Genomic DNA, 144,179 nt, shown 5'->3' on the forward strand with positions numbered 1-144,179 from the left:
AAACATTTTTGTTTTAAATTTCTTAAATCCTAGATGACTGCTGTTAGTCAGGTTGAGCCCAAATGAACCTGTCGTGGAAAAATTCTTTAACAAAGGTTGGAGAAACTTAAATGAAAGATCAATATTTGTCTTATAAAAGGATTTATTTGAAGGCTCTGACGCTGGAAATCAGAGAAGCAGAGCCCTGGAATGAAGTTGTACATAATCCTTTATATGCTTCACAGTTAACCACACACACACCTTGGAAAGAAAAGAACAAAGGGGAAAACCTCGGCCCCCGTCAGTGACAGAAAGCCAGATGCATAGAAACACAATAATATAAACTGGAAACTCGAACCATTCTTGCTCTGGTTTTCACTCCTGTTGACTGACTCTGAGTCCACTTTGCTTCAACTATGTGCTAAACTTGCATGCATGAACTTACAAAGGAAATAAGACATGTCTACAAAAATGCAGATATATGTATAATTTTGCCACTTCAAAGTATTTAAAGAATTGGGAACGTAGAACATAGGGCTGCGCAGTGGCGCAGTTGGTAGAGCTGTTGCCTTGCAGCAAGAAGGTTCTGGTTTCGATTCCCGGCCTGGGGTCTTTCTGCATGGAGTTTGCATGTTCTCCCTGTGCATGCATGGGTTTTCTCCGGGTACTCCGGTTTCCTCCAAAACATGACTGTCAGGTTAATTGGCCTCTCCAAATTGCCCCTAGGTGTGAGTGTGTGTATGCATGGTTGTGTGTCTCTGTGTTGCCCTGCGACAGACTGGCGACCTGTCCAGGGTGACCCCGCCTCTCGCCCAAAACGTTGGCTGGAGATGGGCACCAGCACCCCTCCCGACCCCACTGAGGGAAAAAGGGTGCAAGAAAATGGATGGATGGATGGATGGAACGTAGAACAGCTCAAAAATGAGCATCATGGTGCCAAGAAATTTGAAGTGGAAAGGTATTTTTTAGTCATTAACTCTGAAACTGAATTTGTTATGACCTATACAGTTGGTCACCTGTGCTGACAGTTCAGCAGGAGTAAATTGCTGTAGTTGTTGGCATTTAGTTTATTATGGCCTGCTTTGGTTTTATGGTTTTAGTTTTAGATATTTAGGTGTCTGGTAACATTTTCTTCACTGGCATAATGCTTCACAAGAACAGCAAATGTATTCACTGTCTCAGTGATGCAAAAAGTCATTTTTGCATTCTTTTAGCTTATTTCTGGCAAAATTATGCATTTTTTTGTGGTGTTGGACAGTTCTTATCCAACTGTAGGTAGACTTGGAAAAACTCTCGACTTTTACACCACTTCTGTTTGGGCCAAAATTACAACTTATTGAGAGAGACTTGTGGAAATGCACTTGAACTGTTTAGCCCAGACCAGATACCAAGTACTAAAGCAATTACTTTCTGAATTAAAACAAATATTCAGCCAGTTAATTAAAGAGTAAACTAATGTGCCATTTTTATTGACGGTCATTTCACAAGAGCAAACTTCTTCCAGGTTCAACTCAGAAAATTTAAAACACGTTTGACTGACTGTAACTGAGGTCATGTTGGCGAGGCGTGGAGTATTTGGAGAAGAATATTTCTCCTTGACCTTGAACTCTAGCATCAGTCCTGTCATGGTGATAGTGGGACATTCTGAGAACATTCATGAGTGGGGTTGCTTTAAGAAAGTGGGTTTGCTCTCAATTTTTGAAAAAAAAACAAAAAAAACAAACCCAAACATATGTAAAGAATGGGAAGAAAACATTATCCTAAGAGCAACTTTACCCAGTGTTTTAGTGGTGAGAATTTATTTCCACTATGATGGAGCACCAGGTCAGAAACTTGTGATAAGTGGCATAAATATGAAAACAAGTAAACTACCCAGGACCCTTCTCAGATCTTAACCTAATCCAGAACAAAAATACATTTCGACCATGTTAGACAGTTTGCATAATCTTGAAGTACTTCTCAAAAAAAGCCTCAGGACTTTATGAAATGTTCATTATTAAACTTCTGTACGCCAAAAATGCCAGACAAACACATATAAAATTAAATTTAGAACAAAAGAAACATGCCAGTCACAACTGTAGTCCATTTTATATCTAATCCGTAAAAAACATAACAGACCTTTTCAAAATTTAGCTTTGTACTGTAATTTTCTTGAACGCCTCTAGAGGGCAGACACAGGCTGAAATTTATAACCCGTTCGAATGACATCAACAGAAAAGGCTTCTAATGAGGTCACGTATGTGCAGATTCTTCTACTTTAAACCGGTTCTTTATTAGGTTTTAGAACAACTTCAGGACTTACTGGGTCCCTCAAGTCAAGAGGGCACGTTTCCGAGTTTTACACTAGTTCAGTCAGATGCACACAATTATTTTTGCACAAGACATTTGTTCATGGTGTAACTGTAAAAGAAGGAGTAAATTAAAACCAGCTCTAGTCGATAAGCGTTTAATAGCCCTGAACAAAGACATCTGAGACATTGTAGAAAAGGTTCCACTTTACAGTAGCTTTAAAAGTAGATGAGTAAATTCAATAGCTTGTTTTAGAAGGGTTTTTTTTTTATTATTATTTGAAAGTCAAATATGAAAAAAAAACAACAACATTGACCACACCCTTATTAAAATGCTGAAATGGATTGTTTCAGAACCTACTTCTGCAAGCTGGGGCCTCATAAGAGGAAGAGGCACCACCTCTGAAGGGGGTAAGATCATACCCAATTCGTTTTCTGTACAGTCTGTTTCAGAGCGTGAATGCAAAAATTAAAGCACAAATTTTTTTGTTTTTTCTTTTGTAAAGCTTCCAGATGCATATGAATGCTGTCAGTCAGTTATTACTGGTCTCAAAATGTACTTGGCTTCATTAGACACACCCAACAAACAAATAAAAGTTTTGATAATATGCCGGTTTCCATTCCCACACCTGCTTCTGTATGGTGCCTCTTTGTTTGTCGCACATAGCCGCAGGTAAAATGGAGCACCTGGAAGAGGGTAAACAATGAATTTCATTTCAGAGGCCATTTGATATTTGCAACGGCTGTTTTGAAATGTCCTTCGAAACAAGATAACCAGCAGTAATTTCGTTCATCGATGCGTTAAATTACAACGCTTTTAAACTTTTGGGTGGGTTTGGGGGCTTTCAGCCTGATTCACATTGTCCACACACACACACACACACATATTAGATGCCCAAGGGAGGGCTCTCATCTTCGAGTGAGTCAGATGTCATTTTTTCCAACTTACTAAGCGTATTTTAGCAGCGCAACCATCTCCCTCTGCAATGTTGAATCAGGGAGGCCATTTTAGTTTGTTCTGTGGCTTCATGGAAATCAGAAAATGGAAATGTTCCCACAACAGCGAAGCGCCCAAGTCCTTGAACACATGACTCACCCATCCTGTGGATCAGAATGGAGCAGGGCTGTAAATTGAGCAAATAACTTTGCCTTGAAGCAGAGTATTGCAGCAGTTCCAACAATGGGAGCTGGATAAGCCTTCATCTGCTCGTGGGTCTTTGTTACGAAACATTTTTATTGTGGATTAGATTTGAAATCGATGAAAACTGAAACAATGTGCTTTAAACCGTCGTTTTTAAATCTAGACATAAAGTCCATTCGAGATTTCAGCGGTTGTTTGCACTTAGGGTCTTTGGAGTTAAAAGGCTGAACTAAAGCCTAACACACAAGAACAATAAAGCAATCTTTTGCCAACAGCAACATTTTCTCTTCCACTCTCGCCAGCCGTCCTTCCCTGAGCTTGTTTCTCTCCTAGCCGCACACCCACCACTTATTCCTTCCACTATGATCTGGACTTTTTTCTTTTCTTTTTTGCGTTCTTCCACAAAGAAGGGAGAGATGGGAGGGGCGGTAGGGGGAGGGAGGGCTCTTAAAAGTAGTTGAAGCAGTGAGGAGTGCTGAACACAGAGAGAGGCTGTATTGTTTTACCACACAAGGACCCTGTGTGGTTGTCGGCCCTCAGTAGGAGCTTTAGGCATGGTATGCATGTGCTGAGCATCTGCTAGTAAAAAACGCATCTGGAAAAGGGGGGAAGGAAGCCGATGGGACAGGGAGGTGAAATACTGGGTTGTCAGATGCTGAAATCTTAACAGTCCAGAAGAAGCCTGTAGTTTGGTAAAACTACAAAAGGTGTTCTACATTTTGTAACTTAATATGTATGAAGAGTTGAATGTGCCAATTTGACTCTTGTCTGGCCAGTCATCTGATACGGAACCTTGCAAAAGTTCTCATATTCCTTTTTCTCATATTGAAGCCTTTTTAGCAATACACCAAAACAAAGTAACACATAATATGAGGTGGAAAGAAAAGCACATGATTTTTAAACAGTAATAACAAAAAAATGTGAAAAGTATAGCAAGCCTTTACATTCATCCCCCCTGAGTCAATAGTCTTCACAGCCCTCTTTCACTGCACAGCTGCAGGTCTTTTGTGGAAGACCTCTTTGAACGTGTTCGCCTGGTCTGTCTTGCAAAATTGCTCAATCACAGTGAGATAAATAGAACTGAATGTGTGAAAATTATTTTGAGTCGTGCCACAGATTCCCAGTGACATTTTGGTCTGAGCTTTGGCAAACACATGACTATCTGTTGTAGCTCTGGCTGCACATTTGCTGGAAGGGGAAATCTGAAGAGGAATGTTATGACAGCATGATGCTGCCATTGCCATCTTTGACTGGTAGGACGGTGTGCTCTGGGTCATGGGTAATCTTAGTTTTCCTCAATAAATCACAGTTTGCATGTAGGCCAAAATGTGCAGTCTTGGTTCTGTTGTGCTGTGCACCCTGCTTGACGTGTGGTAATTAACAAAGGGGATTTCTTCTGGCTTTGTTTTTCCCTCTCACCCAGTTTTGAGATGCACAGGTAATCGTTGTTGACAAACTGAGCTGCGGGCCTCTGCAGGTTGTCCAGAGTTGCCACAGGCCTTCTGGCTGCTTATCTAATTAATGCTCTCCATACCCGGCCTATTCATTTAGGTGGACAGCCATGTCCTGATGGATTTGCAGATGTGCCATACCCTTTCCATTTTCAGATGACTACAGAACATTGTTTTAAAATTCAAACCTGCTTTAAACTTCTCCACTGCTTCACCCATTACATGTCTGATGTGTTCCTTGGTCTTTGTGGTCCTGTTTATTCACCATGTTTCCTCTAGCAAACCTCTAAGGAAAGCTGGATTTAAATGTTTACAGGGATACAGCAGGACTGGTGATGTCTGAAGACAATTAGAAGTTGCAGTAGATTTTATTTAAGCGTGTCTGGAATTCTGTGTTTTTCAAATGATCAATTAAACATAATTTTGTGTTGGTCTATAAGATTCCAGAAATCTACTGACGTGTATGAGTCACAACAGCAAAAAGAGAAAATGTACAAGAGGTATGAAAGGGATTGGAAGGCACAGTTCAATGTCTTCTGCTATAACATGGACAGCTGGGTACATCAAAAAGTCGACTTTGTTTTCCAGTCTCGGTACTAGTCTAGTTCGCTTAGTCATTCTCTGACATGTTTTGCAAAAGTTCAGCATACTCAGGGCAAATTATTTCAAAAACACAGGGCGTCTTCCTGATAGGAATGACAGGATTGCAGATGAAGCGCTGGGGAAAGAGCTCTTTAAAAAGTAGGTACTCTCTTTAAAAAGGAGAGTATGAGACTCCATCTGTGTTTCGGTTGCTATTTGCTGAAAAAGTAAAAATAATTTTAAAAATTAGATGTTTTTTTTTTACTTGCTCAACAACAAAGTAAGCAATATTTTAATTAAACAAATGAAATGGTCAGATTTTTTTTGTGGGAAAAGATTGATTAAATTGCTGAAGATCCAAAACTTAGCATTTTGCACGTGTGACTCATTAAAAGAAAGACATCCAGCTTGCAAACTTTTTTGGGCTCAATAAAAAAGCGATAAGAACCAGATTTGGGTCACTCCTTCTTGTGTGCTGCTTTTAGCAAAGTTTAATAAAGTATTGAGAAGCAGATTTGGGTGTGCCAAAGTCTACTTCTGAGTAAATGTCACTGGGTAGATGTGTTTATCATGAAAGTAAAGAGAAATTTAAAAATGTTTCTGTGAAAAGCTAAATTGATCTACTTTGTGTTTTACCTTACAATTTTCATTGTAAGGCTGCTTATCTAATTAATGCTCTCCGTATTAATTAGATAATACGGAGACAGCAAAGCAGGCCTTTATGGGAATCCCTTTGAGCTTAAAGAATGTCTAGGATGCAACCAGAAGCAGAACAGATGTTTATAATGTAAACTTTAGATATTGTATTGAATTCCAGATAAAGCCATGCACTTGAATGCTACATTAATGTCAGTACAAACGCATCATTGCGTGCACTGTAAGAGAAATGGCCTTGACCGTTTCTTCCCTTCTGTGTATTTAAAGGGTGTGAGCGCTCATATTTCTATGGCTCAGAAACATAGCAAAGTAATTTGGTACTAGAATGGAATGAAGGAGGTCAAAGGTGAGTCCACAGAGGGGAAATAGCTAAAGAAGGCAGAGAAAAGGAGGATGGCGCACTATCAACAAGCAACTTTAAAGCAAGCGGCGGCTTTACAATAACACCTAAAAGTGAAGCGAATCAGCTGAGACAGTCATGGCGCTCAACATTGTTTCTTAAAAAGTTATTTACTTGGGAGCTCCCATTTCCCTGCAGCTGGAAGAGACTGCAATTGTAAGAGTGGAGGGGAAAGTGCGTGACATGAGGGAAGAGAGGAACACAGAGGGAAAACAGACAGCAGCCCCTGCACTGCTGGGCTTGAAACCCCAGAGTTGAATTTGGCTCATGTTACCACAATCCGGAGGTGGGGCATGTTGTCAAACTAAAGCAAAACTGTAGAAATGCACTGACGTACCCAAAGAAAAGAAATGTTGATGATTGTCTGAAAAACTGTGAACATATATATGTATATATATTAGAAACTCATCCATCAACATGTGCACGCACGAGTGTGGGACTGGTAAACACTAAACGAAGAAGCCCTAAATGTCCACAGTTGTGGTTTGGGTGTGGCCTGATCTTACAATATCTTTTACAACACAAGTTAATCCTTTGTTTTTTATAAAACATAAGCAGCGCAGGTAAACCTGGGTTGGTTCCCGTCCCTGCAAGACTTTAAATCCACGTCTCACTGCATCGCTCCACAGTGAAAAGCAGTTTAGAACCAGAGGACATTTCTCAGTAAACAGGTACCCCAGCCTGACTTCATGTGTTGACTTGCTGCTCTTTTACATCCCACCCATCAAGAGAATGGCAGTGTTGAGACATTTTTAGGTATGACTGGAATGTGCAATTGAGGAACACAGTTGCCTAAGTCAAAGTGTAGCAGATGAAAGGTCGGAAGAAGAATGAGCGCCCCCCCCATTTTAATCAATAGTTTAGTACAACTATGGACTGTGAGGAAATCACTAACATAAACACATCTATATCTGTTACTTGTCAGATCAGTAGAATTTTTTCCTGAGGGAAAACTTGTCAAATTTAAACTGTGCCTCGCAAAAGCATTCATACTTTCTCACATTGCAACAAAAATGGTGGTTGTTTTTTTTTTTTGAGAGAAACCAACTCAAACTACTGTGATTGAGAAGGAAAAGCATTCATTGAAAAATGATGTGTGTACTTTTATTCACCTTTCATATTAATGCTTTATGACATTGTGCAATTTCTTTTGGGTTTGCCTGTATTCGTTTTGCAAAATAGCACAGTCTCATTCAGATTGGGAAAGGAGGGTCTATGAACAGAAATACCACATTCTTTCCACAGATTCTCAATTGGGTTCAGCTTTTGTCTTTTCATCAGGCTTTACCACAGAAACTAAGGTGTCCGACTGAATCTGGCTAAATTATCTTCTTTGCCGTGTGCCCTACATTGGCAAGCTACATTTTTACATTTTTCTTTCAATAAATGTTTTCTTTTTGCGACTTCTTCCTCTTGGCCAGAGTCCACAGCTAACAGTTTTGCTTTCAAAAGACTCTCCCACCTGATCTTAGATTTCTGCAGCTCCTCCAGAGTTACCATGAACCTCTGGGCTGCTTCTCTGATTAATGCTGTCCTTGCCTGAACTTTCAATTTCTGTCTCTTGCTACATTAACAATCTTCCGTTTTTTTTCAGTGGCCAAATTGAACGCGGCTTTGTAAGCTGCTGTTTTGTAACCTAACCCTGCTTTACACGTTTAAACAGTCCTGTCCCTGACTCGTATTACTTGTGTTATTCACGATGGTCACTAATATTTCCCAATGAGTCTCTGAAGCTTTCACAGAAAAAACTATTTGTTCAGCAATTAAATCACACACCAATCACATACTAATGGACTCTATTTACTAATTAAATTGATACAGTTAATGACTACAGCTAATTGTATTGGGTATTGTATAGGGGTATGATAAGAAAAAGTAAAATACAAACACACATCACTTTTTGAGGTTTTTATTTTTGGCCAGGTCTCTCCTGAAAGAGCTTTTTATTCTCAATCAGTCACGTCTGCTTACGTACGTGTATGCATGCATACACACATTAATGCGTGCATGCGTGTATTTATTAAACAATTTGAAAACCATACATCTATAGTATATCTTCCCACAGTATTAGTATGCTCTAGTTTTTATTGGTCTGTCACACAAAATCTTAATAAAGCAAAACAGAAAATTTTGTCCCTGGGAGCACAGTTGTGTAGCATCCATTAAAAAAAAAAAAAAAAAATCAGATTATGGTGTTGATCTTTAATTATTAAAATAAAAACTACATGTACAAGAGCAAGACAAAACAAGCTACTAAAACACAAGTTAAAACATGATGTGTTATCATTACACTGTTATATGACAGCAACACAACCATAAGTAAAGTAGTCTGATTACACAGTGCAGTACTGATGGCAAGATCTAACCTGTGCAAAATGTTCCAGCGTTAATCGCTACGTGCTGACACAAAATGACTGATCAGATCTAAAGGGGGAATAAAAACAGGGCAAGGAGAGAAGATCATCCTTTCCTGAAACAGTTACAAACTTTGCGCACCACAGCGGAGCGGGGTTCTTTACATTATTACAAACTGCTTTGAGGCATGTGATATTTATCCATACGCACGCAACCCTTTGCTATGGAAACATTCGTGCCCTCTTGCTTATTATGTTACTATAGCAGCACATCCCAGAATAGTCTCTTTTTCTGTTCCTTCCTCGTGTGCTTGACTCACAAGTCGAAGTGGAAACCACAATGCAATCTGCCTCTCATTCCCGTTTTTTTTTTTTTTCGCTCGCATTCTTTCAAGTACCAAAGGAACAGCCTGCCTCTCTGAATCATAAGCATATGTTCACGCATACTCAGTATACGTGTGTATGAGTATGTGAGGGAGCGTGTTCTCTGGGGAATTCCACAGATAAACAAAGTTGAGTTACTATGGGGATGGCAAATATGAGGCAGTGTGACCCGTGTGTTGCGAGATAGTGTATCTTGAGTACTGCATGCTGTCATTAGCAGCCTGGGGTTGCTTTGTAGTTGTAATCTCACCATGGATACCCTCTGCTCTGGGTGGTTACTTTAGGTCCACTTTGTTTTGACAAGTTCCAGCTTGTGGTCTGCTTACTCACTAGCTTCCAGTGCTGGACTCTGACAAAATCAGAGACATGAGTCGTGTGAAGTCTTGTAAATGATGCGGGATAAGACGTTAAAAACGCTGCAGGAATTTAATGTGGTGATCATGAGACATTACCACATTCCATGGTTTACCTAATTTGACAAGAAGAAAATTCACTTATTAGTGCTAATCAGATTTAGTTAAATTAAATCGGGAGCCCTGTGATAGACTGGCAGCCTGTCCCGAGCGCGTCCCCCTTTTCTCTCCCTCTCAGCTCCTGCTTAATGTGATTCCATAAAGGGTGGATGGATGTAAAGATGAATTAAACTGGGATTAAAAAAAACCAAACAAACATATATTTTGATAGGGAAATTAGTTATACTTTAAACTTATATGTCATATTTTGCTTTAAAGTCAATACAACTTTGCATTCAGTTCAAAGCACATATTTACCTAAACTGCAAAAATGAAACGATAATTTCTCCCACTTTTACGTTATATCAGACATAATTTAACTTGATTTAGATAACAGCAAAATGTATAATTTCTCTATTTCTTCAAAGTCATAAGTTTACATAAACTATTATTACTACGCCTATAAACAATTTGGTCACGAGTCGAGATGATGTCATGCCATTGTAAGCTTTCTTTACAATCATTCCCATCATCTAAGTTAAATTGGGCTGTACTCAGGGACACACTTTAAGTCACTCTTCAAACAAAATAAATGTCAAGGTATCAGGAAATGAATTGCTGATCACCACAAGTCTGGTTAGTCCGGTTCTGGATCATAAAATTGCCAGATGCTCGAAGGTGTAACGTTCATCTGTTTAAACATTTCTATGCAACTAAATACTGTGAGGTTGGCCTAGAGCTAAACATGCCTTGCAGCGAAAGATGTTAGTTATAGCTAGTAAGAGACTCTTGTTATCCACAGCCAAAAGAGAGCTGTACCGACACGAGGTGTCAGCAAAAAACAAACCAATGCTTCAAAAGCAACATAAAACAACAGATTATAGTTTCAAATGCACTTATGCACAACAACCTTAATTTTTAAGGACATGTTCTGTACGTTGGTAAAACTACTGTTAAGATATTTTGCAGGGATCATCGTTACATTGGAGAAAAAACAAAACAAAACTGTAGGCTCCCTATAAACCGGTTCTGTCGGGAAGAATGGGACAAAATTCTAGCAAAGTTTTGCTAGGAGTTTGGGAAAGTACACCCAAGTTTAATGCAATTTTTAACCCTCCCGCAATCTTAAGACATGGGGGTCATTTGAACCCCACAAGATTTCTACTCTGTGAGCGTCCAGCATGCACTTTTACGAGTTCTTTTTTGTTTGGTGTCAGAAACTGACAGTTTTAACAGGACAACCCCCCGCTTCCCAGCTGTCCGACCACGATATATGCTGCACTCCTCTCCTGAGTGTCGTGGTTAAAGAAAGACAACATTGTCCTTTTCTTTCTGACATCTAGCAAATATAATTAAAAAAAATCCGATTTGACTTAAAACAGGAAACATTTAGTTTGATTACTTGTCAAAAAGATTGTCTTTTTTTTTTTAAGAAGATGTAAATTTCCTGCTTTCGTAGTTCAACCACAATAGAAAATGCCTGAGTCACCTGAGTCAGTCTTTAATTTTGTTTCATTCTTAGTCAATATTTAACTAATGGGTAGAGTTTACCCATCCAACACACTGACATCTGTATTTCATTTCTACATCACTGGACCTCACACAGGTGTTAAAGTATTGCACTTTTTAGATGTACGCATTATGTTTTTAAGTACAAATTATATAATCCTGCTTGCAAAACTGAGGCATCTTCTGTTACAACTGCCAAAAAGATCACAAATCAGACTGAAACATGCGGCATGCACAGAACCTAGACAAACCTAACCAATTAATCTAAACAAATTTGTACCAGTTTAGGATCTTTATCCTTATCAACGTTTGCCTTATCCTCTGTATTTGTGTTTTCATCCATAATGGCTTAAGGACAATCAATTATATTCTCAAGTAGATATGGTTAAGCTGAACCTCCTGTCGCTGAGACAGTCTGATCATCATCATAATAATCTCACAGATTGACTTACTCATGTACAAAATTCATGGCAACAAACTCATCATGTTCATGGTGTTTTTAAAAAGAAAGAAATCACTTTTAAAATGTGCATGTTTGTGCTCCACCCAGTTGTTTGCTACTATTCTTGCCACATAGCCACAGAAATTATTATTATCTTACTGTTGTTTTGTGTATATATATATATATATATATATATATATATATATATATATATATATATATATATATATATATATATATATATATATATATATATATATATCTGCGACAGACTGGCGACCTGTCCAGGGTGACCCCGCCTCTCGCCCGGAACGTTAGCTGGAGATCGGCACCAGCAACCCTCCCGACCCCACTGAGGGATAAGAGTGTCAAGAAAATGGATGGATGGATGGATGGATATATATATATATATATATATATATATATATATATATATATATATATATATATATATATATATATATATATATATATATATATATATACATTTCAGGTTTCAGTATAAGAATGTCACAGAACAGGCCAGTTTTTCTTTTTGATCTACCTTAACTATCTTTTTAGTGACAGTAAAAACAAATTAATTGTTATTTTTATGTTAGCAGGAAGAGGACAAAGTCTATTTTTGCTATGACTTAACAGACTTAAAGAAAATCATTATGTCAATTTGTCTGAGTCTCCCCTCTTTCCTTTTAAGGCAAAACTAATCGCTGTAAAACGCCACGGTTTTGCTCTTCATGGTGTTTTTTTTATTATTATTTTTTGAGCACTATTCCCTTGCAAGATCCAAGGTTCTAATTCTGCCTGAGGTCTTGTTTTTGGGTTTGCTCACTGGGTACACTTGTTCCTCTCACAGTCCCATTACAAGTCTGTTAAATTAATTGGTCACTTCAAATTGCTCTTCGGTGGGAGTGTTTGAGTGTGGTTGTTTGTTCTGGGAAGGATTGATGACTTGTCCAGGTTCTACAGAGGGCTTTCACAAATTGTAAAGTCAATATAGTGTGTCAGCAGTCATGAGCTTCGCAGCTTCATGTTTGAAAATGCCACATCATAAATCCACCACAGATTATGCTCCTTGTACACTGACAACAGTACAAAACTAGTATCCTGCACCATGATGTCAGGTAAAAGTAATAATCTTATATGTGCATAAACAATGTAATACTGAAGCTACACAGTCACACTGAAAACAACAACAAAAGTTTTAGTTTGAGCATTTACGTTTAGTTTCAATTCAGTTTATTTATTTGGTGCCAGTTTGCAACGAAAGTCATTTCAGGACATGATGAAAAACAGAAACCGATGGAGGAAAACAACAATCTGTTTGGTTAGTTATTTAATGAGATTAACAGTTATAGAGCACATAGGGGTGGGGGGGTAAAAAAACATGAAAATTTACAACATTCTTCTAAAATATACTTCTGTTTTTTTCACAGTCCACAGACCATAAATGTGGAGACCGTTTCCTTTTGTGGTTTTCATTTCTTGTTTTCATGAGCCGTGTCCTCAGGGAACACCATGCAGCGCAAAATGAAAACTCAATAGGCACTAACAGTGATAACAAAAGGAAAAATAATAAAAAAAAACTACTACATTTAGTATTATTTACATTGGAAAAAGTAGCAATGTCATATACAGAAATGGATTACTACTTGATCTGCGGCTTTTAAAAAAAAATCCACAATGGTCCATTCATTAATCAAACACATGAGAGCTACTGTAGAAAATACCCTTTGACATTTCTTCAACACAACAATGCGTCTTTGACAGTCCTCCACATTGGCCTGACAAACACTCAACCTAAAATAAACAATGTTACACAATGTAAAAAAGAAATACACAAAGAAGCATTATAAATGTTTTTTTTCTTTTGCTTCTGTAACAGAAGAAAAGTCTATTTCAATATTTAATGGAATGTCTAAAACTGCACACCTACCCAGTGTTCAGGAATGCTCTCAGTATCTTTTAAAGCGCTTTCTCTTCTTTCGTTTTTGCTGTATATCTTAACGACACTATCAGGTAATATGTGCTGCAGTCAGAAACAAAAAGGGAAGCCAATGACAGCTACTTTCAGTCTCTGCATTGCTTTCATTTTTAGACGAGAGGTGTTAAAGACATGTGTCAGTTTATCATTCCAAATATATGAGACAAACAAGTTTTTACAGATGTCATCAGTCCACCCAGAAACACATGTCAACCATACAAAGAGATAATGACAAAATAAGAAAGAAGAAGAAGAAAAAAAAGGAGAATCTACTATTGAGTTACTTTCTTAAATATGTTTTGGAATAATCTCCTCCACTGGATCTCGTGTTCTTTCAAATTATCTCAGTGACTCACACAAGCAAGCCTCTTTGCTCAGTACACTGCTTTCATTGTCTGAATTTAGGAAGGAATTTTAGTTGAAGATTGTGACATTTTATAACATAAGATCATTTTTTTTCTCATACATACAAACATAGTCAACAGTCTACAATTGCTAATTTAAGTGGTTAAAGCCTAGAAGGCAATTCCACCACACCATATTGAATCAGTTCTCTGTGTATTAACTAACTTGCTTTTCACAATCTAATGTGTCGGCTCATATCCGTATGTGCTGCACCTACAGGAAATGCCAAGCTGTTGCTTAAGGAGTTTTGATCAAATCAAAATAGTCATCAGGTCCAGGTGCTGTGCCAAGTCTCTGCTTTGCTCAGGCCACAGCGATGCAACTTCCTTTATCCTGCGAGAGACAATAATCATACTCTTGCGCATGCACTCCACCAGTCATACCTCCAACGGTCCACCCCCATTTAATCCTCTGATTTTAGGCCTTGCTACAGTTTGAGTTGCCATGTTTTCATTGTTGTTATGGGCTGTGACTCATCTCGCGTCTGTTCTCACTGGCTGCCACACCTAAGGCTAGGAAACACACCCATTCCCACATATCCTTTTATTCAGCCGGAGCTATAAGCCACAAAGCAGCGACACGAGAGGATTTGGTTATAAAAACAAGCGAAAAATTCAGTTTATGTCCTCAACAATACGCTTTATTTCACATACAATGCCTTGAAAACGGAATTATTCCACCTTGAACTTTATAATGTTGCGACTTCGCACTTCAAAGTATGTTAGTGGGATTTTAAATAATGCGACAACACAAAGTGGTGCACAATTATGAAGCGTAAGACAAAAATGCATTTCAATAAAAAAAATGTATAAATTACAGGAAAAAGTCTGAAAAGTGTGGAGTGCATTTGCACTTAGTCTTCCTGTGTTAATACTTTGCAGAGCCACTTTTCCATTACAATTACAGCATCAAATCTTTTGGGGTGTGTCTGTGCCAGCTCAGCACATTTACGGATTGAAAAGTCCAGCCTCGTCTGACTAACCTCAAGCTTAGTCAGACTGGATGAAAAGTATTTTGTAACAGTAATGATCAAATCTTGCGACAGATTCTTAGTTGAATTTAATACAGGACTTTGCATGAATATTAATGTATTTTGATCTTAGTCATCTCATTGCAGCTCCAGCTGCATACTAAAGCCGTCGTTCTGGTGAAAAGGAAACGTCCTCCCCGGTTTCACAACTTTCGCAGCCTCTAATGTTTATGGACGGGATTGTGTTCAGGTTGCAGGACGGTGTTATTTTTCTGCCAAAGGCAGCATCTCTTACACAGTATTCAGAATGGAACAGATATAAGATATGGTGTGATCTTCATGCTGGTTCATCGCAGCAGTTTAGATAAATAATCTTTGATCTAAATCTTCCTATCGTAGTTCTGACTCTATTTAAGGTTGCTGCGATACTTGAAAGTAAACCCCTGCTTAGCAAGTTTGTTGCTGCCTGAAACGTTTTTATTTTTCTGCCGTTGCCATGTGTTCATGTCCATCAAGTTTCCGACCAATTCTAATTCCCCTCTCGGTCTTCACAGCATGATACTGCCACCATCATGTTTGTTTGTGGGGTTACTGTTCTGCGAAGCATGGTGTTTTGCATTAAGGTGAAAATTTTAAACCTTGGTCTCATCTTCTTTCATGTTTTGCTTTGCCTAATAAATGATATGTGGAAAACTGCAAACATCTTTCAGCAGGCATTTTTTCCTTCTTGTCACTTTTCCACAATGACAAGATTTCTAAAGCGCCTGACTAACAGTTGTCATGGTAACGGATTGTCTCATGTGAGCTGTGACTCTGCAGCTCGTCTAGAGCTATCATGCCCGCTTTGGCTGCTCTCATGATTGTTGCTCTCGTTCCCAGGCCTGGTGAATTATCAGGACGGCCATGACTGGGTAGGTTTGCTGCTGGATCATGTTCTTCCAATTTCCAGACAATGGATCGGAGATTGTGTCAGCGAGAAGTTCAAAACCTGTGATGTTTTATAAGCAGAAACCACATCTTCGCAGCTAAATTTTAGTCAATGAAAATGAGTGCATACACATGCAAGCCCCACATGTATGATTTTTGTTTTCAAAAACTGTGACAACTGTGCATTGCTTTTTCACAATTATGCAAAACTTTGTTTTGGTCTAGCACAATCACACTAAAACAAATTGAAATTTGTGGTTGCCAAAAAAAAAAAAAAGTGAATGAGCTAAGGTATGAATAACTTCCATAAGGCAGTTGACGTAAAACTTTGCCCTGAACTTTAATCTTTTGTTAGAATTGTTTTCCGGCAGCTCTCGCTGTAACCTGCTTCAGATTTAATTCAGATAAGGAAATGAAAAACAAAGGCTCCCATCAAATTTGTCCTCATATCAGCGTAGGAACTTGTCGTCAAGGAAAACTGTTTTTACAAGCACTAAAGGACACATTTACTTTCTGGCTCTTATGGGACCATAAACAGCCACTGTTGAAAAGTTGTTGAGCGGAAAACAGCTTTGAGGAGAGTCCTGCTGTTTACATGAAGACACATCACTGGAGTTTTGGTTCAGAAAGCAAAAAGGTGACGTCCGTCTTCAAAGGTGATACGGGCCCTAATCTCAGTAAAGGGACACACACGCTCAGAGCTCAGCTGCATTAGAAGGACAGTTAGGGAAATAGTCACTGATTAAAATCTGAACTTCTGTGTTAAAGAATGATTGTAAGTTACAGCAGGCAGTGGCGGAGCTAGACTTTTAAAGTTGGGGGGGGCAAGGGGGGGCCAGGACTACGTCTGGGGGGGCAAAATTTAAAATGTGTGTGTGCACATCTATATATATATATAAACTAACCAAACTGAACCAAATATTCAGTTTGGTTATTTTAAAAAATAGCCAAACTGAATATTTGGTTAGTTTTTAAGCCCCTCTGTCATTTGACATGTTATAATTAACACCTTTGACTGGCGCACATGGAGACATGATAGACTTTACGCAAAGAGTTCATCGCAGAGGGAACTAAAATCAATCAAATAAAAGATCCTTTCTGAATATCATCTCATGGACACTGACCTAAATGCACCTTTCTGACCGGGAGCTGACAGTGTGTTGAAGAGTTATGGACACCTTGGTTAGGAAGCTCTGTTTGGACAGGTAATTTGACAGGTAAAAATAGTTCCGGTCGGACCAGAATTATTTGCCTGATGGTGGCTCGGGCTTCTAATGAGTTTACATTTAATGACTTTGCAGCACACAGAGAAAACCTAAAGAGAATGTGATCTACTTATTGTAGTTTAAGTAGAGGAATAACAGCTGACTGTTGAGAGAGGAAAGAAATTAAAGTGCAGATAGACAGAAACAAGCGCAGTGCGCTGGGCAATAAATGCTCATAAATGCTCCACCGTTACGCTCCAATTAATCACACATGAGATGACAAACGCCAAATATACAATATATAGTTACACTGCTTATGTTAATGGTGTTTTAAAAACAAAACCAGTAAAAACTTAACTGAGTTAATATGTCAGATTCCCTCCTCACCCTCGTCTTGATAAGAACAGAGAGCAGTTTGCTGGTTTCTGTCCAGACTGTGATCAAGTGCAGTTGACCACTTGGTGTGCAGACAGTTTCAACTTTACGCACAGAGAACATCGTGGAGCTCATTATTAATCATACTAAGAACATTATCTGTCAGAGTATCATCTCTGATCTGGACGCTTTAACGGACCAGAGACTTTGGAGTGTCCAGCAGCTGATCCGCTTCTGCTGGGTTTTTCTCCCGCTGAGGGAAGTGATGCGGGATCAGGAAACGATCAGAGTTCTGTCGTCTTCTAATCACGTCATTTTGTGAATTGTTTCCTGATTTCAAAAACGTTCTAACAGAGAAATAATAAATGTTTCATTGGATGACTACAAATTGGAAATAAAATGACTTTTTTCTTTGACGAACAACAAAAAAACTCCAACCCAACCTCTGCTCCAAACTAGAACATTGTCGGCCCCTCTTCGGTTTTTTCTCTTTTTTGCGGAGGATCAATAAATAACTTATTGGTGTTTTACCATCACCACCAGGTATGAAGTGCTTTAGCCTTTGAGTTGCACCACAGAGCAGCACAACTGAAACATCCAGGAAAACAATTTCAGCTTGTTGTTATGAGTATAAAGGAGGCTGGTATCGTGCCTGATCTAAATCTATTTATTTATGTCATCACATGGACTTATATAAAGTTTTATACATTTTCTTTTCATATATTTATTATTGTTTTTCTTCTTTAGATATTAGGTTGACTTAGAATGATTCCAAATAATGTACAGGAATAACCTGGTGCTGTTACATGTCAATCATCAAGGGGGCCACTGGGTGGGCCAATCAGATGACAGGGGGGGCACTGGCCCCCCCTCTGGCTCCGGCACTGACAGCAGGTATAAGTCTATCATATAACACACTCCTTGACATCTGAGTCCAACGATAACTTTTCTCATGCTTGATTCTTTTTGCTGCCTTCCAAGAGCCGTTCGTTAAAAACAGCTGAAGTTCAAACTCTAGAGAACTACTACACTTCTCTGAGTTCTTCTGCACATGCTGGGAATTGCTCTCTTTTATCACGAAGCACATACAGCAACAGAGCTACATTTTGGCCTTACACATAAGAAGTCACTCTTGTTTTTGTGGAAGATCCTCACGGTGTTTTTTTGAGGGCGGACAAAACAAACCCCAAGCTGTCTTGATATGCAGCGTTTTAAAGCCGTAGTTTTTTTTAAATATGAGCATGCACACGTCCAAGCGTCTGCACCACACCCTGTTCGTCTACCACAAAGCAGAGCGGCAACTTCCTCTGTTCCTGTGTCTCGCACGCTGTTTGCTCGTAGAGCACGGGTGTGTAGAGAGGAGATCGGCGAGAGGGTTATTTCAGATATGGTTAAAATTAGGAGAAGCAGTTATCTGGCACGACAGTTGAGTGACTGCATCTAAGAACAACATGAAATTTTCTATCCACAACTGGAAGTGCACATAAATACTCGAGTGAACTAACTGGCTGGGAAAACTTGAGCTGGGAAAGTTTCCAGAGAAGCTCGAGTAATTTTAAATAAAAACTGTAAGACAAATAACGTAAGGAGTAAATCTTTCAAATAAAAAAATTGGAAATATTATGTACATGGGAAATAACACACAGTGCCCTACTCATCTCTTGAAATTGTGCAGTTGCACAATCTCAAATTTCAGTACATTTGTTATTAGAAACATAAAAATGATTGGCAGCCTCTAAAAATACCAATGAAGCAGATGAAACTAAAGCTTTTTGTAATCTATATGTTAGCATGTTTTACAGTTTTACATGTAAAGCAACTTTTAATAGAAATAAATGATGCCTATTTCTCATAAAAACTCTTTAAAACTGGAAATATAGAGGAACACTACTCAGACACAAAATGAGAACACCACGAACAACTTTATTTGTTTCAGTAATTCAGATAAAAATTGTAACTATACAAGTATATATTCGAAGTGTTAATTTTTATTATTGAATACCCACAATTCCATATATTTTTTTAGAAAGTTTAATTACACAGAATTAATTAAAGTTTTATTTTTAAATATAAAAATCTTGCCCTACTGAAACATATTTTCACATACTGTACCAGACAGTATATGCACTCAAGAATTTCTTTTGCATAAAATTAAGACGAGGCGTAAATTCAAACTGGGAGAATCTTCAGCTTTTACCTGCATCATCATCAATCGCCGTGTTACCACCAGCACCAGGTCCTCTCTCCGCCTCAGCCAATCGTAGATCAAGAATCCCTCTATAAGGCCCGTCATCCATGGATCAACCTGCTTCCCTGCCATGCTTCGACCCGCCTCCACCCCGTCTCCACCCTCGCCCTCCCAGGCTTCTTCAGGTTTTCCCTTCTTCCCGGTCTCCACTCCACCACCAGTGTCCGGGCCCCAGGGAGGAAAAACACCCTAATCCCCACCCTAGACTGTCCATTCAATCTGATTGCAATTCTCAGCATACACGTCTTCTACTGGGATCCGAGCGCTAAAGCACTTTCAAATAAAAACCTTCTAATTTCTGCTTCCTCAATCTGTGAGTCTCCCAAGCAGAATTACTGCATCCCTGCAACGTGGAGCCCATGCCTGTGCGCTTTGCCGAGGGGTTAAGTCCAGGTTGTGAAGCATCTTTGAGGGACATGAAAAATGGGTTATTTAACTCTGATATGGAAGCCTTCAAGTACTGTGGGCTGTCGATAAAATGTTTATGTTGTGTGTTTTAAGGTTTTTTGTGATATCTACTGTCTTCCTTATTTCCACTCCTGGGGGTACAGTCGATCATCGGATTGGCTGCTTTGCAAACGCCAGCCAATAACATGTCAGTTGCAACTCAATATTTCAGGTCACCCGGGCTTCATTCAATGTTTTAGATCTTTACAAACAATTAATGGGATTTTTTGGTGAATAATTTGGAGCCAAGTTCCAAGGGAAAATCCACAAATAGGAGGGAGTTGACTGTACTTCATGGATTCCAAGTCAGATGCGTTTGCTGGTAAATTAAGCAAAAATGTGATTCCTTGGTCATGAAAGGAGGTATTAATATTATGGGCAGTGTGAAAAAGGTCTAAGTCATGGATTTGATACAACACAACTGACCAACACCAGCAGATGACTTTGCTCAAAAAATGAAAAATGGGTCTATATTTATTGTGAGACTAAAAATGTAAGTAATAATTTATCCTTGATAAGAGGTGGAAATCTCCAAAGAGTGGAATTAATAGTTTATTTTTCAGTTTTTTATTACTGAAAAAAAAAAAAAATCCTAAAATAAAATATCCTAATAAGGATACCTAACAAATTATGGAAGAAGCTGCAATTTCTGACAGCTCCAGTCAGTTAAAAATCTAGGCATTATAGTATGATGTTTCTGACATCAGCTTAAATGAAAGCAACACAACGGGTGGCGTTAGAAAAAAAGGGCACTTAAGTTCATGTGAAGTGGCCACTGGGAACATCAGAAAGAAAGGTTGGGTTACTTTGTTTTAGTTACTGAACTCCTTTAACCAGATATTTTAATATATACCCCAGCTGCTGGTCCAAATACCCTCATATATCTCCAGGCAGATTTTTCTGCTGAGGTTGTCATTGAGCAGCAACTCTGTTAATGTCGTATAATGCCTTCCTTTATTTTTACAACACATGGAAAACTGTGCAGCTTTGACCAACTTCCAAGTGTTTAATTTAACATTGGTGTTATTTTCTTTGGCTGCTCTTGCACTGGAGCAAAACTGTGCTTTTAAGGAGCTTTAAGCTTATTTCAAATGACAGTAGGCTGGAAGAGGAGGGGAGCACCTACCTCATTAAAATGTTTGACAGTGTATTTCACTCTATTACAGAGCCATGCCACAGTCATGAGTGTTTTTGGCACATTAACTACCATTACAAAGGGCAATTTATGCTAGAGAACCTCTGCATAAAAGAATGTAAAACCTGCTTTTATTATAGGTTTTTACGATTCAAACAGCTCTCACTGAAATAAAAGTAGTTGAGTTTTTGCAACGCTGTCATCCTGGGTGGCACTGCGCCAATTAAAAACTTTCACGTAAACAAGTAGTTTTGCTTTTGAGTACAGGAGCACTTTTCATTTATGAGTCACTCGGTTTATGATAAGTTTGTGTAGTGATTTCAGTGATGTTATAACAGGGTCGTGCTATTGTCTGTCATATGAGACGCACATTGTGATGTGTTAAACTGTGTCAGCACGAGACAAATACTAAACACGTGAGCATCACGTTTAAGTAGTTATACATTGACGGCAATGAAAATGTACACGGATATGTTTGAGAGCCGTTTCAAAACTGTTGTTTGACCAGTTTCCATACTGTCAATCACCTTTTCTCCCCTGAACCAGAACTCAAGTCTTTTTGTTATACGTCTCTGCAGCCCTCTATGTGGAACAGTGGGTGGTCCCAGTGGAAAGGACCACTCCCTCCAACAGGTCTCCTCCCTTGTATTCTCCTCCCTCTGCAAACCAGGAGCCCTACCCAGCTCCTGGTCCAACCACTCGGCTTAGTCCAGAGTAGAAGCCACACAGAGGAGAGAGAGAGAGAAAAAAAAAAAAAAAAAAAAAAGAGGCTTAAATCAACTCAGAGAAGGGAGGGAGGGAAAGAGGAGGGGGGAGAAAACGCCCTGGAAGCCTAACTGGTCGAGAAATAGGAAAACAGAGACAGACTTCTGACAGACTGCAAACTTGTGACAGTGTGAAAAGTGCTCTGTTTATGCTTGGGTGAAGGGGAGAAGACACGTTTTTCAAGGATGCTCAGGCGGGTGTGAGGCTTCTTTGGCGCAGCGATTGCGCACAGGTAAAGATGAACTTTTTCTCTCTTTTTTTCTGCTTTACAGTGAAGTTAATGTTTGCTTTTTGACTGTTGAAATTTGACAAACTGTTCTTTGTTTCATGCTTATCTGCCCATCAAGATCTAGGCGTTCAGTCAGTTTCAACAGCAGTCGCAAAAGCGTCAGTGTTATCAGCTTGCATTCCTTTATTGTACTATTATGGGGCACTTGTTACGTCTGTGTTTGTAAGTTTACAATGACAGTGTCCTGCTTTATTACACGTGCGTATCTGCTCTGATGTTGTGTGCTTCTTCCAAAAGAAAGAAAAAAGTTGGGGGGGGGGGGGTTTCCAACAGAAAGTTCTGGGAAGTTTAGTGTATTATGTTTTTGTTCAGTATATTTCTGTAAAGTGACAATCTGTATGGATCTCATTGCACATTCACAGCCTCATTTAAAGCAAAGCATGGCATGAGAAGTGGGTGTGTACCCACAGCCACATGAATGCTGAGGGTTTAACTGCAGTGGCGCACTTTATTTTCCCCTAACAGAAGAAGTCGAGCAGGCATGAAAAGTGTTTAAGAAACTTTTTCAAACGTGATTTAAGTGACTTGAGGAATAAAAATAGGGGGTTTTACACAATCACAGTTTTTCTGTAGTGGTTTGATAATTTGATGCCTCTTTGCATTCACACTATTCTGAATCCTGATTTGGAAAGAGAACCTTTAAGGAGGAATTTGTGGATGGAATGACGTGGCAGCGGCTGGATGGGAGAAATCATGTTGTGTTGATGTTATGGTTGATGCCTTTCTCCCATCTATACTCCACCTTTTGTTAGATAGCAAGTGAAGGTACTTCACTGTTAGAGCCTGCAGCAACAAGTTTGGGTGTGGATCTCTCTCCTTCACCTCCCTTCTCCTGCTTCTTTTTTTCTTCCCTCCCTTCTTGCTTTGCTGTCTCCTCAGACAGGCACACCCTTTTACAGCCAGAAAAAAAAAAGAAAAAAAAAAGGAACCCATACACACCAGAGACAGTTGTCACAGTCGAACTCTTTTAACATCCTGACTGGACAGTGAAGGGCACATGTTGAATGTTGTTAACTTTTCTCTGCTGGTGTTTTATGTAAGCTTTCAGTTCAGAATGTTTGTCTTATGAAATGTTGAACGTCTGTGTAGAGTTTTTTTTTTTTTTTTTGTTTCTTGACCAAATATGTACTTTATTTCCTATGGTAGAAACGTTAAACCCCTGCAGCCGTGACGCATGTGAATCTTTTATGACTTACTCGTTTGTAAGTCTTGGACAGAGGACGATTTCTCCTTATTTTCCCCGTACCTTGGGTTACTTAACCTGGGCTCCGTGCCAGGGTGTGTGTGGGGAAAAGATGGTAGGAAGACAGGGAAAGAGTCAGTGAGCGTGTTGGTGAGGGGGGGATGGGCGGTTCTGGGGTGAGGAGGGGAGTTATGGAATGTAGTGGTTTGGAAAGACAAGCTAATTGAAACCAGGTTTGAGGCATAGAAAGGGGGAGCAAAGGCTTAGCACATTGGAAGAATGAGGGGAAAACGGGTTTTTTTTTTCTCTCTCAGAAATCCAAAAACTGACAGAAGTTTTCAAACACTATTATGCTATAACCTTATATTTTGTGCTCGTCAAAGCATGTATCGCCACTTAATGTTTTAATCACGCCTATAACGAAACACCGTTTGAGTTGTGGAAAAACAAAGGACAGAAAAAATAACACATAATTCTTTGCTGAACCTTAGTTAGAAGTTAGATTTGGCAATGTACAGTCGCCTGTCCTCCGCAACTCCCTCCTGCCACACCCAAAACTCCGAGCTGCTTTTCGCACCACCCTGTACACTGTTTTCTATCACGTACGTCGAACCAACGTTTAGTGCCCCGCAGCAGTATATGTCTGCCGTGTTTTTAATTGCTCTTGTCAAGTTGATTGATTGTAACATGCACTGCTTATAGAGCTAACTTGTCACAATGAGCTAAAAGGTATATTTAGGCGTTGCGTTGAGTAAGGGTGCTCCTTTTAATTAAATAAAAAGAATAATTAGATTGGTTAGGAAATAACTGTGAAGGTGTGAACTGTAAATTAACATAATAATTCGCTTATCAGGTCGTAATATGTTTTGTTTCCAGCTGTTACACGCTGAAATGCTTGTCAGTAAAAAGGGCCTCGTCGTGGCCCTGGGTGGGTACTGTTTGTCTTCACATGCGCTGTCTGCCTTTCTGTTGCTGAGTTGGTTCAATGTGACATCTGCATGGAAAAAAAATAGTCTTTTAGTGAGCCATGTCTCATGACTGCTGGAAACCTTGACTTATGTCAAGATATCGGTCTACGCGCCACATCAGATACAGCTGCACGCACTCTTTGGGTGCTGCTGATTGACAGCAGGAACGACAGCAGCGCTGTTTTTAATACTCTTCAGTGTGAAATTAAAGGAAACTGGTCTTCGGCACACTTCCTTTGCCGTTTCCTTGAGATTTCGTTGAGTGGGTGGCTGCAAGAAGTCACAGTGTGTGTTGACCATACAAGAGGGCGGTGAATGTTCTGAAAAAGATGAAAGAAGAAACTATAGGTTATTTGTCTCTGAACTGGCTTTCTGTTAGATGCACAAAGCTAAAGCAGAATCCACTTTTGAGGCTTGTTAAGGTTTCGCTCTCTTTCAGCTGCAAATAACACACATAAGAGCATAGTACGCTTTTAGAAAGTTTTTTAGGCAATCCACACAGCAGCCACTCCCTTTTCAACCCATCCAGCGCTGGTTTGGATTGTTTCACCGTGCTCTCAAAACTCTCTGAGGAGCTTTTATCATTACTCTTGCATGCTCTGTTGCTGAAAAATAGTGTTTTGAGAGTTATGATGATCTCGCCAGATAAGTCCCACCCATGCATGTGGATTCGATTCAGATTTGCTTATTGTAGCTTTTCATTTGGCTGAACTTTTGCGAGCGTAGAATTCAAAATGGGTGTGAATGCTTTCCTTTTTTTTTTTTTAAGCTCTCATAAGCTAATAGATTACATTGCCGTTCATCCAAACATCTGCTTCACAGAAACACCCAGAACAATAAATCTTGTACAAGTGTTGCTTCACTGTACGATCTTACCTTCCTCCTCACTGTTAAAACCTGTCATGTTTCCCCATGCAAGGAGTAACACGCTGCATCTGTTAGCAAATCTTTTAGCAGGGAGGGGTCTGGGCCCAGAATTTCAGGGATCTGTGCCTGGAATGCAACGTTGGGAAAACATTTGGTGTTGTTTAGGTTTTCCTTATCTGGCGGATGATAGTCAAGGTTGGCATGGCTCGCTGTCTAAAATGCTCCAACAAATCTCACTTCTGTGCTTTATATACAAATGCATATTGTTGGCTGCAGTCATGATGTAAATTCTGTAGCTAAGGAAAGTATGTGTCTATAAATATATACATTCTGCTGCCACCTAGCTTTATTTGCAATCGCCTTGTCCCCTCCACTGTAAACGGCTTTAGATTACTTTTACTGCAAACATCAGCCGTAGCAAATTAAACAGTTTGACAAACTGCCTTGAATCTGAAAAACAGTGTGTCATGATATACGTAGATTTTTTTTTGTTACAATGTCTGTATGACTCTGTTTTAACATTTATTCTCCTCTTACCAGTGTTTAAAATAAGTTAAAATTTAGCATCGTCTCTCTCTCTCTCTCTCTCTCTCTATATATATATATATATATATATATATATATATATATATATATATATATATATATATATATATATATATATATACATTAAGGAAATGGGTCTATGCTTTTTTGTTATTTATGCTTTCATTGTTGCTCAATGTTCTTGGCTGTGAAACAGTGTGCTGGCTTCAGCCCAGCCTCACTTCTCATTTCAGAAAAAAACAACTAAAGTGAAATTCTGTAAAATAATGGCACAGCTTTGTTTCTTCAATTCCAGTCTGTTTTATTTGGGGGGGGCGTGGGATACAACAAAAGAACTTATTGACTTTCAGAGTGTGGTATTCCCAGTCTTGTGTGCACAACTGATTTTGATGCTTTTCTTAGAAAGGATGGGAAAAACATCCTGAAAACTCTTTGCACATATGGAAAAAGTTGGAAACCTTGGTGAGAGGAAATTCAAAGCGAGATCCTCCCCTCTTTGTTGTCTGCTGGTGGGACACAGAACACAGTTTTAAGAAGGAGCCATGAGCTGTCTCATACCTTTACCCTTTTAAGACATACAAGTCAAAGTTTTCCATGTGTCATGGAGTTCGATCAGAATGGTGGTGAAGGCAGAGTTGCAGTTTGCATTAGGAGGTGCTTGGTCTTGTTTGTGATCTTGTAAAAGAAGGAGAAGAACTTCTCAGTTTTTCCATTTGCTGTCAGATTCCTGCCAAAGTCGCAATGGTTTAATCAGCAGCCGACCAAACTGGCGTCAGCAGACAGGCTTTGGTCGTATTCAGGACTTGTGGTTTCCTTCAGGGGTATGCGAACACTGAGAGGAGAAAGGAACAATTTAGTTTGATGCTCGTTCCTTTTATGTGTGTCATACATGCACGGGCTATCTGCTTCTTTGGGGAATAACCAGAGGCTGAGGCCTGCTGTGTCTCTCTTTGTGTTTGCTTTACGTGCTGCGTCAAACTCCAACGCGGCAAGGGGAAACAGGGAGCCCATTCTGTTTTGACAACAAGACTGATTTGCTCACTTCTCCTTGTCCTCTTTTTGCCTCGCTGCACAGAGGTCTTTTTCTACTTGCTCATAATCAAATCTTATCTTTGCCCGGCATCACTGCTTGATATACTAAGCAGTGAGATGTAATCATTGTCACACTGCTTCCCTTCTCTGCACACCAAATTGATTAGATTTGGCAATCAAAGGAGTGGAATAACTTCAACTCTCTTCATATGTTTCCATCACATTGTGACCTACTTACGGGGAAATTACAATGGCAAAACTGATATGTGCCCGCAGGAGTTGGGGGGAAAACCGGTACAAATGAAATTCAAAACATCTAAAAGATTTTCACAGCGTCAACCAGGTGGGGAGAAAGATTTAAGTGAAATGATAACCATCGCATCTGTGAAACAAGTTCACAGTTAAAAAAAAAAATAAAAAAAAGGTATGCTTTGGCTTGCCGTTGCGTTCACATATTTGGATGGATGTAGGGCTCTTGTTCATCAGTGCATAACCTCGAGTTTTAGGGGATATAGAGGGCTGACTTGCAGAGGTGTGAGCGACTGAGTAGGGTATGGGGCGGGAATCAGTGTGAGTGAGAAAGAGGGACATTTCTGTGCAGTTAGTCACTGCAGGGAGAGGCTGGGCTCCCTTCCAGTTGGCCTGACAGCTCTATCAAGGAATGTGTGTGACTGGAGGCCTGGGTGGGGTTGCACAGTTGAGTACCTCACTCTGTAAGCAAGACATATAGGCAAAGCATCCTGTTCTTCATCCCACATGTGTAATGTACTATTTCTATGTGTAAGTTGCATCAGTATTCATGAGACTATTCTCACTACTGAGGACCACATCAGTAGCTATGTCTACAGTGCTACCAAGGCTAAGAAGGTGTGGCAGCCTCTTTGCACATTATACATCTTGCTTCTGCCTCATCTTACATGTCAGATTGCTTCTATGACCATTGAAAGATTTCAGTCAGGAGGTTCCTGAATGACTTCTGACAAGGCAGTCTGATTAATACCTAGCAGTAACAAGAGGATGGACTGGAAAGTGTACACAGCTGCCGTGCTGCCAGTCTCCCAACACAAACAACCGAGAACTCGATGTGTTGATCTCAGCTATTCCAGTATGAGTCACATTCAAAAACAAACAAGAAAAAAAGCTATTTATGTAATCTTAATTTTAAACAACACTTTTACTTTCCTTATCTTTATTGCTGTATATTACACACATACGTAATACACAGACTACTGAGAAAATGCCTCTGTCTGATAAGCCCTGTTATTTAGCATCAAAGTAATGAACACTTTAGTACATATTAAAAATAGGGTGTTGTGCAGGAGGAAGTTAATGACAGGGCTAGGGAGCTATTTGTCCTGATCGACATGTTCCCACTGGTAGATGCCTTTCTACACTCACATCAAGTCTGGTTCTGTTTGTTCTTTGACTGACAAAATGGAGGCTTTGTTTCACAATATGCCAACCAGCTTGACACAATAATCCACACAAGACCTTTAAAAAGTCAAGCCAGCTGCAGCGGGTGGAAGTAAGACAGACTAGGCTTGCCTACGGAAGATCAGGATCCGAATGATAAATGCAACTCCTACAACAATTGCTTTTTTTCACGAGCGTTGGGAGTCTGTGACTGGCCTTTTGCTGGTTTTCTACGTTGTAGTCACAACCCAAGAGAAAGAACAGAACTGAAAATGTTAAGTTTAGTTTCAAACTTTACCTTAGTCATTAGGTGGAAAGGGTCCATTTGTCTCCCCTTCCCTTAAAGTGAGGGCCATACCATGCAGATATTTATATTTATTTACTTGTAGGAAGTTTTGCATGATCACTTATATGGGTAAACGTTGCTATCACTGATTGGTAAAGTATGAAAGTCTGAAGAGTCTGATTTGAGATTAAGCATCTGATTAATTTAGTACAAATAATTAACCAATGAGTAATTAAGAATGAACGTAAACATTTGTGTCTGTTACCGAGACGTGCCTTGGTAGACTGACACCATTTTTAACAGTTTAACTGAAAAAAAGTATCTGTGTAAAAAAAACACAGATGGGTTTTTCTCTGTAGCCTAAACATTATCTAGAAGTATATTCACAAATTGCATATTAAATCCCATTTCTGTTTTTGTGTTGCACTCAACAGAAGTCAAACAAGAAGAACACAAGAAGCAGTCTGAAGCCCTTGGATTAGCTTGAGCAATCCAAGGTAAGTGTCCTCACACACCACACATTCAGTCAAGACAGCTAACTTACACACCGCACAGCACACCACTCCAACAATACGTCATGTGACTAGACTCAAAACTGCTTCTGGGATATCAGTTGCAAGGCTGCACTTGAACCTTAATGGTCATGCCCGCTCTGTTCAGCTGTGCCGAATCCTGCAGCCTGACATTTGGCTCCTCTGCAAGAGACCACCTGTTCTACTCTAAGCCTTCTTATGAAACAGTTCACTCAAAAGCCCGCCAAGCTTGCGCTGTTTAGTTGGTAGGGTAAAATAAAAAAAAATCAAAATCAAAATATCCACAACATCTTGTGGGTCAGCGAGAAGGCATGGACACCCAGAAATGTTTTGTGGTTATGCTTTATTATAAGAGGCTTTAGTCTGCCGTGTTCTCCACGCCCCCTTTTCCCAACACACATACCAGACTGTAATAAAACATGACAGACAAGCTTGTCTGACTCCCTCTGTCCTTATTTTCACATCCTTCATGGTTTACTTCAAAGCTCCAAATTGAAAAACACACATCTATTTTTAAGTGGAGAAACTAAAGTTGATTGTCATGTTGTCTGAGCTGTTTGAGTCATCCACTGCAGGCTTGTCTTATGATTTGGAGAACAAAGCCATATTTATTCAGCAGCTGTTTGCTGCACAGTCTATAACTAATGATGTGATTTTGCGGCATCAATTTTATTGCTTATTGTCATTTTCAAACCATTTGATGACATTTTTAAACCTATACTAACAGAGGGCAAAGGAAGGATACCTGAGACTGGGCTTTCTCATTAAAGAAAGAAACATAGAAGGGGACTCAACTCCACTTGGCCTTTTGCATTTTGGTGTTTTAAAGGAAACAAATTGGTGCATTCAATTTAAGAAGATATGCGTCACCAAAATTCATTAGCTAAAATTGTACATAAGGCTATGTTACTCCTCTTCATAGTCATTCGACACAGAGATAAATTCATGCTTACTAAGTTGTAGTTTGAAGTCTTCACTGATTCACATTTCAGGCTTTTAGATGGGTCACACTGAAACATTAAGTGAGATAAAAAGCATGAAGAGGAAAGAAAAGTTAAAGTTTTAGTTACCTGCATTTGGTTGTCCGGATCTTTGCCATGAACTCTAACCTACTCTTCACTAACATAAGTTACAATGCTCAGCGTGTTGTGCAGTCTGGAGCACTGGGAAAAAGTTATTCCAGATAGAGAGGTTAACAGGGTTTAATATTACCTCAAAGCATTGCACACCTCCTCTTGTGTCCCCAAACACACAAAACCAGTCTATTTATTGACTTGTTACGTTGTGTCTTTACCCTTGAACAGGACTAGAAAACCAAGGTTACACATTAGATTTGATTATTATATCGTTCTCGTAAGCCTACAATCTTTAAGATTAAAAAACTATTTAATATCAGATAAAGATTAAATTACAGGTCAAAATGATGTTTTCAGATGATAAATATACTTATGAAATGAAAAAGCAATTCAAGCTAAACGGACTCTTTGTGAAAACGTAATTATGCCGTATATCTAATAACTGGCTGGGCCATCCTTGGCAGCAACAACTTTTATTAAGACTTTTTGATAACTGGCAATGAGTCTTTTACATTGCTGTGAAATAACTTTGGCCTGCTCTTCTTTTAATTAATTACTGGAATGTTTTCAGAAGTGACAGACCTGTTTAGGGTCATGGGATAGAACTCAAAAGATAAAAAGTCCAGAATTTGGCTAGGTCATTTCAAAGCCCTTAAATCAGAAATAGACTTACTGGTGTGTTTCTAATCACCACACAAGCTCCTTTGGGATATTTTAGGAGAGAGTACAATTCACGGCTTAACAGATACGACTTGTCGTCAAAGTCCTGCAGGACCCAAGTAGATTCACACTCTGAAATATTGCTAGCGATACACCAGATGTCACAGGATGCACCCACTGCAAGACGTTCCTCTTTTGTCTCATCAACCTAGAAAATATTTTCTTAAGATTGTTGAGATATGGAAGATGTTTTTGGCAAGTGCATGATCTTACTTTAGCTCAGTAGTGGTTTCACCTTCAAAATCTCCCCTCGTGTGACAGATTAAAAAGGTAGACCATTATTCAGTTTACTTGAAAAGAACAGTGCCTTCCCTCTAAATATCTTGCCATTTACTGGAATGACCTTGGATTTAGGAAACACAAATTGGATGTTAAGATAAAAATACAGACAACAGTGTAAGCTGATGTTTACTGAAAGACTGGAAGACAGTCTTTATAAATAAATTCTTAGTAAAGAGACTGAGACAATTTCCTATGTACAGTACTTTTGAATTTATATTCGTTTTCCACTTCGTCATTTGTCAGTGTGAATATTTACTTTTGATAACAATAGCTTGCGACATAATAATGTATGTATTTTCTGTTCAGCTTTCTGCAGCATATGTTTTCATAAAGCTGGACACCATCATTGTTCCCTATACTGACTTTGAAGCGAGGGTGTAGGCACAGGATTTGCCCGCTTTCCTCAGGGCAGGGTGTGGTCTAACTGCACCCACATTTACAAAACATACCCTAAACCATTCTAAAATGAGGGAGTTGTCAATACGGTTTTTGGAGGTAGTGGAAGCTATGTTGTCAATTGAGTTTTATCACCATCTAGTGTTCATACATGGGTCTTATATATTATTGTCTTCAGTCATGATGAATGCTTTTCATAGAGAAATTGTTTTAATTCTTTATTGTGCTTTTGTTTTGTTTTTTTGTGTTTGTTATATAGGAAAACAACAACAGCATTTTCCTCCCACCAGGACTGGATTAGAGGAAAACAAAATCAAGGTAACATGCGTTGGCTTTTTGTTGCAATCATTTTAAAGGCGATTCTGAAAAAAAGTATTGTCCTCCGTTGAGTTTATTTTGATGTGTAGTCGAAGCCTAGACTGTCTGCTTGAAATCGAGTACCTTTGCACTTAAGATAAACTTCAACAAATTGTATTTATTTCCTTCAAACACTGGGTGAGGAACTTCAGCTTCCATGTCCCTAGTTTGGTCTGAAATATCTCAAATAAATTCACAAGAGACTTTACTATGGTCCTATGTGGTGGAAACTGCCACAAGCTCACTGACACTGGTTTGTGGTAAATACACTGTCACAATTTAGTTATGTTATTGACGCCATTTCCTCATTTTCCATCAGAGATATTCACTTTAGACTAGTCAGAGCAAACGTAAAAGTTGTCTTGACTTTCTGTTTGAAGCAGCAAACGTGGTCTCTATAGCTGCTACCCACTCAGTTTGATGGGTGAAACTGATAGTTTGAATTAATTCATTAATTCGTATATCTAGTTTTTAAAATAAAATCAATATATAGAATTTTGCCCCAATATAATTAATTCTACACTTATTTGATTATTATCAATTGTTTCTGTATTTATTTACAGTTAATTAGTTCAAATTAATGACTTAAGTAAATTTTATAAAAAAAATATGTTAACATATTTGTTAAATCTTTCACTATATATATATGATGAGAAATATCTGGAAAAAAAAATCAAGCTACCGCCTCCCTGAGGTCCTGCATCCATCTGCAGAAAAACACAGCTCAGACAGAAACAACCAATCAGAACCAGGAGGAGGGTGTACTGCTCACACCTTCCCCCTTGATCTCTGCTAGGCTACAGCTTGTTTCTTAGACCAGAGCATGTTGTGAATGCTCAGGCTGTTTAGCATGGCTACCAATGACTGCAGATGAACAATTTTTATGTAACAGTAAATTGTTTCTCCACCTTTAGTAAATTCAGCAGGACGCACACAAGTATATTTGACAGCGCCACGTGCTCCTTTGAGTCTGATTGGTTATTTTTGACAAGGAGCAGTGTGTTTCTGCAGATGGCTGTAGGACCACAAGGAGGAGACAGAGGAACTTGACTTTTTTCACAGATTGACTGTCTCCTGATGAGACTTTTAGCATATGCGAAAAACATATTGTTTATTAAAGGTGAATAATGGAGCTTTGAATGTGTTGCTAATTTTGTAAAACTGGAAGTAAATACAGAAATTCCAAATCAAATCAAATCACAAATCAAGGAAAAGTTATACATGCACAGATATACAGCAAATATACAGGTAAATACATTTATATTAGAGGTTATGCAAGCAGGACATTTAGACAGTATGTCATCATCAAGCTGAATACATCTAACATTTTCTCTGTAGTAACAAAGTTTTGAAATCAGGTAAACATTTCACCAACTGAAGTAATCAAAAGTCGGCTAGACTGAATATTACTTCATTCTGCACACATTCCCCTCAGTGGGATTCAGCTGCATTTGATACACTCCAAAGCCTCTTGTCCAAAACTCTTCAATGTGCCACCGTCAGTTCTCAGAAAAAGTCAAGATCAGAGATGATACTCTGGTGTAAATTTACCATAGAGCTGATTGATTGAGTTAGTGACTACAATATTCTGTCTGAAACTGTCTGCGCGTCTGCACCAAGTGGTCAGGTGTGTAATCTGTCAAAATAATGGATGGCCATCAGATTTTTCCATCATCGTTTAAAAAAACCCCATCAAAGATGGAAAATACTCATTAACTTACAAATGTAATATGGATTTTCCTTAACTGAAATATCTGAGGAGGTCATGATGTATTCCACTTGCTGATTTTTCTTCTCATCGTGACAACAAAACAATTCCTGATAGATCTTGCAGGTAGCAATAGACAAATGTCCCCTCCTGGAGCCTCTTGTGGACTAATTGTAATGCAGTATTTTAACAATGTTCAATAACTGATGTGACACTCTTAAGCATGGTCAAATCAAGTCAAACTATCGATGCGCCATCAGGCGGTTTTTGGATATTTGTTTTCACACAGCCCCTTACAGTTTGCAAGACACTTTGAGCCAAGCTTCTGTGAGACCCATCCTGCTGCAGTAACGTCATAGTGTTTTGAAAAGTGTCTGGTTTACAACAGTAGTAGTACTGTATAAACAGCAATCATGGGAGAGAGGTTCGACTCTTGCACAAATTAAGATAAGGAAACAGTGACTGATAAGCTGGAAAATCTCATTTTACTTTCCATGTTAGAAAAAAGAACAAGCCATCTGTAAGTTGTTCGCCCACTACATTGGACCAGAACCGAGCATGGGGCATTTAATGCTTCAGTATGAACTTCTAGAAGCTAGCCAGGGCAGTTGTGACAAGAAAAGGTGGACAATATGAGGCTGAGAACAAAATTACGTTATTTTGGTCACACAGCTGCAACAATGAGAACCAATTTCAACAGTTTACCTCAACCATGCAGAGCCTTTTAGCCTACCACAATTTTAAGTCATAAGCATCACATATCACCACAACCTCCAAGAGAATGTGATGTATTTTCTTGCAGCTGAACTCTCCATATATACTTCCAAATCCTTATAAATATTTTATTAAAAATAAAACTTAGTTCGTAAAAGCCATAGAGGAGGAACACAGAAAACCTGAAAAATTACATTTCAGGTTTTCTTTGTTCCTGAAAACCTGAACACGATCAAAAACATGTAATAATTCAAAAACTTCAGTGTGCACTGTGGAACGCCTGATATTATTATGTGGATAATTTCTGTCTATTTTGGAAATTTCACCTGTAATATGTTATAACTGTATTCCACAGGAAGTTAGTTATCGAATATGACAACCAAATGCATTTTGGCGCACTCTTTTTTCTGTCTAACTAAATGCTTATTACTTTTATAGATGGCTGACGAAGAGGACACCAGAGAAGTGCTCTTTCAAGACTGGGAGGGCCCAGACAAAACTGGCTTGACCATCGAACACACAAGTGGAGGGGAGCTCCGCGTAAAGGAGGTGAAAGGAGAGTCACCTGCAGCACGATCTGGAAAAGTATATGAAGGTAGTACATTATCTTGATGTCTTTAATAAAATATGAAATATTTTTTCACCATCTATTTTGTTTTTAAGATTAGTTCATAACAAACATCCATACTCAATTTGTAGGTGATCAGATTGTGGGTGCAACTATCTACTTTGAAAATATGAGCTCCGAAGAGACAGCAGAGTTACTGAAAACATTGAACAAACACAAAGTTGGACTGAAACTACAAAACAAAGGAGACAAATCCCCTTGCTACTCACCCTTGAGCACACCTTGTCGTTCTCCAATGGGCACTCTCACATGGGAAGGGAAGTCGCAGTTTGGAGCATCAAGTCCAGAAATCATTCTCGTAAGTTATCTAAAACTAAAAGTTTGAGTTTGCTTAGAGCTACTGTGATTATCAAATGGATAAAATATACAGTATACAGTTTATTGATATTTTAACAAACATGATGTTGTATGTTGATACAGAGTGGAGATGATGAGGACTACAAGAGAATATACACAAAGAAGATTAAACCAAGGCTGAAGTCTGAAGATCTTGCAGAAGGAGTCGATGTTCGTACAGAGCGACACAGCAGCACTAGCAGTGATGGCAGTACTATTACAACCATCACTCGCCGCATCACTACTTACACAGTGGATATGCCAAGTGGGATAGGTGAGAAACAAGAACTTTCAAGCCCAGACTTCAAGGGACAATGGCATGAATCTGGAGATGGCTCTCCTCGTGTCAGAATATTGCACGGCAGTCCTACAGTTAAAGGGGTGGGAGAAGAGGGTGTTTTTGACTCATGCAATGTAACCTATACTGGTCTAAAAGGTAGCTCAACAGAAACACATACAAGTGGAGATCAGTCAAAGATAATTATAAGAGAGGGAACAGAAGGAAGTAAGGATCTCAGATTTAAAGGACCTATGTTTGGAGTTATAGGTCACGAGGGCACTAAAATCTTAAGAGAAAGTGAAGAACAGAAAGCTGGAAGAATAGATGAGTCTGAAAAACAGACTACATCCGGTGAAAGTAAAAGCACTTTTATAAAGGTTGTCACAGTAGGAGGGTCAGCAGATGCAGAATTAACCACAAATGATGAAAACAAAAGATCAGCTAGTCTGTCTCTGCCACAAGAAGACATTAAGATCCAGAGAGAATCTGGAGACACATCCCTCCACCTAAACAAGGGATCAAGTTATTTTGATATTAAAACAGTTGGAAAATCTGCTGATCCTGGAATGGTATCACTTGTTACAGAGACTAATGTGAACACTGGTTATTCTTCACATCCAGATGGAAGTTCATTGATAAGTAGGCTAACTAGTCTTCCAAGTGCAAAACCAAAAAGTGGGGAAAAACATGAGGGAGTTCCAGCAGCAACAAAAGTAGGGTTTAGATGTCTTGATGTAAACACTGAAAGAAAAGAAGGTGATTTAAAATTACCACATATAAACACATCGTCATTAAAGACCACTAGCTCAGAAGAGGCCATTAAATATCAAAAAATGGATTCAGACATTGATAAATCTCAGGTAACTGATAATGATGGCTTTCATTTCAAAACACGAACAATAACAGAGATAGACACAAGAAGTAAAGGCAAGGCCGACATGTCAGATTCAAAGGTAGGAGTAGATGTAAGAATGCCCGAGATTAATCTGAACTTGAAAGGTTCAACAATAAAAGGTAATGTGGATGTAGAAAGTGTAAGGACAGCAGTAGCTGAAAGAAAAGATTTTGAGTCAAAGGACGGATTTCCAATAACCCAAACTGAAATGCCATCAGATAAGAGCAAAGACAGAAAAGTTGATGTGAGAGGGAAAAGTCGTAATACTGATAATGACATGGAAATTACACAGCCAAAGACAAAAACAGATGTAAAATATACAGAAGTGGAAGCACCAGACCTAACAATACCCAGCAAATCTGGACCAAAAATGTCCATGCCAGATGTAGATATCAACTTGAAAGGCCCAAAACTGAAAGGTGACATGGATGTTTCAGGTCCCAAGATCAAAGGAGATATCAAATCACCTGAAATTGACATCAAAGGTTCAGAAGTTCATGTTGAAGGACCAAAGGGAGGATTTGAAATGCCTAAAATAAAAATGCCTTCACTAAATTTGAAAGGTCCAACGGTTAATGTTCCAGATGTAGATCTTAATCTGAAAGGCCCTAAAGCTGCAGGGGATCTGGATGTGAAAATGCCAAACAATAAAGGAGATCTCAAAGGTCCAGAAGTGGAAATTGAAGGCCCACCCTTTAACATTGAGAGTCCCCAAGGTGTGTTCAGGTCTCCCTCAATTGAATTGCATGTCGCCAAAGAGTTAGGTCCAGATGTTGACATCAATCTCCCCAAGGCAGATATTGATGTGAAAGCACCAGATGTTGATATCAAAGGAGCAGACCTCGACATTAAGGGACCAAATGCAAAACTGAAAGGTCCCAAGTTCAACATGCCAAGCATATCTGGACCAAAAATATCCATGCCAGATGTGGATTTCAACTTGAAAGGCCCCAAACTCAAAGGTGACATGGATGTTTCAGGTCCAAATATCAAAGGAGATATCAAATCACAGGAATTAGACAACAAAGGTCCAGAAGTTGATATTGTAGGACCAAAAGGAGGATTTGAAATGCCTAAAAAGAAAATGCCTACACTAAATTTGAAAGATCCAAAAATTGGTATGCCCGATGTTGACATTAATGTGAAAGGCCCTAAGATTGAAGGGGATGTGGATGTTAAAATGCCAAAGATTAAAGGAGATCTCAAAAGTCCAGAGATGGACATTGAAGGCCCAGACGTTGACTTTGAGGGTCACAAAGGTGGCTTGAAAATGCCTAAATTCAAGTTGCCCTCATTTGGTTTGAAAGGCCAAAAGGTGGATGGTCCAGATGTTGACATCAATATCCCCAAGGCAGATATTGATGTGAAAGCACCTGATGTTGATATCAAAGGAGCAGACCTTGACATTAAGGGACCAAATGCCAAACTGAAAGGTTCCAAATTCAACATGCCAAGCATATCTGGACCAAAAGTATCCATGCCAGATGTGGATTTCAACTTGAAAGGCCCCAAACTCAAAGGTGACATGGATGTTTCAGGTCCAAAGATCAAAGGAGATCTAAAATCATCAGAAATAGACATCAAAAGCCCAAAGGTTGATATTGAAGGACCAAAAGGAGGATTTGAAATGTCTAAAGTGACAATGCCTTCACTAAATTTGAAAGGTTCGAAAGTGAATATGCCCAATGTTGACATTAATCTGAAAGGTCCTAAGGTTGAAGGGGATGTGGATGTTAATCTGCCAAAGATTAAAGGTGATCTAAAAGATCCAGAAGTGGACATTCAAGGTCCTGACATTGACATTGAAGGTCACAAAGGTGGACTGAAAATGCCTAAGTTTAAGATGCCATCATTAATTTTGAAAGACGCAAAAGTGGAAGGTAAAGATGTTGACGTCAACGTCCCCAAGGCAGGTATTGACATGAAAGCACCAGATGTTGATATCGAAGGAGAAGACCTTGACATTAAGGGACCAAATGCCAAACTGAAAGGTCCCAAATTCAACATGCCAAGCATATCTGGGCCAAAAATATCCATGCCAGATGTGGATTTCAATTTGAAAGGCCCCAAACTCAAAGGTGACATGGATGTTTCAGGTCCAAAGATCAAAGGAGATATCAAATCACCTGAAATTGACATCAAAGATCCCGAAGTTGATATTGAAGGACCAAAGGGAGGATTTGAAATGCCTAAAATAAAAATGCCTTCACTAAATTTGAAAGGTCCAAATGTTGAGTTACCAGATGTTGATCTTAATCTGAAAGGCCCTAAAGCTGAAGGGGATCTGGATGTGAAAATGCCAAAGATTAAAGGAGATCTCAAAGGTCCAGACGTGGACATTGAAGGCCCAGACTTTGACATTGAGGGTCACAAAGGTGGACTGAAAATGCCTAAATTCAAGATGCCCTCATTTGGTTTTAAAGGGCCTAAAGTGGAAGGTCCAGATGTTGACATCAACCTCCCAAAGGCAGATATTGATGTGAAAGTACCAGATGTTGATATCGAAGGAGCAGAACTTGACATTAAGGGACCAAATGCCAAACTGAAAGGTCCCAAATTCAACATGCCAAGCATATCTGGACCAAAAATATCCATGCCAGATGTGGATTTCAACTTGAAAGGCCCCAAACTGAAAGGTAACATGGATGTTTCAGGTCCAAAGATCAAAGGAGATATCAAATCACCTGAACTTGACATCAAAGGTCCAGAAGTTGATATTGAAGGACCAAAGGGAGGATTTGAAATGCCTAAAATAAAAATGCCTTCATTAAATTTGAAAGGTCCGAAAGTTGATATGCCAGATGTTGACATTAATCTGAAAGGTCCTAAGATCGAAGGGGATGTGGATGTTAATCTGCCAAAAATTAAAGGAGATCTCAAAGGTCCAGAAGTGGATATTGAAGGCCCAGATTTTGACATGGAGGGTCACAAAGGTGGTCTGAAAATGCCTAAATTCAAGTTGCCCTCATTTGGTTTGAAAGGCCCCAAAGTGGAAGGTCCAGATGTTGACATCAATCTCCCTAAAGCAGATATTGATGTAAAAGCACCAGGTGTTGATATCGAAGGAGCAGACCTTGACATTAAGGGACCAAATGCCAAACTGAAAGGTCCCAAATTCAACATGCCAAGCATATCTGGACCAAAAATATCCATGCCAGATGTGGATTTCAACTTGAAAGGCCCCAAACTGAAAGGTAACATGGATGTTTCAGGTCCCAAAATCAAAGGAGATATCAAATCACCTGAACTTGACATCAAAGGTCCAGAAGTTGATATTGAAGGACCAAAGGGAGGATTTGAAATGCCTAAAATAAAAATGCCTTCACTAAATTTGAAAGGTCCGAAAGTTGATATGCCAGATGTTGACATTAATCTGAAAGGTCCTAAGGTTGAAGGGGATGTGGATGTGAAAATGCCAAAGATTAAAGGAGATCTCAAAGGTCCAGAGGTGGACATTGAAGGCCCAGACGTTGACATTGAGGGTCACAAAGGTGGGTTGAAAATGCCTAAATTAAAGATGCCCTCACTTGGTTTTAAAGGCCCCAAAGTGGAAGGTCCAGATGTTGACATCAACCTCCCCAAGGCAGATATTGATGTGAAAGCACCAGATGTTGATATCGAAGGAGCAGACCTTGATATTAAGGGACCAAATGCCAAACTGAAAGGTCCCAAATTCAACATGCCAAGCATATCTGGACCAAAAATATCCATGCCAGACGTGGATTTCAATTTGAAAGGCCCCAAACTCAAGGGTGACATGGACGTTTCAGGTCCCAAGTTCAAAGGAGATATCAAATCACCTCAACTTGACATCAAAGGTCCAGAAGTTGATATTGAAGGACCAAAGGGAGGATTTGAAATGCCTAAAATAAAAATGCCTTCACTAAATTTGAAAGGTCCGAAAGTTGATATGCCAGATTTTGACATTAATCTGAAAGGTCCTAAAATCGAAGGGGATGTGGATGTTAATCTGCCAAAGATTAAAGGAGATCTCAAAGGTCAAGAAGTGGATATTGAAGGCCCAGATTTTGACATGGAGGGTCACAAAGGTGGGTTGAAAATGCCTAAATTCAAGATGCCCACATTTGGTGTGAAAGGCCCGAAAGTGGAAGGTCCAGATGTTGACATCAATCTCCCCAAAGCAGATATTGATGTAAAAGCACCAGGTGTTGATATCGAAGGAGCAGACCTTGACATTAAGGGACCAAATGCCAAACTGAAAGGTCCCAAATTCAACATGCCAAGCATATCTGGACCAAAATTATCTATGCCAGATGTGGATTTCAACTTGAAAAGCCCCAAACTTAAAGGTGACATGGATGTTTCAGGTCCCAAGATCAAAGGAGATATCAAATCACCTGAACTTGACATCAAAGTTCCAGAAGTTGATATTGAAGGACCAAAGGGAGGATTTGAAATGCCTAAAATAAAAATGCCTTCACTAAATTTGAAAGGTCCGAAAGTTGATATGCCAGATGTTGACATTAATCTGAAAGACCCTAAGGTTGAAGGGGATGTGGATGTAAATCTGCCAAAGATTAAAGGAGATCTCAAAGGTCCAAAGGTGGACTTTGAAGGCCCAGACGTTGACATTGAGGGTCACAAAGGTGGACTGAAAATGCCTAAATTCAAGATGCCCTCATTTGGTTTTAAAGGACCTAAAGTGGAAGGTCCAGATGTTGACATCAACCTCCCCAAGGCAGATATTGATGTGAAAGCACCAGATGTTGATATCGAAGGAGCAGACCTTGATATTAAGGGACCAAATGCCAAACTGAAAGGTCCCAAATTCAACATGCCAAGCATATCTGGACCAAAAATATCCATGCCAGATGTGGATTTCAACTTGAAAGGCCCCAAACTCAAAGGTGACATGGATGTTTCAGGTCCAAAGATCAAAGGAGATATCAAGTCACCTGATCTTGGCATCAAAGGTCCAGAAGTTGATATTGAAGGACCAAAGGGAGGATTTGAAATGCCTAAAATAAAAATGCCTTCACTAAATTTGAAAGGTCCGAAAGTTGATATGCCAGATGTTGACATTAATCTGAAAGGTCCCAAGGTTGAAGGGGATGTGGATGTTAATCTGCCAAAGATTAAAGGAGATCTCAAAGGTCCAGAGGTGGACTTTGAAGGCCCAGACATAGACATGGAGGGTCACAAAGGTGGGTTGAAAATGCCTAAATTCAAGATGCCCTCATTTGGTTTTAAAGGACCTAAAGTGGAAGGTCCAGATGTTGACATCAACCTCCCCAAGGCAGATATAGATGTGAAAGGACCAGATGTTGATATCGAAGGAGCAGACCTTGATATTAAGGGACCAAATGCCAAACTGAAAGGTCCCAAATTCAACATGCCAAGCATATCTGGACCAAAAATATCCATGCCAGATGTGGATTTCAACTTGAAAGGCCCCAAACTCAAGGGTGACATGGATGTTTCAGGTCCAAAGATGAAAGGAGATATCAAGTCAACTGATCTTGACATCAAAAGTCCAGAAGTTGATATTGAAGGACCAAAGGGAGCATTTGAAATGCCTAAAATAAAAATACCTTCACTTAATTTGAAAGGTCCGAAAGTTGATATGCCAGATGTTGACATTAATCTGAAAGGTCCTAAGGTTGAAGGGGATGTGGATGTTAATCTGCCGAAGGTTAAAGGAGATCTCAAAGGTCCAGAGGTGAATATTGAAGGACCAGACATTGACTTTGAGGGTCACAAAGGTGGGTTGAAAATGCCTAAATTCAAGATGCCCTCATTTGGATTTAAGGGGCCTAAAGTGGAAGGTCCAGATGTTGACATCAACCTCCCCAAGGCAGATATTGATGTGAAAGCACCAGATGTTGATATCGAAGGAGCAGACCTTGATATTAAGGGACCAAATGCCAAACTGAAAGGTCCCAAATTCAACATGCCAAGCATATCTGGACCAAAAATATCCATGCCAGATGTGGATTTCAACTTGAAAGGCCCCAAACTCAAAGGTGACATGGATGTTTCAGGTCCCAAGATCAAAGGAGATATCAAATCACCTGAACTTGACATCAAAGGTCCAGAAGTTAATATTGAAGGACCAAAGGGAGGATTTGAAATGCCTAAAATGAAAATGCCTTCACTAAATTTGAAAGGTCCGAAAGTTGATATGCCAGATGTTGACATTAATCTGAAAGGTCCTAAGGTTGAAGGGGATGTGGATGTTAATCTGCCAAAGATTAAAGGAGATCTCAAAGGTCCAGAGGTGGACTTTGAAGGCCCAGACATTGACATTGAGGGTCACAAAGGTGGACTGAAAATGCCTAAATTCAAGATGCCCTCATTTGGATTTAAGGGGCCTAAAGTGGAAGGTCCAGATGTTGACATCAACCTCCCCAAGGCAGATATTGATGTGAAAGCACCAGATGTTGATATCGAAGGAGCAGACCTTGATATTAAGGGACCAAATGCCAAACTGAAAGGTCCCAAATTCAACATGCCAAGCATATCTGGACCAAAAATATCCATGCCAGATGTGGATTTCAACTTGAAAGGCCCCAAACTCAAAGGTGACATGGATGTTTCAGGTCCCAAGATCAAAGGAGATATCAAATCACCTGAACTTGACATCAAAGGTCCAGAAGTTAATATTGAAGGACCAAAGGGAGGATTTGAAATGCCTAAAATAAAAATGCCTTCACTAAATTTGAAAGGTCCGAAAGTTGATATGCCAGATGTTGACATTAATCTGAAAGGTCCTAAGGTTGAAGGGGATGTGGATGTTAATCTGCCAAAGATTAAAGGAGATCTCAAAGGTCCAGAGGTGGACTTTGAAGGCCCAGACATTGACATTGAGGGTCACAAAGGTGGGTTGAAAATGCCTAAATTCAAGATGCCCTCATTTGGTTTTAAAGGGCCTAAAGTGGAAGGTCCAGATGTTGACATCAACCTCCCCAAGGCAGATATTGATGTGAAAGCACCAGATGTTGATATCGAAGGAGCAGACATTGACATTAAGGGACCAAATGCCAAACTGAAAGGTCCCAAATTTAACATGCCAAGCATATCTGGACCAAAATTATCTATGCCAGATGTGGATTTCAACTTGAAAAGTCCCAAACTGAAAGGTGACATGGATGTTTCAGGTCCCAAGATCAAAGGAGATATCAAATCACCTGAACTTGACATCAAAGTTCCAGAAGTTGATATTGAAGGACCAAAGGGAGGATTTGAAATGCCTAAGATAAAAATGCCTTCACTAAATTTGAAAGGTCCGAAAGTTGATATGCCAGATGTTGACATTAATCTGAAAGGCCCCAAGGTTGAAGGGGATGTGGATGTTAATCTGCCAAAGATTAAAGGAGATCTCAAAGGACCAAAGGTGGACTTTGAAGGCCCAGACGTTGACATTGAAGGTCACAAAGGTGGACTGAAAATGCCTAAATTCAAGATGCCCTCATTTGGTTTTAAAGGACCTAAAGTGGAAGGTCCAGATGTTGACATCAACCTCCCCAAGGCAGATATTGATGTGAAAGCACCAGATGTTGATATCGAAGGAGCAGACCTTGATATTAAGGGACCAAATGCCAAACTGAAAGGTCCCAAATTCAACATGCCAAGCATATCTGGACCAAAATTATCTATGCCAGATGTGGATTTCAACTTGAAAGGCCCCAAACTCAAAGGTGACATGGATGTTTCAGGTCCCAAGATCAAAGGAGATATCAAGTCACGTGATCTTGACATCAAAGGTCCAGAAGTTGATATTGAAGGACCAAAGGGAGGATTTGAAATGCCTAAGATAAAAATGCCTTCACTAAATTTGAAAGGTCCGAAAGTTGATATGCCAGATGTTGACATTAATCTGAAAGGTCCTAAGGTTGAAGGGGATGTGGATGTTAATCTGCCAAAGATTAAAGGAGATCTCAAAGGTCCAGAGGTGGACTTTGAAGGCCCAGACATAGACATTGAGGGTCACAAAGGTGGGTTGAAAATGCCTAAATTCAAAATGCCCTCATTTGGTTTTAAAGGACCTAAAGTGGAAGGTCTAGATGTTGACATCAACCTCCCCAAGGCAGATATAGATGTGAAAGCACCAGATGTTGATATCGAAGGAGCAGACCTTGATATTAAGGGACCAAATGCCAAACTGAAAGGTCCCAAATTCAACATGCCAAGCATATCTGGACCAAAAATATCCATGCCAGATGTGGATTTCAACTTGAAAGGCCCCAAACTCAAAGGTGACATGGATGTTTCAGGTCCCAAGATCAAAGGAGATATCAAGTCACCTGATCTTGACATCAAAGGTCCAGAAGTTGATATTGAAGGACCAAAGGGAGGATTTGAAATGCCTAAAATAAAAATGCCTTCACTAAATTTGAAAGGTCCGAAAGTTGATATGCCAGATGTTGACATTAATCTGAAAGGTCCCAAGGTTGAAGGGGATGTGGATGTTAATCTGCCAAAGATTAAAGGAGATCTCAAAGGTCCAGAGGTGGACTTTGAAGGCCCAGACATAGACATTGAGGGTCACAAAGGTGGGTTGAAAATGCCTAAATTCAAGATGCCCTCATTTGGTTTTAAAGGACCTAAAGTGGAAGGTCCAGATGTTGACATCAACCTCCCCAAGGCAGATATTGACGTGAAAGTACCAGATGTTGATATCGAAGGAGCAGATCTTGACATTAAGGGACCAAATGCCAAACTGAAAGGTCCCAAATTCAACATGCCAAGCATATCTGGACCGAAAATATCCATGCCAGATGTGGATTTCAACTTGAAAGGCCCCAAACTCAAAGGTGACATGGATGTTTCAGGTCCAAAGATCAAAGGAGATATCAAGTCACCTGATCTTGACATCAAAGGTCCAGAAGTTGATATTGAAGGACCAAAGGGAGGATTTGAAATGCCTAAAATAAAAATGCCTTCACTAAATTTGAAAGGTCCGAAAGTTGATATGCCAGATGTTGACATTAATCTGAAAGGTCCTAAGGTTGAAGGGGATGTGGATGTTAATCTGCCAAAGATTAAAGGAGATCTCAAAGGTCCAGAGGTGGACTTTGAAGGCCCAGACATTGACATTGAGGGTCACAAAGGTGGACTGAAAATGCCTAAATTCAAGATGCCCTCATTTGGTTTTAAAGGACCTAAAGTGGAAGGTCCAGATGTTGACATCAACCTCCCCAAGGCTGATATTGACATGAAAGTACCAGATGTTGATATCGAAGGAGCAGATCTTGACATTAAGGGACCAAATGCCAAACTGAAAGGTCCCAAATTCAACATGCCAAGCATATCTGGACCGAAATTATCCATGCCAGATGTGGATTTCAACTTGAAAGGCCCCAAACTCAAAGGTGACATGGATGTTTCAGGTCCAAAGATCAAAGGAGATATCAAGTCACCTAATCTTGACATCAAAGGTCCAGAAGTTGATATTGAAGGACCAAAGGGAGGATTTGAAATGCCTAAAATTAAAATGCCTTCACTAAATTTGAAAGGTCCGAAAGTTGATATGCCAGATGTTGACATTAATCTGAAAGGTCCTAAGGTTGAAGGGGATGTGGATGTTAATCTGCCAAAGATTAAAGGAGATCTCAAAGGTCCAGAGGTGGACTTTGAAGGCCCAGACATTGACATTGAGGGTCACAAAGGTGGACTGAAAATGCCTAAATTCAAGATGCCCTCATTTGGTTTTAAGGGACCTAAAGTGGAAGGTCCAGATGTTGACATCAACCTCCCCAAAGCAGATATTGATGTGAAAGCACCAGATGTTGATGTCGAAGGAGCAGACCTTGATATTAAGGGACCAAATGCCAAACTGAAAGGTCCCAAATTCAACATGCCAAGCATATCTGGACCGAAAATATCCATGCCAGATGTGGATTTCAACTTGAAAGGCCCCAAACTCAAAGGTGACATGGATGTTTCAGGTCCAAAGATGAAAGGAGATATCAAGTCACCTGATCTTGACATCAAAGGTCCAGAAGTTGATATTGAAGGACCAAAGGGAGGATTTGAAATGCCTAAAATAAAAATGCCTTCACTAAATTTGAAAGGTCCGAAAGTTGATATGCCAGATGTTGACATTAATCTGAAAGGTCCGAAGGTTGAAGGGGATGTGGATGTTAATCTGCCAAAGATTAAAGGAGATCTCAAAGGTCCAGAGGTGGACTTTGAAGGCCCAGACATTGACATTGAGGGTCACAAAGGTGGACTGAAAATGCCTAAATTCAAGATGCCCTCATTTGGTTTTAAAGGACCTAAAGTGGAAGGTCCAGATGTTGACATCAACCTCCCCAAGGCAGATATTGACGTGAAAGTACCAGATGTTGATATCGAAGGAGCAGATCTTGGCATTAAGGGACCAAATGCCAAACTGAAAGGTCCCAAATTCAACATGCCAAGCATATCTGGACCGAAAATATCCATGCCAGATGTGGATTTCAACTTGAAAGGCCCCAAACTCAAAGGTGACATGGATGTTTCAGGTCCAAAGATGAAAGGAGATATCAAGTCACCTGATCTTGACATCAAAGGTCCAGAAGTTGATATTGAAGGACCAAAGGGAGCATTTGAAATGCCTAAAATAAAAATGCCTTCACTAAATTTGAAAGGTCCGAAAGTTGATATGCCAGATGTTGACATTAATCTGAAAGGTCCTAAGGTTGAAGGGGATGTGGATGTTAATCTGCCAAAGATTAAAGGAGATCTCAAAGGTCCAGAGGTGGACTTTGAAGGCCCAGACATTGACATTGAGGGTCACAAAGGTCTGAAAATGCCTAAATTCAAGATGCCCTCATTTGGTTTTAAGGGACCTAAAGTGGAAGGTCCAGATGTTGACATCAACCTCCCCAAGGCAGATATTGACGTGAAAGCACCAGATGTTGATATCGAAGGAGCAGACCTTGATATTAAGGGACCAAATGCCAAACTGAAAGGTCCCAAATTCAACATGCCAAGCATATCTGGACCAAAATTATCCATGCCAGATGTGGATTTCAACTTGAAAGGCCCCAAACTCAAAGGTGACATGGATGTTTCAGGTCCAAAGATCAAAGGAGATATCAAATCACCTGATTTTGACATCAAAGGTCCAGAAGTTGATATTGAAGGACCAAAAGGAGGATTTGAAATGCCTAAAATAAAAATGCCTTCACTAAATTTGAAAGGTCCGAAAGTTGATATGCCAGATGTTGACATTAATCTGAAAGGTCCCAAGGTTGAAGGGGATGTGGATGTTAATCTGCCAAAGATTAAAGGAGATCTCAAAGGTCCAGAGGTGGACTTTGAAGGCCCAGACATTGACATTGATGGTCACAAAGGTGGACTGAAAATGCCTAAATTCAAGATGCCCTCATTTGGTTTTAAGGGACCTAAAGTGGAAGGTCCAGATGTTGACATCAACCTCCCCAAGACAGATATTGATGTGAAAGCACCAAATGTTGATATCGAAGGAGCAGACCTTGACATTAAGGGACCAAATGCCAAACTGAAAGGTCCCAAATTCAACATGCCAAGCATATCTGGACCAAAATTATCCATGCCAGATGTGGATTTCAACTTGAAAGGCCCCAAACTCAAAGGTGACATGGATGTTTCAGGTCCAAAGATCAAAGGAGATATCAAGTCACCTGATCTTGACATCAAAGGTCCAGAAGTTGATATTGAAGGACCAAAGGGAGGATTTGAAATGCCTAAAATAAAAATGCCTTCACTAAATTTGAAAGGTCCGAAAGTTGATATGCCAGATGTTGACATTAATCTGAAAGGCCGTAAGGTTGAAGCGGATGTGGATGTTAATCTGCCAAAGATTAAAGGAGATGTCAAAGGTCCAGAAGTGGATATAGAAGGCCCAGATGTTGACATTGAGGTCCAAAAAACTGGGTTCAAGATGCCTAAATTCAAGATGCCATCATTTGGATTCAAAGGATCAAAAGCAGAAACTGCTGATGCTGATATCAACCTTCCTAAATCAAATATTGACATAAAAGCTGCAGATTTAAATATTAAGGGAAAAGATGTTGCAGTTGAGGGACCAAGCATAAAAGTCAAAGGAAAGAAATTTAAAATGCCAAAGATTACAAGTCCAAAAGTCTCTGTACCAGATATTGATGTGAAAACACCTGAGGTTGATATAGAAAAAGCAGACCTTGAAATGAAGGGACCTGGTGCCAAACTGAAAGGTCCCAAATTCAACATGCCAAACATATCTGGAACAAAATTATCCATGCCAGATGTGGATTTCAACTTGAAAGGCCCAAAATTTAAAGGTGACATGGATGTTTCAGGTCCCAAGATCAAAGGAGATATCAAATCACCTGAACTTGACATAAAAAGTCCAGAAGTTGATATTGAAGGACCAAAGGGAGGATTTGAAATGCCTAAAATGAAAATGCCTTCACTAAATTTGAAAGGTCCGAAAGTTGATATGCCAGATGTTGACATTAATCTGAAAGGTCCTAAAATCGAAGGGGATGTGGATGTTAATCTGCCAAAGATAAAAGGAGATCTCAAAGGTCCAGAAGTGGATTTAGAAGGCCCAGATTTTGACATTGAGGGTCACAAAGGTGGACTGAAAATGCCTAAATTCAAGTTGCCCTCATTTGGTTTGAAAGGCCCCAAAGTGGATGGTCCAGATGTTGACATAAATCTCCCCAAAGCAGATATTGATGTAAAAGCACCAGGTGTTGATATCGAAGGAGCAGACCTTGACATTAAGGGACCAAATGCCAAACTGAAAGGTCCCAAATTCAACATGCCAAGCATATCTGGACCAAAATTATCCATGCCAGATGTGGATTTCAACTTGAAAGGCCCCAAACTCAAAGGTGACATGGATGTTTCAGGTCCCAAGATCAAAGGAGATATCAAATCACCAGAAATAGACATCAAAGTTCCAGAAGTTGATGTTGAAGGACCAAAGGGAGGATTTGAAATGCCTAAAATAAAAATGCCTTCACTAAATTTGAAAGGTCCGAAAGTTGATATGCCAGATTTTGACATCAATCTGAAAGGTCCTAAGATCGAAGGGGATGTGGATGTTAATCTGCCAAAGATTAAAGGAGATCTCAAAGGTCCAGAGGTGGATATTGAAGGCCCAGATTTTGACATTGAGGGTCACAAAGGTGGGTTGAAAATGCCTAAATTCAAGATGCCCACATTTGGTGTGAAAGGCCCAAAAGTGGAAGGTCCAGATGTTGACATCAATCTCCCCAAAGCAGTTATTGATGTAAAAGCACCAGGTGTTGATATCGAAGGAGCAGACCTTGACATTAAGGGACCAAATGCCAAACTGAAAGGTCCCAAATTCAACATGCCAAGCATATCTGGAACAAAAATATCCATGCCAGATGTGGATTTCAACTTGAAAGGCCCCAAAATCAAAGGTGACATGGATGTTTCAGGTCCCAAGATCAAAGGAGATATCAAGTCACCTGATCTTGACATCAAAGGTCCAGAAGTTGATATTGAAGGACCAAAGGGAGGATTTGAAATGCCTAAAATAAAAATGCCTTCACTAAATTTGAAAGGTCCGAAAGTTGATATGCCAGATGTTGACATTAATCTGAAAGGTCCCAAGGTTGAAGGGGATGTGGATGTTAATCTGCCAAAGATTAAAGGAGATCTCAAAGGTCCAGAGGTGGACTTTGAAGGCCCAGACATAGACATTGAGGGTCACAAAGGTGGGTTGAAAATGCCTAAATTCAAGATGCCCACATTTGGTGTGAAAGGCCCGAAAGTGGAAGGTCCAGATGTTGACATCAATCTTCCCAAAGCAGATATTGATGTAAAAGCACCAGGTGTTGATATCGAAGGAGCAGACCTTGACATTAAGGGACCAAATGCCAAACTGAAAGGTCCCAAATTCAACATGCCAAGCATATCTGGAACAAAAATATCCATGCCAGATGTGGATTTCAACTTGAAAGGCCCCAAAATCAAAGGTGACATGGATGTTTCAGGTCCCAAGATCAAAGGAGATATCAAGTCACCTGATCTTGACATCAAAGGTCCAGAAGTTGATATTGAAGGACCAAAGGGAGGATTTGAAATGCCTAAAATAAAAATGCCTTCACTAAATTTGAAAGGTCCGAAAGTTGATATGCCAGATGTTGACATTAATCTGAAAGGTCCCAAGGTTGAAGGGGATGTGGATGTTAATCTGCCAAAGATTAAAGGAGATCTCAAAGGTCCAGAGGTGGACTTTGAAGGCCCAGACATAGACATTGAGGGTCACAAAGGTGGGTTGAAAATGCCTAAATTCAAGATGCCCTCATTTGGTTTTAAAGGACCTAAAGTGGAAGGTCCAGATGTTGACATCAACCTCCCCAAGGCAGATATTGACGTGAAAGTACCAGATGTTGATATCGAAGGAGCAGATCTTGACATTAAGGGACCAAATGCCAAACTGAAAGGTCCCAAATTCAACATGCCAAGCATATCTGGACCGAAAATATCCATGCCAGATGTGGATTTCAACTTGAAAGGCCCCAAACTCAAAGGTGACATGGATGTTTCAGGTCCAAAGATCAAAGGAGATATCAAGTCACCTGATCTTGACATCAAAGGTCCAGAAGTTGATATTGAAGGACCAAAGGGAGGATTTGACATGCCTAAGATAAAAATGCCTTCATTAAATTTGAAAGGTCCAAAAGTTGATATGCCAGACTTTGATCTTAATCTAAAAGGCCCTAAAGTTGAAGGAGATCTGGATGCTAAAATACCAAAGATTAAAGGAGATCTCAAAGGTCCAGAAATGGACATGGAATGCCCAGACATTGACATTGAGGGTCACAAAGGTGGTCTGAAGATGCCTAAATTCAAGATGCCCTCATTTGGTTTTAAAGGACCTAAAGTGGAAGGTCCAGATGTTGATATCAACCTCCCCAAGACAGATATTAATGTGAAAGCACCAGATGTTGACATCGAAGGAGCAGACCTTGATATTGAGGGACCAAATGCCAAACTGAAAGGTCCCAAATTCAACATGCCAAGCATATCTGGACCAAAGATATCCATGCCAGATGTGGATTTCAACTTGAAAGGCCCCAAAATCAAAGGTGACATGGATGTTTCAGGTCCAAAGATCAAAGGAGATATCAAATCACCTGAAATAGACATCAAAGGTCCAGAAGTTGATATTGAAGGACCAAAGGGAGGATTTGAAATGCCTAAAATTAAAATGCCTTCACTAAATTTGAAAGGTCCAAAAGTTGATATGCCAGACTTTGATCTTAATCTAAAAGGGCCCAAGATTGAAGGGGATGTCGATGTTAATCTGCCAAAGATAAAAGGAGATCTCAAAGGTCCAGAGGTGGACTTTGAAGGCCCAGACATTGACATTGATGGTCACAAAGGTGGACTGAAAATGCCTAAATTCAAGATGCCCACATTTGGTGTAAAAGGCCCGAAAGTGGAATGTCCAGATGTTGACATCAATCTCCCCAAAGCAGATATTGATGTAAAAGCACCAGGTGTTGATATCGAAGGAGCAGACCTTGACATTAAGGGACCAAATGCCAAACTGAAAGGTCCCAAATTCAACATGCCAAGCATATCTGGACCAAAAATATCCATGCCAGATGTGGATTTCAACTTGAAAGGCCCCAAAATCAAAGGTGACATGGATGTTTCAGGTCCAAAGATCAAAGGAGATATGAAATCACCTGAAATAGACATTAAAGGTCCAGAAGTTGATATTGAAGGACCAAAGGGAGGATTTGACATGCCTAAGATAAAAATGCCTTCATTAAATTTTAAAGGTCCGAAAGTTGATGTGCCAGACTTTGATCTTAATCTAAAAGGCCCTAAAGTTGAAGGAGATCTGGACGTTAAGATGCCAAAGATTAAAGGAGATCTCAAAGGTCCAGAAGTGGATATTGAAGGCCCAGATTTTGACATTGAGGGTCACCAAGGTGGGTTGAAATTGCCTAAATTCAAGTTGCCCTCATTTGGTTTGAAAGGCCCAAAAGTGGAAGGTCCAGATGTTGACATTAATCTCTCAAATGCTGATATTAATGTAAAAGCACCAGGTGTTGATGTCGAAGGAGCAGATCTTGACATTAAGGGACCAAATGCCAAACTGAAAGGTCCCAAATTCAACATGCCAAGCATATCAGGACCAAAAATATCCATGCCAGATATGGATTTCAATTTGACAGGCCCAAAACTCAAAGGTGACATGGATATTTCAAGTCCAAATTTAAAAGGAGATATCAAATCACCTGAAATTGACATCAAAGGTGCAAAAGTTAAAACCGATGTTCCAAGTCTTGATTTTGATCTAAAGCATAGCAGTGAACCACCAAAGTTCCCAACAATACCTGGGTCCAAAGCAGCACTATCAAATGTTGACATAAATCTGAAGGGATCGAAATTAAAGGGGGGATTTAAAGGAGAGGGTCAATTTCCAAAAGCTGAACTGAAAGACACTGATGTCTTGGAAGTATCTCCGAAAAAATCTAAGTTTAAAATGCCAAAGGTTGGATTCAAGAATCCAAAGATAAAAACGTCAGAACCTGATATTAAACTGGAGCATGAAGATGTGAACATTAAAGGAAAGACTGGGAGCCGCGAGGGACTTGATTTTGATATTGGTTTGTCTGGTTCAAAATCTAAAAGTCCCAAATTTAAGATCCCAAAATTTGGCCTCAAGGGTCCAAAAGTTGACATGCCAGAAGCTGATCTTTCAAAATCTGGAATTGACATAAAAACATCAGATGTCACAACAGCAGGAGCAGGATTTGATGTTGATATTCACAGTGGAAAACTTAAAGGATCAAAAGATGTGGATTTCAATCTGACAGGTCCAAAACTTAAAGGGGATTTGAATGTGTCAGTTCCAGATGTGGATCTCAACCTGAAAGAAGCTGATATAAAAGGTCCAAAGTTTGAAGTTGAGGGACCGAAGGGTGGATTAGAAATGTCCAAGATCAAGATACCACCTTTTGGCATCAAACTTCCTCAGCTGGAAAAGTCAAATGATAGTATAAACATTCCAAATGTCAAGGCTGATACAGTAACCCCCAAAGTTGACATTGGTGGAGTTGATGTTAAAGGTCCTGAGGCAAGTCCAAATGTTAAACTTCCATCAGTATCAGGACCCACCTTGCCAGACTTAAACATTAATCTTACAGGGCCAAAAACAAAAGGAAATGTTAATGTTACTCTCCCTAAAACTGATATTGATATCAAAGTACCAAAGACAGAAATCAAAGGAGCAGGAAAAATAACACCACCTGAAGTTGATATCAAAGGTCCACATGTTGATCTTGAGGGTGGCAAAGATGGGTTTGAAATCCCTAAAATTAAAATGCCATCACTAGACTTTAAAGGCCCCAAAACAGGGAGTCAAGGTGTTGACATCAACCTTTCCAAAGCCAAAATAGATGTTGATTCCTCTAAAGTAGACTTTAAAGCACCCAAAGTGAAACTGCCAACTGTATCAGGCCCCGAATGGGATATTAGTCTGAAAGGTTCAAATGTTGAAGGAAAAGAAATTAATATTAACCTTCCTAAAACAGACATTGACATTAAAGGACCAAATTTATCCATGTCAGATGTGGATATGAATCTTAAAGCTCATGATGTTGACATCAAGGATCCCGAGGTTCATACTGGAGGGCCCAAGGTTGGTTTTAAAATGTCCAAAGTCACACTGCCATCAGAATCAGAAGTTGATGTAAATTTTCCAAAAGCTGACTTTAACATTAAAGCACCTGAGGTAAACATAAAAGGACCAGAATTTGGTCCCACTGAAGCAAGTCTTGATGTCCCTGACATAGATGTAAAGGGGAAAAAGGGAAAGTTCAAACTTCCAAAAGTGAAAGGAAAAGCAAAGAAGCAAGAAGCCACACCAGAAGTAGACCAGGGTATTGGCACACCCAATATTGATGTGAAAGGGACAAACACTAAGAAGTCTATTTTTGGTAAACTTCATTTCCCTGGTGTAGAACTAGATATTAAATCTCCAAAACTAAAAGGTGATGGATCTTTAGCTGAGGGATTTAAATCACCTGATGCAAGTGTATCATCTGACAGTGCAAAGATTTGTTTGGAAGGCCCTGATGTTAATGTCAAAGGAGATCCAGAGTTTAGTGTAAGAACTTCAGGACAATCAGCTAGTGGCCTTCAGTATCCAGAGGGTACAATACAGTTTCCAAAAATCAAAGTGCCAAAGTTTGGCATTCTTCAGCCTAAGGTGGAAGGCCAAGATGTTGCAGGAAAAGGAAAATCAGACGCAATGATGGGTGGAAAATTAGACCTGGAAGGTGAATCTGGAGTCAGTTTGTCAGCTAAAGGAAAGTCAGCCTCACTGGATCTATTTAAAAAATCAAAGCACCGATCTTCCTCTGCCAGTGACGAAGGTTCACTTGCAGTTAGCTCTCCTTCAGCTCTTTCAGAAGCTGAAAGTGGTGACATTTCAATAGATGTAGGAGGAACTAAGGTCAAAGGTAAGAAAGGCAAATTAAAATTCGGCACATTTGGAGGTTTTGGATCTAAGTCCAAGGGCTCATACGAAGTAACACTTGGAAACGACAATGAAGGAGAGACAGAGGGGAGTACAGATGCTTCTGTACCTTTGAAAAAATCTAGATTGTCGTCCTCCTCAAGCAGTGACAGTGGATCAAGAGGTGCTTTCAGGTTTCCAAAACTTGAACTATCGGTTTCTCCAAAAAAATAATAGTAAAATCAATTAAACCTTCATGATCAATTAAATGCACTCAAATACAATCTCCTAATGCAGTATAAGTTTTGAACTTTAGTTCTTTTAAATTTAATAGAACATGCACAATTATCTCTGTTTACCTATGAATGATAATTTTAAAGAAAATGAAATAGGAGAGAATTAGATTGTTAAAAAATTCTTCAAACTGTACATAAGATAAATGTATACTTTTATTAATGAATATTGTTTTGTACATAGTCCAGATTTCTATTGCATCACACAAAATTATAGGTCATACGTTTTGTTTCTTCTTTAAATGAATGTTTTTTATTGAATAGTTGTTACATATTCGTAACCAGGGGTCTACTGCAAAGAATATACATCACAGTTGTTTCGAAGGAAAATGCTCTATATACATTTGAAACACAATTTTAACCAGTTTCCATTTTAGTACATGTACAATGATGTTTTTTTATTTTTCTAAGCTTCAATAGTAGTCAGTGCAGAATTGTATTTTTGCAATGTAATTTTAACAACCTTCTGAAGATTCATATACTTGTATATAGCATAATTGCAAGGACAATCTTTTTGGAAATTCTTTGAAGTGCTGTGCGTACTTCTGATTGCTGTCTCTTCATTTAAGAAAAGTTGTAATTGCTAAAATTTTGTGTCACAATAAAAATTAAATTGCTTTGTTTATTTTAAACTGGTTTCTTAATCCTGTCATTTTTACATTCTAACAGTTAGTAATCCTCTATATTTAATTTCATTTTTGACACTTTTTGTATAGACACACCTGTTCTGGTCATGTCACAGTCACATCTTAATATCATCTGTTTTGAAACAACGTCTTTGCAGGTAGAAAGATGTATACCATTGATATTTGATGGAGTGCATAATTTTTTGGATCCATGCTTCTGTGTGCATTCTGCCAACTAAATGCAATAAACGGATTTGTAGAGTTTATTTTTGTCTCTGAACTTGATTTACAGTTTGTGTGAGTCAGCTGTGTAATAAGTATTTTTTGAGTCCTGTCACAATTTTATTTTACATGACTGTATGAAAAATTACAGGGCAGCTATGACAATTAACATTAAGTGCATTTACACACTGGGATTATATACAACAAACCTGGTATGGGTTATTTGTTTTTCCTTCCAACCTTTATGTTTTATGGTTTTTCATATTATGGTCATTCCTAAGTTTTTACAAACATTTTTATTTTTCAGTTGGTATTTGTTTCATGAATAAAAACAAGATGGAATATGTGGTGCTACACATTTTTACAATTGCGGCAACATTTCAGTTCAGCTTAATTCATTTTGGAAATATAGAGAGCCTGTTAACAATTGATGCCGTCACATTACAAAACAGAGAGCTTTAAGTAATGTATGATTATATGGAATCCAGTTTGGTCCAAATTTGTGTTGAAATCAATCCAATTAATTCCCTTACAATATTCATGTATTCAGACTACAAATTCAACTCAGTACAGTCGAAATCATTTAATCATAAAAGATTAATTGGTATAAAACTGTTATGTGGATGATTGAATGAAGTCCATGACTTCTCTCCTCTAGAGCAAACATGTGGCTACAATGGTAAGGAATTACTCCATTTTAACAAGAACAACTTCCAGAGTAGAGCAAGTATATGGAGCCATCTGTTGTGACGGGTAGCCACCTAACAGGACAGAATGCCGACTGAAATAAAAACATACAAGCACGACTCCAGGAGCATTTCTACGAAAGAAAACAAACCATTAGAACTAGGTAGCATTAACAACATTAATATCTTTGAAAGAAACACACCCAAACAGGGAAGCTCCGAGCAGGAATAGTTGGAAAAATAAGAGAGTAAATAACTGCGTACCTCAATGGCTTCATACATACATAGACAAAGTTAAAGATGGGATTCTGATGGGGGTAAATATTATGAGAATTTCCATACAATAGAAATATACCACACAAAGTTTATAAATTACAGGCAAATTTCTAGTTCCTGTAATTGAAGATCCTTATCAAGTTTAACAAAATTCTGTAGCCTTCAGCATGTAAGATCACCTACTGAGAAAAGGATTGTCTTATGTTGCACTTTATTTCCCAATTCATATTTATTGTAAAGAAAAAATAGTATGCTCTTTCTGGCATCATATAGGGCAGCATTTAAACTGACTCAAAACCAGCTGGAAAAGGTTTGGACAGTAGAACTTAACATATGATGGGAGGGAGAGATTTCTATCTTGGTATAAACCCAGAGGAAATAACTGTTTTCATTTGGGGACAATAAGTTATTGGTCACTTGTCTCATGTAATATTTGTGGTTTCACCATTGTCTGAATGTTATTGACTATAGCACTAAAGTATATTATAATATGGAGAGTTTCACACATGTGCAAAGTTGATATCTCAATCTTTAAGAATTACAAAATCAAATCACCTGCACTCCTTATTTGTTGTGAAATAGTAAAATGAGAAAGTCTTACTTGGATAATATTTTTAATGAATAACTTAAGAAAAAAGACAAATAGCTTCAATTAAAATGATTTTTGGGATGTACGTATTTATGTTTATGTTAGTGTTTGACCTACATGTTGTGAGTCTGATATCGGTCACTCACTTTGTATTGCAGCTCTCTTTTCTACCAGGGTTTTTATTTTAGTGTGACAACCCAAGATCATCCCTCACCCCCCATTTAACCCTCTTCAAAAACTTCCTTGAAACACCTGCTCAGCAGTTAATGTAAATATTAATATTCAAGCCTTTAAATATGACACACTAAATCTTTCTTTGAAATCCATTGCTTTGTGGTCAACAATAAAATGCTAACTATTAGTAATGGGCCTGGTGGAGTGAATGACATTCATGAGGCTGGTGAAAACTATTATTGTATTTTCGACTTGCCATGGCCTCTCCTTGGCCTATTCAGAGAGGAAATGTGCTATATTGTCCATCAACCATTAACCAGGTAAACCAGAGACTATTCTCATATCAGTCCACTGCTGTTTCAGGTTGAAAACACGGCTATCAAAGCTACAAATCATATGCTAACTGCTGCTAACGTTATTCAGCGGAGCTGTAACTTGAGGAACATGTTAGAAAAATGTGCAATCACAATCCTGCAAATGAATTTAAACATAAGTTAAAATTAAACATTTCTTTACCTATTAGGTTGGATAAGTATTGCGCATCAGCATGCGGGTTCAGTTTTCGACATGAATCGACATGAATGAGGTCCGTCAGAATGAAGTCAGTAGATGTGTTAGGGGCATAGCGCCCTCAAAGCTGCGCGCTTGCGCAATTACATGCTACTCCCGCGTTCCACCGCATCACATGTTCTTGTGTATTTGGCAAATAATAATAATTTAAAAAAACAGGTTTTAATTCATAAAAATAAATATTTAATTTGAATCATTTTTACAGCATTGCAAGTGTGCCTATTTAAAAACGTCTTAATTCAATGTCAATTTTTAACATTCACTATAAAATATAAAATTCTGGATATAATAATAATAATAATAATAATAATAATAATAATAATAATAATAATAATAATAATAATAAGCAATTGTATTCATAATGCCCTTTCTATATCAAATTAAAATCTCAAATCAAATTAATTTGTGCAATTTTAAAGAGAAACATTATCTAATAAACCGACTGCACTGGAGGAATAGATAACATTAATTTAAAACAAACATTGATAGTGTGACAGTGGTGACACAAACTCCAACATTTTAATAAGATTATAAGAATAATAAGATGTAATAAGATGCATAGCAATTTTGATTAAGCTTTTTAGTGATAAAACTTCTTAATATATAACAGGATATATAGCAGATAGATTACAGTATAATAAATTGTCTTGTACATTTTTCTTCTTGATTGAGGTAAGGTCCTAAAGAATGGAACTTACCACAGAGTTGCCTGATTTTAATGCCTGTTTAAAAAGAATCTGACAGCCTAAACAAAAATTTGGCACAAGCTTAAATTGATCATAAATTAATGGTAAATGTTGCTAAAACCTACAAAACATTTAGCTTGACTTTGATTTTTAATTTTTCTCTTTCATCTTTTCCTAATATACTATACTGTAAACGATACAATATAGGATTTTTCAGCAAAGCAAAATGATCGACTCTGGACAAGTGATTCTGTGGGTGCTCGCATGTCATAAAACCATATTCACAAAATGAATAACACAAATACACAAAACATTGTATTTGTGCTAAAATGTCTTGCAGTATTAGCCACAATTATGTTTTAAAGCCTTTTACAATAAATGTGCATTTTTTTTAGTGGGACATGATTTTGCCAAAATCTTAAGAATGAATAGTACAATTTGTTCTGTACTATTTTCCAATGCAACACTTTGACAAGTGACTAAAAAGAGTTAAACAATGATTAATACTGTGCAGCCAAAGATAGGGCCCACAGGTACTTAAGCAGATCATCTATGTCATCACTAATGTTTCATGTGCAGGTGTTTTGCAGCTTAGCATATAGCCAGCTAAAGGGGCAACAGAGTTAAGAGAGGTAAGCACTGCTGACCCCTTATGGATAAACAAGTGGCCAAAGGCACATTTAAACATAGTTACTATCCCAAAGTTAAAAAAAACAAGTAATGCAGCTCTTTTAAGATGGAATGGCTGCTGTTTATCTGAGTAGAAGTACAAGGGGTGAAACTGGCCAAGATTTTGTTTCTTTTAAAAAATTAAAAAGATTTTTGTCTTTTTCATTTTAAGTGTGTAAACACATATATTAAAAGTAATGTAACAGGAATTACTGATGTGCTTGGATTCTTGTAATAACCCGTGGGACTTGTGCGCATACATTGGTGGTGATATTGTTTATGTTTTCTGAATTTTTATTTTCGATGAAGAGCATCCATCCTGCTGTCTTCAGTATAAACATTAACTAGGAAACAAGAAAGAGTTGAGCTGACACAAGGGAAAAAACAGTGCTGTGCCTGGCTAAGGGCCATGCAAGCTAGGCAGTAGATTGTCTACTTGTCTGCTTCATTCAATCTTATTATTCACTCACTAAACAACTAAGAATATTCATTCTTTATTAGATTGGGAGTCAGGAAGGACATCTCAGGAGCACCACTGTTCTAAGACACACTTTCATTATTGTGTCTTTAATCATGTGGCATTAATTGTAAATGATCAGTAAAACATATGAATAAATACCCTACTCCTATTCTGCCTATATAAAAGTAAGCCATTATGCAATGTTAAATTCTGGAATTGCCTTTCCCTCACTTTGATGCCCCAAGTTGCTGATCTTAGATGAGTGATGATCTACTTCTGCATCATGTTTTAGTTCTAATTTTTTATTTTATTTTTTTCAAAAGTGGTGCACTATTTGGGGTATTTACATTGATGTCAAGGGTTAGTTTTTCTCCACGTATAAGTCAAAAAAGTAAAATTAGCTTTAATTGGACCAGAGCATCTTATTTTATTAATGGTTTAAGATTAAGCATTTTTTTTCTAGGGCCAAATTCACACAAAACATTGAAAGATTTATAAACTTTCTCAAACGTTTCATGTGTGAATGGGTTGCTCATTCAGATAAGAACTTGTCACTTATTTTTAAACTATCAAAAATAATGTCAGCAATCGGTAACACTTACCTGCAATGGTAAAAATGAACATTTGTGTGTTGATGTTCAAACTTTGTCTCAAATTGAACATGTTTCATAAGTGGATAGCAATAGTGACTGAATTAAAAAACTATGATTTTTCAAAAACCTTTCTCAATACAACTAAAATAGTTGATCCCTAACCACAATATATTGCATATTGTTGAGTTCTCTTTTACACATTGACAGTGTGATGTCGTACTTAATACTTTCAGTTAGCTACATGATACATTTTTATTGACAAAGTCCTTAAAGTTACAATCGTCACTTCAAAGTCCTGCTTATATTAGGGTTTGCAGGATAATTCTTTGCAAAAGCAGTGTTGCTTGCAACACAGGATGTGTTTCCAGAGTTCCTGGTTCTTTGAATGCAATTGTTTTTCCAGTGCAGAGGAAGGAAACTAACAGGAGTTTCCTTTGAAAGAGGAAGGTGCCCACTTCCTTTCTGTTGAAGAAAAACATGTTTGTAGTGAAGGAGGGACGTGGGACAAGAATGAGTTGGAAAAAGACTCACAGAATCTGTTTGCCATTCATTCTAGCAACAAGTTCCAAACGGACGAGCGCATAGAACAAGACGGTTTTACTGGTAAGAAGACAGGTTGCTAAATCTAATTTAATGTTTTCAATTATTTCAAGTTAGTAGCTGTGTGTTGACATTTTTTACCTGTTACTGCAAAAAAAAAAAAAAAAGATAGTGCCAGAAGAGAGCTGAGCCAGCTGACTTCTTAGTTTTGTTCATTTGCCTCATTTTAATCACAGCATGGATTTGTGCTGAAGCATGGTCCTCATTATGCCTAGACATGTTGCTACTATTGATCCAGGAGCTACTGTTTGTTAGCGCATGATTTAAGACAACTCATAGATTCTTCTTTAGCGTGCGGATGACTGCATTTGTTATTTACTTGTTCACCACTCAATTAAGATACTTTATAAGACAATTAAATGGATGCCTAATCGACTGCAATATTTAAATTATGGATTATCTGTGCACATAGCTCTTTATGTGTTTCTAAATACTGTGTATGAGCACTTCAATTTTGGTGTTTTTTTTGTTTTTCGTTGATGTTAGCTGCAGAGCTGTGATTTCTTAGTCCTTGCCTAACTAAGCTGGGAGAATCGTGTGGTTTTGACAGGTCTGTCTTTCATTGTCTCACAAAGGATTTAGTCAATAATCGTGCAAGGATCATGCAGTTGTGGCTGAGCACGGGGGGGGATTCCGTTCATGTTTTATGTATTTCACACATCCTCAGAACAATCCAACCTAGTAATTAATGCACGAAATAAACAATCATAATGCCTGTTGAGAATGGAATGGAAAGGTGTGGATTTTGTAATTATGCTGCCTTTTTAACGGATTTCATAGCAGTGATATGTAGGGTTCATCTGTCTTGCATGCTCCAGGAATATCTATCAGGGCATGGAGGTGTGTTCACTGGGGAGGCAGACGTTAGACGATAATATGGTTTACCGAAACCACCCTGACATCTTGTACCACATCTGTTGTGGAGCAGGCAGATGGTGTCCTTGACTCCTAGAACAATTGAAGAGCATTGTGTAATAGCTTTTTACTATTCATAAAGTCATATGTTACTACAATTGACTTTTTAAAATGGAGCAGTCAAACTTGATTTCTAGGGAGTGTTCAATTGTGCTTTCTTTAATAAGTTATTCTGTAGTGCTGGTAAGGTTTTGTGTTAAATTGTTGCTAAAAAATGAATTCTAAACATATTCTAAATGCAGTTCAACATTATATTTTGTTCAATGATGATTTTAAAATTGCACACAGGACTTATGGTTTTCTTTCAACAACATCTTTCTCCCATCAGAACTGTCAATCTCTTCTGTTTCTCCAGCCTTCTTGATAGTTTTATTTAATTACTGCTCCTAGTATCCTGCCTGTTTGGATGGGTGATCTTATATTTTAAGGTTTGTAGTTGTGCCATAGTTTTTATTTTATTTTAAATAGACTAACCTTAGCATTGTGAGCTATTCAAAGATTGGGAAACTGTTTGAAAACCTTTGATCTACTCTCTGACTTGTCTGATGCTTTCGTTGGTCTTTGTGACACTCTTTGTTAGTTACAGTAATTTTCAGACATTTACAGAGCAAATGTATTTGTAACAAGATTAAAAACACACAGGAGGGCAATTTTTTATGATGTAGGCAAATGGTTATACTAGATTTTATTAGGGTACATCAGAAAAGGGGTTGAATGCACATGCACACCTTCCTGATTTTCCTGATTTAACATTTTTGGTTGGAACATTACAAAACTGGATGGCTTTAAGAAGCAGGTATACTTGCCAGGCAATGTTCCACTGAAAGATTTGTTTTGAAATCATTTTAGGAGCAGTTGTTCTTGTAGCCAGATGTATTCAGCCCAAACATAAAGCAACAGAAATGTTAGTTGTATTAGTCTTAGTTGTAGTTAGTTATGTGAAATTCAAAAAGAAAAAGAAACCCTCCCAACTCTTTTACAGGCAATTTCTCATCAGACTTCAGATTTATCTAACACAAAATGGAGCAAATATACAGTTGGTGCATAAAATATATTAAAAATAATTTTTAGGCTAATGTTTGGTTTGTACTTTTTTTTGTAAAATCATAGCCAGTCATTTATGTTTTTGAAAGGCAGAAATTGCTGTTGGAGTCCAAATCTTTTGTTGGAAGTGAAGTGGGCGAATTACAGTTGTTTTGATATCAGCTCTTTCACTCACGTTAGTCCTGAAGGAGGAGATCAAGGAGAAAACAAATCAGGCTGTGTTTAGATTCATGCTTGAATTCACAGGATTAAAAGTTGAAGTCTAAAAATTAAGAGTGTGGAACTGTTTTGAAGAACGAAGGTGGGATTTTTGTAACTCCTATGCAGTTTGTCCTTAAGAGAAATGTCTCAACAAGGAGCTTTGAAATGAGGAATGGTGAGTCTCAGTGTAGTACATTTTCACTACTTATTTAATATTAATGCCACAATTTTTACAGAATAAAATATACCCTTATTCAATTTATTTCTTAAATTAGCCATGCTTTCGATTAAGAGACATGCTCCCAAATGATCTGAACGGCACTGTTTTCTCTGTGCTTTATACTTTGAAGCTGAGAGTTTAGCTTTTGTACGATGGAGCAGTATTAAGTTAAAGCTGCGGATAAATGTCAAAAACAAATAGAGACAGTTTTCTGATGCTCTGACTGTGAAACAGGCAGCTTACTGACCTTGAAGGTTCATCAGTATGTAGCTTTCAATTGTAAGCGCTGGGGCTTTCAAGAAAGGGACCGAAAGAGAATATTTTTTCTGCATGGCTACCTCACATTGAGACGTTCCCCCCATGGGATTCTGTTTGATGTGTGACTAACAGACTGCACAGATGTGTGCTGGTGTGAAATTAATTTCCTTTTGCCTTTGACGGGGTGAGTTTATGTCTGTGTGTTTTTGAAAGACACGGTCGTGTCTCACAGCTTATCTGTTTATGAATATATATGCATGAATATAGAGATGATCAAATCCAAGATTTTTTGGCTTACATTAAATGATGATGCCTAACTGCCTGGATCCAATGTGTTCTTGGATCCAGAACACATTAACGCTATGATACAGAGCTGCTACACCTGTGTGCAGATTTCTGAGACCAAGGGGGATGAGGACATGATGGACTTCCAAACCTGCAGTATCTTAAAAAGTCTCCTGCTTCAACTCTTTAGTTTTAATGAAGGTACAAAAATTGATCTAATAAAGCCCTATAGTAATTCACAAACACATCTTCATGACAAGCTTTTACGCTCTGAAAGGTATTAATTATTCAACAGTGTAAATTAGAGAATACGAGGAGCGCCACAAAACAACTCAATACAACAAAGGTTTTCTTTTAGTCCAATGAAGACAAGAACACTTGATTGTCAAAGTTTCAAACTGTTTTCAACAATTGGCACCATGTAAACAGCCTTTCCATGTAACTTCTAGATTGTAAATGGGTGTACCTACCTTGTGTCTGTTAACGATAGCAAAAATTGACCAGGAATAATTCAAGTCAACTCCCAGATCATGCTGGAAGCAAGATTTTCTTTTAGCTGAGTTGAACAAGAGGGCAATGGCCAGGCTAGTTTTCATGTTATCTGCTAGATATCATAGTTGGCTCCCTTCTGAGATAACTTCTCTGTGACATAACTTAAGCTGCTCTAGATGCTTACACAAAACATATAAAAATGCATTTCTTTTGTGTCTATTTCTTTTTGAAAACAATAACATCTCTGAAGAAAGCGATGCTGCACAGCATGGGACTTACCCTGCAGCAGCAATGCCCACTGACAGAATCCTTTCATATTATGCTTCACCATATGTGTAACCTGCCCAGTAAAAAAGAAGTTACTTTAGATTTGTTGTTGTTGAGGGAAGCTAAACATTTTAATATTAAAGCAGGCACAAATGTTTTGGGCTATTACCTGAAATATCCATAATATAATCAGCTCCACTTGATATATACTTGACATATATATCAAGTACATATATGTATATAAATACTTTGATGGCGTATGACTGATCCTGGTCCTGCTGGAGGTCTTTTTCTGACAAAAGGACTTGCTTCTTTCTACCCTCGTCTCATGCTTGCTCAAGGTAAATGGTGATGCCAAGTTAAGCACTCGATCCTTGGGGCTGTTTTATAATTGGCATTGTAAGTCGAATATGATGATAGCTTACTAAAATGCATAGAATTATATTTTATAAATTTTGATTTGAATCAGTTTATCTGACTGGATTGATCTGATTGCATGTTTCTGTACAGAAATTGAACCTGCTTTTCTTGTAAAGTGAATTAATGCAAAAATACCGTCTGAGATATTGGATAGAACGGTGGAATCAGCAAGATGTTTGTTCCAAGGATGACATGAACCAGATTCCAGATACCAGTATTGGATCTGCTCAATCCCACCAACCTTATGAGTTTATGTTAATTGTTTTGAAGGTTCTTTGCTTTGTTATGATGTGACCTCATCATCCTGGCTCCATGATACTCCACCTTCTCCGAGCAGCAGGAGCAGGCAATCAAGTTATCACTCAAATACACAGAAACCTACAACTACCCACACAGAGCAGAAGTAAAGGAGTATAGGAAGGGCTTAAGAGATCTTCTCATTGAGATTCCAGGATATATGTGCCTGTTTCTGACAGAACGTGTGCAGAGTGTGTTACTGTGTGCATAGAAAAGACAAGCAGAATGTGTGAGAGAGAGCAAAAGAGATTTTTGATTTTTTAAAACCTCATTTATTCACACAGTAGTGATCCAGAAAATATTCAATACAATTTTAGATCAACACATCCATAAATGAAAGTTCAGAATTATATATATTGAATAAAACACCTTCATAGTCCCAAATATTCTGAAAAATATTTAGTTCGTCCATTTTTAGATAATATTTGAATTCTAACATAACTCTTGCTCTAACCATACCCTTAAAGAGCTTTACACAATCAGTATTCTGTCCATTATTGACTTTGAATTTTCTACTCAAATAAATTGCAAGCTTTGCTTGACCAAGAAAAAATTTAACAATCGTCCAATTTTCTTCTTTCCTTTGCCATATAGAAAACCAAAAATAAAGGACTGTTCTGTAAAATTTTCTCCAAGTAATTTCCAAATATCTCTTAGTAAAGTAAATAAATCCATTATTCTGAAACACTGTACAAAACAATGAAAGATTGTTTCTCTTAATAAACAAAAGGGACATTTGTCTGAAACACCAGGATTAATAATGGAAACAAAAGCATTAACTGCAATGACACCATGCAAGATTCTCCATTGTAAGTCACCAACATTTTTAGTCAATGGTGGTTTATAAAGTAACCCCCATGCAGGTTTCACCTCAAGACCAACTTTAAAAAAATCCCTCCAAGGAGTATCTTTTTATCTTTTAGCTTTACTTTGTTCAAAGCTTTAACACATTTCATATATATTACCTTTCCACTCACAGAATCAAAGAGTTTCCATTCATTTTTTTCTTTCTCTAAAAAATGTCCAGGACATTCCAAGTCTTTCAGTTGTGCTTTAAAACACAGCTTAAAGAAAGGATCTTCTTCGTCCGGTGTTAGACGTCCATCGAACCATCCCTTTATGAGTCTTTTGTCTTCTTCTGACAACATTCGCCTAAACATTGTCAGCATCATTCCTACAGTTCTTACAGAGTGCATCTCCAATCTTCGAGCCAACGAAACAACATCATCCATTTCAGTTCCAACAAGTTCGAGCAGATGTTTCAATGTGACCACCCCTTTTCTCATCAACAGTTCAGAGATCATGGCCATGTTGTCCCAAGCTGAACCCAAACGAGATCCCTTGAGGACAGGTTCCAATAATAACCAGTTTAAAGATGTGGATGCTCCAACTCTCTTCATTTCCATGAGGGTCCAAGATTTTAGCACACTGACATAAAAAGATGATAAGCACTTTAAACTATATTTTGAAAAATCAACAATAAACAAAGTTTTACCAAAACCTAAATTACCAACTTTTGAAAAAATCCATTCTGTAACTTGTTTCCACAAAACATTTTGTTCACCATACAAAAAACTCTGTACAAACTGTAGTCTGAAGGCTGCCTTCCTACTTTCTAAATGAATCAAACCTTGCCCTCCTTCTTCCTTTGGTAAAAACAAAACACTCTGAGGGACCCAATGTAGTCTGTCCCAAAAGAAATTTAAAATGATAGTCTGTAGTTTTATCAAAAAACCTGGTGGAGGTTCCAAACAGATAAACGATGCCACAAAGTCGAAGCAGCCAGATTATTAATAATTAGTGTACGGCCCCTGTAAGACAATCGTGGCAAAAGCCAGTGCCATTTCTTTAACCTACCTTCCATCAGTTCAATAAAGCCTTCCCAATTTTTCATTACCTCTATTTGATTCCCCAGGTAAACACCCAAATATTTAAAACCATTTTTCAGCCACCTTAATTCGCCAGGTAATTTAGGTTCTTGTGTTGTCCACTTACCAACTAACAAAGCTTTGCTTTTGCTCCAATTAACTTTGGATGAAGAAATGTTGGCAAAACACTCAATAATTTTAGTTAAAGTAAAAACATCTGACTCTTCTATGATTACCACAATAATATCGTCTGCATATGCAGAAAGTTGAAAAGGTAGAGAAACTTCATTTATCTTTACCCCCTGCAACCTTTTCCTGATTTGACACAACAAAGGTTCAATACTCAACGAATACAACATTCCTGACATTGCACAACCTTGGCGAATACCTCGCTTTACGTTAAAAGGTGCACTTAAACCACCATTGACTTTCAGTACACTTTCAATGTCACAATAGAGGGTTTTAATCATGGCAATGAAACTAAGGGAGAAACCAAAAGCTCTCAAACTATTCCATAAATATTGGTGCTCCACTCGATCAAATGCCTTTTCTTGGTCAATAGAAATCAGACCAAGGTTTAAACCCAATAAATTAGAGACATCCAAATAGTCTCGAATTAATGTTATATTATCTCTAATTGATCTGCCAGGGATGCAGTAGGACTGATCGACATGTATAACTTTATCGATCACTTTTCTTAGTCTGGACGCCAACACTTTTGAGAAGATCTTGTAATCAGTACACAATAGACTGATAGGTCTCCAGTTCCTTATTTCATACAGATCACCCTTCTTAGGGAGAAGAGTGAGCACAGCTCTGCGACAGCTAAGGGGTAACATTCCCCTTGCCACACTGTTATTGAGGACTTCCAACAGATCTTCAGCCAGCACAGGCCAACACCATTTATAAAACTCTACAGGCAAACCGTCTATTCCTGGAGCTTTTCCATTCTCCATGCTCTGCAGCGCCTCCTGCAGTTCTTCCAACGTCAGAGCATGCTCCAAGATGACATTGTCTTGGTCTGACACCTTTGGCAAATCATTGAGAAACTCTTTTGTCATCTCAGAATCTTCTGTAAGCTCACTGGCATATAATGTTGAAAAAAAGTCCACAGCTCTTTTCCGCAGTTCGGTGGGCTCTGTTAATTCTTTTCCATCTTCAGAGCGAATGCAATGAATGAGACGATTTTGTCCATTTTTCTTCTCCAAACTGAAGAAAAATTTAGAGGGAGCATCCATTTCAGAGATACTTTTAAAACGTGAACGTACCAGAGCTCCCTGCGCTCTGAGCCCAAGCAGATCAGACAAAACAGATTTTTTCCTTTTGAGAGCCTGAAAATGGCCTCGATTTTCTGTGGACTCACAAAAACCCTGAAGATCCACAATTTCAGTCTCTAATTCCTCAATAGATTTTACCAATTCTCTTGTAACATTGAAAGTGTATTGATTACAAAACTGCTGAATTTTAATTTTACCAATATCCCACCACTGCTGTACAGACGTAAATTGACATTTCATAAGTCTCCACTGCTTCCAAAAAAATAAAAAACCTTTTTTAAAACAACCATCATTTAACAAAACAGTATTGAAATGCCAATATGCACTTTTAGGTTTTAAGTTATTAATAAACACATTCCCTATAATCATAGAATGATCAGAAAAACCCACTGGACATAAAACACATGATTTAAATATTTGCAATTGGTGCCCAAAACAATAGAACCTGTCTAATCTTGCCAAAGTAATATAGTTCTCTTTACAGTGAGCCCAGGAATACTGCCTTATCTTTCCATTTTTAGATCGCCACACGTCAGCTAAATCATATGTTTCAATAATGCGTTTCAATTTCTTCCTTGACTGCATATGTGGCTCCAAATGATTCCTATCTATGTCATCTATTGTACAATTAAAATCACCTCCCAAAATTAGATAATCTGTTGACACACATTTTAATAGTGTATCTGCCAACTTTTCTAAAAAAACACAACGTTCACTTGGAGTTGCGGGAGCATATACATTCAGTAAAATAAATGTTATCTTTTCATACTTAACAGTAACTTTTAACAATCTTCCAGTTACAACATCTTCAGTTTCAATAGAAAATGGAAGAAAGTTTCTTGAGAAAAGAATAGCTACTCCAGCACTTAGTGAAGTTTTATGACTCAAAACAAGATTTCCATCCCATTCTTTCTTCCAATCAACCTCATTTTCTACATCACTATGAGTTTCTTGAGCAAAAGCTATATCAATGCATTTAGATTTTAAAAGTTCAAAATACACAGCTCTTTTTCTCACATCCCTTGCACCATTAAGGTTTAAAGATGAGATTTTAAATCTACTCATAACACAAAAAAGGATCCAAAGGAAGAAAAAAGAAATACTAACTTTCATGAAACTCCCTACATTTGAGCTCTAACTTTTTGCACCAGTTTTCGAAGTCTATAAACTTCAGTGTCTATTAACCCATCAGAAGTCCTTTGTCTCATTAACCATTTAGCTGAGTCAACAAACAGTTTTTTGTTTGGAAAAAAATCCTCTATAACAACATCCCATTTTCCTTTTGTCACTTCCAAAAACCTTCTAATCTGCTCTAGACTGTATCCATTAGTACTCTGGCCATCAGGAATAGAGGAATCAGATTCTCTATTGCTATCAGAATCAGATAAAACCTCCGAATCACTTTCTTTCCCACTCTTTTCTTTCAACTGAGTTTTCTTAGGTTTTACCCCTTTAGCTTGTCTAGATTTTCTTTTAGTGTTTGGTATTTTAAAAACACTTTCCTCGTCCCTGATCAAATTCCCTCCACTATGAACTAAGTCATCAACATCCATTTCTTCCTGCAGTCCTTCTTGTGTAGTCATTTGACTCCCTATACTCTCTTCAGGGGAAGTAATGACATCTTCAATGTCACGTTCTGAAACATTCGACTGTTTTTGGTCTCTTGTTGAAACTTCCTCCCCAGGGTTAGATTCTTGAGCTCCTTCCCCAGCATCAGCCACCGGTTCTCCTTCCCCAGCGGCAGCCGCAGAAGTTCCCTCCCCAGCTGTGCCCACTGTTGCTCCATTCATAATGTCTGCTGATGTCCCTGGCTCTGGATTTTCATTAACCGGAACAGTCCCTTTTTGAACCTTTTCAGGGCAATTACGAACCGAATGTCCCTCCTGGTTACACCCAAAACACTTCATTGTTTCAGTTGTTGCAAAGATAGTGTAATCAAAGCCGTCAACTTTAAATTTCATCACTATGCTCAGTTCCTCAATATCATTTTTTAGAATCATAAACACTTGTCTTCTAAATGAAACAACGTGTTTCAGCTTTGCTGATTTGCATCCCGACGGGAGCATTTTCATTGCCGACACGATCTGACCGTGACGTGACAATTCTTTCAACAACACTTCATCACTGATGAAAGGTGGCAAATTAGACAGGATGATCTTCTTAGCAGGGTTCATTAAAGGGAAAACAGTAGTTTGCGTATTTCTCAAAACAATTCCCCTCTCGACTACGCTGTTCACCTTATCGATCGAGTCCAAAAAAATAACCACTGCATTATTCATCCTGGACGCTGCCTTCACACTTTCACACCCAACAACTTCCCCAACAGCTAAACCACACTCCTCAACCGAAAAATCCACGCCAACTGGTATTTTAATACCATGCCGACGTGAAAGGCTCCTAAAGCCTGCAGCGCCGTAACTTTTCCCGGCCATCGCACCGAGCTAAAAGCTTGGCGCGGCCGAAAAAAAGACACTATTGTGACACCAGTGAAGACAGATCGTGTTAAAAGTGTGAAACAAGTGAATCACCACTGTAGAAGGTGAAGATCAAACCTTTAGAACACCTCACACTCGTTCTCCTTTCACTCCACACATGCAGCAGACGCTCACACATGCGCACTCGAGAGAGAGAGAGAGAGAGAGAGGGAGAGGGAGAAAGCGAAACAGAGGAGGCACAGGGGTGGGAGGGTAGATCATGCATGTGCATTATCTCAGCTCCAGCGGCACAGCAGCAGCAAACAGAAACAGCAGCAGCACAGGGGGGAAGGAGAGAAAGAGAAAGACAGGAGGGAGAGTCTGAGGGAGGGTTGTAGTCTCAGGCAAAGGAACAAAAGCTGCAGAGAGTAGCGTTCCATCTACGCTAAAAAGACCAACGGTGGTGTTTTACAAAGAGGAGGAGGTGGTCATGATAATAGTGAGACCGTAACGGAACAGAAGAGGCACACTGAAATCAGTGCAGACTGAAAGCAAGGCTCTTCTCCTCTTTGCTCTCCATGTTTTTGGGGACTCAGCATACCACCGCCTGCGTCTCCAAACCCAGAAGAGGATGTCTGTGTCAGGGAAGAAGGAGTTTGATGTGAAACAGATCCTCAGGCTCCGTTGGCGCTGGTTCAGCCATTCATCTCAAGGTTCTGCTGGTGGTGGAGGTGGCAGTGTGGGAAGCTACATCCAGCAGGATGGCCTGGACCACAGAGGAACTCCTGTCCAGGGACGGCTGAAGAGCCACTCACGGGAAAGGGGCATCGGAGGATTGAGGAAGACCAGCAGTCCTGTGCACAGCGTCATGTCGCAAACGCCAGGGCCAACACCTGTCTATGTCAGGACAGGTCATCAGTCGTGGCATCATCAACCAAACACCATCCAGGGCCTCCAGGTCAACGAGGAGTATCCAAAGAGCATTTCCTCTCCCAGCGCAATGAGGAAAGAGGAAACAAACTCTGGCCAGGAAGAAATGATAAGCAGCACAGAGGAACCTGCAGAGGTGGAAGCCAGAGACAGGTATGACTACTGATGGGTGCCAGTAAGTTTGGAGGCAGATGCTGCTATGCCTCATTTGTCCCTTTATATTATGCATGAAAATAGGCAAAGATTTTATTTCCTTTTTCTTTCTTATGTGAAGAAACAAGTTAGCTTCAAAATAAAAATGTTATCTTAAGAAAAAAGTCTGAACCCTAAGGCAACGTCAATTCTAAAAAAATCTAAATGTTTTCATTTGCTAAATAAATTTTAAGTAAATATTGCTTAAATCTCAATGTCGCATTTCTTAGTCAAGTCAGACAAAACTGCTTTTTGATGTTTTAGTGCTAAACCACATTAATATCCTTCAAATAAGCTAAATGAGGTCTACCTGCACAATATGCTTTCTGTATCTTTTGCTAGTCGGCTAACATCATGGCTCACCTGAGAACAGCTATTCCTTACTGTCCACAGCATGTTAGGCAGGGTAAACCAATAAAACACCTTTTTAATTATTTACAGCGGGGGCCTTTTCTGCTTCCTTTTTCATTTTGTGGCCTGGATCACACTGTGAGTGCTTCTTCGCATTATTCCTATAAGCACTTCATTTTTTTACACGACACGCTAATGGATTTTTTCCATTGAGTTAAAAGTGGATAGCAGGAAAGATTCATTGGATCATGTAACATGTCTCGGACCTATAAAAAGAGGTGGTAATGAAATCAGATGATTTATCCTTAGAGTAAGCCACAACTCTGTCCTGTTCGTGTGCTAAACGCTAGTGCAGCTTCAAACAAGGTTCAAATCTTTTAACAAATCCGTATGCTAAACCAATTTAGCTGCAATAAATCCCTTCCTTTGCCTGTAAATGTTGCATTTCTTCCACGCTTTTTCTTGTGATCCTACATCATCTTCGAGGAAGTAAACAGGTTGGAGATGTACCTGTGAGTGTCAGCCTGTTTGTGTGCATGCTGTCTAGCAGAACACTAAGAGCACCTCACAAGATAGATGAAAAGACCAAGTCTCCTTTTATCTTGGCTGTGACATTCGGAGGTGATTGGTCCTTAAGCTCTGCTGATTCCCCGTGTGCCTTTGTTCCATGCACCTGGTGATGAAATGAACAATGATGGTAAACCTGTCCCTTTGTTTTAGACAGAGCTCAGTGTGTATTGCCAAACTCATAGTCTGATGTTCTACAGTGAAAAATGTGTCAGTGTGGATTGAGTGAATGCCACAGGCAGTGGATGGTTGGGCTCCCTGAACTGAGCATGAATTATTCCGAGTTAAGATACGGCTTTAGAATCAACTCCACATTCTTCTCTTCATGTCGGCATAATTGGCAGATGTTCATGTTTTGGAGTCCCTGTGTGTGAAAAGGGCATGCATAAAAGATGTGCCTCACAGTGAAAATACGTAGCTCTCCGACTCCCAGGAACCTTGAGTTCGTGTTGGCCGGCGTATTTTGACAATTATACTGAATTATTGAAACATTTCTGTTCTATTGGATCATAAAATCCATCCTTGGGCTATGTACTCACTACAACACTAATATTAATTTATGTATTAAACAGTGCTAGGCTTTTAACAACCAAACAACACCAAATTGTTTTATTTCTCACATAAAACTAGGCAGTTTGGTAATTAGAGCGATTCAAAAGGCCATGCTTTTAAAATGCGAGGTTTTTGTAAAATGTAATAATAAGAACATCCTGTATAATACATCTTAAAAACAAATACATTAGGACAGTAAAGGGGACAACCTGGTTGCACAAATGTACATGTACAGTACATATTAATCCCATTTCAACACTTGGGTAAACACCAAACATCAGTTATAGTATTTTGAACATACAATAATTGTGGAAGAATTTATTTCAGATTATTGCTGATTGAATTCATTCAAAAACTAGAGTTTAAAGAGAGGTTACAAAATATTAAAAGCATTTCTTTGAACAAAGGTATCAGTCAGGAAAGTTGCCTAAGGTTCTTTTTTTTCTCCAGTTTTGAGCCAAAATATTCAGTGTCTGAGAACTAAAGATGAAAAGGAACTTTACTTTTCAATATCACAGCGTGTCCAAATGTGTGTACACAGATTAATAATGGAATTACTTTATCTGAAGAATCTTAAACTTTTGTGCTGACCCAGACGGAATATGAAACTAAATCGGATGTGAATAGGACTGTGCCCAAGAAATGTTTTCACAATTTCAGAAATTGTTGAAAAATAATGACATCAAAATGTGGAAGCCAGAGAGATTCCTTTAATAAATACTGATTGATTCAACAATTCAATGAAGCATTTGTCTTTAAATTCCCCCCCCCATTCTTATATCACAAAATAAGTTGGAAAAGTGTTTAAAACTCATAGTTTAAAACTCATAGTTTTCATGTTATCTAATTTTATTACATCATGAAAATCTAGCATTTTAGCAAGGATGTGTAAGGACTTGAAAGCTGCTGTATAGGTTTGGACCATTCAGAATGTAAAATAATAAAAAAATGTTTTCCAATATCAGCTCATCTATAGCTGTGTGTTGCATCAAGCTACTTTTAAATGCTGATCACGCCTCATGGAGACACAGCCGCTCAGTAACTGTAGCTTTGGTATAAACTCTCTCCATGTTGAGATGTATAACGCAAAGCCAAATTAGACCAGTGACTGTGTGACACATCATGGCTCACGCATTCATCTGTAGCTAAGCAGATGTGGATGGCACTGAGATATGTACATTTATTTACCTCACCAGCTGGGTGGCCCTAATACGTCTCACATCATAAATCCCTGACACGTAATTTGTCACAGTCTCTCAGGCTGAAACTAGAGTATGCTTCTGTTGCTTGTCAGAAAAAAACAAAAGTTCAGCTGTAGTTTGAAAATGTGTCAGTCATTTCTTGGTGTGTGTGTGCGTGTGTGTGTGCGTGTGCGTGTGTGTGCGTTTGTGTGTGGGTGTGTGTGTGCCTCTCCATAATTAGCTTCATTCATGAAGTTGCTATAAATAGACCCGTCCCATTAATGTGACTTTTAAAATCAAACTTGTTTCCTGCTTGTACATTTAATATTTCAAATTACTCTCAAGCTGAATTAACTGTTTAAAAGAAGGAAGATTCCCCTTTCAAGGGGGAATGCATTTAAAGATTCAGCTTTAAATGCAGAATATAGTTTAATGATGAATTAAGAATATGTTAACTAACCAAAATAACTGCATGGTAAAAATTGTCTTATGTTTACCTGGTACATGATTTATTTGGGGTTTAAATGGACATCATGTCAGTGCTTTGCAAAAGTTTTCCCTTTTCACATATTGTCACATTATAACCAGGTATTATAGAGATTTAATTAAAAGTTTATTTGATGGAAATACAAATTGGTTCATTATTCATATATGGATTAAAATTTTAACTTGGAGCATAGTAGCCACACCTCCTGAATCAATGCTAATAGTTTAAGAACTTTTCATAACAATTAAGGCTTTTTGTCGAATGTGTCTACCACCTGTGGACATCCAGAGACTAAATAATTTATTCTTTGTTATTAAACCCCCCCCCAAAAAACTCACGTCTAATTAGCTGCTGTCTGTGAGCAACAGTTTTCAAATTGTATCTGGCCCACAAGATAATTTCCTATGTTCACCATCATTACAGTGCTCACCAGTAATGCCACATATGTTTTAATATTCAGTTGAAGCTTTCAGCTTTATGATGTTTGATGATCATTGCTGTCCTGCTGAAAGGTGAAGCTCCACCTCAAACCCAAGTCTTTTGTGGCCTCTAACAGCTTTTCCCTCTAGCGCTACCCTGTATTTACCTCCATCTCTCTTTCTGTCTATCAAATCTGACCAACTTTTCTGTCCTTGGTGAAGAAAAGCTTCTCTGCAGCATGATGATACCACCACCATGGTTCACCAGTGGGAATGATGTGCTCAAGATAAACATAGATATAGATATACTAACAGGGGGGACCTTGTTTCTTTCTTTAAACAATGGCTATCTTCTTGCCAATCTGTACAATTTCAGACTCTCTGGTGTCCTGATAAAACATTTGTCCCGCCTGGGCTGTGGATCTCTGCTTTCATTTTAGGTGATGAATTGAACAGTGCTCTCGGAGATGTTCAAAGTTTGGAATATTGTATAACCTAACACAGCTTCAAACCTCTCCACAACATTATTCCTGATCTGCTTGTTGTGATCCTTGTTCTTGCTGATGCTTATTGCTCACTAACTGGTACCTAAAGACTTCACTGAACAGCTGGATTCGAACTGATATTGCATTACAGACAAGTGGACCCTTTGAACATAGTCAATGACTTCTGAAGGCACTTGGCTGTACTGGATATTATTTAGGAGTATCAGATTAAAGGGGCCTCATACCACACTTATAAACAGTGTGTATGAGTCCATTTAAGCAACATTGTTAAATTCTGCTCATAAACTGAAATGGGGTTCAAATCATTTCTGTGCTTTTTGTCCACCTTGTCCTTTTGTGTCCCTACCTGTACACTTATACTTGTTATATCCTCACGACTCTCATCCAAATAACCTCTTTGCAATGTTTGACAGAGAATATATGACCAAAGTTAACCTGAGTGGAATAGAAACCCTGACCTCTTGCACATAAACAGTAACAGAGGCTTGACTCAGCGTGTTGTTAGTTTGAATGATATCTCAATTCCCACTCCACCACCTTGGAAAAAGAAATACTACCACCTCTCCCCCTGTCAACAACAGTAATTGAGGTGTTTGTCGAATTATCACAGTGCCACAAAATTCACGTGTAACAGATCCTGCAGACAAAACAAGACGCTATACTTTGTAAATATCACTTTGTCTATTCTAATCTTAAATGGCATCTACATAGGTGATATTTTTTTTCTCAAATAAGCGTACAGTACTCGGATAACAAGGTCCCTAAAGCTAAAGATGACGAGAAACATGAAAACAGTCTTTGTCTTTCTGAAACAAAGGTTTAAAGTGTGGTGAATGGAAATACAGCCACATTAATGCTGGACACATCCATCAGACATATTCTGTTCAAATATGGATGAGTCAATTTCTCCTCGCAGTGAAACTAATTCTAGGAAAGTAATCCATGGCTCTGTTTTCTATTAATTTATTAGTAGAGGCCATGGCTTTATTTAAACAGTGTCCCACGGCACATTAGAAATGAAATCAGGAGGCTGGGATGAGGATGTAAAACACAACATGAAAGAATAGAATAAAAATGTGGCTCCATCTTCAACAGAGATGAAAAGATACTTTAAAAAAAATCACTTGGTTCATAATGATGATTAGAAATTAGAGAATAGGCTAAAGATGATTCAAGCACATTTGTGATCCCAAACCATAAAAATGAAAATGTTAAATATAATAACTTAATAAAATTATTTTCTAAATTTTTGTGTCAGGTTGATCTAATGAATGACCATAAAATTAGAACTTACAAAAAGCGAATAAAAGATAGTCATTTGATCTCATTTTGATTATTAATACATAATCAAACTAAATCATGACATCAATAGTTTCCTTTGAACTCTAAAAGCTTGCTTTTTAAATCTTTAAGGAGACTGATGTAACTCTGCACAATAGTGCCCCTTGCTAAATTTCTTTGACAGAGAAAAATGATTTAGCCTTTCAGTTCTCCTCTTAAGTTTATTTAAATGTTTTTGTCTTGTCTTGTTTTATTTTACTCCTCCTCATTAATGATGATATTTTACATTGTTCCAAATATTGATTAATTTAGTCTTAATATTAGCATTCAAATAATAAAAAAAGGCTTCCTATAATATATTCATATTTGGTACAATCTGTATGTACAACTTTAGCTATAACACTGCATATTAAAATGCTTATGCACTAACTTTGACAGTCTAATGGTGATGACAGACCCATTCTCTATGCAAGTTAACGTGCCAGCAGCAAAGAGCTTTCTGCTAAGATCTGCACATTTTCCCTTTGCAGAACGCCTCCAAACCCCCAGCGCACACGTTCATGAGTCTTTCTGTCTTTGTGAAGATCCTCATTGACATAATGCATCCTCTAGCTGCAGACCCCTGGTGTAAAATACGTTGCAGTCTTTCTCTGAATTTGGTTGCAGCCATTTGCAGTTTTGGTCAGGGCTACTGTTGAAGATCTGCAAGGTCATAGACAGACAGACAGACAGACAGAGCCAAGCGGTACACAAACAATTTCAGAAGAATCTGGAATTAGAACATCTAGAATTTTTATGAAAGACATAGCTCTATTCCTGCTCACTTTCAGATCATTGAAAGTAGAAAGCATGTTGGAGCATGTTTGAAGATTACTGCCCAAACATTTTGACAAGCTAATGAAATGCTGGGAGAATATAATACTATCAGACTAGACTGAGGTTTAACTCTCTGGAAATCATTGCATGCACAATGTTTAGAAGAATAATGGCATTGCACATCACCCCAAAACCACCAAACAAGCAATGCAGTTTGGAGAAGGGAACATCGTGGTGTGGCCTGTCAGTCAGCTCATGGCTCTGGCTACCTTCATATGATTGATGGAAGGATGATTGAGATATGCACAAGAAGGGTATTTTAAGATTAGACAGTGATCCCAAATGCAAATAACAAAAATCACTTCAATTCCATTGAAATCTAAGAAAAGGAAGACAGGAGGACCCCAGAGACTCCAGGTTTGAAGACATATTTTGTGAAAGATTTGGTCAAAATCACACCTGAGCAGTGCAAGTTACTAGTTTCCTCTTACAGGACATGTCTTGAGGATTTTATTACCGAAACAACATTTTATGTTAAGTACCTATTCCCTGTGCCAAACTATGTAATTACCCATAACTTTATTGCTAAGATTTTTTTTTATTTTGGGCACTGATCGACTCCAAGTGTAACTTTCAAGTTAATACGTCAATTAGAAATATATTTACTGAGAAAATTGTTGATGTCTTTTGGTGTATATAAGGATATACAGAGAGAACATTTTAAACATCATGAGCATTTGTCTGATCTACTCCCCAGATCAAGTTGCTATAGTCAGTGAGTTTTTCTCTCAACACAGAGCCCAATGGTAGAAGAGTGATTGTCAAAGTACAGAGGCTGAAAGATTTCATGAAAGACACAGATTTGGCACATGATGCAAGAAGTTCTTTAGGAATTTTTGGATTCTAAACCCAGCTGAAGCTGCTTAGTGGCCTTCAGGGAAAAATGGCTGCTATAATCCATTTTGAAAGATACACTTCCCATTTGGGCCCGCCAGGCAAGACGTTCCCTCTTGTAGAAAGATGGAACTGATACTGCTTGGAAAAAGACTGAGATTTTAAGCAACAGCAATCTGCTACAGCAATCTTGGCAATGCAAATGGACATATTATGTCCTTGAAGATATAAAATCGTAATGCACCAATGTGTTATTATTCCTGAACTTTGGATTTGTTTGAATCTTGTGGTAGAATGAGCACATGGTGATTTTGGAAAACAGACTTGAAAGAGGTTTCTCACCCTGAAAAAGTGTAAAATACAGCAAATTATCATCCTCACTTGCACAGCCTGAGATAAGCAGTGTCATTTGAACATCTCTGCTGCAGTGAGTAACATTATGGTGAGAAACCTCTAAAAGGTGTGAAGACCAAATGGCAGGTTTTCAGGTAACATATGCTGTTTGGCATAAAATCTGCTCAGAGATAATGTGCAATAGTAAAAAAAATATATGTCTTCTATTTTGGTTTAGATTTTTTAGACCAATTTATTTATTCGTTTGGCTTATACATAGCCAGTTAACTTTTTTATGGGCTCTCACATATTTGGGGAATTGCTGAGTAATATGGTCATGTGCTTGAGCCGCACTGTCCCAAAAGCAGTTACTTTATTGCAAGGTGTTTTGGAGTTTTAGTGCCTTAATAAAATTGGGCTATACCTCTGATGAGCAGCTCACTACTAGGAGCACAATATACACCTCGGCGCAAATTTACGGCTCCCCTGAACGTGGTACCAAAGCAATTAGTGTCGGAGAGATTGGTAGGCATGAAAAAGCCCTACAGCATGCCTTGGAGCCAATAGAAAAGCAATGGATCTGTTTTATGGCCCAATTGCTTATTCAGTCTTGTTTGGTGTTCCTTTGCGAGACTCTAGAGTCAGTGGGGAATACACAGTCAGGGCAATAAATTACTTTTGGATTTAGCATAAAGTCACCCAATAAAGATTAGACTATAGGGTACTGCAATGACTGCAGAACAACATTAACCAATCCCTGAGGAGCCATATCATTGCTTTTGGTAAAGAAAAAAAAAAAAAAAACGTCAAATGTTTGAAGCCACACTTTAAGACAGCGTGTTAAACGGGACATCAATAGGAGCCCTAACCCACTCCATCTTTACTGCGGTATAAATCTCTGTGTGCCAATACATTTTGCTGCCATGCATTACAGTTTGGATTTGCAGTTTGCTTCTATTGACAAATCTGTAATTTAACCAGTTAAAGCAGCTTTCATATCAGTGCATGAGAGGCGATAAATATGGGCACAAAGTGTTGCTTCAACCAGCAAAAATTTACTATTTTCTTGTCACTTCTTGTTACTATTTTGTTATCAACCTTTGCACAGCAAAAAGTCCATGAGATGATGGGAATTTCTTCTGGAGAGACAGCTCGGTTGTTTATGTAGCTTAGCAAACAACCTGAAATGTCAATGAACACACTTTCTCTGTGAAGGACACCAGAGTGACGGGGTTGCATTATTTTCCACGAGTGTGAGGGATTACTTGGATGCCTGTAAAACAGCGTGTAATCTAGCAGCCTGTGGGGACTGGGGCACTCAGCCTCGCCACAATGTTGCAAGAGACAGACTGGTTCGCTTGTTAAGTCCCTGTTTTCTATGGAAGACACACACTCACACAAACATGCTGCAGATACACACGGGAACAGCAAATAGGAGTTTACATTCTGTCTGGATCCTGGTGCAAAGATAGGGGAGCTTTCTTGTCTCATTGGACGATGCACTTAGCTATCTCCTCATGTACAGAATTTATACATAAGAGTTTTAGTTCCAGCTTAGCACAGCACGGAAGATAGATTTGTCCTGCAGGGAAAAGGATTCAGGGGTGTCGTGTGCCAAACTAAGCTTCTCTTTTTGCTTATCTTTATGTGTACAGCCACTGGCTTCTTGTTTATTCTCAGACGGGATAAATCATTCATCTAATTAATTTCTCTGAATTAAAATTTCCAAACTGATTTGTCTTTATTCTCACATGCCTCTCAAGACTGATTATAATAGTTTGCTATTATATTTTATTTCATTTACGTAGTGCTTTTAAATTTAGCAGAGGTAATGTCATCTCTTTAGTTTCTCACTGCATGCGATGTCAGATCATAATCCGGAAGTCTGGGGTAATGAATCTCTTGTATCTTGTTTTCCACAGGTTGGTTCTGAGCAATTTGTCCAGAATGAACACCAACTCCTCCGATGAATTTTTCCAGGCCACAAATCATGCAGAGCAGACGTTCCGTAAAATGGAGACCTACCTCCAGCACAAACAGCTGTGTGACGTGCTGCTGATAGCAGGGGATCACAAGATACCGGCTCATAGGTTGGTGTTTGTGCTTCTGCCTGCTTTCATTTCATTAATTAGTCCTGCATCTGCTATAGATTAGAGGTGAAGCTGCCAGTCTCTGTGAGGTTCATTAAACTAGTGAAGGGTGTGCTAAAGCTTTGGCCTGGCTCGTAGTTTGCAACACACTTGGATAATTCAAAAAGAGTAATTGGATTATGTTTGAAATGCAATGCATACATAATTGTACAACTGCACTGATCAAAGATTCAGAAATAGTTCTGATTTACTGCTCTCACCAATACCAATTTTTTCCAATTCCAATTTGTCTTAAGAAACAAAATGCTGCTAAAACCGATTATGTATTTTTAGAGCACAGCTTGTTTTGTACCAAAGCTTTTCTTTGACAAAAAGTAACCAACACTGCAAAAAAATGAAATGGTGATGGTGTGAAATAACAAGCACCCCATCAAAGAGCAAGGTCTTGCTCTTTGATGGAGTAGCCTAAATGAACAGCCAAACAGCATTTGTGCTTCCTCTGACTTTATTTTAAGCCATTGACAGACACTAAAAATAGGATCTTCCCTCAAAAACAACGGGCTTACTGACAAGTGTTGACTAGTACAACTTGGAATGTTACATTAAGGAAAGGAAAAATATCAGAAATTTGTGTAAGTGGTCAAGCTCACGATTAATCAATTCCTGTCAGCCTTCGTCTTCTTGGTGCATCCTTGAATAACAAACTTGAAAACTTCCTGCTTTACTGGCTTGTTTCTACATTTATGCTGCTGTGATCTGAGTACACCCTCTGCCAATTCTTATTGCTGCTGATGCAAAGAAAAGCTGCGCTCCACTGCACAGAGGTGTCAATATTTGTCCACTGTAGTAACTGAAGTGAACAGATCACATGATGTACTCTGAATAGCAAGGGGCTCTTTCTGATCAGATTAGTCTATATGCCAGTTTGTATTTTGTTTCCTCATCCAATCAGAAAAAAAGATTTTCTCATATGCTAACTGTTTTCAGCACCTGCTCATCTTTATTCATGTTTAATGTGAAGATACAATTTAGGAATCAAAACATTGTTGCCAGAGGTTATAGTTTTACTATTAGGCCGTCTGATCTTTCCGACTATTGAAATGAGGTCAATACTTCACACAAGTACTTTTTCACATTTTGTCACCTTAGAACCACAAACTAATGTTATTAATGTTAAATAGAGCATAATTTTCTAATTGAATCAAAGAGATACACGTTGTTCAATATTGTAAAATGTGTGCCACTGATTTGCACAGACACCCATAAGTCAATCATTTATACAATCACATTCATTACAATTATATCTGCAAGCCTTTTGGGGAATGTGGCAGTAAAAAACCTCACATCCAGTGATGAAGAGAATCTGTGAAAAGTACTGCAGCCATATGTCCTACCTTTGGTCTCACCTGACCAGAGCACACATGTTTGCTGTGTCCCTTTCGCAGGCAACTACACTTTTCTCAATAACTGGCAATCTTGTCAGGAGGAGCAGGTACATAATATGGATGATGGATAATTTTTCTTACACTTCACAATTATGTTCTTTTTTATATTCATACTTTATATAAAATTTAGTAGACTGAAGTTTAGGGTGTATGGTGAAAAGTGCTATTGTGAGGATTATATCTGCCTGCAGAAATAAGGATTGCTGTTGGGATTGTGTAATGTAATCATTCACCGACTAAGTAGACTTATATAGTAGAAGGGAATTTCTTAGTGACCTTGAAAGGCATAAAACCACTCAAGCAGCATCAGCACAGCGGGAAACATCGGACAGTAGCTACATGATATACGGTAATTACTTTAACAGAACATGATCAGATAAACTCTAAAGATTTGCTTTCATATAAAGTGCAAAGCTACACTTGAAGAAACACAGTCTTTACATTTTACCCTATCCACGTTTCCCAGCAGACACGGAAACCTATGAAGAAAACCCAGCTAAACGCATTTTCTCCCCCCTCATGGCAGGCTCGTCTTAAGCGCAGTTTCGGACTACTTTGCTGCTATGTTTACCAGCGATGTGAGAGAGGCAAAGCAAGAGGAGATAAAGATGGAGGGAGTGGATCCGGAGGCCCTCAGATCACTGGTACATTTTGCATACACTGGTGAGTGCCTATAAAGGAATTCACTGACTTTTATATGATTTTTATGAGACCTCTGTAATCCTGCATGATTAAAATGGATCAATAAGGTAATTCAACAATTGGCTTGCAAAGTGAGAATAACTTCAAGATCTTTTTTTTTTCATTTTGACAGACAAATGGGCTCTAATAAATCTTCTGCAATGTGCAGGAAATAAATTTTCTTAACATCACTTTGCTAAGAAATAACTTAAACAATGTCTATAGAACCTCAAGTGGGTGTGTTTTGCTTTTAAGCATTTATTCACATAAAAATTTATAATCCTTTAGATTTGTCTATGACTCCACAAACAAAGCAGCATATTTAAGGTGTTGCCTTTAAATACACAGATGTGCCTCCAAATACATTAAGTGGGGGCAAAAACTTAGAAAGGCATGGCATCATTGTTTAAATTGTTTTAGGCTGAATTTATGCAAACTTCTTTAATTAAAATAGTAATAAAAATGTAATTCCTTTTCTTAATTATGGCCTTCAGGCAACTATAAATGATTTTGGCAATCTTAATTTGTCTTAGAAAATATTGTATCTTTTTCATTTATTGTGTCCAAATATGTTTCAATTGTACATTTACTGTGGAAAGGTTGCGTACCCATTCCTTTAGCACAAACTGCTTTCACCAGTATTCTTATTTATTATGGGAATATTCTGCCATGAAATATGATGTTGATGTCTATGTCATGACATTACAGGCGTCCTTGAGCTGAAAGAGGAGACCATTGAAAGCTTACTGGCGGCAGCATGCCTCCTCCAGCTTTCACAAGTCATCCAGGTCTGCTGCAGCTTCCTCATGAAGCAGCTTCATCCGTCCAACTGCCTTGGGATACGATCCTTTGCAGACGCCCAAGGCTGTGTCGACCTGCTGAACGTGGCTCACAACTACACCATGGTAGGATGGTAAACAGAGCTACATCGCTATTATGTGGTGAACTGAATTATTCATTTTGCAGTAAGGGTCTTTACTGCAGGGATGCACACGGTCAGATACAGCAATAAAAACTATAAACCGGAGTTTAATGTGGTAAATAAACCAAACCAAGATGGGCTTTTTTTCTAACATTAACTCTGAAGACTACTACTTCAATTAAATGTCCTTTTTTATATATACAAGATATACTCTAAGTGAGTTTTCAATGCAGTTCTGAATTGTGTGGTCCTTATTTATTTTTTCTTTCACATAAAAATCAATTCTGTGCACAAAGTTTATGATGCAAATGGATTTGTTTATAGATTAGCTAATTTAAATATTTTCTGCAACAGAATCAAGCACTGGTACCTTGGTTATTTACATCTCATAATTTAAGCGGCTGGTATTTGGACGAGGGAATATAATAGAAACGGAATAATTTCACGCTTTAACTTTATGTAATTGAGTTGTATGCTGTCAGAGCTGCACCGCCATGTGAGCCATTTCCATCTACTTCTGCAAGGAATATTTGCACTGGATTAAGATTCAGCCACATATCCGTTTTTTCTTTCCAGCCATGCAGAAATGACAGAATGATGCAGGCGTTATCTCCTAAAGGACATCTGCTCGCTCGGTTTACATAGCCTCCGTCTGAGTCCAGGAGGTTAATCTAATCATCAAACTGCACAAGAGGTCCAGCTTCCTGTTCAATGACTTCAGTAATGAGAAGGGAGAGCTGTGGACTTCCTGGTTACACCATCCGCTGCATTCTGAGTGGACTGAGTTGTGTTTTGATAAGCTCGGCTTCCCTGTTTGAGCAAAAACAGCCAAGCCTCTAACATCCTTCCTTTATGAAACTCTTTTATATTTTATGGTAGAAAACATGCAGATATATAGATATATTTTTAATCATTAGTCAGTATTTTAGAGCTCAACACTTATCACTCTTGCTTATCACTTCAGGTTGAAATCATATTTTAAGGCCTTGCAAAAGTATTAATATCACATTCTGTCATGTTCAAACCCCAAACTTCAGTTTTCTTTAATTGAAATTTTGTGATTGACCAACAGAAAGTATAGACCTGAAGTGAGAGAAAGCTCAACACGTTTTGGTATGTTACATAAATATTCAGTCCCCTAATGCCTTTTAATAAAATGCCACCAATTGACTTTAAAAGTAACCTAAGCAGAGCACATTTGTTTGTGTTTTATTGTCAATATAAATACAGCTGATCTATGTAAGACTCAGATGTTATTTTTCGAGAACATTGGTGACCAGAGAACACAGAAAACAGGTCTGGTGAAACACTGAAGAGAGGTTTATTCCAGGGTTTTGTTGTAAAACAATATCCCAGACAGAAAGTGCAATGCAAAGACTTGCTTTCCCACCTAAACTGAAAGGCCAAGCAACAAGAGTCTTAAAGCATGTTTCCACTAAAGAAACTTTTTCCAGGAAACATGGCTTTCTGGAGCTATTATTACTCCGTTGCATTTTAACTGCAGTTGCCAGTGTTAAAATTAATGACCAAGTTAGAGATTTTTTTCAGAAAAATTCCCTGGTAGGGTTAGTATTTTTCCACAAGATTGCTAAAACTTTCAAAATGGTACTTTTTCATATCCGTTTAAAATAGTCTGAAGCTCATACTTCACTTATACTCTCTTAGCTTTAACTTTATAAATATCTGTTAACAGCTGTCTATGCCAACAAGAAGGCATACATTCTATTTCCAGAGTAAAATTTTGGTACTTAAGACCATTTAGAGACAAAGGCATACATAAAAACAACTACACCCCTGTGGATCATTTACAGATTTTTAAGAAACCACATGTTGTTGTTGTTGCTTCAACTCAGTGTGTGTGGTTAATGTTCCTATGGAAACACACCCAACCTCTATTTATTAAATACTTCTATAAATATGGTTAACATTTTGCATCATTTACCCTTTTAATCACTGCTTTCATTTGCTCTAAAACAAAAACACCTAGATAGAATATATTGATATTTGTAATACACCAAAATAAAAACATTAAAAAAATAAAATAAAAAAATCAAGATCCTATTACTTTTACAAGATTCTGTAGTCCGAATGTTCTCCCTAAATAATTAAAAAAACTCCTTCCTCCCATTACACTTTTACTGATTAGTCGCGCGAGAACCATAAACTCTTTCTCCCTGCTGATCTTGTTTACCAGGAAGATAACAAGAGGAGCAATTAAGGACAAAACATCTTAAATGACCAAACGGCAAACTTGATTTAGCTTTCAGTTTTATATTCACCTGTGTTAAACACGCAAGCAGAAATAACCCATCTAAAGTGGCATCAAAGGCTTGGCTGAACTTTCTTCCTCGGCTTTACCAGCACAAATCAATACATGCTCCTCATTTCATTAAGCCTCTCTGTGCAAAGCCTCTAAAACCTGCTCTCATAATGATTGGATCAAGTAACTGTAATTTGTTGCAAGTTGATGATCAATAGCTTGGTTGTTCTTTTTAATTTGCGGGCATTCACTCTAAAGTGAGCACGAAGTGGCTGCAGCAACTTGGTAATTAATGTTCAGCTGGTTTGCTTGAAGAATAAACAAGGCATGCTTGCAGCCAAACACTGTTCAGCATGTCTTTCAAGTGCTTGAATCTTGGATGTGGGTATGGATCCACAGAGACAAGAAAGCCTTTTCTACAGTATATCGTCTGTAATGGAAATGCCCACAGACAAAGACCTTGAAGACGTAGCCATGCAGTGCTGTCATATTGGCTGGGCCTCTGGCCAATAGATGGAAAATTAATCTCAAGAACGGAAAATAGAAGACAAATCCTGGAATGCTTGGAACTCAATACGCTAGTTGGGGAACCGGAGTCATTTGTATGTTTCTCATAAAAGGCTTTTAGAGGCTTTTAGCTGTTAGTGTGATTTGTAACCTGTTATTTAAATAAAAAAATATATATATATGTATATAAAATTACATTCAGTAAAAGTATGATTATAGTTTCAGTTATACCACGCAGAAACTAGAGTAGAAATATCACTATCTACCTTTGTTCATTTGTCTTCACCTCTCTGTCCTTGTCATACTTGATCACCATAGCCTTTAAAATGCCACTCTGACACACACTCGCACAAGCACACACTCTCTGCAGCGAGCGTACTCTTCGGCTAATAACTGATGATTATCTGTCTCCTCTGTGTCTCCTCTCTGTTCCAGGAGCACTTCCTGGAGGTCATTCAGAACCAGGAGTTCCTGCTGCTTCCCACGGCCGAGATTGTTAAACTGCTCTCCAGTGATGACATCAACGTTCCAGATGAAGAAACAATTTTTCAGGCTTTGATGATGTGGGTGAGATTTGATGTCCAGCATCGACAGCAGGACCTCGGGGTGCTGCTCGCTTACATCCGCCTTCCTCTTCTTCCTCCACAGGTGAGAGAACTGAGAAAGCCCATTATTAGGGGACAGTAAGTTTTCATGTTCCACCAGTTGACTTTGAAAGTTAGGACTGAAAATGTGTTTTTTCATGTAGCATTTAGCTCTTCATAGAATATTGATTTGGATTACAATTTTGATGTAATTGTATTTATTAATTTTGTTGTCTAAAGTGCTTATTATGCAGAATTTGTTTTTCTCTTCTGTTGTTTTGTTCTTTATAGAGCATATTGCATAATAAGACAATTGGTTACTTTGTTTCTCATGTATCGCCTTTGATGTATTTAATCCACTGCAAGATAAACTTTTTTTTTTTTTTGCAATTTCACCTTTATGCCTATAACTGGCCACTGTCTATACTTACATTTTTAATTCATTATTTGTCTACATACACACAATACAATTGTAATAAAAATATGATACATTTTTTATTACAATTATAAAATTTATTTTGTTAGAGATGTAGACATTTTAATTTAATTTCAAACATGTTACAAGTTTTCTTATTAACCACCTAAAAAACATGCAAGACAATTTTCATGGTTTGCCAATAATATCTACATGTAAAGTGTGTCATTGTTTAAATATTTCTACTCCATCCCAAGCTAATAATTTTCGAGCTATACGTCTTTCACTATACAATATCTGATGTGTAGCTATATATTTTTACAAAAAGATCATTTGCCAATGCCTCATTTCTACTGAGCGGTAAGACGCAGGTCGGTATTTGGGTTTAATCCCGGTTGGCCAGTGAGAGTCCAACTGGCAGCAGAAACACTGTCCTGAATAAACCAAACCACGAAACAGTGTACCGATCCATGCCATGCCATTCTGTGAAAACGAGGCATAAATCTGTTTTCAAGAAGTGTTTTAATACGCGTAGCTTCAAACGTATTCCCTCTTTTCTCCTTATTGGCAAGAAGTGTTAAAATATCCCTCCTGTTGAATAATTTATAGCTTTCTACAACCTATCATGCACATAATTTTCACTATTTTATTAAGGGAAAATAGAGAGAAGTGGAAAATAGAAACAAAAACAAAAAACACCCACAGCACTGGTGTTTGCAAACGACCCCACCCCAAAAAACACAGCAGCAGATGGTTTAATAAATAAAACAAAATGCTGAAAATATGATCTAATACACCAGATATTTCATCCACTTCGGAGAGGTTGTTTTCCGTGAGGCAAGTAAACAGAAAATAAATAACTGTTATTGTCAGAGCTGGAAGTGTTGTTCTGAATGAATAATGGAGGGTTTTTAAAAGTACTTGCAGGCATGGGAACATGTCAGTATAAGAACACAATTTTAAATAATATAAATAGTACTATCACTATTTAAATTAAGGTACCATCTACCTTTTTTCATCTTGTAGTTTCTGGTTTAAATGGATTTGTGAGTAAGAATTTTCCAAATAGTACAAAAAATAATATATAGTGCAAGAGAGTCCTCCTAAAGTAGCTTGATAAATGTCTTGGTTATCTCATATAAATCAGATATTATGCCACTCTATTATATGACAGTGGTCAGATAGCTCCATTGCTCTGAGCACAAATGAATAAAATCTTTATATTTCATCTGACAGACAGGGCACTTCTGTAACATTTACTACATGGAAATAAATTCAAGCTCTTTCTTAACAAGATAAATTAGACTCAGCTAGTCACAGATTAAAATTCATTATTACATCCAATTGAGATTAAATTCAAATTGAATTTGAAATTATATTGTGTTAATGTTTACTTAAAAATACACAATAAAACTGTACAATTCAATACAGTCAGATAGAAGAAAAAAAAACTGTGCAGCTAATGTCCAAGTTGAAAGTAAACAGAAATAAAAAATGTGCATGATGGGCACAATAATGCTGGAAATAGAACAAAAACTGTCACTGTTATGACAGTCACTGCAGGTGGCTCTTTGACTATTACTTTATCATTTTTGGCATGTTCTGCCCAACAGAACAGGGATAAAATATAATGAGACATTCCCCAGATTTCTAGAACTATGCAAACATAAGAGACAGAGCGTGACAAGGTTACTTCAAGTAGTCTGAACTAAAAATATTTTAGAAAAGGAAAGTTTAACCTTAGAAAGAAGACATGTTGGCTAACCCCAGAACTAAAAGAGAAAAATCTACAACAGATTATCAACAAAATCAAAACATCTGTCTGCCTTTTTATTAAAACACTATTATTAAGAATGTAAATTTCAATAATAAAAAAAAGAAAAATTAGTCATTAATTAATTTATAAAGTAATTTTACTTTGATAAAATGAGATAATTATTAATCATAGAGTTCTTCATAAAATTCTGTCATTTTGAATATTGTCCATGCAATCCAGCTCCTTGCAGATCTAGAAAACAACAAGATGTTCTCTGATGATCTGGAATGTCAAAAGCTTCTGATGGAGGCCATGAAATACCACCTGCTGCCTGAACGACGGCCCATGTTTCAGAGCCCAAGAACCAAACCTAGGAAGTCCACAGTGGGTGCACTTTATGCTGTGGGAGGAATGGACGCTACGAAAGGTTTATAACAGCTCACACACACTGTTTGCCAGTACAGACTGACTGATCAAATACTAAAACTATATTTGGTGCTTTTCTAGGTTCCACCACCATCGAGAAGTACGACTTGCGAACAAATACTTGGGTCCAGGTTGGAGTCATGAACGGACGGCGGCTGCAGTTTGGTGTGGCGGTGATCGACAACAAGCTCTACGTAGTCGGAGGGAGAGATGGGCTGAAGACGTCCAACATGGTGGAATGCTATAATCCTGTCAGTAAAGTTTGGTCAACTATGCCTCCAATGTCCACCCACCGTCATGGGCTTGGTAAGTGTTGGCAGTGGAAAGGTGGAAACAGTATAGACGAGTCTCGATAAAATATCGCATATAGGACCATACAGTCATTTACTATAGGAAATTGCATGTGGAAAAGTTGTTATTTTTGGCAGGTTTATCACTGTGAGTCATCTAATTACATATACCAGCTTATCTAAGTCTCTGTTTATGGTTTTAGCATCTCAGCTGAAGTTTTGCATCATTAATAACTGCTGGATGAAGTTCAGAAGGGTCAAAAATAGCATCCTGTAAAAAAAAAAAAAAAAAGTCTCACTATTCCCCCTGGACATTTGATATTTTCTCGTACCCCTATCAAAGCTTAGCGAGCTGTACTGACCCTGCTCTGCCTTATCATTCCCTGCCCAACACATCTCATATCAGAAGCGTTTTGATTTGCAGTTGAAACAGGTCCTGCTCACAGAACAGGGAGATCTTGTCAAAGCATTCAGCTCACTCGCCCAGTGTGGTAGGAGGTATCAGCGAGCCCATGAGAGCACACTGTACAGATTACCAGCGCTGTCTTTGATCTTTCCTGAAGCAAAATGTTTCTCACTGCTTTTGCTTATTTTTGCGCATATTTTCAGCTTGAATTTATTTAAACTTGGTGGCTGCGAGCACCCCTGCATGCCCGCTCCCCACTGCGCCCGTTGTGGGGGGAAAGAGTTGGTGTTTTATTTTTTTCCATTAGAAAGCTACCAGTTGTTAAGAAAAATGACCTTTATTAAAAGCCACAGAGTCTCTCTGAATGAGTCTGGAGCTTAATGTTCCCTGGAAATAAAGAACTCTCACCAAAGGAAATAAGGGTTAAACAATAAAAAAAATCTATTGTGTTCAAAAAATCCCCCACATTGTTGCTGGTGGAAACCACATTCCTCTTAGACTGGAATGAGAAATAACAATGCTGTTTTATAGTCTTTCCTGTGTTTAAGAAATTTGATCTGCTAAATGTCTCAACTTGCTTCAGCATGAGAACTATATCTCTGTGGAGTTCCAGTCAGTAAGTCTTGGAAACGTATTTGCTTATGCGTGCTTTTTTATTGGAATGTTTGTTGACTTTTGAACCATGAATGGTTGATTATATGTTTGAGTAGAAACATTTTGTGTTACATCGCCAGCAGCATAAAATCACAAAAAGTCAAAAAATTAACCTACTGCTGCTTCTATATATTTGCAGGATTGAGGAAGGTACATTAAACTATATTAAAGTACATACATAAATCATGTCATAATCTACAAAAAACCCACACAAGGATACATTCTTCACCTCTCTATTAAAAGAGGATTAGATTTCTATATTTTCTCAGGGTTAATCGTTATTCAATTAAAAAAGCAAAAAAACAAAAAAAAAAAAACAAAGAAGATTAACACCTTAACTGAAGGCTATTTTGGTAAAAATCTAACAAGGTCCAGTATTATAGAAATTAGGACTGCTATAGAGCAATTAATTTCTAATAGGCTCTTTATTCAAAGCAGACCTTCCATTTCCTGAGGGCATCAGCTTTATTCATACAAGGTGGGAAAAACCTTCCTTATCAATTTACTACAACAGTAAGTTGATAGGGAAAACATTATTACAGTTTGAAAGGTCAGGACAGCATCATTAGTAAAAATATAATCATCTTATTATAGTTAAACCCAAAATTAAACCTGTGGCACATTTAGATTTAAAATCATTTTCATTCAACCAACTTTATTTCTAAAAGAAAATCAGACAGGTAACTTTCTAATGATAAAACTTTATTTTAGATTAAGTAAAAAAGAATAAAAATTCCCCCACATTTGTTTAAAAAAATATATGTTAAAAATTATTATTTTTATTTTCTTTTTAATCATTTTTAATAGGAAAATATTTTGTCTAACCATCTTTGAACTACTGACTGGCTTTCTGCATGTTTCCATGGATATGTTCAGGATTTGTCTAATGCGATTCGGGGTGTTACAGCCTGGAAAACCTCCCAGCCATCACCATAACCTTGAGCTTCTTCCACAGTCACTGTGGCTAGGTCACTCTAAAATATTAATATTATTTCCCGCCAGAAGAAACGTGATTTAAACACACAACACACATTTTGTTTGTGTGTTGCTGCCAGCCTCGGCCAGCTCTTTCTTGAAAAATATATTTTTGATCTGACTGAGACATACCTGGTTAAAGAAAATATATTTTTGAACATGAATTTATGGGGGCTATTCATAATTTTGGTTCTAACTGGATTTTGTGAGAGTTTCTTCACAAAATCCAATTTTGTGATTCTTGGATTTTCTGCACAGTGGTGCAGTTGGTAGAGCTGTTGCCTTGCAGCAAGAAGGTTCTGGGTTCGATTCCCGGTCTTTCTGCATGGAGTTTGCATGTTCTCTCTGTGCATGCGTGGGTTTTCTCCGGGTACTCCGGTTTCCTCCCACAGTCTAAAAACATGTCTGTCAGGTTAATTGGCCTCTCCAAATTGGTGAAATCTGGATTTTTCAGTTGAAATGGACAGGAGGACAAAGGTCAACATTAAAGAGGCATTGGTTGCTTTTTAGTGTAAAAAATATTAACAACTTTAGATTAAATCAATACTGAAATATAGAAATAAAGTTCCTCAAACTAATGTTCAAGGGGGTGCTTATTCTTATTCACACGTTACCTGTACTTTTCACTAAAACATGAATCTCTCTGGTTTCGATTAGGCATTGCGGTACTCGAGGGTCCCATGTATGCAGTCGGAGGCCACGATGGCTGGAGCTACCTCAACACAGTCGAGCGTTGGGATCCACAGGCCAGACAGTGGAACTACGTGGCCAGTATGTCGACTCCACGAAGCACCATGGGAGTCACAGCACTCAACGGAAAGTATGTTCCACCATCCTTTTTTCACTAATGGGTTTGTCATCATTTGAGCAGCAATGTTTTTCAGTTGCATTGCGCATAACGTAGACCACGTTAAAGGTGACAGACGTTTTCAGTTATTTATCTTGTTTTCAAAACCTGTGTTGTGCTTTTCGCATGCACTTAGATTACATTGTTACTCTTGCCATGTGTTTGTTTATGTGCAAACTCTACAAAAATAAGGAAAAACGGAATCTTAAAAACCAAACATCCTATCATGCTTTGTTTCAATCATATAATATAAGAGTAGACGCCTCATGGACCGCTCTCGCCTATTGTCGCTGACGAGATTTAAGGCGGCCATCTTGGAGAGGAACACCACTCCTCAGCGTTATGTGTTTAGCAGGCACAATGACGTATCAGCGCATTTAATCGATCATAACACGCTTTTTTGTTACTGGAAACCATATTCAAACATCTATCAAAGCTACATTTATATACAATTGTATTTTTTAAGTATGTTTTTAGTTCAGCATATCTAAATATGCTGAGTGGCTTTAACAATATAATAAGAATGGAATATTCTGATATTGATGTATGATGAGCATATTACAAAGCACACAGCCGTTCATAATTTATTTAATACATTATTTAGGAATAATACATATTTATATAACTATACAAACACAAATAAATAATGATTAATAATGACACAAATAAATAATGATTAATACTGAATAACATATATTGGATACATGTTTATATATATATATATATATATATATGCATATACATACATATATCTATATATAAATATATGTATGTTTTTCAGCCGATGAGTTCTAGCTTCAGAGTGATTCAGCAGCTGAGATTGAGTCCAAAATCCGATACGAGATTCATCCATGCTGCAGTGAATTGTCTCTTTTTAAAGATATTTCCCTCTTTTTCCTCTTTATGAAACCTTCAAACCAAAAACGGAAGATTTGGGATGTATCTTACTTTTGACATAGTGAAAGAATTACATAATAGTCTTTACTACCTGTGTAAACTTTGCTGGTGAATGTTATAACACATAATATAAGGTTTTATAATATATGTTACATTGTTTCATTTCTAATGTAGGCTCTTATGTCAGATAATCTAAGTCAATGTTAGAGAATAATAAATATTTTTAGATTTACATAATCTAAGTTAACCTTCATAACGGGGCTGAACCCGTATTACACCAAGCACTATAGCTAATATTAGCTGGTACCTCACCGGTGGACATAAATACAGTAAAGTAATATTCTAATCACAATATATACACAATAATATGTCCATCTTACTTGTGAAATGTTGTTTGTGGAGCCCTCAAATCAATAGTCCATCAATCTGAACAACAATATCCCTCAGTGCTGAGGCATCTTCTGTTGTTTTGGTTGAGCAAAGTAGGAGGGACGACCGCTCCAAGATGGCCGCCGTATTTCCTGCGCCGGAGCAGCCAATGCGGGGTCTACTCTTATATTATGTCTATGGATACAATTACCAAAAGGTCAAAGAGTCAAGCTGGCATTAGTCCAATAAAAACAGGTGGACACTATAACTTTAACGGCAATAGACTTGCTACGTTTGTTTCTGGTCTAAGTGTGAGATACCAGCAGGTCACAGGAAGTGCTGTCCTGTGTTCACAGGACAGCTCTGAACATAGCTCCAGTGTGTACATCTGCTAAGGAAACAGGAAACCAGGCTGCTGCTCGGCTTAGCTTCATTCACTATTCAGTGCTAAAGCTCTTTTAACAGTTAGGTCAAAAATAGACAAGAAAACAGCTTCACTAGCATCTATGATCTATTGATAGGCCTGTGAATAACAAGCATGTAATACAATGATGTAATCTTTCCAGGGAAGAACATTCTCGAGGAAACAGCCTTGCTCTAAAGAAATATATATATATATATATATATATATATATATATATATATATATATATATATATATATATATATATATATATATATATATATATCCTGTATTTCTGAATTTCTATCAACCTCTCTTGAATTTTTAACTAATCCAAGTTTATTTTATTGCACTTTGCAGAACAATATGTCAGCAATATAATCTTTTCCCTTTTCTTCCTCAGGCTGTTTGCAGTCGGTGGGCGAGATGGCAGCTCGTGCTTGAGGTCGATGGAGTGTTTCGATCCACACACCAACAAGTGGAGCATGTGTGCACCAATGTCCAAGAGGAGAGGAGGTGTGGGCGTAGCCACTTACAACAACTTCCTGTATGCTGTGGGTGGACACGATGCCCCCGCTTCCAACCACTGTTCCAGACTCTCTGACTGTGTTGAGAGGTCAGTGAATGCTCCACAAACACAATGCTGTTGTTTTACCACTATTCCTATCTCATCAACAGAGTGGAAAGTGGCTCCTGATCCCCCACCCTGTTCCTGCATATTTTTATACACATGGTTGTACTTTAATGACATGTTTACTCAACAATGTGGAGATCGGGTTGCACTTATGGTTGAATTTCATGGAGTCTGGCACCCTCTGGTGGTGACAAGGCTTTACTACCGTTTTCATTCTTTTTTGTCTGTACTGACAGTATGCCACAGTCTCCTCAAGCATCTGGCTTGTCATTTATGTGGAGAAACGTTTTTCAGAGATGTAAAATTTAAGTGCAGATGAGTCAGACCACTCAGTTGATCTTAACAACATTTTCCAATTACAGATATGATCCAAAGACGGACACGTGGACCACCGTGTCCTCTCTCAGCGTTCCCCGGGACGCAGTGGGAGTTTGCTTGTTGGGCGACAGGCTCTATGCAGTTGGTGGATATGACGGCCAGTCATATCTCAAAACTGTCGAGTCCTACGATGCGCAAAACAATGAGTGGACTGAGGTAATCACAAGTTTTCATCATATATTATTGTCGTTAATGCAATACTTTTTCACATCCATTATATTTTTTTATAAAATAGCATGTGAGATGATTATTCTGATTTGCTCCTAATTTGTTCCCAAAGGATTAGTTAGTTATAGTTATTTCAAGTTTTTGTGTGTCTATATTTGTTGCACTTTGAGTGTGAATTTTCTTAAATTTTCATAAGTCAGCCTATTTCACTGCTCCTCAAACTCTGAAGTGGATGTGAGGGACCATTTAAAGATTCAGACTTTATGCTGGAAGTGTATAGCTTTAATAAAGTTGCTCCTTTCATAAAAATCTGCTGTATCAAATCCTGTATTTATTATATGCCCCCCCCCCACCGGGTAGAGGATCACGATGGCTGCACGCAACTGCTGTGCAGCAGAGTTGTAAATGTGTCCCTTGTCCAACACGCTTGAAATCAAAACTGCCTCACTAGCACGCAGTCAAATGCTACAGAGCTCTGTTAATGAGCTAATGTTACAGCTCAAGTAGAGAGAAAACTTTCTTTTAACACTGGCCATGGCTGTGTAAAAACAAACATCAAACAAAAGGATATAAATGAATGCTTTCTAGAAAAATTTTGGTGACAATAAGTGTTTATCAATTTCGATACTGTAGGTATACAAATATTTGAGACATTTATGGTGGATTTTTTTGTATTTTTTTTATTTTAAATAGCTACACGTATATGTAGTTACTTTATTTAAATGTGAATACACAAAAAAGAAATAACTACACATATTCTTTAAATTATATGTAGCATGTCATAGCATTTATGGTGTATGTTTTTGTATTTTTTATTTTAAATAGCTATACTTTTATACATATATATAGTTATTTTATTTAAAAGTGAATATACAAAAAAAAAGAAATACTACACATATTCTTTAGATTTTGATTAGTTTATCAGTTTCATAGTGCATCAGTATTGATATTTTTGAAAAACATTTTTGTGAAAACATTTAGTTCACAGTTACATTTTTAAAGTATTAAATTCTCTGACTCATATATATCTTATAAAAAGGTTAAAGGAAAACATCACAAAGATTATATGTCATCTACTGAGACATTTAAGTGACTCAGCTGGAATACTGTGTTCTGCAAGAATCACGCAAGCTTAAGGCTTTCATTAAAATCCTTCAGCAACAGAAATCTGATGTAGGTACTGGGCCCCATGAATATTTTATTACTGATTTTTTTTTTCTTATTCACTGTTTTTTTTTCAGTCTTGGCAACCAAGTCTTCATCTGTGCATCAAATGAAGCATTTTTTTTTGTTTTTAAAGAGGCGCTCATGAAGCGCTGCATGCATGTTAACCTCTCTGTCTCCCTGTAGGAGGTCCCTCTTAACATCGGAAGGGCAGGCGCCTGCGTGGTGGTGGTGGTGAAACTGCCGTGAGAGTCTCATCTCAACAGCAACACAGAGGGCCTAAATGAACGAGCGGCAAAGTGGAGTGAACAAACAAAGCAGCAGATTGAGGACACATCCTTCGAGGGATGAATTATCACATTTTCTTCTTTAACTTGGACATCCAGATCTTTCATTGGGAAATGCAGGCAAAGCCTTGCCCAAAAACCATTGTTTCTGTCATTAGTTGATTTGTCTGCCCAGTGGGTAGGACTGGAAAGACTGGAATGCACTGCACATTCCCCACATTCTCAAACGATTAAGAACTTGGCCGAAAACATTGCGGATCGGCGCCAGGGATTTGCTGTGCTGCGTTCTAAAACCTAACTTGAATGTCCTCGGAATTTTACGTAACATTTACACTCTAAATGAATGAATTCTGTTAGTTTACAATTACACAAAAGCATTTCCTATCAGTGCCATCTCAAACAGTATATTTTTTTGGGTTTATATGTCCCTTTATAGATACTACAACAACAATTCTTATTCTTGTAAATATAAACCAGCGTTTCTTTTTTGTTTTTTTTTAACAAGGGTGGTCTGAAGTGATTGTTACTCTTTGGCAATGAAGACCACTGTGATTAAAACTGCAAGTAAAGAGTTTATGATACAGGAATGAAACACACTTATTTGCACCAGTAGCAACAGAACACCAAAGTCATTCACTTCTTTTAGATGTCTTTTTGTGCATTAAATTAAGGTTTGCAAATCTGTGAATCAAAGAAAATATATCATATTGATATTCCATGTGTCTGTACAGATTTCCGTTGATGTTCTGAAGCTGCTTTTGTATTTGTAGACTCATACCCCAACCAATGCTGTCTTTAATGATTGTTCATTTAGTTTAGCTATAACACCTTCAGAACTTTTTGTTTTTACATTTGCAGTTGGATGTCTTGCTAGTAAAAATGTACATTGTTAGCGTGTTCACCACTACAAAAAAAAACAACAAAAACAAAAAACAGTCTAACTATAATTATAATGGATTTTGGGGGGCCAAATACTATTCTTTGTTTTTAGTATAATTTTACAGCATGCAAGCCAATAAAAATAACTTTGGTTTTCTTTGCATGATTTAAATGTGTGGCCTCATAAAAGGCAGATTTTTCTTTTACTTCTTTGTTCTGGTCCTCATAAAAAATCTGATTCCATAACTAAACAGACTTTGACATCTGCATTAATCTCAGTTTTGTTCTCGCTGCAATACAGTCTTCTTAAATCAAACACGCATGTTTAGAGATGTTGCTCTGTTCTACTCGTCCATTGGCAGAAAACTGTTTCTCCTTGGCTTTTTTTTTTTTTTTTTTTACTGTTTGCCTTCTAAGTAGTCGTTCCTCTCCAACTTCCCTCAGCTTGTTTGGTGAGATTTTGATTGTTTTTGTTGACAAAATAACGGATTATCTGTCCACACATAAAGGTTTTAGCCATAAATCTGCTTGGTGTCTCGGAAACGCATAATACCTGACACATGTCAGAGACAAAGCACTTCTGCATCCACCATATCACAGACGCAAGGAAAAATATTCCCTTATATGCCTCTAATTCTGTTTGTGTGCAGATTTCTATTCGGAAAAGTTCCAATCAATTTCCTGCTTTGGCGTTTTTCAGTTACATTTAAGTCCAAAATGTTTCAAATTCAGAAACAAGTTTCGGTTAAGAAGGAATGTGGCACTACTCAAAAATGATTAGAAAAACATGTAAAAAGCTTGAAATAAAATGAGAATATTTATGAAAGTGTTATATTTTCAATTTAGTAAAAAAAAATGGCTGTTCAAAATTATGTAATATGTCCATACAGTCAATGGAAAATTCTTTTTCAGCATTACAGCCAGACCCTTCTTATGAATGCTGACCAGATTTTTGCATGTTTGATTTTTGACTCTTTGAAACTGAAAAGTCTATTTGCCACCATGCCAATTTTTATCCTCCACCAAGTCCCTAATAGGTTCAGCCTGGGACTTTGAACTTACTTTCAGCCAGAATCAACATGATGATGGTGAAATTCCATCCATCCATCATCCATCCATCCATCCATCCATCCATCCATCCATCCATCCATCCATCCATCCATCCATCCATCCATCCATCCATCCATCCATCCATCCATCCATCCATCCATCCATCCATCCATCCATCCATCCATCCATCCATCCATCCATCTTCTTCACACCCTTGTCCCTTAGTGGGATCAGGAGGGTTGCTAGTGCCTATCCAGCTACTGTTCCAGGCGAGAGGCGGGGTCACCCTGGACAGGTCGCCAGTCTGTCGCAGGCTGAAATTCTTTAAACCCATATCTGTCAGGGGAAAAAGTAATCAGGCTTAACTGTACATATTCATTTCAATGTTTGAATAAAAGTGAAATCGTCAGAGTGGTGAAAGACAGTCCGACTCATTTCCAGTAGTTTTAGCAAAAGACCCAACACCCACCCTAACTAAAATACCTATTTCCATGAGATATAATGCATATATAAAACACATAGTCCTTCGCATAAAACTGTTGTAAAAACAGCATCCTGTTCTGTTAATTTCAGCTGAAAACAGTGACAACTGTATCTTGAGAAAGCGTAGACATTAAATAAACAAAATTTTGCATTCTAGACTGAGTGTATCAAGCTTTCAGTTTGAGTTGTGCTGAAGTGCTAAAATCATTTCCCTTGTGACGAGCTGTCCACTCTAAAGCTTTCTACAAACTTACTATAAACGGACAAATGTCAGCTACAGGTGAGGGAACTGTTATTGATAATAGTGTCACAGATCCTCATTTCATATGATCCCTCAAAAATATTCAGAGCATATTTGGAGCATTACCTTGAACCAAAATGCATTAGTATTCCAAGACTGAGTACCCAGACACACTGCTGTGGATGTTTAATACATTTCCCTCTGTTTTTGACACAAATCTGCATCCACTTAGATACAAATTTGTATTTTATGTTGTACTACCTATTCTGTGCAAACAGGTGGTTATAATATTGATAATCAGAAGGGAATAAAACAAAGTCTAGAGCTTTATTAAGGTAAAGATTCCTTCTAAACATTCATAGTAAAATTTTTGCTTTGGTGTAAAAAATCTACAGCAGCGGATCCAATAAATTATTTTGATAAATAATAATAAAGATTGAAAAAAGAACAGACACTAAGCAATGCAGTAGGCTATGTTGCATTTATAATTTCGTTTTGTTTTGTTTTTTTAGGTTAGTATCATTTTGTAATTATTTAGAGTTAAGATGCTTCAACGGCATGCATACTAATAGCTGTTTTATTGAAAATTAAGCAGGACAAATGATAATGTAAATGTCTTTTATTAAATCTGCTTAGTTATTTAGTGCCACATGCTTTTCTAAAAAAAAAAAAACAAAAACAAAACAAAGAAGACATCTTATTTCATATTCTCAGTATCATCAAGCGCAGTTACAGATAATTGAGGTAACACTTTTCATGATAATAAAATAAAATCTAAAAAATATCTCTTGTTAAATTAAAATTTTAACATCTTTTTACAAGGTAAAGATTCTCAAGTGAAGAAAGCTTAGTCTTTCTTTTGGCAGTTTTGTCCTTTCAGTTTCTCGTTCGGTGTTAAATTAAGATATTATTCAGTTTCAGTTAAAAACTGAACAATTAAAAAAAATGTATTCAGTTTAAAAAAAATAAAAATATTGATTAAAGTAGAGAATCCTATTTTTAAAAGAGTCAACTTCAATAGAAACTCTAAATTATGGTTCTACAAGCAAAAGATAAGATTTTTTTTAATTTCCCATTTTTTATTCCCATTAAACAATGGAGAAACTTTGATTTTAATAGAGAATAATGATACTTTAATAAAACGTGATAATAGCTTTAGTCTGAAGGTTCAGCGTCATCCTACAGAAAAACTTCAAGGTCCTGCATTGTGATGTCATCATATCCTGACTCTTCAAGAGAGGGTGCTGTTGCACTGCAGAGGAAGCGTTTACCTTCGCCTAAGGCAGATCAAAATCTCCAATGCCATTACTGCTCATAAAAAATGTCAAACAGCATTAAGAATGCCAAGGACAAATACTTGAGCTAATAACCCTGCATAATTATCGAGACACGATGATGAAATGTTGGGAAATTGGACGTTAAGGCATTCTATTCTGTTACTTTCAAAACGAGCATGTTGCTGAGTTTAAGGGAAGCGTGAAGCCTGAACAAGATGGATTCTGCTCAGAGCGATGATTTGTCAGGTTTTTAAAGGGATTTTGGCATCACAACATTTGAACAATGTCTCATTATTGTATGACAAAGCTTGACAGATTGTTATAGTTTTTCTGGCTCTGCTGCTAGCCTCTTTGGGAATTTATTTTTCAACTACAGGAGAAGCTTTCCCTTGCATTTTATCACTTTCGTGACAGTGAACAAAGATTGAAAGTGATGGCAGGAAGACACAACAACACAGCAAGAGTTGTAAATATTTTACTGTACATTTGTACATTGGTTCTGAAGACATAATATATGGTTAATGTCTAAAACAGTATGAGCATTACAATAGCAATGTAACAATAATGCTCAGCAGGACAAAAAAATAACATCTGTCAGGGAATTAATCTGGATTTTACCCCACGTATTGCACCAGACAACTGAAAACGCTACATTTGTTATTTTTATTTTCTGGTTTCTAGTTTTTTTTTTTATGTTATGCTGTCAAAACACAGCCTCAGAATTCAAAACAGAGCAGCCAGCACACTGCTCAATTAAGATGCCTGAAAAGTTTTTGGCAGGATTTGTATGGTTTATGTGTCAAAACAGAACACTCTAAAAAAGAGTGAGAGTTTCAAATACAAAACAAGCATGCAAGAGCTTTTCACCACAGGAACTAAAGACAAGCGTCACAACAAACTGTCAACCGAGAGTAAGATTCTCTTGTCATGCCTGCTTAACTAAGCCTTTTAACATGGCACGTTTGACGCCTTGGAAAGGGGAGCGACGGCAGGCAAAAACGACGTGTCGTCTCTCCCTGGTTATGGCAAATTGATTTTACTGCTACAATTTTCGTCAAGCGGCTGACTTCAGCTACATATTTAGTATATCAAGCTTTTATTCAGCTCATTTCCCTGGTGAGTTCCTCGCGAAAAAAAAAAAAAAAAAAAGTCACCTGAACTAGAAAGCAGGTTTGCCTGAACAAACTTTGGCCTTCTGGTGACACTGAGAGCGATGAAGTATTTAGCTGAGCTTTTATGTGTCCAGCAGTGATACAAAGAATGACAGTTGCTTTTCCTGTTTGATCAAAGGCAGCAGACAAGTGCTGGAGAACGTTTCTCCCTCCGTCCCTCCCTCTGAAACCGTGTCTCCGTCTAATCATAGTTGAATACATTGTCATCTCATTATCTTTGAAGAGGGGAAAGATCCCTCCCGTATGAGTGGGCACCGTGTCTCTTGCCCTCAGTCGGGCCCAAAAACTGGTGAAGCGCATTCTCGTCTCATTATGTTGAGTGAGAGATATCAGACACGTCCCATCTGCCCAACGCCCTCCACACACATGCTGCTGTACTGCAGCCATACAAGCTGGAACTGTTCAGCTGTAGCTCTGTAATGCAGCAAGGAAACCAATATTCGAGCCGGGTTTGGACACTGATGTTAACGACATTAATGCTTGGTTAAATATCTCTGCCACAATGAGCAGACCACAGGCTTACTTTTGATTGGATTGGTTCGAGTTTGGCAAGGAACCATAAAACAACCCTTGATTACTCAAGTCACTCGCTGAAAAGTGAAATAATATTACAACTTATCTGGAGATGCACCAATCCGAGACTTGTGGCTGATTTCTGATCTCCTGTTTTTATAAAAATTCAACAGGCAGATACCACTTGTGATGAAATGGCATCAGACCAATATACCGCTTTTCTTGAACCTCAAAAACACTTTATAATGAAACTAGTTGTTCCAGTTCACGATCACATCCAGACGCTGAAGGTGGCCTGAAGTGAGGTTGCCACACACCAGCAGCATCTGCCCTTCTGACCACCACCAGCAGACAAGGTGGATGAAGTGTTTTACCCAAGGACACAAGATGGAGACGGACAGAGACGGGGGTCCAACCGGCAGCCCACAAATTACTGGAGAAACTACTAAACGCATATAATTTCTCTTCAAGAACTGAATTTACCAGAATATTGTTATTTTATTCATCCTCCTGTAACTAGTCATTAATCATTTATTTTAAAAATGAAAGCAAGGTGACGAAGTGTAAAACAGGATTTTGATTATTTTTAAAACAAGGGCAAAAACATCTGGAGTCAGCATTTAAACTCTTTGGTATGTTACTGCATGTTAGCGATACTGTGTGCAAATTCAGACACTTTGCCTAATTTTGAGGTTTTCAAAAGACATTTTTAAATTAATTATGTTTCATAGCAGTCGGAACCTAAAAGTTCAAAAGGTTATCTGCTGAAGTTGATTTCAGTCAATGTCCCAAAGATGGGTAGAAATCAACGTCAAGTGGCTTTAAAAAAAAAAAAGGAACAAAACAACCAGAAATGACAAAAGTATAAAATCGCAAAGGAGTGAACTGATCAGTATGTCTCTGTTGTCACAACTTGAGCTGTTACACTTCAGTAGATGATAGTTTAATCAAAAACTAAAAAAAATTATCTAACACTCTAAATATGTGATTTTCTTTTGTCTTTTTCTCAAACCAACATGTTCCCCATCCAAGAGCTTAAACAAACCAGTAGTGGTTTATCCATCCATTTTCTTCACACCCTTGTCCCTTAGTGGGGTCGGGAGGGTTGCTGGTGCCTATCTCCAGCTAACGTTCCGGGCGAGAGGCGGGGTCACCCTGGACAGGTCGCCAGTCTGTTGCAGGGCAACACAGAGACACACAGGACACACAACCATGCACACACACATTCACACCTAGGGGCAATTTGGAAAAGCCAATTAACCTGACAGTCATGTTTTTGGACTGTGGGAGGAAACTGGAGTACCTGAAGAAAACCCACGCATACACAGGGAGAACATGCAAACTCCATGCAGAAAGACCTGGGCCGGGAATCGAACCCAGAACCTTTGTGCTGCAAGGCAACAGCTCTACCAACTGCGCCACTGTGCAGCCAGTAGTGGTTAATTTTGATTCAATCAATTATTGTCACCAGTTGATATCTCAAAGAATCTCTTAATATATAATGGGGTTTATTGCTTACATTTTTAACAAGCAAAAAATATCATCTTGAATAAAAACACAGAATAACATTTCTTAAAGTCTGCAACAAAAAAATACATAATAGTTAGACACATCAAATTACATTACAGATTTTAAACAAAAATAATTGTGTAATACCCACCAAGATGGGCTCTTCAATTTGAAAGTACTTGTCCAACTATCCTGTAATGAATGTATGGAGCCCGATGCCAAAAGCCAACAATAACTTGTGACACAAAAGCCAAATTGGTCCCAGATTCTCTCGACTGGTTCTAACAGATGTCATGGTCTGGTTGCCAAAACATCTTATTGTGGACACACTACAGCGAAACCACAACACTGATCTACATGATGGATGTCAGATCAAAATGAATCCAGCCATGGTTTTACCAGCTTTGAATTCATGCATGGGGAAGCCTGTCAGGGCCGAGAGACGTTGTGGACGCCCGCTCACACTGTTTGTCAAGATTTTTCATCCCTACCCCCCTCACTCCTCGTTTGAAGCTAGTCATCTGCTGTCGAGCAGCTTGCTGCCAATTCACCAGAGAATCTAGATTCAACATTTGTAGACTTTTCTTAGGAATGGATGCAATTAAACTGCTTTGAGGCTAGAAAAGCCTCGGTTTCCGTACACCTTGCAAACCATCGTTCTAATAGGCCACAACTTTTCTGGAGGACATGCTTAAATTTTGCACCTACGCCTGTTTCTGTATTTAATTCCTACAGCAAATTGGTGACCATCTGAAGCATATTTTTTCCCACAAACATGCCACTTCAAGAGGCTTCGACAAAGGAAGAAACAGATGAAAGTGATGTTTCAACATCAATTGGAATAATGAGGATACATCCGTAAATCTCATGCATTCAACCAGCTCATTCTTTAAGAACGATATTTTTCTTGTATCCTGAAACAGAGATGACAACACAGCTATCCGACTCACTTTATGTCTTCACAGCATTCCAGAATTCACAGAATTATGTCCACTTCAGAGAGAATGACTCAGTGGGGGGAAAAAAAAACACTCACTATCTACATTTTAACTGCTTCATTTTCAGACACATTCATATAATGTCCAAAGAAGAAGTCCAGCCTTTCTTGCATGCCACTATTGTATCTCTTGCTCCTCTTACCCCTATATGGTCTGTCTCTCCGGCACATTACTGCTGCCCGTTGAACGACCGCTTACAAATTGCCTCCAGAACTAAATCACTTCCTTTGTCAGACCCGACTGCCTTTCTTTCCAAGACCCATAGCTTACTGCTATTGTTAGTGAAGATGAACAGCCCACGACAATTAAAGGTGTGGACCATTACTTCTGCTGTAAGGAAGGTTAGGCCCAATGCTTTACAGCCAGAGGGAGAGCACCAGCATATCTCCATCTGTCATCTGCGCCCATAATGGAAGGCCTTGGAATGGATGAAGAGCCAACAAATGTCCGCCGCCTTGCACACTTAGGGTCCGCTTTATGCGGCCGTCCTGGACGTGGAAAAATATAAAAGGTGAGAATATTACAGGTGGTAATGCAGAAATTTCATAGAATTCAATCTGCTATAACAGAATAGGTAAATGTAGCATGTGAAACAAAATAAAAGTGTTTTTCTTTTTATGACAACACTTAAAACATTCCTACACTCTGTTTGCATTCTTTCTGATTAAAAAAAATAGCAAAGAATGCCTTTTTCATTCAGGAATTTGAACAATCAATATCAATCTTTTCTAAAAGGTTCTACTGACGTGTTCTGGGAAACAGGTTTCACCACACTTTCATACCCGTTAATTAAGGTTGAAATACAATGTAAAAAAAATATATTTCAAGCAAGATAAATTACGCTCATCAATAGAGTTACTTTCAAAGCATAACTTGTTGATAAATAATGAGAGATGTGAGGTACACACTTATTTACAATCCCACTTGATGTCTGGATCAAGAGCAAGTCAATTCCTGTCAGTTGTTTACAACCAACCATCAAAAACGTGTTTGAATCAGTAAATAGACAAATACATAAACTTTGACACTCACATCAGACATAAACTTACCTAGACTCTAAATTTATGAGACCGTTTTAACTTGCTCTGGTATCTGCGCTCAGGGCAGCATGTTTTACATATGTGTTTTAGGGACCACGGCCTTTTCTGTTAGAAAACGTTACAGCGAACCTCCAGCTTTCATGGGGGTTTGGGACCACAAATCGGCTACAATCAACAAATGCTTGAGACTCCTTCTGAAAATGCCTGTCACTGCCTATTTTAACAATTCAGACCTGATCAAATATTCGTAAATATGCATCAATGTGCACAGAGTAAACTTCTTGGCATGACTGGAGAAGCTAACATCCACAGTTCTCCGCCTCTTCTTGAAGGAGTACGGCTGATCAGTGACAATGAAAGTGAAAGTGAAAGCTTGTCAGGAAAGCTAAAAGGCCAAAGGCTTGTGGAATGAGAATTTTGACTTGTTTGAAAGGAATTTGACTGTTTTTTTTTATTTTGGACAATCAAATTACATAACGCAATTCTTAATTTTTAAGTAAAGTATTTTCTTTTTCTTTCCCTAAGTTTTCTCTAATATCTTCAGTACAATCCTCGTAAAAAAAAATAAAGACAGTTAATCAATTATAAGTGAGCAAACTTAAAAAAAAAAAAAAAATCAGCATAAAAACACAAGATTTTGAAGGTGAACATTTTATTTGAGCAGCAATGGATGTCATCCTGTCATCAATGTCCGTCTTTTCAAACTATATATATTGAAGAAATGCTTTGCTAGCCCACTTCCTTATATTATACTTAATTGCCGCAGAGGATGGGATTTGATGTGAGTCAGACTGTTTCTAGCAGAGGAAAATAAATTTCTTTCCCAGAACTGGAGTCCCAAATTGCCTTAATTAATGCTACATGGTGTATCTAATTAGCTGGCTTGAAAATTTAGCAACCAGTGGGCATAAAAGAGTCACCTGGGTGTTGCTTATAGTCGTTGTTACATGGTGAACCTTGCAGCTTTACAGTAGATATTTCCAAAGATGACCACATTGAAGGAAGAATTGCAGAGCAATACATTAAACGTAAGAAAAAAAGCCAATTAATGGATAAAAAGTAGTGATACATGATGAGCAAATAGTTTAATTCAAATAATTATGTTTGTACATATCTAATCTCCACTTCATTAAACTGAGAACATCAAATCGAAGTGTTGTGGTGTTACTTATGTTTAAATCAGATGTACCGTGAAAAACAGATAAATTATCACATTGTCTTCTACTTCATTCATTGTGCACCCAAGGTTAATTGCTTGTAAAAACTTGGAGGCACATAGATAGAGGAAAAAGGCTGGACTAGATCTGTCTAATATTTATCATCACTTCTTTGCCAACAGGCTTCAATACATCTGAAGATGGTTGAAACATCCCGGCTAGACTCAGAGTCTATATAATGATTTTTAGACAACATGCTTTATTAATTAAAGCTTTAAAAACATTAATATCAGCTCCTCACACACACACGCGCACACCCCCCCCCCACACACACACACCCACACCCACATGCACACACATACATACATACATACATATATATTTAACTTCCAAGATTAGACACTGAACATGTGTCCCATTTAAAATATTTATTATACAATATGGGATAGACAAAATATTTTTTGACCAAAAAAAAAAAAAATTAACAATAAAAGATAAATTTAGGTGCATTGAAGGTGGATTACAAACAGCATCAAGTGTAGTGCAGTTTCTTGATCTTAGTTTTAATTAAATCTTTTGACGTGTCTAAAAAAAGTCCATGGTGGCCTGGCTTAGCTGGCGATCAAATTATGTCCACTGGAATGTCAAATGGTTTGGTGCTGATGTTAGTGCATTGTCCAGCTAAGGCAGCATATTGTGTTATGGCAATGAAAAACAAGGCAGATACAGAGAAATGCAAAGAGAGTTGTAGTGGAAGATGAGTATAACTCACAGCATATGACTATTTTTAATGTTTTCTGTGGACAAGCCATTTGCTCTTGTTCTAAAAGATGATTCTCATTACTTTCACATATGATTTTTCTTTTAAGCAGTAAAAAAAAGTCTCTGTGTGGGCACAGCTTTTCTTTTTAATGTTTGCCTGTCATGCTTTCATAAACAGTGTTCATGTATCTAATGAAGATGTGGTCATATTGCCAGCGGTTGTAAACTTAAACTACTCCCTAAAGAAAAGTTAGCCTTGGTCCACTGACAACTATTTCCTTATTATAACAGCTGTATAGGAACTCACATCTCAAATCAATTACAGTGTTTATCAAATCTAGTTATGATGAGCCTTCCCTGTATTTCTTTTTTAAATAATTTTATAAAACACAAAATAGAAAATAGTGTGAGCAAGGAGACAAACAAACAACACAGTGGTCTGCTATGTTAATTAAAGTTAACCTCTAACAGCTCCTCTGTAATTCTAATAATTCATACAGCTTGTTTTCATTGTAGATTAAATCAAGGTCTGGTGTGTGTGTGAACTGCGGAGTGAAAATATCACATCAACTTCTTATGCGAAGCATTGGTGAAAGTGTAAGTTAGAGCTGTTAATTTCCATCCATCCATTTTCTGAACACACGTATCCTTACAGGGTCATGATAGGGCCTGGAGCCAATCTCCAGGGTTCATCAGGTTAATTTTTATTTTTGAAATAGTTTCACAGATACACAGGACAATATTTTTACACATAAGATTATCACTAAAACATGCTTCCTAGATGTTTAATGTCTCACCTATCTTTCTCTGCCTTGTCAATTCATTCAGTTCACGTTTTCATTTTCTCCTGCATCTGACTCTATTTCTTTGAGAAAAAGTAAAACAAAATCCCACATATTTTTACTTAAGTAAAAGTGAAAATTTCCTGCCATGCCAGAGTAAAAATGTATTTGGTAAAAAGGTTACATAAGTACAGAGAAACTGGTTGTAACATCTGATTTAACATTTTAAATTAGGTTATTAGACAGATAAAAACGTAAGTAGATACGGAAATGAGGAGGAGCTGTGCAGAGCTCTACAGGACCTGCTAATGGGAGGACTGGGGTAGAACCAGTAAGAGAGGATAAGAGAGGAGAAGACTTTTTCATGCGCTCTCCCTTGTTTAGCTTAGATACTGAGAAAAAATATAATAGTTCTTTATTGTTTTCTTACCTGCCAAATTTCATATTCATAAAGGACGCGCGGCATTTGTCTTGGTGGTCTGGCTGTTCAGTCCCTGTTTGACCTACAATATTAGTTCTGGAGGAATTAGCTGTGTTAATGTCCCCAAGTGAATACTGTGAAAAATATTCCTAGTGGAAAGACTTCTTATTGGGGAATGGGAGAAAACCCATTCTGTGTTTCTTACCCAGGTTTTCTGCTAAGATGAACTTTGTTGCCCTCTACATCCTTTTTGTGTTTTTGGCCACAGGCCATTTTTATTGTGCCTTTGTGTTTAAATGGGGGTGACAAAAAAGCTCTTTTTTTTAGAAGAGTGCATTTTTAAAATCCTTATTAACACTGAGAATGTGAAAAGGATGATAATTTATCAAACCACAAAACATTGTAGAAGCTACGGGAGTAATTTCCAGTTTACTAGAAGCCGATTTCGCATCTCAAACGTCTTAATGCATTTCTCTTGATTTGTCATCTTATAGCGTTCTGTTCTTGTTTCTCTCCTTCCACTCTATTTTCTGTTTCTGTGTGAACTGCAATCCAGAAGTCAAACATAAAATTCATGGAGCTCATACCCAAGGCATGCACTAAACCAGATCAGTTTACAGAATATTCCATCTGAATATTTGCCTGTTATAAAATGTAGTCAGCAAAGGTTACTTTGACCTTAAACTTTCACATGACCCTGTGGTTGTCTGCAAGCTGCCTACTTCAGCAGCTCAGCAGAGCTGGAGAGTCTCCATCAATGTAATTTCTTTGCACACAACCTAGTTTGCTTAGCTGCTATTTTATGGAGTCTGTTTATGTCTGTACTTTTATCTTCATTTCACTTCTGAATCGTCCACCTGGGTTCTCCCTGAGAATGCTTCTAGATTGTTCCTCATTTCTCCTCTTATTATATAATCTGCTTTCATTAATTTATTCTCCTCCAGATCATCACATTAAACATTTTTAGATGTTTTTTATGCATACATTGGTCTTTTTTAAATGAGCCATTTTGTTTAGAAAATTTATTAAATATACTAAAGTTAATCTTCTGTCAGGTTATTTAAATCTTACGTATATAAAAGTGTCTTCAGTGCTGAAGCATGACCTTGCCATAAATATCCCCTTCAAAGTCCAGATATTTCTTGTTAAAGGTGATTCATCGCAGGTAAAATATGCTCTGATAACAATATCTCAAGATATTTTCTGAATGCAAACTTTACAGATTTTAACCATTTGAATTTTCTAAAACAATAAATCAAGTCTTGGTGGTGCTTTTCAGCTTGTCATTGTTTCTAAAACTGCTTTAGGTGGCGAGCCATATTCCTCTGGTTATACAGGATCAGTAATTTTACTAAAACAACTACAGACATCTCCCGACACAGCAGATTCGTCTGTGGAGTCCTGCCAGACAGGAGTGATTTCAGATATAAAAAGATATTGCATAGAAAAGGATTACTTTAATCTTCAAATCACTTTAAATCCTTCCCATCCATGTAGTGTATTATGTTTTTCATTCAAAAGCCCGTGCAGAAAGAAAGCCAGGTCAAACTTCTAATTTAATTCACTACATAAAAACATGCGTACCACAGTCCATGTACAAAAAAAAAAAAGACTTTTGTGCATATGAGGAGAAGAAACTTAAGCTCCAAAGGAAGAATAATAATGTTTAAAAAAAATACAAATAAATAAACGATTGTTGCTAAACTGAACATTCCTACCACAAGTTACGGCTTCAGGCAACAGTCCATACCTACCAAACCAGTGGCATCAGAACAGAGACATACTGTGGTTGATTTAATCAATTTTTAGAAAAATGCTTGCTTAACCCCAGGCAATCAGTATCACACTGGCAAAACCCACATTGCAACCATATTGCCAGAAGGATTGCCCACGGTGGACAAAAACTGAGCCTTTTTATATCCTCCTATATCCTGGTGCTGGAGTCTGATAGCGTACATATGCAGATAACAACTTCAAAAGATTAATTCTCATCTTCCCAGACATTTTTTTAACAGAAAATCTTCTTGTACTCAGAGAAGCTTACGTCTTTTTTTTTTTTTTTTTCCCATATAGCCTTCAGCTGGGTGAGAAACTTTCCTTTAGAATGCAACCCGAGGCTGATTTCTGATATGCAGAGGTGCTAAATTATTTAATATGAATCTGTATTTTGTTGTGGAATGAAAGTTGAAAGGAATATTAAAACACGTTTAGCTGCCATCTTTAAAGGCTACTTTAGGTAACATTAATGATATTGACCTTGAAAATTGTGCATTTTAAAATCGGATGGTTATGTAACTTACGGTTTCTGCTGATTACCCCTGAAGACATCATATTTTAGTGAAAGAGCACACAATAATCTGAGGACAGCAATGGATGACCACCGCTTCTCCAAAACTGAACAAATTCAGAGAGAGCACACTTTCAGTGTTAGGCAATCTGAAATGAAACGAGTGTGACTATTTTAATCAATTCTGTTCTTCTTTTATTTGTTACACTATGAAGTGTGCCCTGTGTTTTTCACAGGAAAACCAGACATCCCAGCATGCCACGGGCATTCCAACATAGCTGCCAGCAGGATGCAATGCTGCAAACGGAGCTGCCTCTTTAAGTCTCCTGTGTGGCATGTTAAGCAATGGTAATCTGCCGCAGTGCAGACAGTAAATTCCACTGCATAACTAGTGTCGCCATGACGTCGTACCTGGATGGAATATCATAAAGGCAGATGGACGGATTCCTGCAGACAGCCTCCTGTTCGTGCATGATGTATTCATATCAGAATGCACAAAAGGAGAAAAAAGGCAACCGCCACTTGCAGCATCGCCACTTGTCTATGAGCTGCTTGCGAAGGAAACAAAGAGGACTTTGCTTTGGTTGTTTCATCTGGTCAGCATGCAGTTCATCTACTCCCAGCAACAACTGAGCCGAAGACTATGACATATACGAAGGCCTGGGCTGTATTCCCAGTTCCCACAAGCTTAATGGTGTGCCATGTGGAGTGATGTAATGCTGAAACATTGCAAAACTTGAGTGCTTACCAGCTTTGGTGAGGGTGGTGGAGGGACAGAAAGAGACAAACTACAGACAGACAGAGAGAGAGAGAGAGACGGAAGAAGACTCAGAGGACCTGATTACTGCATATCATCTACAATGCAACTTGTTCTGGAAAAACTCTCCAGTGAGATTCTCATACTGTTGGAGGATGATAACAGCTACAAGAAAAAGAAGCTGGTTTGTGGTGTGGTTCTCTTAATGCAGCTGCCTTACACTGTCAAAGAAAGCCATGTTCACCGCTTGACGTAGAAGGCGACTCTGCAGATGTTTGACAAACTGAAAGCCATTTCGTGCTGTCACAAGTATTTTGGAATACCCTGTAGGAAGGACCTTTAATCCTCTGCAAAAATTATATTATACACAACAGTATGAAAGAGACACACCAAAGCTGCCCTGCTCTAACTGTGGGTTTTGCTTTTATGTTTTGATCATTTTTCTCTCTTTTTTTCATGAAAGATATTAGAATGACTTTTTGTTCTTTTCCCCTTCTTTCAGCTACAGAAGATTAAAGGGTGGAGCTCTAAAGCAACGCTTGATAAGACTTCAGCAGTGCAGACATTGCATCTTACATAAGGAAAATAGGCCATGCAAGTGTTACATGTGACGGCAAACTGTCAAACAAATTTCAACACTAATTCAACAGAAGACAAAAGTAAATAGTAGTTATTTTCTGTCTGTAATTTGTGTGTTTTCAAGCATACAGTTAAAACCGAGAGTATTGATGTTTTCAAATACACCAGTAAATTTCCAGATCAATAAATCTTACTGAGAACTGGTGGTAAGATTTAAAAATTACTGTTAACGCTCTCCATCCTATATAACTGAGCTTGTGCAACTTAGTAAACACCACACATCCCCAAAACACTGTAATTGCTGCAAAAGGTTATTTTTCAAAAATACTTACTCGATGGTGGCTCGGTGAATATGAAGGGGAGGTATCGTTTTCAGATTTTTAGTTGCAAAAATTGCTAAAACCCCCAAATCTTCTTTCCTTTTTTTCTGGGATGAAATACTGGGATGTGAATATTTTCTCAAAGCACTGTAGCTCCACATTATGTTAAGATGTTCCTTAAAAATTTCCAAACCACAAATTAATTTTAAATTTTACTTCAAAATGTTTGTGCAACCTGCATATGTTCAATTCATTATTGAAATTAAAAATCTAATAAATTTATTTTTATGCACAGTCTGGGGACTTATCCCATGTGGAACAAGCACGTGCAAGGAAGAGATTTCCAATACATGTTGTAAACCGTAAGCTAACATCCAAATTACATTATATCATTAAGGAAACATAATTGCAGTTTGTATTTTCAATTATGGTTTAGAGAAAATCATTAGATCCTAGTTGTAATGATTTGATGCTGTTAAAAGGTCTCCTAAGGATACTTTCCTTCATGGCAAGTCTTTATTATTGCACGGCACAGAAATCAATTATAGTTTTATAGAGATTCATGATCCCTTATGAGAAATTCAGCATGGAGCACTTTGCATTTTTACAAGTCTTCATAATGGAGAAAGACAAAAAGAAAACAGTTCACAGGATAAGAAAGTGCAAACATTATTAAAAACAGCACTATGAAGCAGAAGAGCTCAGAAGGAAATACTTCTGTGGGATTTCTGAAGTGGTGTGACGAACTTGATATCAAACCTTCAAAGTTTTCTATTTCTATTCAGATCCCCAAGCAATTTGTTGCAGTCCATAGAAACATGCTCTTTACTATGCATGGCGTCCTAATACCTTTGGCCCTTCTTGGACAAAAGGCAGAGCAAAGAGCCAGGGGCATTTCATTTCATGCTCTGCCTCCTCAACCCCAGATGTTCACCTCAAAAACATCTCCACTGATACAGGTAGATGCTTAATGGCCTGCAAATTGCTCCGAGCTCAGGTAATGAAATGCAACCTCTGTATAATTTTAATTGAGAACTCTGGCTGGAAATCAAATGATAATGTGCTGCATGCATGGGAAGTTTTCAAGTGAAAGTGAAATTTGTGCCTGGTGTGTAAGTGCAGTTTGAGCTTAGGGAAATGACTTCTTTTTTTCTTTTGCCGTAGAGCTTTTTTCATTTTAATTGTAGATTGCATGGTATAATAACCAGCTTGGTCATGACTTAACATGCGGCAAATGAGGCAGAGTATGTCTACACCTCTGAATGAACAAAGGTTCTCCATATTTACAATTCAATCTGACGAGCCTTAGAGCTACTCAGCTGTTAGATACGAATAACTCGGTGTTCATCTCGATCCCGCTCAAAAAGCAAATATGCCCACATCCTAAATTTAAGCACTTGTTTTAAGGGTGCCCTCATTTTTATTGCTTAGATTTCCCCCAAGCCCTCTAAGTTTTCAATCTTTTGTTTTAACTTGAAGGCCAGCAAAAAGGAATCGCAATTTATAATCATATTTGTATAGCAGGGTTTTTATGGAAATGCAAGTAAAAATGGCCACTTGTCCCAAAAACCTTATGAAAAAAGAGTTATTTGAAACCAGCAAAAGGTACTGGCTTTTAACATAATCAACACATTCAATAAACAGGTCATTTGGGCAGCAGGGATGATGGATGACAGAGTTTCTGCAGGTTTTCTAAGACATTTTATGAATGAAATGTAACCCCTGTATCCTGCCAAAAGTTCAATTTATTTAAGGCCAACTTTCATCTTCTCTAATGAAGTGAAGACATTTTAATGTCTTAATTTGAGATACATAAATTTATGCTTTTTTTAAAAGACTTTTTAGGAGGCGTGCTCTGCATGCTCTGGACGACATGGATCATTTAGAGATAAAAACAGGAATAAAGGATGAGAACAATGAGAGAGGATGGAGTTCTAGACTGATTTGTTGTTAAGTCAAGTTGGACTGAATCTGATGAATCTGACAGTGTGTAAGTGATCCTGCACTGATTTCACTTTGTGCACTACTCCTGAGCTCTTTCTCTGTGAATTACTATTATGTTACTAAACTGAGAACTACTAACCTGCCATCAGATGCAAAAGGGGTCAAAATAAGAGACATGAGGAGAATGAGAGAGAACAAAAGAGAGGCTGGAGGATGAACAGATGAAAGGATTAGGTAGACAAAAGGTGGGGTTGTGTAAAAGACGAGGATGAACTTCATTTTTGCAAAAGATATTTCCCTGCTGATGACAGAGGAGTTGATAAAAGCAAATGTAGATTTTCCATTGCGTGAAATATAAAAATAGCTCCACAGTTAAACAGTCGTGGGGATGCTGGTGTCCTCACAGAGCCTGTGTCTGACATGTAAGTGTTTTGGGGGTGACAGTTAAGGGGTTAATTTAGCAAACCTTACGAACTCCATCCTCCAAACAGACTGTGCTAATAAAAGTGGGTCACAGTCAACAGGTTTCAACCATGCAGAGATGCTCTGGGTGCACCGCACTGCAGGAAGCGCTTGAAAGACTCAGAGACAACCAGATGTTGTCAAGTTTTCAAACGAACCCCCCACCTATGTGACAAATACAGTTGGTGGAACTGCAATTCAAGTGACAGCAAAATAATTAAAAAAATGAACGTGTTTAAAGAAATACAGTAGCTGGTTTCTTTAAGGTACAACATAAGGCAAAGTTGTTTACCAGAAAGATGAATTACATGTATTTTGTTCTATCGTTTGACATATGATGCAAAAGTGCAAACCAGAATCCCAGAGAAGTGCCTTCTTGTTGTCTCTTTCTTCCCTTTTCAACAAGAATATGAAATTCATGCACTGTCTGCAAGACAACTCTGAGGTGCTTCACACATTTATGCAAGCCCACGCACACACACACACGCACACACACGCCCACACACATTTACACACACTGTTGGTACATTCTCTTAGAGCTTGGTGTGGACCATATCCGAAAGCTCGTTGACAGGCAGCAGGTGATGACGCCAAGGCCAGCTGCCGCTGCCCCACCTCCGCTCAGCTGTCCGAGCTCAGAGGAGCCTTTGAACAGCCTATTACCCCGACACATCACCAAGGGAAAGCAATCAGCTCCAGAGGTACACTTCTCTCACACCAGATGGCGCGGGAGATGAATCGAGCCATTATATTAGTGCTGGATAATTCCTCAGATGAAGCTAATTAAAAAGAAAAATAAGTGCTATCCTCCCTCGTCTTGCTTCCTTCGCGGTATTGACTGGAAACTCTGCGGACACCCTTTATCTTCAAAAAAAAAGAAGTAGACAAAGGCAGAGGGAAATCAAACGTTTCTTTGTAACCTGTGAAAACACACCCCAAATAATTAGAATTACAGTGTGATGCGTTTTTGTCTTGGGGAAAAATTAAAGTGTTTAAGGTGTTACTACGTTGCTACAGTGCTCCTTTGTATACCTCCATATAAAGGAGCACAAATGTGTCAAATGTTGGAAAAGAAGGAGATGAAAACAAATATTGAAAAAGTGGTTTTCTCATTCATACTGCATGTCAAAGCACACTTAATAGGAGCCCTGCGTGCATAATTTTTAATGGGGTGAATATCGTTGGGGTTTGTTGATAACAAGATGAGAAATTAACTTTGTCTATGTTAGAGTTGTAGTCAGAGCCTTTATGAAAATACCAGACAAAAAAAGGAACCGTGTCAAAGAGCTCCGCAAATACGGTACCTGCTCCGGCTTAAACCCGAGCAGACAGAGACAGGTGACACTGGAATGGGGATCTCAGTTAGCTTCAAAGGATTTAGGTAAACTCTGAAACAGTGCTTATGGCTCTCTTATCCACTTTTGTGTTAATGAAAAGCATGTCCTGAATCTGTCAGCGGAGATTAGGTGAATATCATTACTATTGTCCTTTTGCCAATGTAGATTCACTGAATCCAGAGGGATTACAGTCGAACCCATCCCAACTTGTATTACCTTTCTCCGCCAAGGAAACTTGCACAAATTCTGACTTATCCGGGCTCCTATTTCGTGCTTAATTTTAGCATCCCTAAATAAATACCATGAACATCAAATTGAAGGTACAACACCTTGACAATGATGTCTGTTCTCCATTTTAAAGCACAACAATTGCCCTAATAGATTTGCTGGGTTAACTAGAACTACTAAGACTTTTTAAAATGAAATAAGATGATACAGACTGCAACAAATATTAGAATTTGAATTTAAAAATACAGAAAAAAGAATTTACTTAAAAGTTTTAAAAATCTACCTAAACGTTTTCTGTGTTAGTCATGTTCCTCACAGGAGGTTTTCTGTCCGATTTGTTTAAATAGTGCAAAGGGCACTTAAAAAAAGAAAAGAAAAGAAAAGAAGATCAAATCCATATAAGATCTAAACTGAGTCCAAATTGTGTTCAGATCGATTTGACTCACAGCAATACAGTACAGTAATATGATCACATATCCAACACCATACAGAGTAACTGGACAATAATAATCCAGTACAAGAAGAATAAATCAACAATATAATAACAATTGCTCTGCTTTTCTTTCTTTTTATTACTGAAGGAAGTCCAGTCAACTGCTTTGACTTGTTTATTATGCACCAATCCTTCACCCAGAACAAGTATGTGGAAACATGTTACTCATTTTTACTGGACAAGAAACATCCAGTATGAATATTTATATTACAAAGAAGGAAAAAACTGACCGTGGAACAGATAGAAAATTAAGGGTTGACATAATGATTCTCGCTTATATTGCAGCTTCACGGTTTGACATTCGCTACTTTAGCTTTCTATACTTCTTCTGAAGACTCTGCAAGGATGTTTACATCTCAAATGTTTTCCTATTTGTTATTATCATGTACATGACTTTCTTCAGTGATGGGGTGAACTTTTATTTACCTTTATACTTAATCAGACTAAAAGCATTTTCCTCAAAGTTAAATCCTTATGATGTTCCTTTTTAAAATCATTACAAGAGACTTGCATTTTACAAAAAAAGCAACATGCCCTGACACATTTTTAAATGTAGCATAAAGGCAACTAAAGCACACTGCAAAGCTCACTGAAAAATGTAAGACATACAGAAAACATGTATTATTATTTAGTATTATTATTTAGTTTACAGCTTAATCGTTGCTCCTGTGCACTGTAAAAAAAAAAAAAAAAACGTGTACAGCAGAAATTTGAAGGAATTTTTCCTTCAAATTTCTGAATTTTCCCATGATGCAATTTTACGCATTGCATCATGGGAACAAGAACCTTCGTGAAGCGCGAAAACTGGTCAGACGACATTTCAAGCTCACTAACCGGACCCTGGAACATATATCTTTAGGACTTCGGTTGGATTAAGAGACGGAGTTACCTTTCTGCCACCTCCCTGGTAAAGTAAAATAAATAAAAACACATACTTTTCTGTAAATAATGTTTTGAAATATTTGTAGTTGACTTCGTTTGACTTTGTGAGACTCCCGACACAGTATATAATTGCAAAGTATTTTGCTGTCTTTTTTTTTTTTTTTACAAAAAATATATTATTTTTTACAATGCTGTGTTTTCTTGTGTATTATAAAAGTAAAACGTGGTGATTACTGTATTACTATTCATGTATTTTACCGAACTCAAAGTATTGACCATTTTTTCAAGTCAAACTGAACTGGGCGCGTGAAAACTAACCGTTCATGGCGTCATGCTACTTATGTCTCAATCTTGCTTTTTAAAAATATCAAACTTATTTGCTAAACATGATTTGATGTCCCTGTTGTTAACATAAAAGCAGGTGGCCATTTAACTTCGGTAAATATACTTTCCATGTCAAGTTTGGGGTTTTAGAATATGGAAAATGTGCCTGGAGTGGGGGGTAGTTAGAGGTGGTGGGGAGTATGGTGGGGTCGAACGACGAACGAAGGTAAACTTGGGGGGGAGCGGGAGCAGCCATTAGACCAGGGGACAGACGTAATTTAACAGTTTTCTATGTTTAAAATTTAACATATAAAAGCTATTAAATTACGGAAAAAAATTCTGCTGGAAATTCCGTAAAAAAAACAGAAAATGTACGGGCAGAAAATTACCAGGACATTTTCCTGTTTTTTTACGGATTTTTTTTTACTGTGTGTGTTCAGGAAAAATCGTACTAAAGACACAGCAAAATACCTGATTTAACTAAAAAATGTGTTTTCCCTGCTGGGAGACAAACAGGTCAGAACATTAAGTTCAATAGAAAACAAATGTATTTGTGAAAAGAAACGCTTACACAGTTTGACTGCCAAAGATGAAACTCGCGTATCAGATTATTATCAAATGCTGCTTGAACAGAATATCAAAATAACTGAAATCACAGCAGGTCAGTAAAGGAAACTTTTTGCCAGAGTGACATTTAATGCTTTTCAATGCAAACTCTCTCCATTGTGATAATTTCTTTTAAATGTTCAACTGTGTATTTATAATAATTACATAGTGATATTCTTTGGCAAAACCCTTCCGACCATGTTACTTAGATCCAAAAAAATCTCATTTTACATTAATTCATCAGACTTTACTTTAATAGAGGTGAACAAACGCTTATCAGTGCAGCCTAAAAATGCTTTAAAAAATGATCTCTTAAACATTTGTTATTGTTTAGTAACAAAATATTTCCTTGTTTAGTTTCTTTAAAAAGCCTTGTGAGTTCATTATTGTATCTTGTAATATAGGGTCAGTTCTGCTGCATGTTTTCCACATGGGGATTTTAGAAATGTTCTTCAGAGTGAAAACCAAACCAATCCAAAAGTTAAATAAATAAATAAATAAAAGGCTTTCTGACAATGTCAACTTTAAATAGAATAAAACTGAACACATCCACAAAATGCAAATTAGCCAATTATGTAGTCTGTGTAAGTCCAACTTGGTCTAAAATACATCACAGACATGCCAGTGTCTGTAAAACGTAACAGCACCCAAACTTTATTTTAAGGCTCGTGTGAAGCGGTCAGCAATCAAAAGGATTCAGCAGAAGAGTTAAGCTCAAATCCTTTATTGAAATCCTCCTCAATTCTGAAGCTCTGTTGAGTGTAAATCTGCAATTTGGTCCTCCTCACTATTTGCCTCTAGTTCATAAAAAGATTCAACTCTTTGGTTTGTCACTTTTCCATTAGTGACAGGCAAATGAAGGCTGTTTTGGAGACTCACCCCTTCCATAATGCCTAGTAGCTGTAATACGAGGTACGTGAATATACAGCATGAAAACAACCTCTCGTAATGCACGGAAGATGTCTACAGTAAACAGTAAGCTACAGCAGGAAGAACAGTATTTGTCTTTCACGTTACAATGCTTATTATATTGAGCATAAAAAGAATACAGAAACCTATCAAGAGAAGTTGGGTAGTTCAAATTAAGTTCAGAGCTTCACAGAAGACTGAAGGCATAAATGAGAGTGGCAGTGCAGGTTACTGGCTACACGCACAGCTAAGATGAGTTTAAAAATTCATAGAGTATCGATCCTTTCTGTCCAGCAAAGTAAAACAGTAGATTTAAGGGTAGTATCGGTGTATACAGTACCTCAAGTACAATGTTAATGTACAAATTGAGGAGACCTTATATTGTTGATCCATCAGGAGGTCAACTGGAGTCTTAGCTATTACTTACGTAATAGTTCTACAGCCCTTTTTGTTATTCATTGAAGGTGACAATTAACAAGGGTGGGATGAGGTGTTGATCTTTCTGTTTTGTTGGACAATATGAAAGAAATGTTTTATTACAATTTTCACAAGTAAATCGAGTTAAAGGCAGATGTTTGTATACACTGTATTAAGACACAATCCTTTTTTCTCACAAAAAATAATCAGACTACACCTTATGTTTTTGACAGTTTAGATTTACACAACTATTTCTATTTGTTGAAATTATTTTGCTAGTTATTCAGCCAGATAATGATAAATCATCATGTGCAGACTTGTACTGACATCAACTGAACGGCCATTGAGCAAGAAAGATCCAACTGCTCCAAAAGTAACATAAATTGGAGACAAGTCCCATAGTTAACTAAACTGGAAATGTCTGGGCATATTGACCATTGTTGTAGTGGAAGGAAAAAGTAAGAATCTTGCAAGCCTGGGAACTACAAAAGTTCCCACTGATTTAACTGGTTATATGTCTTCTTATGCAGTTTTATACTTTCATACTTTTCATACTTTATCTGTATGTCTGAGTTTGTTTTTGTGGGTAAGAAGAACCAAAACAACAACAACAACAAAATCAAGGAGTCAATCTGAACAAGTGCAGATTATTGTTTACAGACTAACCAGTCATGTTATTCTGATTTCTTGGGGGTTTAAAAGGAAGTTAAAAAACAACATTTATTAGAGTGGTAATTTGTTTCAGTCTGTATAACTATAATTCCATGTCAGTAATTTACCCTGCCTGCCAATAACAAGGTATCATGCAAATAGCTTCACAAGTGCCACTTTTGTCACTTCAATAAATGACAGTACACAACACATGCATCTTCCAACACCGTGCACACGTCAACAGAAAATCATCAAGCATTCATACTGGAACGTACACTGTAGTCTTTGAATGTCTGCACAAGCTGCAGTTTCATCACACAATGCCTGTCAGACATGATTGATATACACTCAGTGTGGAAAATGAGTCTTAAATGGCCCAAGCTCTTGTCCGAATTGTAATTTCCACTTGACGATGTGATTACACGAACTTGCTGAAGGGACGGGGGGATGCTGTTGTTGTTGTTGTGCCTTTTCTCCAGTGCTTTTATTATCAACCTGCTGGACAGCACATTGTTTGGAAGGTTTTTCTTGCAATTTGCAAAACACAAACCAGCTGCTCGCGTTTGAACACTAATGCTATAATTATAAAAAAAAAAAAAGGATTTCGTCCATAAACCTCAACTTTCAACCAACAGTGTAGGAGCGAATTAGGAACACACAAAAATAGTATATGCAAAACAGATAAGAATATGTTGTAAACGCAACCTTGAAATGCTAATACTGCTGCGAGTCTCGAAACTTTCTCTGACAGATATTCAGCACAATAGTTTGATGTTTATGTAAATCATATCTTGCTGACAGATGTAATGCCATCTTTGTGTCTTTGGCTGGGCAAACAAAAGGAAAAGCGGGAAGGGGAGAGTAAGTGCTGAAGAGCTCGTCTATTGTTTCGACAGCTTGTGTCCCTAGCATCTGGCATCAAGCGGCAACAGCACGTCAAGATTAATGAAATGTTACTCTTATTCATCTACGGCATGCTGTACAGTATATAAATATATACGCCTTTAAAAACCGCAGGGACACATGTAGTGCCCAGCAGTTGGTGGGTGTGCTGTCTCCGTTTAGGAAACTTTCTGAACTTTCAGGGCTGCAAACTCAAAAAGACGAGGCTTCAGCTGTACTGTACCACAATTTAAAAACAAATGCTCAGCTCACGGTTTAGCGACTAGATTATCTTAATGTCTTCCTCGCTATATACTGAAGCTTTAAATTCCAATCAATGAAGTGAAATTAAAGACCATGTGAATGACTTTTGGTGCGAGTCGACTGAGCGGACTTGTTAGTGGGAGCAGGGCCATGGTGACAAGAGCGTAACACAGACTGCTCCCTCACTTTCCTCTTCCCATTTAATTTTCCAATCCACTTCCCCCACATAGTTAGGAGAAGTGACTTTTGTTCTGGTTTGATACACCATCTAATGAGAGCTACTAAGAGCCTGTTGAAATCATTCCTTAATAACACATTCTGAATGCTCTGAGTGGGGAATATTTTTTTTCCTCTATCTCCCCATTCAGGGCTTAATATATTCTTTCGTTCGCATTTTTCCCCCATTTTCCTTCCTTTGCTTTCATTAACTGTAGTTCTGGTAGAAGAAAATATGTTTTGAAAATCATCACACTTTGATTTTATATGATTTTAACAAGTAATGCATTTTGGTTTTTACTGGCCGAGCTGCACAGACATCAGCAGAAGATCATAAAATAAGCCGCATATGGGTTCGGGATTTTCTCTGCAAAGATTCACTGGAAGAAATATTCATGTAAAAATAAGCTCTTATCTCAATAAAGCCATAGGATTTACCAAGTAGACTTGATTTGATCCCAAATTGGCAACACATCTGCCATGAAAACTTATTATAATCTCGTTTTGAGGCAGGCTGCGTACTGTAAGGGAACGTGATGCTTTCTATAAATAATTAATTACTCACCACTATGTGTAATCACTAGATGCACTATTGAACTGATAAGTACATGACAGCAGGGCTTGTCCATCCTTAATCTATTCCACTTGCTTGACATACTCCATCTGTAACAAGAACAAGTGACCTGACCTCTCTGGCAGTATTTCTGTCTGCTCGAAACTCCTCTGTGATTTAAATGTTATCTGTTTCAAAGATAATGCACCATTTCTTCCACTTCCCCAGGCTGTGGGTATTAGTTACAGTTGAAACACTGGTTGGTATTCCGCTTTGAATCTTGGAATTGTGTCGGCACCTTGAGCTTTGATTGGATCTGTGCAAATACATGTATATGCAAATTTGCCAGACATGAGTTCTTGCTCAGGGTGAAATGGAAAACAGTGGTTGAATTCTGACGAGGCTTCTGCGTGGACTTTCTCCCTCCTCCTCTTCTTCCTCCTCTTTTTTCTCCTTAGAGAGCAGCATTTGGTGATCTATAAATTCCCAGTAAATCTCAGAGCCTGGGTGCCTTCCCTGACATTTCCACACTCCCACATAGCATATTTTTAAGCAGGTAAAATCCATAATCTGTGTCAATGGTATCACACGGTCTATTCACAGGGGGCCCAGTGTGCACTAAACTGGCCAAGAAAGCAGTACAGAGGCTCAGAGAAGGTAAAAAAAAATGTTTGTTCTTACCTCTGTTGTTATGTTTCAAGGCCTACAGCACTGCTGCTCTTACAGCAGCAGAGGCAATCCAACAGTCTGCTTTCAGCTCTATTCATATAACCAGACTTAATCTGACCACATTCAAAAATCCATTAAAAATGCCAACTTTGCATTAGATTATCATAATTTACAAAATTATGCAAAGTTGGCACTTTTAATGGACTTTTATTCCAACTTTGCATTAAAAGTGTCATTATTTACCGAATGACACTTCATGACAACTGTCATAAACATTCATAAAGACTCCTTCATGTTCATGACAGGTGTTATGTTTATGACAGTGTCAAGTCAGTCTTAGGCACACCCCTTCAAATAAAGTGTTACCAAAAATATTACTCGGTGTAATACATCTGTAAAATATTAGTGTTACTTTTTTATTTTAATTACCAAAAATATTTTTACTATATATTAGATTATGTTATATTGATGTGTAAATATGACAAAACCATGATGAAATTTCCCTTTAATACCTTAAAAACACGCTCTAAATGCCAGATGTTCTTTAATTGAACAATCTGGGATGTCCTCAGTAGAAGCAGTTCTGCAAACAGGCTGCAGTACTTGAAAAATATTGCTATGTGGTGGAAAATAGCACATAAAAGAGAGGATTATGTAAAAGACCCAAGTGAATGAGAAACAGTTTGTTGATTGTTTTCAAGTTTGAAAGGTTTGTTTTAGTTCCAATAAAAAACCCCCACTAGTTTGTTATTTTTGTTTCAGACAGAAACTAGTGGATATATTTTTTATTGTTATTATGTCACACAGCTAATGATGAATTATGTACTGTCCAACTAAAATAGATGAAATGATAATCTCAGTTATGCAAAGCAGAAATAAAAACATATTTGTTTTAAAATTTGATCTAATATTGTGTTTCTCTAAGTTGTTAAAGTCTTATGTGTTTTCCAGATTTGCCATCTTATAGCACAATCAAGTATATTACCTTCAGTTGTATATGTCTTACATAACTTAAAATAAACCTGATTTCGCATTTTGACACATTGAAATTGGACTTCTGTCTCTTTAAGAACCTCCTACTCTTTCCGACTCCACATTGAAATTGTCTAGTGACATATCAGCAAATAGTTTTTTCCTTCAACAAAACAGTTCAACTTCATCAGTTAAAGACTAATATTTCCATATCTGTTGCTAGTGACTGTCAATAGTTGTTCTCTAGACAGGACATGATGCCAGGTCACATCTGATCCTGTTTTGGGATTTAACTCAATTGCATTTGACTTTGCCTGCAAAATTAACTGTTAATCCTGGAGATTTTCACACTTTTCTCAGAGCAAATGTGCATTATTGGATCATTTTCTTGTCAACTGTGTTTAACTACAGTTGACTTTATTTTAATTAAATACAACTATTTCATCTTGAAACAACAAAAGCAAGGACACATCCTTTTACGTCTGGCAACTCAATACAAAGAGACTGTGGAAACACTTTCTAGCTTTGTACCATTTTTCTTACATGACATCTCCATGCATCCTCATCATTTGCAGTGTTTTAACTATAGCTGCATTGCTCCCTTTATTTTCACCCATTTAGGTAAGAAAGGATAAACACATATGATGCACCTTAAAAAAGTAATTATCACACTGTGTGCATGCAGCCCGGTATTGTGATGGTGCTAATCATCAGTCTATCAGGATATCTGTCGTTAATCTGTGTTGACATGATAATTCCTGTCGGTTCTGTTTGAGGTGTATTTGAGAACCTTCACGCAGCAGGGTAGCATAACTGCATGTGTGTGAGTGCGTGCGTGTGTGTGTGTGCGTGTGTGTGTGCGCGTGCGTGCGTGTGCGTCTCTTTTTCTGGAAGAAATAAGAAGCAGATGCACTCAGTGTCACAGCCTGTTAACACCGCACAGACTGTTAACGGAAAAGATTGTAACAGACCTTATGTTTCTTTCCTTTTTTTCCCCTTATTGTGTCTCTAACTAACAAGTGAAATGAGAAATTACCTGATTGATGAACAAACTCATTCCTCACATGTAATTAATACACTACTAATGGCCGACCATTTGTCTTTCATGCTGTGCAGTAAGAGATGTAGGGCAAAATGCAATGATGAAGGTTCCAGACCGAGCTTTCTGGGATGTGGAAGATTGGGTTTCTTCTGCAAGATTTTGTTACTTAATGGCTTTTTGGGAAGCCTTAGGGATATGTAATGGACCGTGTAATGGATAAAGGATGATATTGATTGGCATGTGTTGACTTAACAATTTTGATGTGGAGAATTTATATTGATAAATGGAAGAGGATGCTACTGTGAGAAACAAATGCAACTTCTTTTTTTTTTGTTGTTGTGTGCAATGAATAGTTAAAAGCCAGAGACATAATCGATGACATTGCCATAGAAACAAATGTGCGCAAAGAGTAGATAATGGAGGATAATGTGGAAACTGGTAGGGACCATGAAGATGAAATGCGTAGGAGTATAAGGGCCACGCTTTAAGTTTTCTTGAGCAGCACAAACATGGCACGAAACAAGAAAGTGCTATAATGAGGGGCTATGCCAAGTGAGGTTCACAAGATAAAGAGGAGAACTCTGCAAACAGACATTCAAACACAATAAATGAGGAATCAAAGAGGAACTTGCAATAGAGCTAAAATTACTGTTTGATTAAAAATATGTTCCCTGAGGGATCAGTGCAGCTCATTGATGATGAACACAAAGAAACAAACCCTTCTGCATTTCATTTAAACTTTTAAATAAGTCGGATTATTTGATCAATAAAATACATGGTCAGTCGGAAAGGTGAAGGGGTAGCGCACGTGTAATCGAACTGTCTGACTTGGCACAATGATAGTGATGGAACAAGTGGAGAGAGAAGAAGGGAAGAGGAAGAGAGAAGCGAGAGATGGTGATGGATGACCCAACATCCAGCATAGTATCATATCTCTGTGGATTAAATGCTCTGGGAAGCTGGCCCCAGAGTGTGCTTGTGCATATCATTAAGGCCCACGAAGAGGAGGAGGAGGAGGGCACGTTGAAGCTGCTGCGTGGCCAAGTGCACTGGGAGGCCACGTCTCACAGCTGGTGCTCAGACTACGAAAGGTTTGTGAAAAAAGGATAGGGTTTTATGGCTTGCGTACTCCTTTTTTTTTTCTTCTTCACCGAGTATTTGAGATGATAAACATTTCATCTGGACAGAGGGAGAAAAATCAAAGCAACCCTGCAGGACTGGGTTGTTGTTTGCGTCTGAGTGCGTGGGTTGCTTGCGTGCGTGCAAGGTTTAGCTCGTGTGTACTTTACCTGGTGTGCTCGCAACCCGTGTTGTTCTTCCGGAAGGCACTTTAAAAAACACACTATGTCAGATATTGAAGTCTACTGTATAATTTGGTGGGTCTGTGCACGGAGGCCGGCTGTGGTATGAGTCATTGATTACACATCAGCTTAGTATGCTGCAGTGCAGACCCCTACATTGGTGGAGAAAGCAACTTGAAGCCCCCAATCAATAGCTGCAACCCTGTGAAGCTTTCCGTCAGGTCCAGAGCGAAGGACTTCGCACCTCTCGTCTGCGCCTGGGCCTAACCTTTTGCAGGGAGAGGTGATAGAGAAGCTCATCATTTCTAATGAGGAATTAGTGATTGGGCCAGAAGAAATGACTGTCAGCAGCACATTAAGGAGTCCGAAAGCTCTTGGAGATGGAGAAGCGCGAAACTGCATTCACATGGTAGCAGGAGATTTCTTGAGCAGCAGATGACAGGGATTAACGGCTGTGCAGGAATCCCTGACAATAAAAAAAACATATCTGTGTTCTGTTCATTATTTTAACGTTGTCAGTTCATCTTGAGAAAATGTATTTTTACAACATTGCATATGCTTTATTCACGTCTCTTCTGGATTATCGGAATTCTTTATTATTCTGGTCTAGATCAATCATCCCTGTAGCATTAACTAATAGTCCAGATAATACTGCGGTTTTCTAACTGGTAAAATAGAAGCATGAAAACTATCCTCATTGGCTTACTGTCATTGCATGGTTTCTGGAGTTTATTTGCTCACTTTTAAAGCGCTAATTGGCCTAGTCGTATCCTGTACATGCTCTCCATAACATCCGTACACCTGCTGTGGCCACCACGATACTGCTCTTGTCTTTTATCCAAGAAGCATTTTTTAGCTTTAGTTTTTGACTAAAACTAAAAAAAGAAACACTCAGCAAGAAATTACTGTTGTGGCATTCATGAATTAAACATATCTAATGAGAGGTTCCCACCAATAAAGAGTGGTAGGTGCAAGTGTTTTTTGTTTTTGCAGTGTTTCACTCAAATTCACACAACACTTCTACTTTTCTTGTACACTGAAAAAACAGGCATAAGGTGATGAGTGCATCGCAGCACACATGTGACTTTTACATGTCTAAGTCGTTAAATGGGGAGTGGGGAAAGTGAAGTAGGGCGTGCTTTCTTTGAAACTTACTTGACGTTGTGACTAAAGAAGACAAACTGACTTCTTCAAACCAAGAAAAAAAATCTGCTGGATCTGGAGACTTTTCTTGATGAGAAACCAGCAAAGAAAAGTATGATATGTTTTAGAGTAATTTGCTCACTTAAACACGTAAAACCCAACGATGAAAATAACAGGAATGAGAAGAGAATCACTTAATACTAGTGGTGGAGTAGTTCCTAGTAAAGAAAAAAAAAGCACGTTGTCTTTTAAATGTGTAAAGAATGGATTTACAGATAGGTCTTAAAAGTGATCTTTTAAGACCTATCTGTACAGATCATTTCCAATTTGTCACATCGGTGGAACTTTGCTGATTTGACTTGGCTACGACTTGTAATTTTTATTGTAAGCATTTTCGCTGGATTGTAACATCAGTTCTACTACCAATTTTCCCTAACCTAAAATTAACTTACTTCAACACAAGAAATATGAACACTTGCATAGCCCACTCACCATATGCTCAACACTTGCAGATAACTTAGGCTATAAGGTTGGATTTTGTTGGACTTGTCTCATAATACACACTTGCATATATTGCAGGATGGGAATTACTAGAATATTGTTTGTTTTGTGTATGGAACGCATACATTCCGATTCTTGTGGTGGGCTCCTTAGTGCGTCATTTGCATGCACTTCTCTGCAATGTTTGATTTTGAGTGGTCGTTTATAAGTTATGGTAACGTTTTATGTCTCCTGTACAGCTGATCAAATCCAGGAGAGCTGTGCTTTTCTGGCTGCCTCTAACCCCATCAAGTGGGAAGTGGGACTACAGAGTAATCCTGCTTTACCTGGTGTTCATTGGTGTGGTGATACAGTTGTTGCCTCTGAACGTTGCTACATGGTTAATCAATACTTACCTTGTATTTTTTTCTGTGCTCCTAGACAATCCCAAATACACATTGACCTAAATAAGAGCAGCAGCTCTAAGCATCATCCTTACCCAACCGCGATCAGGGAACTCACTTCTGACATGAAATTCCATGGATTACTAATATCAAAACATTGTAACCATTTTTTAAGAACCATACAGTAACCCCATGTAACCACAGAACAAAACAATATCCAGAGGACTGAACTTTAAAGTCAGAACTTTTAGCAAAGCAGAAACTTGCTGAAGCTCTAAAATCAGAACCAGTGCAGTTGTTTGAAATCACATGATGCATTTCATGGTAAAGAGATGAATCAATCCAAATGACAGAAACACATTCACAGCTAATTAAAAACGTAATTGCGTGCACTTTACCCATTTAGAGGAAGATGAATGTGAAATCATTAGGCATCCTCTGAAAACCAGATGTTCATTAAATTATGTCTATACAAGTGCCATTGTTCAATAGATTGCCAGAATATATGCTTACAGTAAAATGCTGGCTAATACACCCCTTAAAGCGCTTTAATTGATTTGAGCCTGCAAAAATAACACACTACCAGCACAAATACCCCATTTCTACTGCACAACATCAAAAAACCAGAGCCATCATGAAAGTTAACTATTATTTCTTCCATTTCTTTCTGTGATTCTAAAGCTCATCCATTATTAAGATCCATTCAAGAATCTGAAATGAATCGTGAATGAATAAGAAGTCTGATTAGTCTCAAGAGAAGGATCCAGTTGCCAGGCAATGTTACTTTTTAATAAATAATATCCTTAACCTCTAAACTTAAGAGTGTAATATGCATTTGATGCATGGTAATCACAGCAGAGACAAGGCTACATTCTGCTTCTTCTGGCCTCAGACAAAACATCTCTGGAGAATGCAGCAATTGGGCCGCCACTCTCTTGCGCTCTCTCCCCTCCCCCTTTTCTCTCAATTAGCCCCCACTGTGCAACTCATTGGCTTTGCTGTAACAGTCCCTTAACAATACTTACCCGGCCTAGTCATTACTCAGTTCTACAAGACAGGGGCTGCCATCTGCATATTTAGAAGGGATAAGGCAGAGTCTGATAAAGATTATCTCCAATCCTGGGACTCCCTGTGAAGAATAAGAGACAGGCATTTTCAAATGTGCACCAGGGATGCCTACATTTTTTTTCTTTTCTTTGGAAAGGTTTCGTCACTAATAATCCTGGGGTGGAAAGCCAAAACCAAAAGTTATAACAAAATTTGAGAAATTGTATTTAGGTGTGGTAAAATTAGATCCAATTAAAGAAAGAAAATCAGGATTTCAACTAGGCTGATCCATTTTTTGAGAGACACCATCTCCTATTTTTTCCCTGAATACTTGTGGCATGGATTGTGGTGCCCTGAGTGGGAAGCCATATTAAAATAAAAACCATCATCAGTCTCTAAGATTCATGTTTTCAAATACATACATACAAAAGCTCTGTAAGATGTCTCAAAAAAGATTTTTAGTCTCCAGAAAGCTTGGTAACCATGGGTTTAAAACAATTTTCTTGGTTAATGTCAAGTTGTTAAAACAAAGACATTTTGAATAATGTCAACTTTGTATTAAAAGTGTCTTAATTCACCGAATGACGCTTTATGACAACAGTCATAAATATTCATGAAGGCTAATTCATGTTCATGAGAGATGTTATGTCATATTTATGAAAGTGTCATGACAGTCTTATTCACCCCCCTTCAAATAAAGTGTTACCTTTTTGACCATTGATAATCAATCAATCTGTCCATTTCAGAGCAGCCCCACAAATAAGAAACACATATTCAAAAACAGGCACTGAAAAGAACCAAAAAAAGTGTGTAATAGTAAAAAAATAAAACATTACATGTTTCAGTTTCTCAAAGCTTCTCCTTTACCCACTTACATTTAAGTGTGTCTGATTGTGTGGGAAGAGATGGGGAGGCACCACAAATATATGGTAATGCCCACTGTGGTCTTGCCGTAATGTCATTTGTGATTTTCACGAAACTTAAGCAAAAATGTTTTAAATTCTTGTTAAAACCACCTACATATTATTTGTCTTCCCTTGAGATCTTACCAAGTTAGGATCCAACGTTGGCCACTAAACACAGATTCTTTGTTTTAGACTGCCAAACAGCAGTGACAAGCTGGAAACAAAAATCTTCTAATTTTGTCACTTTCTACTTTTTTTTATTTTCTCTTTTAGCTCGTGTAGATTGGATATTTTCAGCTATGAGACAAGATCAAAAGCTATGTCTCTGGGTTGTTTTACTGGTAGACAAAGAACAATGGCCTTCTTTTACATTTCCTATTTGCACTTGCATATTCTCTTTCATTCATCTTCCTTTTGTGCTACAACAATTGTAATGTGTTAGAATGTGCTTTGGTTAGTCACAACTCTTGATGCTTATTTGCCTAATATACATCAATCATGCAGAACAGATGAGAAAATAAAGTCAGCCAAGATGTTTTACATTAGTTTTTTAACTCACTATTGGCTAATCTAAAAGTAAAAATGCTGGAGTAAAATTAACAAAAAAAAAATGCATGCTAGGGATGAGGTTGAATGTAAATTTTATTATTTTTTTGCTTATATTTTGCTTTTGTCCCCTTTATTTTATTAGTATTAACTGAATAAATATAATTGTTAATGGGGGAAGGTTGTCTGATTAAAAGCTCTGCAGATATTGCTCCTAAGAAACTCAAACAACATGCCTCTAAAAAGGTTGTGTAAAATTAAGAGTCAGATGCCATGTGCTGAGCAACTACCTCTCCCAGTCGCTGCACTTGTGGAGCTCATAAGGAGGCCTGATGAACATTCACTAGGTGGCAGTCAAGTAACATCAAACCAGCTGGCTAACATATGCTTCCACTCATATATCAAGAGATGGGCTGATAATATGGATTAATGCCATTTCCCTGTTTTATGGTTGCATCAAAATGTATAATTTATTTATTTTTTTAATGAAAAGAAATAAGTTTAGATCAAATGCTTCTGACGAGGCTGATCATCTGTTTTTCTTTGTGTACATCAGACTGTTTGTCAGTGTTTTTGTCATGGTTGGACTTGGCTGCAGTAGGTTTGCTGAGGAGAAGCTCCCTCTCTATCTCTTTCTCTCTCTTTTTTTATACTTTAAGGATCTGTAAATTGCCCAAGCTGTGTTCCTTCCTCTGATATCTACCCACCTGAAACTGCTGTTCCTACACTTCACTGAAGCTATTATAGAAAAAGACTTTGGCAGATCAATGAAATCCCCTTTAGATGAGAGAGAGCCATACAGGCATTTTGATCAATGCCAGATCAATTCCACTGTTTTGCCCAAAACCTTGAGCCAAATAAAAGTGAGACTTCTTGTTGAGAAGCAGCAGTTGCCAATAATAATAACAGTGTCTCAGTCAATGGCAGCCTGTATCTGTTTTCTGGCTACAGTATATCGTCTCCATGGCTATAGGTTCGGGACACACCTGCTGGTCTCCCTGTCTGGATGTTTCCCCATCTTCTCTCTTTCAAACGTCTAGCAGTGACAGGTGCTTCAGTGCAATCTGAGCTGGCAACTTACATCAAAGCTCTCAACGTTTCCTAAAGAGGAACTGAAAGTCTTCATTAAAGAGACTCTGCATGGCTACTTCTGACAAGACTAAGTGCTGTCTGTAACTGAGATGGCAGCAGATTGAGTGAAGGAGTTGCAGTCAGATTCATTGTCACTGTGCTATATGTTCCTCATCAACAACTACTGACAGTACAGTTTGTGTGGATTAGCATTATGCATCTGTCTAGTGTTGGTGGAAGAGTAAAGAATGTGGAGACAGGCTGCAGTCTTGTTTTCAGAACTTGTGATTTTTATTTCGTAAATAAGAGAGAGTTTATCAGGGATTACACTATTCTGGGCGTATTTCATAGTTTTTTGTTCATAGAAAAATAACATATTTTCCAGCTCACATTTGGCTAATGCTGGAGTGAATCAACCTTGGATTTTGGCTTTCTACACAACTGAATCTGCGGCAAACACCACTTTATCCCCAGCTAAACCAGGCTGCACTAGATTTGTAGGACTTATTGAAAAAATTCCATTGCATGAGAGATGCCACCCCCGAAACGCTGTTTACACTTTACATATCCACTACTGCTACTGAATAGATGCAAACGATACTCTAATGTTGCTGCAATGCCCCAGTAATAATAATAATTAATCTCAAACTACACTATCCAGATCCTCGGTCTGCACTAATAGAGATCCAAATGTTGGGGGCCAGCATTTGGAGCAAGTGTGACTGAGCTGACTGCAGCTTCTACTGTCTTTGTATGGAGCTCATGTTCCCTCAGGTGAGGTCCTTGACACCGCAGAGCCGAATACAAGCAGATTGCTTGAACTGAATCTCAAGAAGTTAGGAGTAAAACTAACTTCTTGAGAAGAAAAACCAACAAATATAATTGTATTTACTTTGTACATGTACTAATAAGTAATATCATAACAGTTTCAATATCTTAATTGATAAATATGTTGGATTAGTTTTTTCCACCATTAATCACATATACAGTTGCCTATTTTTTTTTATAATGCTAAGATCTTAAAAAAAAAAAATCAGAGCACCTTCTTTAGGAGGACGGAACAAAATATATGTTGATTGAGATTCATCAACACGACATTAAAGTAAATTTCATTACATTTTTTGGCTATATTTATTTGTTAAATTGTAGTAACATTTATTACATAAAACTATTAAAGATTAAAATCTTTTAAATTAAAAAAAACAACTTAAAGACAAAGACATCTCAATACTTGAATTCCCTGTATGTGAACTGTACACAATTTGTTTTTACAACACATGGGTTATATAAAATAAGAAGAGGAAACTAGCTTCATACAATTTAAATTTAACAGTATGCAATTTATTCCTTAACGTTTGGACAAATAAAACTCATTTCAGATACACACACATATATATGGTGAACTAAGAAACAGTGTGTCTGCATCTCATTAAAAACTTCCCCATAGTCCTTCACTATATCAACTTGTCCGACAGTTTTGAAATGTGTTATATACAAGATTATTATTTTTTTCATTTCCAAAATACATTAAAAATATTTTTTGAAGCTATAGCAAAAAAAAAAAAAACAAAATTGAATAATTTTAGATTCACATTTGCTGTTAATTTGATCTCTTTATATTCTCAACCTTGAAGTTAGCGTTGGTACCTTTAACAGAGAGTGCCAACAACTATTTTTTTTTTTTTTTGTGCTGGAAACAAATCCTCTGCTCTGGTCACAACACGCCTGGACTACTCTGTGGACTGAAGGTTGGAGAACAGCATGGCAGTGTTTGCAGAGTCAAGTATGCTCATCCTGTGCTCTGCACCAGAGCAATTCAGGACTTGTTAATACATTTCTGTGCTTTTCCAGCTGTTCACGGCTTCACAATTATATATTTCCACCAGTTGAAAACAAGAAAAACACATCTGAGGTCTTTAATAATGTAGACAAGGGAGACACTTTGCCACACCTGCACAATGCATCCAAAAATTAGTGTCAAACGCATGCAGAGTTTGAAATGGCTTGGCTAGAAAAGACAGACTGAAAAATAAATATGTCAAACGTATTGGCATTCGGCATGAATAATGGATATTCTAATACGTGAGCACGTTGTATTGTATTGCAAAACAGCCATATGAAATATACATAATCTAATTAGACAATGTTCTCGGACATGGCACAGCCGGTTTTTGATCAATATGTAATAAGATCTAGTATCAATTAGTAATGGTCAGCGGTGGAGATTTAGCGGCAGGAGCATTGCGACTCTAAAAGGTAAGTAAAACTGCTGGAAATCTACTGCGGCATCCAGAGCAAACTAATCACACAATAAAGAATTAAACACACCATTTATAAGGTGCAATATTGAAAGTTCAGATTTACTGCATCAGTTATGTCCACTCTATTGATTAAAGGAATTATGTCTGTTTGGTTTCCGACTCACATCTATGTAGTAAAGACTGTCCACATGTAAGAGGATCGCCTCAGAGAAAATTATTATAAACCCATTTTTAAAAATATGAAATGCATTTATTTCTTTTGTCCTTTTAAATGTTGTGTGAGTTTTTCAATATAGAAAGTTTCTTTCTAAATTGAAAACAGCAAAGGGATTACATCTGGAAAAGCATGACAGTGTCACTGGATGACTAACAAATCAACTTGCCATACAGGATGAGCATATTATGAAGTGCTGGAATAAGGATTATACAATCCACTTTTCAAAGTTACTACCCTGCCTTTTCACTCAAACTGTGAGATTAATCCTGAGTTATATTCATATCTATCAATCCTCTCATGGCCACAAATCAGTGTGGCTCAAGGATCTCTGGCAGGGACATGCTGAAAAGTCCGATTGCTATCTAACCTGTTTCGCTGCTGGAGGAGGCGAGCGGCCTATTTCTAACACGGGGGCAATGCGTTTGCCTGCTTGCACTTGTGTACGAGAGTGTGTGAAGGGAAGTCACTGAAGCAAAGACAGAGCGTGCACTTGAATGATTGAGGTTACCTGGGTGACCTCATAAACCAAAACCCATGGCAGTCTCCCAAGGTGAACGCTGAATTATGCCGTCATTAAAGGACAGGCCCAGTTGCCAAGGTTAGTATGTAAAGTATAATCATCCTCCTCCCTCTTCTTCCAGTCTCTCATTAGTCCACCTCACAGGGCCAGAACAGATTATACCTTGAACTTGCTTGCCAATTGCTCTCTGCTCGCTGGGATTGGTTCTGCTACAGGCCATTTAGATGCCCTCCCACAATCGACAGCTAGCCGGACCTACGATTGTGCAGGTGTAGAATTTACATGCGCTCGCAAAGTCTGCATGTACTCTGGGTATGTGTGTGTTCCAGGCTGCAGTGAGCTCACAGCAGACAGATCACAGAATTTGTCCCATAAAAAATGAGGGATGATATGACTTACAGCCGCATTATGTCCTAATTTATAAAAGAACCGCTCGGATGAGGCCCGCTGGCATTTCAACCGTTTGTTGAAATTAGGATCATTTGTTTTGTTTCCCTTGGCACTGTGTGCTGATTCAGATCCTTCACGCTAAAAAGGGTCTCTGTAGCGTTTTAAGTGCAATACCACATAAATACTGCATGTGTCAAATGCAACCTCTCTCTTTGAGAGGCTATGTGTTGAAAGTATTGGCAAACAAATGCTTGCTGCTATCAAACATGGACACATTCTGGCACTAGATCACAGTGGCACACACAAAAGCTAAGTTAATGCAATGCTGGAAACAATAAAGATTTTATGTTAAGGAAAATTAATGAATGAATTAATCATTAGAATTTTCTGTCACAGATGCAGTAAAAGTAAGTGTTAAATGAAAATAAAATGATTTTTAAAAAATTATTTTTAATTACTGTTTTCTTTCCCAAATTATGTTGATTTGTGGCACAGAAAGAGAGGTTATATGAAGTAACTGTATCAGTACAATGCAACTCACTGCAATAGAAAGCAGCTTAAATTAAATGATTTCAGCTTAGAGAAGCAGAGAGAAGTTTTATTCAGAGTTAAGCCTATGTCACTACAGTGTGAGGTAAGAAATTCTAGTCAGAATAACTTTCTCTTGCTAAGCTAATGCTGTTCATAGTAACCACACTTCATGGCACCCTTGTTAAAAAAAGACTCGCAATAAATCCAGGTTTTATTGTGGTAACCTAAGCTCACTCTAAAAATGAAAAAAAGAGACATCAACAAGAGCACAAACGTTATTTGAGTCTTATATAATGGGGAAGTAAATCCCACCGTAAATATGGTTATCTTGGGCAGAATTATGGGTGGCAAAAATGTTCTTTTCATTTTTTTAATACATAAGTTATAGAAGTGACATAAATGTAAAGTAGTGGTTGCATGAAAAACTGTGAAAGTTATGAAATTTCGATGTGTAAGAGTTTGTAAGTCCACCCTGTTCTGACTAGTCAACACAATTTTTCTTTCATTTTGACATTTGTGTGCCAACAGTAAAACACTGATGTTTAACGACTCCACAGAATCCCTTTAGAAAAATTCGAACTACCCCTTTAATGGTTTCTGTAGAGAATGAGTTTCAGTCTCGTAGAATCTTGGCACAGTTATGTCTACAGACTGTTTGTGTTTTCATAAAAGTGATAGATAATGTTTATCCCCTTTTCCACTTACTGTTGTCAATTGCCTGCTAATCTTGGTATTGGACGTCAAGAGCGGGTATTCATTTCAAAACTGGCTGTGACACACAGCACACTTCAATCTACAAGCGCTTTTTGGTTGGATGTACAGCTGCTAAAAAGTACCACATTCTGGCTCCACTGATGTGTCTCCTCTGAGTTACTTGTGGAGTACGCTGCCGTTCCACTGAGTCAAATTCTTTTTTTAGAGGCTTTTAAGACAAAAACAGAGCTTGTATATCAGGTAACTGTTCTAATGTAGAACATCACAGATTTTGACAGTGCAGCCCAATCCCCAGAAGAGAATAAAGAACTGTCTCATTCCTGTTTGGGTGCGAAAAAGTAGAAGGAAGATCAATATAACTGATTTTTGAGAGAATGATGGAGAAGAAGCCCCAGTTTAATCGTCATTAGCAGAACTTTGGATTTTAATCTGCTGTCTTGAACAACATAATACCTTCTAATGTAATGTTGATTTTAAGACAACAACTATGATGTAAGCAACGACCTATCGCTGAAACAGACTTTGATGTATTGCATGGCATTTATGGTATATTTCAGTGTGTTATTGTATAAAAGCTTTACTCCATGTGGAACTGAAACTGAGAAATACCAGTATTTCTCAGTTTTTCAGGAACTGTGGTGCCACTGGGAGTTTAATACACAACCTCTTGGGCTTATAAAGAATGTTCCATGAAAAAACCCCCCCAAAAAACAAAACAACCCATCCCTGAATAAAAATGGTTTGTGGATGTCAAAGGTAAGAGGGGTATGGCCAGGCAGATCGAAGCCAAAAGTAGCTCAAAGATCCATTTGTTGCAAGTAGCAAATGTGGAAAGCCATTCCTAAAAGCGCAACACATCAAACTTTAAGGCAGATGGGTTACAGCAGCAAAAGACCACAACTGGGCCTCTGCTGTCCATTACCAGCAGAAACTTGGACTGCAGTTTGCACAGGCTCGCCAAAATTGAGCAATAACATATTTGAAAAAAGTTGATTGGTGGGATGACTCTCAGTTTTAGCTCCCATACACTCAAATAGGAGCTCAACCTAGCAGAGCCAGAATTTGGTTGAGCAACATGACAAATATCACATTCTAATCATGGATGTGCATACAACAAATCTGTCATATCAATATAGAGAAAAGTGTCAAAAGTAGATTAATGAATCAATGCCATAATAAATTAAAGTCATACAATATTCTACTCGCAAAGAGTTTCTAGCAATAAAGTGCCAGGTGATTGTATTAATGAACATTTGATAATTCCCTAGTTTTGCTTCATCCCCTGCAAATAGTCCAGAGCATATTAACTGATTTCCAAGGAATTCCCACAGCCATGCAGGAAGAGCTCAGTTAAACAAATTAGAGTAGAAATTAAACTTTTGATAGCTGTGAATAATGATCCCCTCCAACTGGCAAATGTTTTAAACTGGTTATTGTGAAGGTGAAGTTAATTAAATTAAGGTCAGATACTAGAGTCAGCAGAAGGACTTTGAGTGTGTGCGCGCGCGCGTGCGTGCGTATGTGCGTGTGTGTGTGCGTGTGTGCATGCGTGTTCTTAGCAGAGACATTGGTCTATCAAATTCTTCCAGAGGAAAAAACTTTAAATCATTTCAACTAATATTTAATTCTTTTAATTCTTTCATATTCTGTTATATTCTTCAAAGAGCTCTGAGAATGAGCACAGCTTATAACAAATTACACCTTTTTGAGATGCTGCCAGCCTATTCGGATGGGTGTTTACTTCAGCTCACCTAGCAAATCTGTGTTTGTCTGGTCACTTGTTGCTTTAAACATGACATCAAACCCCCACTGAGTTCAGGGCAGCAGGTCAGCCAGTCATAATTTGCTGTGGCTTCTCTGAGAAGAAGCTGACCAAAATAGGGTGGCCCTTGCGTTGAACATACAAGTGCTTCTGCAGTGGCCAGTATCTTGAACTCTCAAAACATCCTTTAATGCCTAGTGCAACCCTGAGGAAGCCCTGAAATGTCCTGCAGCAACAGCTGATGAATGTGCAGGGGAATCGAGCACAAATCTTCACCACACAGGTTACTAAGAAGAAGGCATGATGCCTGAACAACTCTTGAGGAGGGTGGCCACTTTGAATATATATATATATTCAATCTTTCCTGAAAAAATTGTACAACCCCTCTGTTTCTGCCCCTGTCGTCTTTTCAGGTGGGAGGATTGATTGCATTCTCCCGATGTGTTAAAGTTAAATGTTCATAAGGAAGAGGGATGGATTTGGTTTGATGCACTACTTAGACCTACTTTTCTTTCCTGCATTGCAGAGTTGCTGAAAGGTACTCAGAAACACGTTCCCTTTTCGTGAATGTCAAAGCAAGTAATTACACCATCTTAATTGCTAGTGACATGAGAAATGTACCAAATGTGCTCAAAAAGGCCCTTTAGGAACTGTGATGCTCAAGTGGTAATGCGTTTCTAAAGAGGACTGATGAAAAATAACTCTGAGAGACTTGCCAGACTTCTGACTGACTTCTTATACAGATAAGTATTATCTGGAAAAGCTCCAGTTCCGCTAGAAGTATCCAGAGCTGAATATTTCTCAACTTTTTGTTTTTTTTTCCTCAAAGATATATTCTTTTGGACCGAATTTATCTTTATGACAGTTAGTGGTTTGTAAAAGTGGCAATAATAACAAACAAAGGTTTATCTTTGCAACTCGGCAGAATGATAAGCAGAATGTCTCAATGTTGAGAGCCTTGGGGATTCAAAACAAGTTAATTTAAATATCCCCATTTATTTATTAGGCAATTCAATGTGCTTTGCAAGCAAAGTTATATTCAAGCAAGAAAATAACATTGGAAGAATAAGCATACAAATTGCTTTAAAAGAAAGAAAGAAACAGTAAAATGCACATTTAAAACAAATTAAGACATAAGAGGAAAAAATAAACTGCTGAAATTATGTTTGGCCTTCACATGAAAACTGCAGTATGAAGGCTGAAGGCGTGACATGTAGTGAATTAAACTTTGCCCTGTATTTTTATGTTTAATTCTCTCTTTCCTAGACAAATTGCCCTACTGACTCTCCTACATACTCTTTCATGGTATGGATTTTTTGCTAGCTCAGAGCTTTTACGTTTAGCTGTGTTTCTTTCCAACATAAAGTCACTGATGGAGCTACTGCTACCAATAACTTAAAATAATAATAACACAGGAAGTACTCTAGGACAAGGGCTTCTCTGTTTTTTTTTTTTTATGTGTCTGCTCTATTTTTTTGTAAATCCCTGATAGGTCACGGCAGATGGCCACTCACTCTAAGCCTCGTTCTGCTGCAGGTTTCTTTATTAAAAGGGACTCTCTCCTTTCCAATGTCTCAACATGCATGCTGAGAATGAGGGGTTGCTGCAAAGTTAACCATTTAATCGACTGTCTATTCTTGCTAAATGCTCGTTCAAGAGAAGTAATTACTGTAACTTCACTATATTGTCTTGTAACTATTTTGAATGGTAATGTAGTATGTACAACTTACTATGAGTTCATGGGACTGACTGTATGTTTTTTTTATGTATAAAATGCTTTGTTTTCTGTGTGTAAATTGCAATGAGACAACATTTGTTGTGAAAGAGTGCTGAATAAATCAGGTGAATTTCAAGAGTTCATGTTGTGGGTTTCAAGTCATGAAGAGTTTCTGTCTTTCTCTTCAAAAGCATCGCCTTTTGTATGTGAGTAAAAAAGAAGAAGCTAGGGAAAGCATTCACATAATGCTTTCCACCGTTCCCAGAAAAGAAACTGAATGCATGAATAGTAGAATTTAATTCAATCTACTGCATTTATTATCATTGTGTGTCTCATAAAACGAACTTGCTGTCTCGCGCACACCGAACAGTATGATACACAGAATCTCATAATTATTTCTCTTAATATCCAAGCCCCAAACATAAAGTTAATAAAAAAATTAAAAAAAAAAACATTAAAACAGAACAACAAAAGAAATAAATGCAAAAGTTTCCGATTAAGAGCAAAACCTGCAAGTTGTACAAAAGTACCATTAATTGCCACTGTTAATTTTGGGGAGTTGGGGGGAAAATTCACCTCTGTGATTGACATCAGATAGAAAGTCTTCAGAAATCTGCATATTTAAAGTGACATATCATTTACCAGACAGCAGCAGAGTAAACAGGTGTCTAGATGAATAGGAAAAGGTTCTGCTGCAGCTTCTGGAATGGTAGATCCAGAGGGGGCAGAGGGAGGCCAGTGATCTCCTGGGCTGTTTTCCTCACCCTGTGTAGAGCCGATCTGTCAGCAGCACAGATCACTTACATTAAGTTAGAGAACCTCCCACTGACCTGTGGTAGAAAGACTGTAGCGGGGTGGAGGCAGACGGGTTTCACTCTTTGTTCTGAGGAGATGGAGCCTCTGTTGAACCTGAGCTGTGTTCACACATCATTTATGATCCTTGCTGAAGTTCATGCCCAGAAATTGAAAGCTTTCTCCCTCCCCACCTCTTCAGAGTCAATTGTTCATAGATCATCACTCAATCTCTGTGATATTATGGTAGAATACAGCATAATACCAGCATGCCCAGTACAGCAGTGGCTGATGTTTATCATGTCTACCAGGTTTTGATTTAACAACATGTGTTTTTTAATAATTCAACTACTGTTATAAGGACAAGAAATGGGGTTGTTCCAAAAGGCAATCACTGCAGCAGTGGCTCCTAATTAAATCTATTACTTTCAAAACTGGTTGATTGTCCCTTTTGTGTCCTTGCAAAAAACAATCCCCCAATGATGTAAGTTTAGGCTTTTTTCTTAAATTACAGCTTGGAAAAAAGAGCAGAACTTGATCAACGTTTAGTTTTTCAGAGCACATGTGGGTCTGTTTTCTGTTATGATTGTATTAGACCGACCATGACATGTAACTGTGTCAAAGCTATCTGACACTGAGCGATATGCTTTAGATCAAAACTGTTTGATAATCATCTGATTTCGTTGTGCTGTTCAAGGAAAACATTGTTTGGGGCCATTTTCTCATTGAATGGGGCTGTTTGAATCAAAAAGACTCTTCCCGATTCAGCTCTGCTCTGATCTGCTTTGTTTTGAGTTT

The 144,179-nt window shown here is 38.0% G+C and overlaps 2 protein-coding genes across 4 annotated transcripts; both read left to right on the top strand.

Annotated features, from left to right (window-relative positions):
* The first annotated feature begins 22,063 nt into the window (after positions 1–22,063).
* ahnak (AHNAK nucleoprotein) lies at positions 22,064–56,218 on the top strand. 2 transcript variants are annotated; one of them, XM_081611534.1, is made up of 7 exons: positions 22,064–22,329; positions 29,116–29,178; positions 31,948–32,006; positions 34,906–35,062; positions 35,167–35,393; positions 35,516–41,618; positions 42,177–56,218. In XM_081611534.1, the coding sequence occupies exons 4-7, from the start codon at positions 34,906–34,908 to the stop codon at positions 55,265–55,267; spliced, it is 19,578 nt and encodes a 6,525-aa protein (XP_081467660.1). In that variant the 5' UTR covers positions 22,064–22,329; positions 29,116–29,178; positions 31,948–32,006; the 3' UTR covers positions 55,268–56,218. The 2 variants fall into 2 exon arrangements, with proteins under 2 accessions (XP_081467660.1, XP_081467659.1); XM_081611533.1 differs by having other exon boundaries at positions 35,516–56,218.
* A 5,173-nt stretch (positions 56,219–61,391) lies between these two features.
* Positions 61,392–99,650, top strand: klhl4 (kelch-like family member 4). Of its 2 annotated transcripts, XM_081611599.1 has the most exons (12): positions 61,429–61,480; positions 72,032–72,518; positions 81,867–82,034; positions 84,006–84,142; positions 84,869–85,065; positions 88,285–88,497; positions 90,845–91,031; positions 91,112–91,336; positions 94,013–94,175; positions 96,275–96,487; positions 96,868–97,039; positions 98,402–99,650. In XM_081611599.1, exons 2-12 carry the CDS (start codon positions 72,067–72,069, stop codon positions 98,462–98,464), a joined length of 2,190 nt encoding a protein of 729 aa, XP_081467725.1. In that variant the 5' UTR covers positions 61,429–61,480; positions 72,032–72,066; the 3' UTR covers positions 98,465–99,650. The 2 variants fall into 2 exon arrangements, with proteins under 2 accessions (XP_008418579.1, XP_081467725.1); XM_008420357.3 differs by lacking the exon at positions 72,032–72,518 and having other exon boundaries at positions 61,392–61,480.
* The last annotated feature ends 44,529 nt before the right edge of the window (positions 99,651–144,179 follow it).

Source organism: Poecilia reticulata, chromosome 10, assembly GCF_904066995.2.
Source record: "Poecilia reticulata chromosome 10, P_reticulata-male-v2, whole genome shotgun sequence".
In the NCBI taxonomy this organism is placed as follows: domain Eukaryota; kingdom Metazoa; phylum Chordata; class Actinopteri; order Cyprinodontiformes; family Poeciliidae; genus Poecilia; species Poecilia reticulata.

What these genes read in the sequence shown, in the direction of transcription:
- ahnak (XM_081611533.1), top strand. Translation starts at nt 34,906, where the DNA reads ATGGCTGACGAAGAGGACACCAGAGAAGTGCTCTTTCAAGACTGGGAG. An exon ending in ATCTGGAAAAGTATATGAAG is followed by an intron (nt 35,063 to 35,166) that starts GTAGTACATTAT and finishes CTCAATTTGTAG; the next exon opens with GTGATCAGATTGTGGGTGCA. An exon ending in CAAGTCCAGAAATCATTCTC is followed by an intron (nt 35,394 to 35,515) that starts GTAAGTTATCTA and finishes ATGTTGATACAG; the next exon opens with AGTGGAGATGATGAGGACTA.
- klhl4 (XM_081611599.1), top strand. Translation starts at nt 72,067, where the DNA reads ATGTCTGTGTCAGGGAAGAAGGAGTTTGATGTGAAACAGATCCTCAGG. An exon ending in CACCCACCGTCATGGGCTTG is followed by an intron (nt 91,337 to 94,012) that starts GTAAGTGTTGGC and finishes GGTTTCGATTAG; the next exon opens with GCATTGCGGTACTCGAGGGT. An exon ending in AAAACAATGAGTGGACTGAG is followed by an intron (nt 97,040 to 98,401) that starts GTAATCACAAGT and finishes GTCTCCCTGTAG; the next exon opens with GAGGTCCCTCTTAACATCGG.